Source organism: Magallana gigas, chromosome 7, assembly GCF_963853765.1.
Source record: "Magallana gigas chromosome 7, xbMagGiga1.1, whole genome shotgun sequence".
Lineage (NCBI taxonomy): Eukaryota > Metazoa > Mollusca > Bivalvia > Ostreida > Ostreidae > Magallana > Magallana gigas.
This window is the reverse complement of record NC_088859.1, coordinates 45,535,775-45,665,082: the sequence shown is the minus strand read 5'-3', so window position 1 is coordinate 45,665,082 and position 129,308 is coordinate 45,535,775. Positions and strand designations below refer to the sequence as shown.

Genomic DNA, 129,308 nt, shown 5'->3' with positions numbered 1-129,308 from the left:
TTTTCATGTACTCTAATCTAATTGTGCGCGAAAAAAAAGTTAAATGGTGTATGGCTTGATAAAATATTCCGGGCGATACAGTAGAATGTATCAAATGGCACGCTGGGAAAGATTCGTGCATGTGCATTATTATTTGAGCATGTTTATTGTGTAGTTTATATGTTTTGAGAGAGCTAGATGTTATAGAGATACATTCCTGTGGTAAGGGTGGTTTGTTTGTAGTAAACGTTTGTTTGACCACATTGATACTGATACTATCTAGATGATTTGAAATAGATTCATTGTCATTAACAATAAAATCACTGAATCATATTCCACGAATGGATGGAAACTAGCCTCAAAATACTGATAAAAAAATTCTTAAAAAAAAATGATTTCCGGAATTCTTTCAAAAATTGTTTTAAAAATATCTTAAAACTCAATTTTCTAAATAACTAGATTAAGGGCATGCATTTTTTGCACTTATCTTGTAGTCAAATTTGAAATACATAAAAAGTAAAGAAAAAAAGTTAGATATGAGATTCTTCTCTAACATAACCTTTCCTTTATTAATAAGAAATTCTATATCCGTAATGGATAAAAATATGTTAAAGAGAGTAAGACACATTTCGCCTGTTTTTAATATGCACACGAGATGAAAAGCTTCAGAATGTCACCTTTGGAATACTTTCTTCAGCCTCATGTCTTCATTACAAAGAAATACGTTTGGTCTTCAAATATTATGAATATTATGGCATGTTGAAAATGGGGTATCAATTTCAGAAACCGAAAAATAGACTTTAGATAGTTTCAAGCAGAATAAAGTATACAGTTTAAGCTTTTCACAGCCAGCCCCCAAATCATATCAGAAACGTCTTAATGTGGTGTCTTGGTCAAAGTTGAAAGGAATATTTGAAACGGAATAGCTAGGGGAGAAGTCAATAATGTATTTAGGGTCTGCTTGTGTCGTAAGAAATGTTTTAATCACGGTCATGTTACATTGTGCGTCAATACTTAGATTACGGGAGGGCGGATTGGGACTGAATGATAACTACCCCCGCCACAGTTTGGAGGGTTCGACTTGTCCACCGAGATTAAGGGCTGGCATGTGATAATCATCGCCTACACGTGTCTTCAAAAACCAACTTACTGGATTGCAAAGATGATTAATGGACTTAATAACTGGAAGAAAAAAATGTGAAGAGAACACGACTTTCGATGTCCTAATTACTATACTTGTCTACATCGTGTATACAATTTACAACTAAAGTGTAACGTTAAGGATATATCTGATTCAGATTCTTCGTCTACATGCACTCTTATAATGCAATTTGCAATTAATGGATGTCCGAATATCCTCTGCATTTCGAGTCATAAAAGCATGATCAACATTTTAATACAATAGCCATCAACAAAAGAATTCCATCCCAATAACACCCTGCTGTACTGACGAGAGAGCCGCTGGGCGGTTGGTATGACTTCAATAATCTTGTTTTGTGTCGAGTTCCTCCGCGCGTGTGGGCCCCAGGCTTTAGAAAGTGAAGCTGAATCCTCGCGATGACAGAGCCGTCTTGTTCCGGTATTGTCTTCATCTGAAGGCGTAATGTTTTCCAAATGTAGATAAAGATAAGATTATAAAACAAAGTGTCAGAGCCCGTTAATCCAGCTGCTTTTACTTTGATATGCATGTTTTGGTGTTTCTCAAACTTTAGTCAATATTTGCCATATGCACAGGAAAAAAAAACTTCAAATGATTGGTTATACTGACAAAGACATCCTAATTTATTTTAAAAACTTTCTCAACCTTTAAAAAACTGAAACCAAAGGACAATCACGTCGATTCGGTATTTTTCAGCATTACTCACCAAATTGCCAGACACATGTAATAAACTTAACTTATGATTTATGTAAACTGGCATAACATTGAATAATTTTGTATTTTATTTTTACTGCAGAAACAGAAAACAAATTTCTTTGAAAGTATTCTTTAACCTTGCTGTTGTTTTTAACATAAATTTTAGATATTTTAATCCTCTTACGGGGGTCAAAAACCTGCCAGACACGTGACTTCCGATAGGATGTAAGATAATTAACAACAAAGGAATAAATTAAACGGTACTGGGGATTTTGTTTTTATAATACCTGGATGAATCTCAAGTGATATCGATATTTTATTTTCCCATATGTAGAAAATTGAAAAAGTATTTCAAGAAATACCGTCCCTAAATTAATTTACGTAGACTATTTATTTCAAAGACAACATATTGTGAATAAGATTGCGTGTATAAATTCGAGGAACTGTTTACTGTTATAACGTGAAAGGGCAATAGAAAGCATGGAAGAGAGAAAGTTTTTTAAAAACATGTATCTAATCAAATCTATCTCAAATAAAAATGAAGTGAAAAAAAAATCTTTAAATGATTAACCTCAGAAAAATTTCACTCAGATCTAACTAGCAGTAGAGCTTGGCACGGGCTCATCAAGCAATGCGCCTCGAACAACCAACATGGCGATACAAAGTGCGCACCTCCGCATGTAAATCAGGACCTTCGACTGTGTTACCCGTGGCCAGACGACCTTTCCTTTGCACCGAGGGGTCACCGACTGGTGGGGGAGTTTCCGCTCGAGATTTATTAGAAGATTTCCAGTTAACTTGAAGAAAAATATGTAAAGAGGGGATCAGGCTAGTAATTCGGTTCTCTTTGAAGTTCATTAGTGCTTTCTGACTACAACTAGCGGTGTGTTACTTCGCATCCAATTTGAATCTCCTTTTTTAAAAGTTATGAATTGACGGAAGGGAGAAATCGGTCTTGGGGAGAATGCATGTTGGCATGATAAACATGTCCTTTGTATAACTAGTTCTGTATCACTTTCAAAAGACATTAACACTTCTGACCGAATTTCGTTCACATATAGTCATACTGCAACAGAAAAGTGGATTAATTAATTCATTAACTATATTAAGAACGAACTGAGTCGGTCGGGAAGATTCCTTACAATTGCAAATTCTTTTTAAAGCACATTTGTTTTATGAATCATGTCTAGCAAACTGTATTTTGCTATATCCTTTTCATTCCTGCATTTGTTCCAAAACTAACCGAATGCTTGAAAATGACACATGCCTCTACTTCTTCACTGAAGAATGATCACTCACTTTCATTTTATAGTTATATTCTTTTTCAAGTATTTTTTTCGGTTATTGAAAAGAACTACCGGTATATCTCAGTTATGAGAGAAATTAGTAGTTATCACATGCCTTCCATCGTATAACGTGTTACGAAGACACATCAACAAAACCGCAAATAGTTGCTCGGAGCTAAGAATGGTTCACTAAAGAAATCTGAAGACGTTCCCTGCTGAAGGGAGGCAACTCTTCCGGTGCAAGAGGCCGATCATCCTTTGTTTGCTTGTTGCCCCTAACGCATATTTTTCGTGTTATAAAAAAATTATAGTAATTAACTTGAAACTGAATGCTTTTTGCTTTCCCGTGGGTGGGCCCAAAAGAACACGAACATTTCTTTAAAATATCTTATTTATCTTCGATTGGCAGTTGTAATTCATCTCTTTTCGATGTGCTGTATATGTGAAAGATTGACTGTCGAGTCATTAGAATGGATATAACTACGGCCCTAGGTTTCCGCCAAAGAATACATTGTTATTTGAAGTGCACGGCGAAACAAAATGAAGATACAATCTACTTTCACAAATGAAGTTGGGCGTCCGAACGTGCAATATATCTGGAAGGGTGGATAGATTCTAGAGACCCTCTATTGTGACCGGGGACGATATCTTGTCATAGGATAGAGATCTGTAACGATAACGACTCGATATATGAATGAAATTTATGGATCGCTGCTCCATCTTTTCAAACCAATATGTTAAAATATTGAAATGAAGTTAACGTTTTTATATTAGCTTTCAAAAGATGTCATTTCATGTAATATATAGATGATGAATTCTCATAACGATGAATATTTCGATTGCACATTTATAGATGTCTCGCCTTAATATAACATTTTATGTCTGATCGTTCAACAAAAGTAACGTAAGCATAGGAAAAAAATTTCAAATTTTAAACACTCTTTTATACATGTTCACTCTCATCATCATTAACTTATCTAGGCTAGGTGTCTGTACGTTAGATTAATGTCTCTATAGCAATGAATGTCTCTATAGCAATTAATGTCTCTAAAGCAAGTTCATCTATACTACTATATTAAAATAATAGACTCGAATTTTTAGTCTTTTATACCGAGAAATCGGAAGAATACTGTCTTTTGTTTTATATATATTAAACATCTTTGGTACTTGAAGATTACCAATTTGTTTCTATTTTTTCTCAGTTAAGCTTCGCTAATTAATAATCAACGAAAATTCCTCAAAAAATCCCGGAAATCACCTGGATTTTTTGGATTTTACAATCTTGCGCTTGCGCAATACATTCACGCTAACGGGATCTTTAGTTTATATTTGTTTCCACAATATCACCTCTCCCTGAATAAACTCAGAAATGATAATACAAATACGGGTAAATTTTCATTGGACTTTTGCTATATATTCTGTTCATATAAATTAATGATTTCTTACGAGAGAAAGTATAAAATAACAAATATACATTTCAACTAAGCACTTACTTTCATCTTCGTGATGACAAAAAATATTGATTACATGCAAAAACGTTACATTATATTTGTTAGGAGAGTGAAGATCGAATATGTTTTATCGTAAAAATAAATAATGTCCTACAGACCCAGTTTTACAAAGAATATACGTGTACGTTGGTGAAAAGGTGTTGAGTTCTTCCATTCTATGGATTAAATTTTTTAGTTGAAAGAGATTTGCAGTCTCATAAAGGTTTGTTGTGATGTATTTGAATGTTATTTACAAGGCAACATCATTCATTAACTTTCTCCAAAATCGTTCCGGAGCTATTCTGCAATTTTCTGCTACTTTACGGGTATAAGTAAGGGATGGGCCTTTCTCGAGACACAGTTAGGTTATTAAAACTAAGGAAAGTGTAGTGAAATTAATAGCATTATTGTAGGCTTATAGCTTTGTTATGTAAATGTCAATAATAAGGTGTATCGATGTACCTATTTCTAAATGTCCGATATGCAATGTCAACCCGTGCACACACGGGTCAAAGTCTAGTTTTTAGTAACGGATAAAGGACTATTGTGTCTATGGAAAACACATGGTGAATTATAGTTTAAAATTATCGCCAAAGGTGATGATCATATTTTACATTATTCCTTCTGAATGTCCCATTATTTATTCCAAATCAGTGTCTTTTATATTACAAATACAAACAAAAGAACAATATCCACACTACAAAATTATATTTAGATAACGGTAGCCTTATCTTAAAAAAAATTGTATAACTATTAATATTTTCGACTAATCACAAGTTTTCGCTAAGGAAATGATGGTTTATTTACAATAGATCGACATTAACTCCAAGACAGGATTAACTTATACGTATACATCTTCCCAATAATCCCTACTGCTCTCCATGTCGTACTTCTTGACTCGTACTTTGACGTAATTTTTATTTTCAGGCTCAGTCAATGGGGTTTTTTCATATTGTACATGTAATTTACTGGGTTAGTGTAAAAACAAAATTTACAATTATTATGATACACTACTGTAATTTTTGTTTAAACACCCAACCAGTAAGTTCAAAATTGCAATATAACAGTTTTAACATTTCAACTTACACCTCCACCACTGCAAAGTCGCTCCGTATACTCAAGGCTGTCGTTCGAACCCGAAACCTCGAGTCCCAACTCACGGAACAAATGCTCAACCGAATGAGCTTAATGGCGCCAAAGGAGAAAGAAGTCGACATTTGTTGCACCAGAAAACATTTTGAAATGGAAACGGCACAAGTTTCTTCACATGTTTATTGTTTTATTTGGTTGCAAAAATATAAACTTTCACCATCGTGCCTAAACTTACAACTTTTGTTTAGCAATCCAAACAAACCATATCGATAAAAGTGAAGGTTCAGAGAAAAGCCTTCTCCAGACAGTGATGGAGTTCCCTGTGTCGCCCAAGGTTTCACACACATGGTGTGAAGTGTAAATAATATTTAAGCCAAATTACACAAGGTCATTTCTCTTCAGCACAAGGTCATCTGAGATTATCAAAGTCATTACACAGTGAAAACAATGAAAAACACAACTTTCATCTAACTTGCAAGGTACAAGTAGCATTATCCTGAATAGATTCGACAAGGTAGAGTTAATTAATTGCTGCAATGTGAAGTAAGCAAACATTGATTTGGTTTATTTTTCCACAGGTTGCAATTTTTACTACAGGTAACAAAATCTAACATTATACATGCAGCAGAACTTAAACTTTTCAATGTAGAGACCTTTTGGACAGCACCAGGAGCGATTTAAAAAAAATAGTTTATACAGTTCTTAGGAGCCAGTTATCCTCGAATATCTTCTCCCTTCACAATACCCGTATGTCCTAGGTAGTGTGTTTGGCAAGATATGTTCATATGTTTTCCACAAAAGGTGCAAAGAGCTGATTTGAAACTTTTTATCTCTAAAATATTGATAAACACGGGTCTTAGGAAAGTGTCTTTGAAATTGATTTTGAAGATTATCTTTCGCTCTCGGAGATAGGAACAAAGCAAAACACGAAAGTTGAGTCTTAGGGGATTTATCAAACACTGACGAGATAAAACGACTGTTTGAGACAAGATTCTGGAGTAATCTTACAGGTAATCCTTTCGGTTTGTCGATTCTTCCAAAACCCTGGCAAAGCTTTACCACCTGAAAAGACAGTGAGAAATTTGATGTCAGAGAAATACCCTTGAACCAAAGATTATCCAAACCCTGTGATATGTACATATAAAAATTATTCACCATACAAGTAGCAAAAATAGTATGTCATGTTGTTTGAAGAAACACGAATGTCATCTTTTGCAAAGTATTGCCTTTAAATCAAATATAAAAACAACATACATTGGTTATTGTTTTAGGCACCGTAATGTACATAGGTATAAAGTCAGTAAACATCTGGTCACATGCTGATTAATATTTCTTGTTACACTCTTTGCTAAAAATCAATTAAATTTGGCAAAAAAAAAACCATATAAAGAACCCAACAGACAAACCAAAACAAATTAAAAGAAAAAAAAACCCTGAGATTATTTAATGGGCGTATTTGATTCATTCTATAGTAAGGATATAAAAATGAAAAAAATGCAATGGAAAAATAGAAAGAATGTCTATAGAGGTCATTTTTGTACCAACCAACCGAACCAAATGTTTTTTCCCGTGACTAATAGATACAATTTCCTGTACTGTATTAATGTTGTTTAAGAGGTAATATGCTACCAATGTGCCAGATTTGGAACATTTGATCCGGTAGGATTTTTATATGACATTTTTACTAATAAATTTATGGAGCAAGATAATTTTTTCTCAGTGAAGGACCCAATGTTTTTTTCTAAATGCGAAGAAAAATAACCCAAGCAACAAACAGAAAATATCAACAACAGAAAAACGTGATTGTCGTTCTTTATCCGAACATCTACGCTTCCGGAATTAATATGACACTGTAGATCTCGATCAAAAATTGCTTTAAAACGATATAGCGAAAACATAGCCTTGGTATAATGAGGATGAATATTTTATCTTGGTTAGTAGTTGATTTGCTTTAGTACTGATAATACTATATAGATGGTTTTTGCCAATGACAATGAACTTTATTCTCAGTTGCCAGTTACTTTATTGTCGGGTGTGAAAATTACGTGTAATATAACAATTTTAGTACGACAATTACGATATATTTGATTATCTCCTGTAATAATTACATTTGGGTAGTATTTTTTTTTTTTTTTTTTTTTTTTTTTAATCTGTTATTACATTTGATAATATAAAGACGATAAAAATTACAGTTATACCTTTTCTTGGACAGGTGAGTTATGATGAATATGGCACCTCTGATTTTGTACAATAATTATGATACACCTGATGTTCATTGCATAGTTGTCTTATTATTGGGAAACTGTGGATCTTGTTATTGTAATGTTATTAAACATGCTCTTACGACACAACTGTATGCTCTTCACCAATCATTTCAATGATAGTGTTATCATTATAACTTTTACAGATCATGGAAAATATGCCAGCAGAGCAGTTGCTATTCATAACGCCATGTTCACTAAATAATCGTTGTTTATTACTTATATTTGCATTTTACCACTCGCAAATACCCTGTATTAGCCTAGATCTTGCCATTTAGCTATTGCATCAAAAATAAACATTCAGACAGTAATGTATCTTTTTAATTCACATAGATTTGTTAACAGAATCAATGATATGTTATAACAGTGTTCCTTTAAAATATTATTATAAGACATGTTTTAATTAAATACATCAATTTTATTGAGTTATGATTTAATTCTGGTTGTAACAAGCTTCCTGATTGGCCAAAATAATTATTTTATATCGTATAAAGAATGTTGCCTACGTCATAGTAAGACTAACGTCTAAAATGTATCAACACGCCTGACGTTACGTTTGAATTTTGTACAATTTTACGTCATTTTAAAGGTTAAAATGACCGTTTTTATCTACAATGAAGAACAAAAAAATTAAATTATAAGCAATGAATTCAAAATTTATTAGTTTTATACGATATAAAATGGTTTGTAACAGTTTACGCTTTTTTATAAACCGCTTCGCGGTTTATAAAGCGTAAACTGCCCCAAACCATTTTATATCGTATAAAACAAATAAATTTTGAATTCATTCCTTAAGGAGAAAAACACATGATGTATCGTATAGTGGTTTTTAAAATCTATAACGTCATGGAAAAGTATATGACGTCACGCCTTTATGACGTCATAGTATACAGACAGAGCAATTGCGATTATAGAAAAATAATTAAATTCTGGTTGTAACGCGGCATTTGATTGGATAGAAAAATTTAGTTAAATTTGTATAACCTGGTTTGCACGTCACAAGACACGTCACAATGCACCAACGTACTAATTCACTTGACGTTACGTTTGAATTTTGAACAGATTTATATCATTTTTAAAAGTAAAACGGACTCAATTTGTACAGCAAATTCCAGAAAATTAAATTATAAGGAATGAACTCAATGTCTACCCAAGTTATACTCGTATAACCTGGGTTGGAGCAATTTACGCTTTTTTATAATCCGCTTCGCGGATTATAAAGCGTAAATTGCCCCAACCCAGGTTATACGAGTATAACTTGGGTAGACATTGAGTTCATTTCTTAAATAATTAAATTCTGATTGTAACGCCTCATTTGATTGGCTAAACAAATTCAAATATATCGTATAACATAACTTGCCTACGTCACAATACGACGCGCGTGCGAAACGTATTAATCCGCTTGACGTTACGTTTAAATTTTGTACAAATTAACATATTTTAACTAATTAATGGGCCTTATTATCTAATTTAAATAGTAGAAAATTAAATTACAAGGAATAAATTTAATTTCTACCTGTGTTATACGAGTATAACATAACTTGGAACAGTTTACGCTTTTTTATAAACCGCTTCGCGGTTTATAAAGCGTAAACTGTCCCAAGTTATGTTATATCGTATAACATAGGTAGAAATTATATTCATTCCTTAAATAATTGCAGTTCCTCCGTATGGACTTACAGTGGGGAAAAACAATGGATATGCAAATATGACACTGTAACACACACACAGAGTACTGAAAGGTTTAAATGACGTTTTATTATGACGTCACAAACGTTGAACGCTGTAAAATACAACGTCAATAGCGAAAATCAAATTCACGCTTGTGGTTGTTACATTTGCTCTTCTATTTATGTTAATTTACCCTTACAATAAAAAGGAATTTAAGATATAAATCACATTTGCCGACAAGACGAGAAGTTAAAAAATGTAAATATAAGCATTAAATGATTACTTTTTGAAAGATACAGTCTCATAACTGCAGCGCTGTGTGCATACAAATTTCATAACCCGCATTGTACAGTTTCATACATGTAACTGCAGAGATGTGTGCATAAAAATTTTCATAACGCGCTAATGTTGAACGCTGTAACATCACAAGCGAAAATCCAATTCACGCTTATGGCTGTTACAGTGGCCCTTTCGTTGATACGAACTTACCCTAAGGATAAAATAAGTTTTTCAGGTGTAAATCACATTTGCAGGCAGGGCAAGCAGTTTTAAAAATGTAAATATAAGCATTCATTAAATCATTATTTTTTTTAAAGATACAGTCTGATAACTGCAGCAATGTGTGTATATAAATTTCCATATACGCTAACGAGCGTTATTCAATTTGTTTGCACATACCATTGCAGTTATGAAACTATATCTTAAAAAAATAATGATTTAATGCTTACAGATATATTTTGTTAACTTCTTGCCTTGTCTGCAAATGCGATTTATACGTAGAAATTCCTGTTTTATCCTAAGGGTAAGTTCATATAAATGGAAGAGCCATTGTAACAGTAACAAGCGTGAACTATGATTTTCGTTTGTGACGTTGCACTTTACAGCGTTTAACGTTTGTGACATCATAAAAAAACTCGTCATTTTAACTATTCAGTACCCTTTGTGTATTATAGTGTTATAACTTCAGTAGCTTTCCACACACTTTATGGGCAAAAAATATGTTGAATGTAAATATCTCAATTCGTATGCACACATCGCTGCAGTTATGAAACTGTTTCTTTTAAAATAAATGTACTCTTCTTTTCTTTTGCAATGAGTAAAAAATATATAATGCAAGAGTTTCTTCTTATTTCAGTAGCAGAAATACTTAGGAAAGATAACATGAAACTGATCCACGTTCTTTTCACCAATTACATAAGATTTTTAATATTTAAATATGAAAAGATAAAAATCAACAATAAAAACTTTATTTCAGAAACCTTTTTTTATTTCCACAGATTGCTTTGCAATTTATTTAACATACAGATATATATTGCCATTAATATATTTTTATTTATTTATTTTTTATTTATTTATTTTTTTTTTTTATTTTTTTTTTTTTTTACAAATTTTCGATCTTAGAAAACATCGGCAACAAAAATTGCAATCAATGTTTTTCGTTTTCTGTATCAACATTGGTTTTAAATTACTATGTGTAATAAAATTAAATGATTTATTTGTTTGGCATATATTTTTTTTTTTTTTTTTTTTTTTTGATGTTGGATTTAATCTGGTAATGCTCATGTCTAATAAAAACTGCTGCAGCGATGAGAAAACTCTCTTTTATATAAAAGGGATATGGAAATGTCAGAATTGTATTGATCTTAACTCTGGAATATATACTACAATGTAAAAGAAACTGGTCTACTTATTCTTTAAAAATACACATGTAAATTTCTTAATTTTCTTAACATGTAAAGATTAATACCACTACCTTCTTATTTTGGTTTTGAAAAGTAAAATGATTTGGAATTTTAATTCTACCAGCATCTTAGTAAGTTTCAAGCAAGATAATGAGAGATCTAATTGAACAGTTCAAGATAATAATGAATTCCTTCTCCTTGTTGTACCTGGGACTAATGAATTTAAGTAAAGCTGAGCTCTAAAATTGATATGTTGTTCTTGTGTTGTATTTTTGACCTAGATTTGTTCGTAACTGGATGATACTGGTAATTGGGAGTCATATTAATACTTACGGAGTATGTTACAGTACGTTCTACACGTCAGATAACTTAGGGTTTTAACCAAGAAGCTGCAAGCTGCGTTACCTGTACAAAATACAGCTGATCTTGATATCATGTTGTTTCGCGTCGACTTCTGTTTTGACAAAACGACTAACATCAACTGAATTGTGTGGTTTATCATAAGTTGCCGTAAAATTTTTAAACCATCTATTTTGAACTGAGAAAAGATTTCAGTTGTAACTATTATTGATTTCTTTTTTCTTAAATTCGAATCACAAGCATATGGCAATATGAATATATTATGTGATTTTAAAAAATGCATATCAAATCAGAGAGGTTTAGATGTCGTTGAATAAGGACAATAAAATATCCTATAAATAAGAGTGACCTTTCGAAAATAATTACGCCAAAACCTGCCAAGCAATCAGCATAAACTTGATAAAGGGGAATAATTAACTGATGAAGCAACCACAATAATAGGGAAAAACAATGCAGATACTTTCGTGTTACAATTTTTTTTTATTTTAGTCTTAAACAAACAATCTTTGTTAAATAAATTAAGATCCAGATATATTGTTAACAATCTAATAAGCATAAATTTAAAGATATAAATGCATCTGAAATTTATAAATCATATTCAATTGCGATTAAAAATTTCCCAGGAAATGCATGACGTTTCTGTAGATAAAATTTTAATTGTTGATTTAATTATAACAGTGACAAGCATGAGCATAACAAAGACAAAGGTTGTCATGTTTAAAAGTTATACATGTAAATTTTATTTGGAATTCTCATTGGAAAAACATCCTCATCCTCTTACTGTTTTCAAATTTAAGTGAATTTAACATGACCACAAATCTAAAAGTGCGCCAGCAGTCTGCGAATCGAAAGACATTCATTAGTTTGGCATTGCTGTAAAAGAAGAGATACCGAAATAAATGTCAACGAACTGACAAATCGTCAAAAAGGCAAGACTCAAGGCAGTCAGCCAGGAATACAAATAAGGAGTGATAGACTTAGATTTTATTTCAGTTCAGATTAATTTCAAATATTAAACGTTCATTTCAAAACATATGCTCTCGATATACATATGAAATTACTTTTAAGAGGGTTAAATATTCAAAATCGTTATTGCTCGGATTATTAAAATGTCAAAATTTCAGAGTAATGTAGGTGAAATTATCGGTAATTTGTACATCGACGTAAATTATACATCATTAATTGTCTTAGTTGTCCATAATGATAAGAAGTTTTAAAGGTGTGAAAAAAATTAGCATTGAACATTGCAAACTGAGCTACCCGGGTTTGTGCATTTATTGTTGTATTTCCAAAAGGCAATGCATTATAAAAAACAATGCAGATTACTTACTGACCACTTTTGCTCTTTAAATTGCATCTTAATATTAGTGAAAAGTTAGAATAATAAGATATTGTTCTCATTGCATAATACTTTGTGGTTTATGTACGTTACAACTTCACCATTGCTCGACTTTTTCTTATCATTGAGTTGTATTACAATAAAACAATTGCTTGTAATCTTGTGGTGCACTGTATGTTTTTGCAATTGAACCTAACCGTCAGATGCACTGATTCATAAGTAAGGCTTTTGTTTTATTTTATTTTTTTTTTGTTTCTTTTTTTTAATGGTAGACCATTATCTGTTCAACGACGTAATTTCCAAAACCTTCATTTTTTCTTGCTGCAAAAACACAAGTATAGAGGTAGTGCCTAATTTAAAATGAGAATGACGTTGTTACGCTAAATAAAAAAAATGAAAGGCAAATGCAACTCTATTGTTAAAACAATTTCCAGATCCAAATTTGTACTCCTCTAGATATTTTTGTAAGGGTTATTAAATGGCGCCACTTCACCATTGTTTTGAGAATGATTAGCCAATCAAACAATTTTTGTAGTTATGAAAAAAAATAGCAATAAAAATATATATATATCCTTGAATATCAGACAAACACGGTCTTCATAAAACTTGCTGAAGTATTTTATTGTTTACGCACAGATTTTACCTCTTTTGTTCAGGGACAACTTCCGAAAAACAATTACATGACATCGTATTCATAGCGCATTCTACGATCACGGAATCCAGTTTTTGTCTTGAATACATTTGCTTGTCAATCATCTTATCAAAGATTTACCTATTTTTTATCGAGAGAATTGTTAAGTCATGAAGATAATAAATGATAGCTACAATAAATCAGGGTCTTAGACCTGGACAGCTGATATGTCCATGCTTCACCTAACATTATGATATATGTCAGTTCTTTTTCGTTGTAGCAAGTTAATTGATTTCCGTTAGCTTTGTAAAACGTACCACGTGGTTTGCCTGACAGCTGATTATTAGTGAGTGACGCCCAGCTCTTTATTAAAACTTGTTTTCACGATAAACAATTAGTATTTTGAATTTTGTCTTCATAATGGTAAGTTGGCAGAACTTAGAATTGATTCCTTTATTAAATTCAGATAAAATATCGCTTCTTTAGAGATTTTGTTTAGTCTTGACTTTTGTTTTAATAAATCATTTCTTTCTTCCAGGCGTTTTTTCTGCTACTTGCCTCTTTGAATTCAGTCGTCACTGCAGAACATTTATTAGGTAAAAAAAATGATATATATAATTTAGAAAATTAAGGTTTAAAAAATTTGTAGTAGGACTTGCGCACTAATTTTGCAAATTTATGACACGGATTTTTATATAAGCAACTGTCTTATTTTTTTATTTTTAACTCTCTTTAAGAATTTGACTTTTTACGCTTATGTAATATGCTTTCATGCTTAATTTTAAAGTTTTTGATTATTCTTTTTCAGACTTCGCCTCTTTGAAGTTATGTGGTGACAATAGGGGCCTGTTTCCAGACCCTTCGGACTGTGGATACTTTTTTGACTGCACTACATATTACGCTGTTCGACTGAGATGCGCTCCGGGGACATTCTTTAATGGTGATACCAGAGAATGCGATTTTCCAGAAAATGTTCCAAGATGTGAAAAGCAGTTATACGGAGAGTCAAAAAATAACTATAACTTAGATGGCGTCATTGATCCAAACGAGATTATCATTGTGAATCCTGGAAAAGAAGAAGGAACACTGAAATCTGATATTCCAAATGAGACAATATCAACACAAAAGGAAACTCAAACGAATGCAGAAGGAATTGTCATTACAAACAGGGCGAAAGGCGTGCATGATCCCTTTTGTTATGGTAAAACGATCGGAAATTATCCTGATCCAGAATTCTGTGAATACTTTTTTCAATGCAGCGTCACATTGAGTCGAAGACAAAAGTGTGCCCCAGGAACGGTGTTTAATCCAAATTCAAAAATGTGTGACTTTCCATCACAAGTAGCAGGTTGCGCAAATAAATCCAAGAAAAACCTTTTTGTGGGCAAATTAAAGAAATATGGTGGCTTGCGGACTGTGATATTACAGCCTCCCCCACCCCCACTCCCTTCAACGACGCCTTCTTATTCCAGCAAAGAAGTTACCACATCTGAAGACTCTCCAATGGAACAATTCAGTTCCACAACACCTAAAGTAGAAACAGAAACCAAGAAACCACTTGAACAAAATTTAAGCCCAAATAAAGTAGAACCAGCAAAAATAGTAGCAACGGATTTACAGAAAGAAAAGAAAAAGCCAGAAAAGAAGAATACAATCTTTCAAGAGAGGACCATCAGTCTTTTTAGGACAGGTCTAAGAAATTTTCTTCTTAGAGATGTGATCCGTAATAATGGAGGACATAGAGCTGTTGTAAAGGAAACAACAACAACAACAACAACAACGACAACAACAACAACTCAGCCGACTTCCACAAGAAAGGTTCGATCCACAGAAAGCTTGCCTACTGTAAACCCCACAAAATTGCCTGCAAGAATTCAACAAACAAAGTCAAAAGATTCGAAACCACAACCTTATGTTCTGACGGAAAGAAATGTTGTTGTTTCTGACTACATGAACATGGACTTATCTAACCCAAAACAGATGGGTGTTACTGTATTTCCAATGTCTACATCTCTGAACTTAGAAAGCACAAATGTTCGAGACATACAGACGTCTAAACCAAACACTGTGGACGATGCTCTAGAAGAAGCTGGGAATATTGTCAGCAAGGCATCCATAGAGAAAATACTGGCATCGGCCCCTGCTCCACCATTGGACACCTACTCCGTACACGTGGACGGCAACGGCCAGGCTAGAAAAATCCCACTGATAGAAACGGGCGATATCAATGGGGACTTTGGGTCTGACAAGGGTATTCTGAGCAGTGTCGGAGATACGTACAACGGCCTCACGAAAGACCAGTCCTTGAGCGCGTCCATTGCGGCCAAACTTAAAGCGTTAAAGTATCTATCGTCTTTCATTAAATCTGAAAGATTGAACCAAATTTTTCGAGATACTTTGCGAAAAAGTCAGTTGATGAGTAAAATCTCAAAGAAATCTAGAAACATTTTCAGAAACTCTTCAAGAACGGAGAAGACCGTTCATTATCCTCGGCTGATTGTAGTGACCAGCATGGGATCTGGAGACGCAAATCGCAAACTCCTGGAGAAGTTTGAGGTTGGACTGACGTCAAAACACCAGAACTCAATTATGTAATCCACGTGTCGATTTAGCTGTATAGACTAGGTGCATAGACTAGATGAGTAGTGCGTTTAGATTTATAGCAATTAGTTTTTAGTAAAGTTGTGTAATGTTGACATATGAAGAACATTTACATAGCTGTAGTGTTATTTTTCGTATTTGAATCATAGTAAGAAATCCGCAATTATGTATTACAGGGTAACTGTTTGATGCTTGTTTCATTCATCAAGTTAATATATATGCAAATAAATTATCAAATAAATTCAACTTTTGTTGCAACTTGTTATGATTTTAATTCATTTGAATTCATTTTTTTTGCAAGATAAATGAAAGCATTATCTGCACCTGTTTTACAATTTGATATACTTGCCCTCCAATTTCCAGGTGTGTTTATATTTAATTAATTTATATTAATTCACATATCATATAGTTAACTTACGTACAATTGTCTTTTCTTGGATTGTAAGTTTTTAACTTAGGAGATCAAAATGAATTGACAAAAAAGAGGAAAAAACTAAGTAAACACTTCACAATTTTTTTTATCCTCGTATTAAATTAGATTACCATTAAGAATTCCATACGAACCGAGAAGATATATATTCGTTTGAGCTTGATCTGAACTAACAGTGTTCAACTGTACAATGGATATAAAATTTCACGCATTTTAATTTCGTTTATAATTTCAGACATTTTAATTAATAGGGATTACCTATAATAAATGACGTTATTCACCAAAAATTGATTTTTTTATGGTGTACTTCTTTCCACCACCTCTCATATATGATTAATCTCATTCATTAATCGTTTGTTGATTGACTTTATATGAGCGTATCGTGCGCCATCAAGTGCAATTGAAGTTTTTTACCCCGACTCTTATGGCTCTTGCTTGAATTCAATCTTTAATACGATCATTAACTCTTTGTTTTTTCTTGTTCGACTTCTGTTTGACTTGTACGAATTTTTCCGACTTTAAGGTAGCACGGGACAGTTTTTTTTTACACAATGCACTGTAGCCAGAGGATATGTGTCTTCGGAACTCAGTAACTAGAAATTCCTCAGTTCCCATTCAGCAAAAATACCTTTCATTCACTCCTTATAAGATCAATCACCAATTTCGGAGGAAAACTATTAGTCAGAACATGTAAAATAGTTTTTCTGAGATTTCGACTCTTCATATCTCGCCGATTTTCATAATTTTTTCAGTTTTTAGACCCCACCCCCTGCTCATTCCCTGCAAAGGGCTGACGTTCCGTACCGTGTGCATGTTGCACCATCACTTGTCATAAACTTACCAATGTATAGTTTATTGTGTCCCATCCACCTTCTTTTCGTGCTAATTTACTTTCCGTCTGTAACTTGCTATTTCACTGTGTAAAGTCAACACAAGACTCATAGCAGCAAGTTTCGCATTTTACTTCTGCTTCTAATGTACTTTATCCGAAATTGTCCTTTGCTACCTTAGTGCTTTTGTTAATGTAGCCAGCACCGACTGTGACAGACATATAGGGTTAGCTTGACTAATTTATTTGAGCATTAAGTATGAAAACTACACGTTAGACTGATTTCCGACGCAATTATTGAGTAATTTTCGGCTTATTCACTTTTCTTGGGTCTTTCCGGCAAAGCTTGAAAAAATACATCGAATGTCAAACGATGTTAAAATTTTGAACAAGAGATTACAAGCTTTTCCAAAACTTCATAAATATATTTTAGATATATCAATGTACTTAGTGATTTTGATTGTGTTGATGCTTTATAACTGTTTGTTGACTGGATTAATAGATTTGTGATGTAAACGGATGGAAATAAATTTATAATTAAAAAAAATTGAACAACTATAATTTTGAAGCCTTGAATATCTCTTCTGATGTATATTATAGATTATAATCAATGGATGCAATAAGAACTAGCTCACATTTCTACAGACGATAAATTACTCTATTTATTTCAATGTATATGAAACGAATGGTTGTTAAGTCACTACGTAAATAAATACATTTGATTTTTTCCGCTTGTTGGAGAGGCCTGAGCGGTTGTGATCATACTTTCATACGATAAACAACTCCTAGATACCGCCTTAACAGAAGGTAAGATAATTGTGATAATTTATACAATATGTTTAATATAAGCTTTTCCCGATTGTCTAATGCAATTATATGTCGATTGTAAAGTTATATATCCAAATAGTTCTTTTACATCCCCCCCCCCCAGTTTTATCACCCTCTTGCAGCTTTGTAAGCGTGATTTAATAATAGTTCCTAGTAACTTGTTTAATGTATTCTTTTTTCACTCAAGTTATTGCAACGGAAATAAATAATGGAAATCTGTTATTTGAATACATCTTTGCGTGGTTTTTTTCCAGATATGAACATTTTGTTTTATATTTATGACTTCAAAATTGATGCATTAATTTCAAAATAAAATTTATTAAAGATTTATATCCCACCTCATTTCCTCTGCGTTTCAAGTTGTCTATATATAATATTTAGAATGCTTTCTGATATGCAAATTATATTTGTGATGTTTTCTTTGTCCATTGTTGTAAAATTCTGTTCAGTAATTAAAATTCAGTATCAACTACATCCTATCTTACGATAACGTTTGACACAGGTTGATGTAAATAAACAGGAAACCACAACAAAATATTCAAGAACCAGTGACCATCATTTTCGGCGCTTTCGGGGAATTTCGAATATCTGTATGAAAACGCTTATAGATGTGTAATGTATACCATATGTAGTACAAAAATAGTTATGTGGCATTACACAATTAAAAAAATATTAACAGAACTATCAAAGTATTGAAAAAAGAATATATGCTGTCTCAAATGATAGTGACTTTTAAAAAAACACCCCATTACAAGCAAAGATGGTTCAGGGAGTGATATTCGTCCTAAAAAAAAGCTCTGTTTAAATCATACTTTTTTGTTCAACTGAAAATTAATAGTTTTGTACCTTTTAATAACTTTTTTCTAACCAAGGGCACTCTATCGGGTTCACAAATTATAAAGCATCTCAGATTCCTTTGTTCTGGGTTTAATTTTTATATTTAAGATTGTTAGAAATTTTTTTTCTATTATCATAATTATACAAGTATACAAATTATACGAATATAAAATCTTATTACAATCAAAGTTTTAAAAAAATAGTGTACGACACATGGTATCTTCATTTAAACCAATTTTGCTTTTTTGTAAGCTTCATTGAAATACAGACCAGTATGGAATGGAATCCTTTTAAAGTTGACAATTAACAATCTAAATAACTGGGTGATGATCTAAATATCACTCACACTCATGTAATATCAACCCATGCATATTTTATACATCTGCAATTATAATTACCAATGAATGCACAGGATGACGTCATAGAAAAATAAAGGAAATCTCACAATTATTTTGCAATATGGATTTAATAAGGAGTTAATTTAAGCCGCAATTAAACATTCGTGTTAATCAGTGACTCCCTTTTGATGTATGTCCAGGAAGACGAAATCATGTTGTGCACGAAAAGGTGGCATCGAGCGTACCTGTTGAAGGGTGCTCTACCACTGGTGTTAAGCCCAGCACGTGAAGGTCAGAGTGTACAGTGACTGATTTCTAATTATCCTGCTGCTGTAAAACTCCATGAAACCATCACCCTATTGTACGAAAGCCGAGAAGGATCATTCGAGATTCGAGATTCGAAATACGAGATTCGAAATACGAGATTCGAGATTCGAAATTCGAGATTCAATATCTAAATTAACCAATCAAATCAAGGATCTGAAAATATGTATCCTAGCGACATCAAACTGTTCTAAATAAAAATCATACGTACATGCTCTTATGTACAAATAAATGCTATGTTCACTTCTCCCTACCTAACTAAATAATTATTTGTATTTACTTTTACACAGAATATCTTAGTAGACTAGTAATAATGCAGTGTGCTTCGCGGATCTAATTGATTTTGTTTGCCCCGGTGCATTTCCACCTGATGCGTTTGAACCCTAAGGTATTTCACCACCAGTAATAGTTTAAAACCCGGGTTTATTCACCCCTTTTGTGTAAAAATGCGGTTATGGTAGAGAACTTCATAAGCGTAGCTAATTTTTTCTGTAGGGGGTCCTAGGCCAATTTTAAAAAATTTTACTATGTAAATTTAATAAGCTCCAATTTTCCCGAGGAGGGGGTCCAGATCCCCTGACCCCCTCCTTTCTAGATCCCCGCATGAAGATTAGTACATGTATCTAAATAATCTAAATATAAATAATCTGTTTCGTTTCACTAATAAATATAAGCATTACTTATCGTTTTTATGTATGCATACAGTGATACACTAGTACTATGATTATGAACAAATCATTGAGATATTATCACATCATACGGAATTATTAATAAATACATTTTTTTTCCTTTTCCTCAGTAAACAACTTATTATGAGTCTTACTTTTGGAATTGTTTTCAATATAGAAGGATACCTACTCTCTACAATTAAAGGTAGGGATGATAGGGTGCCAATTTGTTCACATTGCCGATTTCTTGTGCAGAGAACAGTAAAACCTTTTATTTGATTGTGCATGAATATTTCAAAATTAATTGTTGTACATATATTTTGTTATAATTCATTCATTGATATATCAACAAGAAAGAATAAAAGCATATGTTTCACAGCCAAGTTAAGTTTCTCTGTAGTTTCCTACCCCCCTACCCCCCACCGCACCAAAATTGACAATAATTACATATAAGTCATACAAATGTTTACTTTTTTTGTAAGTAAATCTCTAAAGATGTAAATAAGCACTGCAAACAAAGATGTGTGTATTTAATATACTACTACATTACACTTAGCCAGATAAAATGTAATCAGGATGAAGCTACAAGGGGTGAGTGGTGCAAATTTACCAATTTGTCGCTATACACACAGAACACCAAATAAAGAAACGGTGAGTGGTGTGTAGAATGCATAAACGATGGCGGCAAATTATCTCAAATAATCAGTGCAAAAAACCCACAAATAGGCTGTTATTTGTTACATATCCTGCAAAAACATTGATAAAAAATGTTATCGTCCCATAACATAGCCGATTAAGTTTATGTCTACATATGGTCAACGTACATGTAATTCTAATATACAAGAAGGCGGACGTATCAGGCGGGGATCCAGAAAATTAAATTTCAAAAATGATCGGTTGAATTACATTAAATGCTTTGAAAATTGTTTTAAACTATCGCACGGGTCAAAATGCGTGATAGAAGCTATGTACAGTGTAATTGGAAACTTTCATTTTTTATCAATATGTAGTATTACCTATTATAACAAATGAGAGTATAGCACAACTGCCACAAGCAATACATGTCCTTTACCGGCACCACCTCCCTCCCCTTAAAAAAATGAAACAATTGCCGTTTTATTTGCTAAAATGTGTGTGGTTCAAGATTTTTCTAAAGGACATACCCGATTAGAATTGAAAAAGAGTCGTACGTTTAAAACTAATTTTGTCAAAAATTTTAGATTCATTTGGTTATATTTTGGTCCATTTGGGTAGCGCAGCTCTAATTTATATATAATCAGGCCATAAATTCAAAATATTTTCAAAAATTAAAAGCTTTAAATCCAGTGGATGTAAGAAAAGGAAAGCAAGTCGAACTCGATGAGTGCTAATACCTGTGTTGAATGAATGGTACAGCAGGATATGCGCAAAAAAGTCCCGTCTACTCTTTCCTACCCTATAATTATTGGAATATTAAATCCGATTAAAAGAGTCAAATTAAAATTCAAGTACGGATATGTACCTGTTTATCAAAAGTAAAACTACTCATAATTTATCTACAGTGCATCGTTATTGAGCTACACAGAAAGTTTTATATTAATTTGCCGAGCCAAATAAAAAAAACCTGGAAAACGAAGAGAAAACAAAGTGGGGACAGAATAACTGACAAATTAATTAGGACTATATAGCCCCCCCCCCCCCCCCTCTTGAAATGTATATACTGAAAACAGATTATTGGCGTACAACATCCGCACACAATTTAAAGAAATTTCATGTTTTTTTATCATTTTCGCTAGCTAATGTAAGACATCACAAATACCCCAAACCCCTTACGGAAAAGGAAATGCTAGGTGATGAGAGAGAGAGAGAGAGAGAGAGGGAGAGAGAGAGAGAGAGAGAGAGAGAGAGAGAGAGAGAGAGAGAGAGAGAGAGAGAGAGAGAGAGAGAGAGAGAGAGTCGATGTGAATCACAGGTGCGCTAACACCGTTAAAATTAAAGCTTGCTAGTTGGTCTGCCCTACCCTAGCTACCTCCTCTCTTTTCTCGTTTTAGAGGCTTAATTATTGTCTATATATGCTTGTAACAAATCAAATCAATTGCAAATTCTAAATTAAACTGAATTTGACACTACAAAACTCTCTCTGTGTCTGTCTGTCTGTCTGTCTGTCTGTCTCTCTCTCTCTCTCTCTCTCTCTCTCTCTCTCTCTCATATCGACAATGGCATTGCCATACCCTACAATACACTATTCTTATCTGGATTTTTGTCTTTGAGGTTGTAAATCATTATATCTTCTATGGTTTAAAACTTTATCATAACCTATATTTTGACATGTCGATTATTTCATTGAGTTTCGTTTCATAGCTAAAACATTTAGATTAAACAGATCTTTCTTCGCGAGCCGATTTTTACACAGTTGGGGCGAATACACTTCGGGTTAAAATTGTTCGGGGGGAAATACATACAGGGCAAACAAAACCACTTAGATTTGCAAAGCCAACAGTGTTATTTCTAATTTAATTGTTTATACTGTGTGGGGTTAATTCATCAATGTTAATTTAACCATTTTATAACCACTATATAAGAGCTATTAAGACATTTATTTGAAGGAAAGAGCATGTACGAATGATCTTTTTTTTAGAACAGTTTGATGTTGCTAGGATACAGGTTTCAGATCCATGATTTGATTGGTTAATTTAGATATTGAATCTCGAATTTCGAATCTCGAATCTCGTATTTCGAATCTCGTATTTCGAATCTCGAATCTCGAATGATCCTTCTCGGCTTTCGTACTATTGCCTATACAGGTGTGCAGAGGCTGTGGTTTGCAATACATGTATTTTAAAACAATGTTCCACAATCATCACCAATTTAGGTCATGCCTGAATCACTGGGGCAGCCGACCATAAAACCACGAGAGCATCACCATTATTTAAATAAGCTTGCAGAAGATTTGGTTTGCAATACATGTGTTTTAGAACAATGTTCGACAATCATCGCCCATTTGCTTATGCTTGAGTTTCTCAACTGCGCCAATTGAAAGCCTTGTGTGTCTGACTTTATGCATGTACATGTTAACTTTCTTCAAAGTTTTGCAGAAACTATATGGAAATTTAATAAACAGGTCTGGCTTGAAAAGAAAACTTTTAAATTCAAGACACAAAAACCATAGAACCTAAGATCTAAGGACAAAGCCAAAAAATGCATTCGCATTTCATATAAAGGAGGTGTCTGGCTTACTTTTGGAAAACATATTTTACAATCCAGGAAATAATCTGTAGGCCATTGATTGATATTTTATTTAATCGTCCTATATCAATACATGTACAGTATTACTGAATTTTTTTTGCGTTTGACAATTTTGTTAAATGTGCTGTCAACTTATAAGCAAAGTAGGCACTAGCAGTCAAGGTTTTCATTAGTTCAGCAGCAAATAATAAATCGAAACATAAGGTCTGTTTTTTCAGAATGAAAGCGCAAAAATTTGTACCTGCAGAAAAAAGCCAAGTTAGATGGTACAAAATAATTGGCCTTTTAAGATGTTCTTGTTACAAAGCTTAAAAAGCTAGTTTTGCATGTATTTTTTCTACGAGAAGAATTGACGGCTTCTGTAAAGTTCATGTAGATATTTATTCAGATACTTATAGTACTAGATGTCATCAATTAGCTAGTATTTTGCAAAAAGTATCACCGTCTTTAAGATTTGTTCATTGGCTACAAAGCTTGAATCGTGGTCTCTTTGTATTTTTGCAAAAAATGCGTTTTCTCAAGATATGATATTGACAAAATCGTCTCTAAAATGTATCGTGTATTAGATTAGCGTGCAGCTATGTTGCAATGGCGTTCATTGTTGTATAAATTTGGCTACTAGTATTCTGCAACACGTTTACAACAGAATTAACTCGGTGACATTTTCCCTAGAAAACAAAAGACCTACTATTCACTTGTATGAATGCCATTGATATTTTTATGAAGAATATTGTGAAATTAAAAGCTGACTCATCTCTGCTGCTCTTTCATTCAAATAACTTTATGAATGAGGGAATACTAGGTAACAGTTTGCGGCCAGAGCATCGTCTCTGACCAACTCCGAGAGCATAAAGTAAAAGCCATATCTCAAAAATATGTTTTTCTTTAATTTTTTCAATTCACGTGGGTTTGAGAAAAAAGAGTATAAAATTATTTAAATGCTTAACCGCATGTGTGCGGGAGAACCTTGAAATATCGTGAAATAATCTATACACGTAAATAATCAATTAAAGGCCTGACATGACATAACCAATTACCTGCCGATCTGTGATGTTAAGTGTCAGAGAAAGGGCGGCACCTCGCTCCTACTTTGTGACTTTTTGTTTTTATTGTCAAATGTCACACACTTTGTGTAGTGGTTGCACTGAATTTTTGAAAATGGATGAACATTTAGAAACAAATAGGATTCAAATTTACTTTTAAACTTGTTAAAGTACGTGTACTTTTTTTAAATGATCTATGATGCATATGATAATTATTTTTGTAAATGTAACATCAAATAGCACACAGTAAGATATTAATGTCTAATCAATATTTTCAATACAAAGGATTTTACACTTTTAGTTATGAGTTGATTTTGATTCGCATTAAAGTCCACATCATCAATGCATTTTTTAAAAGTATTTGCAGCAGAGATTTAGTATTATCGCAACAACTCTGATAGCTCGCTCTTTGCGTACACCCAGCAATCAAATAAATGTTTGTACCAGAAGTTTTGTAATGAGAGAAAATGTAAAATATATAGAAAATCGTCTAGGCATAATAAGTTAAAATGTTTTCACACGATACTTTTTTCAAAACGTTTGTTTATTTTTAACGTATACAACTAGTTACCTACAACAAATAGAAGACAGTCACAAATAAGAGTAATACCTTATCAATCATTCATTGCTTAAGTTGTACCAATATATGTACAAAAGGCTGCATTTAAATATTTTTTTTAAATCCGTGATGGTTTCGTCAACATGGCTTAAATGAAAATATCCTTAAATATGTTTTCAAGACAAGTTTCTGACTTAAAAACCGCGAGAACACCCAAATTGTTGATATGATTAGTGTTCTATGTTGCTTCCTTCAAATGAAGACCATTGCTTACGGATTAAAAACTTTTTTGAGTATTTATTAATTTTTTATTCATATCGGATACGTGTCAAGATAGGGTTAAAGAATAAAATAATATTAGTTCGTTGAAGTCCTCCTTCATGATGTGGTTTCAATAAATCAATTCCAACTTGTATTTTTATCCCATCCATAATTTACAGATGCTTTGAACTTTTCAATTCCTTTTTTTTGCAATTTCTCTAAAAATGTTGCGAGACAAAGAATTTGCAAAGACATAACTTTCTAAATATATAATTCAATATTTCTTCAGTTTGGCATAATGTGACTGCTGCAAAACCAATTTAGCGCTTGTAAAGGAAAACACTGTCAGTCGAAGATTTACATTATTGAAGAATGAGGAAGGCCAGTTCTTTTCTGTATAAAAAAGTTTGCTGCCGATACATAACTTGCTTAAAAGGGTGTTCTCCCTAACATGTTCTCAAATGACGGAAACTGGCATTTGAAGTGTATTTAGCTGACCACGTGATGTATCATATTTTTTATCCACAACTGTACGGGGGTTGCCCGTATATACTTCTTGAACCTAAGACACGAACAGGCCATGAATCAGTAGTGTACTCCAATTTGAATTTGTAACTTGTAGTTGATTGGTTCATAACACTTCCAAGACATTGATTGGATGATTTTTATAAAATTCCAATTTTAAATCATAACGATTGATTTAACCACTGACATGTTAATTAACCTTTGATAAAGGTGATTATTATTGCCATTAAAGGTAGTAGGCAGAATTTTATTAATTTTACTTGGTTAGAATACCAACAAAGCACGGAGTCTAGTGGTATATTTCATAAATGTCTTTAGCATTTATTCGTATGGACGGGAAAATCTACAAAAGCAAATTCACCCAAATTATTTTGTGAATGCATAAGAAAAGTTATTTATATTTCAAAAGCTAGAACATTGACATTCTTAATTTTATTATGAAAGGATTAATATTTGAAAATAGGCTGTGCATGTCACAGATATTAAAACATTTTTTTTTGATTTATGATCCCACGCTAAATATAATCTAATGAAGATTTTTTGATTGATTAAGCTGACAGGTTCTGCAAGGAGAATTTGAACATTCATTTCAATTATGCTCATAAATATAGAACCCGCAACCATTATAGATTATGCATCGACAAAAGAGGACTCACAAAAATATGCTTTCTTTAATAGATCAGATTGACCTCTTCCTAGGTAATTAACTGTTTGCAAATTGCATTGTTTAAGAAAAGTATCTACATCCTCTCAATTTCCTTTTTCCGTTTCTTGTGCAGACTTTGCAGAGAATGCTTGTTCGATCTATTGTTTGACGCCAGAATTGGATGGGGGGTCTACATTGATATTTCTGTAATGATATTGCGGTGAGGACAGTGACAACTTCCAGGCAGCGACTGACGGCTCTCTCCCCAACAAATGGCGGAGTTTTGGTTTGATTTAGAAAGCTTGAATTATTTGGCGTATGGAAGAACAAATCAAATTGTAGAGAGCGGTAATTACTAGATATGTCTGAAGTACATAGAAGCCTTAGGGTTCGATATTTCAAAATTCACGAGGGGTGGTGTTTGAAAAACAACAATCTCAAAAACGTCATCATTTTCCAAAAAATCAGCTTTCGAATAAAAATCTACGCAAAATATCAGAAATGGGTATTGAAATATCTAAAGAACAATGAAGTTGGATATTCACAACCTTGTGATTTTTCTAGTCGCTACATGGACATGTAGAATGCAACTGGTTTTAAACTATGCCTGAGGTTACGCATTGGTGTTAGATAAACAAGTTCGAATTATTTTATAATTTATGTTTTACGGACTACATAATTGTGAATATTTTAACCGTGGTAAACTTGCGTCTTGATTTCACTCAAGTTCTGTTAATAAGGATTGAATTGGAACAGCAAATTTCACATTATTTAGAAAGCATGTTGTCTTCATTTTTAAGATATGATATACTTTAACGGCTTTAATATCAAAAAATTACAACATTAGCAATGATTTTTTTTATACAATAATTCAAAATATAGGTATTAAAATACTTTCTGTATCGCTAAATTTTGCCTGTAGAAAACTTTAAAAAAGCTTTTCAAAAAGCATATAACTAAATTCATAATTCTTCCCCTCCAGATCAGGATTTTAGTGTTGATCGGGAGCATGTATTAACTTGTGCCTGACACCATTATAGACACGTTTACTTCTGATGAATAGCTCAGTAAAAATAGTACACCGTGGATCTCAATGAGCTTAAAGCAGACGTTTTTGTAAAGTCTATCATCTTTTGTAAAGTCTGGCATTTTTGAAGTATCATCTCCTTTGTTCTTAACTAATAAGTTGTCTAACAAGCGATGCTTGTGGAAGTAACGCTAGGTTGTTTTTTGTAATATCAGTTCTATCTCATGCGTTAGTTGTGGTTGCTAGTACCCTCCCGAGCAAGGACTGGGTCGTGCTATATAAAGATCGATTTCTGGAAATATTGGATATCTATTCTCAAAAATACTTTCAATTTAAAAACTATTCATATTATTGCACTGTTTAGAACAAACTATCATAAAAAGCATAACATATCTATCGCAAGTATTCACTACATGTTCTCCTAACAGAACTCATTTGCAAGTATATGTTATTGATATTCATCTTTTTACATCCGACTGTCATTTTTACCACAAGTTTTAAGAAAATACCATTGAATACCAGATTTTTGCATCACATTCAACCTTTCTTTAGCTTAAAGAGATTTGCTTTAAACCTTTTTTAAAAGATCAGCAAAGTGATAACATATTTATGGTAATGTTAATCAATTATATTTGGTAGCATGTATTTTTAAGAAATGGGTACAAAAAACCGCACGTAAGCAGCAGTGTTTATGAGAATACTATTCTACATTACTTTCTTATATTTCTGAGTCACTTAGACTGAACGATAAGAGTAGAAAAAAGGTTTGAAAAACCTTACATTTTGTGATGACGATGTCCAGTTTTGGCTCAATTTAAGTTCAGTTTATTCATTATAAACTAACAGGGAGCTACACAGAAGCATATGTAAACAATTCTCAGAAACCTATCGCCAGAGGGACATGCATACATGCATGATATAACATCGTTACAAAAGCGTAATTGAATATTATGCCAGAATAATAGAAATAGAAGCCTTTCCAATATACGAATAGCAATTTGATATTAAGAAGCATATCAGACGAACAAATAAAATTTCAATGTTAAATTTTATTTGTATAGAGCACAATTAGGGAATTTGTTTACAAAGCTTGGATTATAACCATTTTATTGCAGACTAAGGTACATATTTACAGCAAATAATGGACCTCCTCCAAAGATGTTCAAGTCATATTTGCTGTCTAGCTGTCTTTTGCCTTATCATTTAAATTAATTCTTTGCTTTAACTCTGCAACCATAATAGGCGAACTCTTAAATTTTGGCTCTGCATTTGAACAAAATATGGTTTTATGAATCTGAACTACGTTCATATTTTTGTAACAAAAATGATATTTAACGAAATGGACTTTTATAACCTGTTCCAAGATGTTATTTAAAGTAAATACTTGTTTAATAAATCTAGTAATATATTCTTTACCACCTTGTCTCTTTCTTTTACGATTGCCTGTTGAAAAAGACGTCATATTAGCATTAACTTTGCCATACAGTCTGGGTCAAGTTGAACTGATACAGGAAATGAAATCAAATAAACGGTGATTATACCATGAACAGGAAGAAATTTTCAAAACCAAATAGAGTACGATAATTTTCTTACTCGAGTGCATATTAATCATAATATGGGTTTTGCCCTTTTTGATTATTTTATTACTAATGGCAATCAAGTGACTTTATATATATTAACTTTTAACCTTAGTGATCGTAGAATGCGATAATGATCGCCATTTACTTCGCTTATTTCTGAATTGTTAAAATTTCTAAAATATTTTTTCTAAATGATCAACATTATTAATAATTACAGTCTGACCCATTGTATTCTGAATGTCTGTTGCTTGTGTCAAAATAAGCGAGTCTAGGATCGTAGAAATCGGTTATTTTTGCATATCATTTTTATCAAAGTTTTTAAGAATATATTTTGGTACATAACTTAAAGCAATGTGGCATTAATGATGAAGAATGGTTAACAAAGAATACAACTAATCAAAGAAATATTTTCAATTATTCTGAATAGCGCAAGCTTCAATATTTGTTTTATTAAGTATGATTGTAAACAGAGTGGGAATCTTGCCCAATATACCTGGTATAATGTACAATTATCATTTTGCCGAAGAACCGGAGTACATATTTGCAAGAACTACAAAATTATTCCATATTGTGTTGAGAAATAAACGAACGAGTCTTTCTAGTAGATTTTATTAAGTAATGAATATATCGCCCCCCCCCCCCCTCCCCCAACAACAACAATTTAGTGAAATGTTCAAGTCTCAATATTTAGTAATAAATATACATAAATACCATGAAATATTGAACAAGTTAATAAAAACTTAATAAAGGTAATAATTAGATTTTAAAACTAGCAAACAACTACAATTCTTTTACTTAGTAAAAGTAATGCTCTTTGACCTGTTCGCACATAGAGATGGTTTAAATTGACAATGAATGTTATTGATTTTATTCAAAAGTAAATTCTAAAATATTTAAAAAGAAATTTTCTTATGTTAGTAAAAAGAACTTTTAAAATTAAAATTCGGATCCACTCTAAACATGTTAGATCAAGATTCCATGCGAAAATAAAATATTGTTAAAGATGGGTACAATAATTAATAGGCCTATACATAAATAATCAACAAATGTAACGGACAATTATAATGTAACGGACGATACCACTGAAATTATTCAGGAATTTGTCGGAAATATAGATACTATTTCAGAAATGTTAAAAATCAGTAAATAATTCAAACATAAAAATCATTAACGCATTCTACGGCCACGAAAGTTATGTCAACAAGTACTCAGTCACTTGGATAAAAAAAATATGGAAATCAAAAAAGGGCACATCCTTTATATTGATTACAAAGTATATGAGTAAGAAATATTATTGTACTTTAAAGAAGTTCTTCCTGTTCTTTGAGTTATTCTTTATTCCTTCATCAATGCAACTTTACTCATTTCCAAATTTCTAATATTTGTGCATAGCAAAAAAAACGGCAGTCTTTTACTATGCAATCGTTAGTTTTAAGAGGCTGGATAGTAAACAATTAATTCGTACAATTAAACAAGAAAACATTAAAGGGACGTGGGCACGATTTGGCTTAACATTTTATTTTTCCATTTTCATTGTTTATACTGATAAATATAAAAGTTTATCATGCTATGTCAAAATTTGAATTCTTTGTTTTGTAAACAAAGCTCAATATTGTCATTTTTTTTTTACATATGTGTTGTATTGGTGTAAGTTTCAATCTAATCTATCTTTCTTTTGTTGATAATAGTATTTATAAAGATATTGAATTAGTTTAAATTGTATTTACATGTCATTGCTTTTAATTTAAGCAACAACGACAACAATATTTTACAAGGATTTCTCATATTATAAGAATGCTTATATTTTGCAGTTGGCAGTATCGTCGAGTTATGAAGTGGTTATTTCAATTCTTTTTGCAATGTATAGTGTTGTTTATTTATAAGACAAAAACAGAAGTTAAAAAATCATTTGATCAAATCGTCTGTTTCAAAGGAATACGCATACACTCAATTCACAAAGAAGAGGACATGTTAGTGCAAAAAGTGCATCAGTGGGTCAAGGAAATCAAATGCTTTACAAAATCAAGGACAAAACACATCAAACTAATTTATTCGAAGACTTTTGGCAATAACTTCATAGATGTCCTTATGATTTTGAAATGAAAAGTTAGCAAGGTTGATTATTTGATCTGTAATGAATCATATCTAAGATATTTTCAATAAAATCATGTTGGTACCAGTCTAGTCTTTCAGCTGGTTCACACAAATCTTGTAATATTCATATTTATGTGGAATTAATAAGATAAAACTGTTGATATATCCCCATGACTAATGAATGGTTCAGCATGCAATAAAAAATGCAATAAATAATGCAATTAATGATTCCTGATTAAAAACTAAAACCAGTTTCCGTCTGTAAACTAGGGAACTGTCTGTTTATAATATGTCTATATTGGCTCATGTTGTTTTGCAAATGAAAAACACAGATTTTTTTAACCTTAACCTTGTGTTTAAATCAAGATAGAAACGGCTCGACTACAATGAAAACTTTTGTTATCACTTATAGTGATTTTATTACCAATATTATAAACTTCAAAATCCATGATTAAGCGTATTGGTAAAGTCATAAAATTGATAGATTGGCACTGCATAAAAAGTACAAATGTTGAAACAATAAACATGCAAGATTACACTTGAAAGAAATTATCAATCAAAGATATAGAACAACCTTCAAATAATGCAGATTCTTTAGACTAAGTATTGATAAAAATAGATGCATTGAAAACCTTGAAACTTTGCTTAAAATTTGAAAACAAGTTTTCGTCGCGTCTGACAGTCACAGTATATCACACAAGGTTACACGTGAATGATAGAACAGGAACAAAATAGAATGGAATAGTACACCATATCGTCATGCTAACTATTCATTAAGAATTCCGTGTTGACTAGTATTGTTAATTATTTTCCTTACGACTAATTAACGCAGTATGTAGAGCAGCATCCCTAGAGTAGGGTCTACAATGAATGTGTTTTATTTAGTTTTGGTAAGGGGTTCTATTATTTGATCAATGTGGTCTTGTCTTTTGTGAAGGAAATACACAGAATGCAAATGACCGTGCGTCAATTGAAATACCTGTTTACCACAAAACCAACATTTATATTAATTTGATTTCGGTAAGTTTGTGATTTACAAACGGAGAATACTATTGGTTGGTGTGTATACATGAACTTAATATGTTTATTTATCCGTGAGTTAAAATTCATTAGATTCTCTGAGATCTTAACATTCCATTCCACACTCAAAAAATTGAATATGAAAAAATACAGATATTTTTTAGTTGTTTTAGATGGTTTGTATATGAACACATCTTATAGACAAATGTTTTTTTTTTTTTAAACTTGAACACTGAAATTAATTTCTTGAATAACCATATGTGTACATGCACATTACAATACATTCACATAATAGTAAATGATAGACAACCACACCAACTTTAGTCTGCAGAAATAAAATGTATTTCATATGCATAACTGTTTTATTGAACAGTCATACATGCACTTGTACATTAAGCTTAAGAAGACATTTACAGATGATTTCACAAATTCAGTCTGCAAAGAATCGTTTTATAAACATAAATACTTTCCATATTTTTTAAGGATTTACCATCATATTAACGAGGCCGGGTCTAATTTGTTCTGCCCTAGATTTTTGGATGAAACTTTTTACATGAATTTCTACTGATATAATTATTATTTTAAGATTAAAAAATAAGACATTTACCACACCGTTTGTTTACGGGGTCATCTCAAAATTTGTTCATCTTTAACATAGGACCCTATGGGATTTTGCTTGAAATGTATCAATTTTGCATATTTTTTACATTTTTTCAAAACTTCTGCCCTAGGGATTTCTTTTTCTGTTCTACATATTAAAGTTATTGCTAAAAGGCATCAAATTGTCAAATAAAAAAAACCTTTTACCTCCTGGTTTGTTCCAGGGGTCTTATCAAAGTTGATTTTTGTATGCCCAATTTCCCAGATTCGTCAGATAATGGCTATTTTTTATTTGACAAAGGCGGAAAAGGTGATCTTCTTAGTATTATTAAAACATTCAGACATATTTAAGTAATAAAAAAATATATAACATTATATATTAAGGGTCATTAATATAAGATACATGGTTACTGTCTTGAAATATATGAATTAAGCTATATTTAGGCGGGTTAAGAAAACGTGACAGAGGGCTAGGCTTGCTGAACCCTCTTCACGTTTTCGACCCGAGCCCAAATATAGCTTATACTTCGAGATATTTATGTTTATTCCACAATATAACATTATTTTTACGCATCGAACGAGATATTTTCAACAATTTTCGCTGAATATCTGCAGTTGAAACTATCACGCCATGGCGTCAACCAAGCAAAAAGATGACGTCACAATACAAATGAAACGCTGCGCGAAAGCGTGCGTACTCGTTCTGTACTCGGCCTCGTTAAAACAAATCAAAATGACTTTTGATATTTTTATTGATTGCAAAGTACATGATTTTTTTTTTTTTTTTACATTTTTTGTTATAAATTTATAAATTCACTAACTAGTAAGCAACAGAGGTAAATCGTTCTCTGTCCGTCGTAATTATCATTTACTATGAATAGACAATAAAGTCCAATGTTCTAAGAAGAAGAGAGACAACTTTGTTTTGGAATTGTGAGCATTTTAAAGTGTTTTGTAGATCGGAATATATAGAACCATTTTAACAAGGCTTTGGACTTTCAGTAGGACGTACATGTAGCTATCTATTTCTTGCGTCAAAACAAGTTGAAATGACGCTGGTTTCAAGCGAAATATACACTGATTGTGTAGTTCTGGCTCAAAAGACAGACAAATTTTGTTGATTTCAAAGAGCCGTGACTGAGTGCCTTCATTGATATAGACAGGCTTACGCCACATAGATGTTTGACACAACTACCCAAAGTCCAAGCTCTTGTTAAAATTGTTCTAAAATGTAAGTTTTGGAATAAACACTGAGGCAATTTATCACTTGAATTCTCATTTTCTGATTATCATAAATGAATACAAAAAGCCCATTACTTACTTTCTATACACAACCAATAATGATATAATATTTCCCTTCATTACAAATGTTTGAAAATTATTATTGACCAGACTTAATGCACATTATATATAACTATAAAAGAGAATTTAAAGGGACCTAGACACGATTTCAGATAAAAGAAATTATTTTTGATTTTAATGTATAAAATAGTTTACTTGAATGATTTACCAAAATTTGAATGTTAGAAGTCATGTTACAAGCGAGATACAGAGGAAAGAATTCGTTGTTATTTAAACAAAGCTCGAGTCTTATATTTGTTTACAAATAATGTAAAGTAAAGAAATAACCATTTCTTTCACAAAATACCGGTAACTTGTGGAAACAAGATAAACTCATTCAATGTGTTCGCAAATAATTTTATCATTAACAAAAAGCAACATTAGATTAAAACTTATATTAATCCAACACATTTGTATATAATAACAGGACTTGAGTTTTGTTTACAAAGCAAAGAATTCTCACCACTGTAACTCGCTTGTAACCCGATATTTCACTTTCAAATTTTGACAAAGCATTAGAATTATCCATAATGACAATTCTCAACAGTAAATGTTGAAAAATTTGAGCTCCCTTTATGGGGGGACGTATATACGTCCCTGCTTTAAGACAATAAAACAAGAAAGAAAAGACATTTTAAAATAAGATGAACTTTTGATATAAGGTTAAGGTGGCTCGACACACCAATGCATTATTTGATGGATCGATGAAGAATTCTCTTTGAGAAATGATTATTCAAAAATGACACCTATATCGGCCTCTGATTATTTTATATGAATTTTTTTGTATTTTTTTATAGAAACCGGAAACATCGTTTTAGCTGCGAACAAGATATATTAGAGCTAAAAATTTGTTATCAATTAATGCACAATATAATTATCTTTCAATACCTATCAAAAAAAGGCCAGATAATCTTTGAAATATTTTTTTTAAAAAAATATTTATGAAAATGAAAATAGAGGATTGTAGATATTTTTTAAATCTATGGATAAAAACTGCAGATAAACTGTTACTCGCATTTAACAATTGCTGTACAATCATATTTCAACAAGAAATTGAAACCAAATAGTGAAATTAAAGTATAAATGGAAAATTTTAAAATCGAACCGATCCCGATTGTAATTAAACTGATCCCGAACGAAATCACATAAAGTTAGAATGAATCAGAATTTTGCAAAAATTTCAGGTTGTTTAGCTGTAAAATGGTTTCGTCATTTACTAACTTTATAATTTATATCAATTATTTAGATAAAAAACTGCAGTTTATTTGTAAAATTTCAATTTTAAAATAATTCTGATCGGGATCAGGTTTTTTTCAATCGGGATCGGTTCAAATCTGATAAAAGGCAATTTTTCCAAAATTTCGCATTTTCATTTCAATTTCTTTGTAAAATATCATTGTTTAGTAAATAGTTTATGTGACTATATGTTATTTTTAAAATTTTATCCATAGATTAAAAAGATAATAAAGAATTACAATTTTGATTTTCAGAAATATTTTTTTAATTAAAAAATTAAACACTTGACCAAACGATCTTTGGCATGAATTTATTTATAATTATATTACACATTAATTGACAACAAGTTTTAAGCTCTAATATATTCTGTTTGTCTGCAAAACAGTTTTTCCTATTTCACTGAGAAAATGCAAAAAAATTCGTATAAAATAACTGAAAGCCGATATTGATCTCTGTTTTGTGGAATCATGTTTCAAAAAAGATTCTCTATCGATCCATAAAATAAAATTTTGGTGTGTCGAGGAACCTTAATTTTAAGGCATTTATCAAAGAATATCCGTTAAGGTTTGGGGTGGTTGATAATTTATATGAAACAATGATATCCCTCTAAAAATTATTTTCTTGCTCAAATAAAGATTTCAAAAAGTGTAGTTTTTGGCAAAGCTGTAAAAAAAAAACCTCAGACGTTTTTTTGCCTCATTCACATCCTATGGTTTTAGCTGGTGTATGTGACAACCTTTAAAAATATAAGATATGAGAAATAAATACTAGTAACAGATTTAAATAACATATTGATATACAATGAACGATAATCGCTACTGTTTCTTAAAGCTCTTGTTGTCTCTCTTATGTCACCCAAAAGGTCAACTATTTATCATCCTCTACATTACTTAATCACTAATAATGTAAATGATTTAAACTTAAATCTAAATACACCTGTATTGAACAACAGTAATGTTGAAATACCTTGAATTTACTTTTTCATCATCAGAGAGATAATTGTTGGTTATGAATACGCTGAATTTTCTCTGTATTTATTCGGGAAATCTGATATTTTTTTCTTTATATGTGTTGCTAATTATAAACCGCCTGTTGTGATTAACATATTTGTACTTCACTGTTGAACCTCCTCTTTTGGACTTAACATATAGATATCTTCTGGGTGCTGTTTGAATCCAGTATATCTCTTTTACTTTCATTCACAGTTGATAAAAGGCCTTTCTCTGAGTATCATCAAAGTATACTCATTGTTACATGTATCATCTATTTTGTTATCTAGTTTGTTTGAAGATTTCAACATATAAAGTGCGTGTTGCATATTTGATCACAACAGAACCAGTTTCATTAAATTAATATTAATCTTTAGAGGTCTCTTTTTAAAATTTATTCGTATGGTCAAACTCATTGGCCTCCTTACTTAAATTTTCTCAGCTTCATGAGTGATGCATGCCAATTTCTGATTGTTCCTTTCATACAGCTTTTGTATCGCAACAAACGATTGCTACAGTGACGTGTTCCATTCGAGTATTTTTTTGTTTTTTATTCAAATTTATAGGTTACGAAAATACCCAGAAATAATTAAATTTGGTGACCTTTTTTATGTTAAGGGGTATTATCACAGTTCTAGTGAAATTTCATTTTTCTATTTTTATTGTTTATATTATGCTTTTTTATGCATTTCTAATGATCAATTAAAATTTTATGCTCATTGTAGAGTAAAAGCAAGACACATAATTCACAATTCTTTGTTATATAAACAAGGCTCGTGTCATGTTTTTGTTTACATCGTTCAAAATACCGGTAAATGTTCTATTTCAAGCTGATTTTTCAATCTGCAATCCTTTTGAACACAGAAACAGTTTCTAGTTTTTGTCACATTCAATTTAAATTTAAACCTGGAATTTTTTTAAAACAAAAACATTATCTATAACAAAGAATGGTGAGCTCTGTATCTCCCTTATATTGACTATTAGAAATACCTTATTGAAGCACTTAAATCATTAAAAACGGAAGAATAAGTTTTGACAATGTCTCTTTAAAAGTTAATTTCTGTTTCTATTACATTTGATTTCTATATTGATGTAAAAGCATACAACTTTGAAAAATTGAAAAAAAAAGTTATTGGAATATTTGAAAGTTTTGAAATTTATATTCAAAGACAAAACAAAAGTGTTATACTTTGGGGTTTTACCTTTGGATCCTATTGAAAAAGTATGTACATGTAACAAAAACTACTTAGAGCTTGTAGGTGTTAAGGATAACTTTCACAGCATATTGAAATATTGAATCGTAATAAATGAGTTATCGAACTTCTTCCTTGAGAAAATATTAGTAGTTATTAAATAATTCTTTCTTTAGAGTTCATGCAGGTATAAAGGTAATAATACAGCATTGCAGAATTATATATAACCAACGTCAAAATGTTATTTTAAAGGACCTTTATTTCAATATTTTGCGATGACCAAAGAACTATTAAAGAAGGCTTTTTTTTCTATTTACATTGACATGTCTCAACGAAACTACATCAAATATGTTTATTTATTTAACAATTATTTCAAAATCATTTTTAAAAATTGTGAATTTAGTAAAATGCCATGTTGTAAATTTTGAATTTACATCCACCCAGTAAATTCAAATTTACAACATGACAGAAATATTGCTTATGTCCCATATGTGGGAAAGCCATCCTCTTTGCATCCATTGCTCCACATCAATCATCTTTTAATACTTTTATATGTTATTCTCAGATAGCTTGAGGGATGTACCTTCAAAGCAAAAGTTGTCCTTTGTATTGCAGGAAACTTGATCATCAATCAGATCTAATAGTATTATAATGTATTTAAAAAAGATAAAGTAAATGAATGTACATTAACAAAATAATAAAATTCTCAACATATGGTTTTCGAACAGGATTACAGAAAATTCTTATACGTATACTATAATTATCATAAGTATACAGTTTGTTTTTGTTTGTTTTTGTACCCAATTTAGTTGATTTTTTCGTCACAGGTAAATTTCCCCTGGGACAATTGTGTTTTAAATTTAAGATGGAATGTCTTTATAATAACCTCCTTTCTAATGAACCTGTAATGCCTCTTTAACGATGACAAAAAGATCTTGTCATATTATCATCCTGAACACTGCCTGCATCAATTAATTCGTCAAGTATGATAAAGTGATTTCAGCAAAACACGGATTGTCTTAAATAGTATTCATTAACAGTGAGAATATGAATTGATTCTCAGGTGAATTCATTTACATAAATATGAAGTTCTATACATCATATCCTGTGTAATTTAATGGCGACTTAATTCTAACATCAACGGAGAACATACTCTAAAGGTAAGTCATCTTCAAACCGTTAAAACAGATTTTTAAATTTTAGTTTAAAAATTAAATAACGATGTTACTTCTTCAGCACATTAAAGAATTATCAGTCATATAAATCATTTTCATACAGTTGTAATTACAATAGAGGAATCGATCCTATATTTCGTGTTCTCATTTACCTATTACAACAATTTAATGCTTTTGGGACAAATGTAAGAGTTCTTGAAATTTATGACAAATTCACAAACAGCATTTATTCCATGGCTCAAAAAATGAGATTGGTCTTGTTTTGTTTACTTTTAGATGAATGTGTATACAACTGTTTCTGTGTTTGTCACTGTGATTTCCCTTACTTTTGTTCAAGGTAAGATTTTCTCAGTTTTATTTTTTATTTTCAAACCTTTTTAATTCGGCTGCTCAATGCACACGATTAATTTACAATCATTTCATTAACCTTTACCTTTAAAATCATTTTTAGTTGAGCTCTAGTTTTTATTAAATCATGTCTTAAGGAAATTAGAAAATGTAAATGAAGAACGAAGGCGCTGACACAAGATATAGCAGAAATTAAGATGATTCATTAATCACGGGCCATGAAATTATTTCATAGTAGGAAAATGTCAGGAAAATTAAAAACTTCTAAATATGTCTCATGTCTGTTCTAAATATATAACTTCCATCTGTTTACATGCATGTTTTAATTTTTAAGATTTCTTCGTCATACTCTTGAATTCAAATAGACTAAGTATTTAAATTCTCAAATCCATTATAATATATTTTTTTAACCGGTGTTCAATATTTCATCTCCATTAATTTATAATTGCTAAGGAGTAACATTAAAAATTACATTAAAGAAGAAAGCACAATTTTTGTTCATGTTACTATTTTCCCCCTTAAAACAAAAACAAAACAAAAAAATTACTATCAAATTAAATAACCTTATCCATAAAGACATAAAGAACGAAATATCACCTCATTGCATTTTTTGCAAGATCGACCCCCTAGTTCAATAGCCGTAACAATGTCGCTCACTTCGCTGGCTTATTGCAGGACAGCACTTTCAGAGGTTCTGTGTATACAATGGTTTTGCGATAGCACGTGACGGTGAGCATGCACTCCAGCCGGAAGACATCGACCCCTTCCTATGTACCCACATCGTCTTCTCCTTCGCCGAGGTCGACGAAACAGGAACGAGGCTAAAGGACCCCGATCACTTCGAGGCCAATTATTTGTATGACGTTATTTTATGACGTAATCATATCAAGATCAAATACAAGATAAAGCATTAAGATTTCAAACATAAATGAATGAAATGAAAAATGTGTATGATTTCAAAATATTCTTCGCGTAATATTTGAGTTATTATTTTTATCCGGTTTTTGCAGATATCAAAGAATTATTCGCCTTAGAAAATTAAACCACCGCCTCAACATGATTCTGTCGGTTGGAGGATGGGATAAGGGCAGCGAGGGGTTTTCAAAACTTGTATCATCGCGTGAAAATATGTTGAAGTTTACTAAATGGGTGATCATTTATCTCCGCCGCTTCGACTTTGATGGACTTGATTTTGACTGGCAGTTCCCTGCACTGAGAGACAGCAGTCTGCAGGACAAGAAGCGATTCGCCGACCTTTGTGACGTCAGTAATATGTCATCAAATAGATCGTAAGAAATCTTTTACTTGCATCATCATTTTGTTGTTTCATATTCATTTATTTTATTCCATAACACAGGTGATCGCCCTTGAGTTTGATATCGAAGAAATCCCTGACATCAAATGGAAGTTGACCTTTACCCTCACCTTTCACCCTCTGCTTCCAGTTATGCACTTTGGTTATGATATTCCCCGTCTTTCAAGGTAACGTGTTGAAAACTGCCTTGTCATACTATGTATTCAGTATAAGCTATACTGACTTGTTGCATTACAACTTGAGATTAAGAGTGTATCAGACATATGCATCCCCAATAAGAACATACATCCATCCCTTGCTTTTGCAGTAAGGCCCATTATATCAACCTGAAGATGTACGATCTGTACGGCCACTGGGACGATCCTCTGCTGGCGCGACATCACAGTGCTCTGACGGGTCCCAAGGGATTCAACAACATCGTAAGTACAGAAATAATGTTCCAAGGGATTCAACAAAATCATAAGTGCAGAAATAATGTTCCAATGGATTCAACAACATCATAAGTACAGACATACTGTCCCTAGGGATTCAACAACATCGTTAGTACAGAAATACTATTTCAAGATATTCTTCAACATCATAAGTACAGAGATAATGCCCCATAAGATTCAACAACATCGTAAGCATACAGATATTGTTCCAAACAATTCAACTACATTGTAAGGTATACTGGTATATAGATATTGCTTCAAAAACTTCAACAACATCGCAAATACATATCTACTGTTCCATGTGAATACCGGTTTTACCAATGCTTTACTTACCTCCTATAGGTTCATTCCTATTATTACATTGTTTTGTTATACGCATCCCTGAATTAACTATTGTGAATCTTTATATGTCAGATCGTATTGTGCGTTGAATCGTTATTTTGCATTTACTTCAGAATGATTTGGTGGAGATGTGGGAAGAGAAGGGAGTTCCCGGTCACAAGATGGTCCTGGGAATGCCGTTCTTTGGAAGATCCTACCGCCTGGAGGATCCCGCCATTTCAATGCCTGGGGCACCTGCCATCGGACCCGGCACAGATAATGGAGACGGAATTCCTCTCAAGCATGTAATTATTTTACTGTGTTAATCATGAAGTTTTGTTTTAATATTTTTTTTATTCGGATGTGATCACTTTTTTCGTCTGTTTGTGAAGCTATGCCACCTGATACGAAGTGGGTTGAATGAGAGCTTCATTCCATCACAACAAGTGCCTTACCTGGTGCAGGGGGATGAATGGATCGGCTACGACAATCAGAGAAGTATCATGAACAAGGTACGCGTCATATAGGTTTAAATAAACAATATTAATGGCATTTACGTGTGTGTACCATATATCTCTTATATATGATGGCATTTTTGGTTTTCTCGACTTCAGGCCACCTTTGTTTTCAACAAACCTTTGGCCGGGGTATTGCTCTACTCCCTCGACATGGACGATCACAAGGGAGCCTGTGGGGCGGGAAAATTCCCCATGTCCATGTCAGTGATCCACGGTCTCCAGGCGTACATGCTGTACATGCAGCGGAAACACATGGCCATTGGCGAGATCTACAGGACAAAGATTAACAGCGCACGCGTGTCCAGGAGAGCTTACTTTATGGCGGGAAAAAAAGACATGGTCGCAAAGGAGGATAAAAAAATCGCTGGATTGCAAAAAGAACAAGACATTGCAATGGGCAAGATGACTGCAGAGGTACAATCTGCACAAGCCATGATGAACAAACCTTTTGAACTGCCATCCCCCAATCAACGATCATTTAATTGGTAGACATTGTCAGGAATCTTAAATTAATTCTGAAGTTAACATATTTTGTATTGAAACGTGATTCAATAAAAAATGATTTATTTTTCCACCCCTTTAATGATTATGCATGTTCAATTTTGATTTTAGTTTACAGACATAAATGATAATGTTTGTTCAAGTTATTTCAAAATATTAATGTATTCGTTTCAAAATTGTTTTTTTTTTCTTGAGAAAAGGTGTTTGAAAAGTGTGTTTTCGATTAATCAGATAGTATATGCACTGTGAGTAAATAAACAACAATGCCTTCATGTAACTATAAAGTTAAACTGATTTTTTTTATATATTTACTGAAACTTCCTCTTTCTGTATTGTTTAACAAATAAAGGATTTATTATAATGCCGCTGTTTTGAATTGTATAATTTGTGGATTTCTAGTAAAAGAACTGTCGTTTGCAAAACAAAAACAAATAATATTTAAGTAAATGTATGTCTTCTAATTTTTTTTTCAGTCATGTAGCTATGTTTATCAGAAAAAGAATCGACAATGAGATACAAAGAAATATAAGATATGTACTGTTATAAAAGTGTAAAAATAAGTCACGAGTGAGATTTATTTTCAATAAGTATACTTCATGGCCTTCCTGGTTTCTGTTTGCTGCAGACCTTTAGTGTAACTCCACGGGAAATTCGGGTTGACGGATCATGGTTTTTCAACCTAAATTTCTCAAGGAGCTTCAGTTCTGTTTCTGTAGGATTATCAGACGAAGATGGTGGCCTGCTTACAAAAAATTTGTGTCTTAAACCAAAAACCATGGTTACAATCACTACAGGATAAGTTTGACGGGGATGTCAAAATATATCAAATATTTACCCTGATACAATCTCAATATTTTGTTAGTTATTTCAGGACAAAACTAAACTTGTAGGTCGAACAGCGTATAACATGTGAATGCATCAGTTGTCATGAATGAATCAAAGTACTGAGAAGTCCTTTGGCTTAAACTATACTACATTCTGTATTTGAAAAAAGAATGGTATGAGGAATCATTCTCTAACTTTTATGGAGATATATTTACATTTCCCAGTTTTTCTAACCGTACTAAAAATAAAGATACAAATCAAATGTGGTTTTATGGTTCAATAACATCGATATTTATATTCCTTTTAAAGGAACGTTCCTTAAAGTATTTCCCTTCCAAAAGCTTAATACGGAAAGTGATACATACGAAATGTAAGCTCCTTGAGAATTAAACGTATCCGTGTCATGCAGTCGTTCTCAGAATAGTCGTAATTTATACCTAATTATCATCTCTTCGTGAAGTTAAATAACCTCAAACATACCATTCCGAATTTATATTACGCAAAACGTAGCAACTATCCACTTATTACAGGAGTCTCATTATGCTTCATTTTTGCTTTTTAGAGATAAAAAGTAATTATATAAAGGTGAATAATCTGTAGTCGCTTGATTACCGTGAACTTTTCCGGATTTTCAAAAAATTAGCTTTTCAAACACAAGTAAAAAAAAACCCACTGGAGATTTGGTTCATGAATGTACATTTTCCAAAGAGAACTTAATAAAATTATGAACACGGAGTTTTTGGCTTCCTAGCAATTTAGAGTTTTTGATACAGAGACGGTCGACAATTTTAATAAATAGAAGCTAGTCCTTTTGCTATTCTGGGCTTTTATATGTATTCAATTTTTACCAGAATATTTATTTTGTGCGTTCAAGACCAAACGTATTATTTTTGACATACACATTTGTAAATCCACTTCTATAGAAAGGCAAGCGAATGAAAATTTAAAAATCTATCTAATTTTATAAAAGTGGATGTTTCAAAATAAATTTAAAGAAATTTTGACAGTATCTGCAGCTCATTAACATTTAGATTCGAAGAAATTGTGGTGACGCCGTCCGTGTTGAAGAGGAAAGAATTAGCATATCTATCCCAGCTCGGATCATTAAAATCCTCTCGTAATGCACTGTCCCTCGCTGTATCACACCATTGTTTAAATTTAATTTTCATGTAAATGCGAAATGGAAAAAAGTGATTAATTACAGCAAACCGTAGTTCATACTTCCAAATAAAGTATATCTGAAAAGAGGTGGAAGAATCAAGATGGTGGCCCTCTGAAAAGGCTATTCACAGGAAAACAAAACTGTTGATGGTTCAGAGGCTTTGATTTTGACAATAATCTTTTGCAAAAGAGATTAGTTGTAGAAAATGAAGGGCCAAGCGTGTATGGTTTTGATTTCCGTGTGGTTGTCTTGCGTTGATGGGGGTAAGTCTAATTACATTTGCAGATCTAAACCTTATTTCTTTTTTATTTTGGTTCAAATCGATTTTGATAAGATATGCCAGATAAAAATCAGGAATATTGAGATTAGGGTAATTGATCGCTGTATTACACACTCCTAATTATCCTTACCAGAAATGATTGATGACGACAGTAACGTGGGGATCAACCTTAAGAAACTTTTATTGCTTACTCGCTTTGTTTAAACAAGAACAATAAGGATATTTTTCTCACACTCAGGAAAAATTTGTATTTAATTGCTGATAAAGGGCTTATTTGTCTGACAAAATGTGTACTTTGTTTTGATAAATAATGTACATACAGAAAATACTCATTTAAAGAATCAGCTAAATATCAGAGTCAATGTTTGTTAGCCTTGATAAAAATTACCAGTTTTAGCTGTCGTGTTTATGATTTTTTAAACAACTGCATGGTATACATATAATATTAAGATGCAGATCTTATTCAATAGCTGTCAGATATCCCCCTCGTCACTGACAAGTTCCACTCGTAAGCTTACTGTCAGCGAAATATGACGCGTTCATTTCGTACATAAGAATAATTAATACTTAAAACGTGACTTTTCTTAATACGATTTATTTAATGTAGAAAGAATACCTGACTTTAATTTATAGTATCCAAATTTAACTTTTCCAAAGTCTTATTTTCAGTCCAATATTCAACAAATGCAAGAATACTTTTTATAATTGACTTAAACTGTTTTAGAAATGAAACCTAGGCATAAAAATCAGTCAGTTACGCAACTTCTTTTCGTATGATACAAAAAAGGACAAAAATTGAAACCATCTTCTGTACAGTACACAATGCCTAAAAAATGAAAACAAAAAGTTTAGAGTGTTATCACCTTTAATGCTTGTATGTGTCTATAACTGCCAACAATTGTAGAATTCCTATTGATTTCTGTTTTAAGAATTTATCAAGATGTGTTACTACAGCGCCTGGGCGATCTATCGGGACGGCTCCCAGGCCCTTACCCCCGAGGACATTGACGCCCATCATTGCTCCCACCTGGTCCTGGCTTACGCCACCATAGACGACACGGGAAAAAACCTCAAATTCCCGGACACCTACGAAAACATGCATCTGTAAGAAATTAGGCCGGACCAAGTTGTTTCCGTGTTTAGCATTCGCGGACGGATTGGTTTTGAAGCATGAAAATTGAAAACAAATACAAACATGTACCCAAAACAAAATGTACATTTACTTTTCATGTTAAAAAAACGGATGCACAAAGATTTTGAATTTTAAATTTGCTTTGTTTTTTCGTTTGAACAAAAGTTTGGGATATATATGTGTTAATTTTCGTAACAGTGTAAAGAAATATTAAAATATTAATCATAGATTTTATTAATGGATTATGTAAGAATGTGTAATTTTTCTGTTGATTTGTGTGTGTTTTATTGGTAAAAATGTTTTTGACTTTTGAAGGGATGCTAAACGTAGGAAAAACTTGGAATGGTCTTACAGAAAGGAAAAATAGCAATTGTTATAAATCATAAATTAGATATTCTTATACATGTAATCTACAAATCGAACCTACATGGATACTGTCACTATTCGCAATTCATATTCTATATCTTTATTTATCTTGAAATGAATGATTTTTGGGTAGGCCCGAGAGGCTGAATGATATGAGGGACCACAAGGACGACCTGAACATGGTCCTGTCGGTGGGAGGGTGGATGATGGACAGCGAGGCGTGGTCAAACGTGGTCAGGGACAAGGAATCAATGGATACCTTCACCGCAAACGCCATAACATTCCTCCGCTTCCACGACTTTGACGGGATAGATCTGGACTGGCAGTACCCGGCATTTAGAGGAAGCTCCCACGAGGATCAGGCGAGACTAGTGGAGTTATGTGAGGTGATCTAAAAATAAATGTTCATATCACTTCAAATACTTGATAATACCCCCTCGGCGAAAAGTAGACAACGTCAATCAGTTAATGCCACACAATATGCATTAGGCGTATTAACGTTCGACATAGATACTATAATATCCTCTGAAATTTGACTTTACTTGTATTTTATCTCTGCACACAATATGTCTAGGGCATAATAAAGTTCGGCGTAGGTACTATCCTTTAAACATTTAATTTTAGCAATAAAAATGTGTATTAAGACTACTTTCTAAAAATATGCATTATATGACTACTTTGAAAGTATTCAGAATAATGTGCATTTTAATTTGTAAAATTAAAACATACCAGTAGAACAGTACCAAAATATCTTCTGAAATTTGACTTGTTTTATCTAGCGTTTTCGACATGGAATCGAGACTGAGTCGGAACCTGATAGTAAGTGGCACCTGTCGTTTTCGTTGTCTGTCGACCCCTCGGCCCATCGAGTGATGTACTCCTACGACCTCAAAAGATTAGCCAAGTAAGTTGGACAGCACTCCCCATTTATCAGCGGGGGTCAATCACTTGACATGTTACTAGGGACAATCTTGAATCGAATATCGTCAAAATATTGGCCAGAATACAAAATATAGTACAATGCGCGACCTTCAAAATTGTTTCCTTGTCTCTCGGCGCACACGTGTTAGAAATTTAATAATGGACTGGTCTTAAGTATTTGACAATAAAAAAAGTTCTCGTGAGAGAATCTTTGGTCAAATATATAAAACACATAAAGAATATATTTACTTTAATATTTTATTTGTAAAAACACCACGGAATGGTGCATATCTCTTTGGTTAGAAATACGGAATAAATATTTGAAGCATATATTCACATTAATTTGTACATTCGGCAAGAAATTTTGCATAGCAATATCGCTGGAATACAATTAATTAGACGAAATACAATTAATTAGACGAACACTGCTTTAACAAATATCCTGGTACCATTTGACAGTTACTGTAACATCATTGTCATTGCTTGACCTATCATGATTTGGCTATATTCGTACTTTTACATTAAATTCTGAGAGCTTGTTATTGTGTGTAATTATTTATTCTCTCCCCTAACAAGACTCGTGCCTATAAGTCCTTGTCATTACACCATTTAGTATATACTCACCGATCTTTCGTAGGGAGGTCGACTTTTTCAACCTGAAGACTTATGACCTTCACGGTCACTGGAGCGAGCCCCTAACTGCTGACCATCACAGTCCACTGGTAGGCGGGGACGAGCTTAGCCCTGAGCCCAAGGACAGCGTGGTAGGAATATAAAACTAAATCACTCATGAAAACACTCTCCATACTGAAAATTGGGCCACCGAGCATTTAATACAAACAGTTGTTTCTTTAATGTATTCATTGCTTTTGTGCTCTAATACCTAATTCTATTCTAAACGACCATTCACAATGTCATCTCTTTTAAAAGTTGATAGTTTTAATGCACACGTCATAGGCGTCGGAACCGGGAGGGCTAGCTGGGCTTTGCCACCCATCTTTTTTGCAAAGTTAGACAAAACCATAACCATAATCCTATTTTTTTTTTGGGCTTGTACAGATTTCTGATAGGTCCAGCCCCCCCCCCCCCCACTTTCAATTTGCTTCCGACGCCACTGCACGAAACATAACTATACGCATGCCACTTGTGATGAATATCGTGTCTTACAGTATCTCTCTCTTTAGAACGAGCTGGCAAAGGAATGGGTAATGTCCGGAGTTCCGGCGAGCCAGATTGTCATAGGTCTGGCTTTCTACGGCCGTTCCTTCAAACTGAAGAGCGCTAACTACTCCTTCCCTGGCGCCCCTGCCGTAGGTCCGGGCTCAGACGGAGGAGAAGGGATACCTGTTAACAAAGTATGCAAAGTGTTCAAATGATTTAAAGTTTTCGTTATACAGATTTGATTTTCTATGGTTAAGTTGACTTTGTTTGGTTTTAGATTTGTCACTTGATACGTGGTGGTGTGGAAGAAAAGTACATTCCAGAAAAACGAGTGCCTTATTACGTCATTGATGACGAATGGGTCGGGTTCGACAATCCAAGAAGCATTAGGGAAAAAGTAAATTTAAATGTTCTACTAATGCATATCTGTAATTCATGTGACAAAGATGAGGGTTTTTTTGTAGAGAGTTATAAAACACTGTTAATCTATAATGGTTTATCAAAATAACATCTTGATGTTTGATTATAGGCTCAATTAGTTGCCAAAAACCACTTGGGTGGCATAGCGATGTGGACGATGGATCAGGATGACCACCGCGGGGTGTGTGGGGAAAAATGGCCGCTTATGTTTGCGATTATTCACGGTCTCGGTCCTCTGGAATACGTGAGCTATGTGTCTGCAAAACACGAATCTCTCAGGGAATTGGTGAATAAGAAAATCATACACGCTAACGCACAGTTTGCCTATTATTCTGAAGCGTTTGACAGTAGAAATGCCAGGAAATGGGAACAGAAGTTAGCGGTTCTAACGACGAAACTTGCGGACATGCAGGCCCAGCAGTCCGTGTTCTGGTCCAAAGTACAAGGGGCGGCAACTCGTGGGGGTAGTCCCATGCCACCCATTGACAAACCGTCCTGGACTATGTGATTGGTTATCAGTCTATTATTGTTCAAAGTTGTCTTTCACTGGATTTAATACGCATATTGTCTCTGCTTTGTGTGAATGTGTTTGTTGATATATTATAAAAAACAATAAAAATGAAAAAAGACTATACAAACATTTTCTATGCCAGAGTCATAGAAGCATATATTCAAGCGTTAAAATCATTATAAGTAGTCAACTTAATGCATAATTCAAGTTATGTGGTATAATCAAGGCATCCAGATTTCTTTTTTTCCTGACTTATACACATGCACATCACATAATTATTTACAATGTTCAGAAAAACATTTCATGTACTTGTTACGATTTTGTTTCAGTTATTTAATAAATTGTTAAATCTGTTCATCTACTAACTTACTAATATTAAAATTTAATTTAATTTAATACTTACTGAAAAAAGTTTCATACTTCAAAGAACAAAATCCAATAATATAAAAAAATATATATATTCCAGTAACGGCATGATAAGTTTAATTAGGGGGTTATAATGCCTATGATAAATTTAAGGAAATATTTACTACGTTATTATACTATCATCCTATGACGTGCGTTATGCAAATTTCATTTAGTTTAATGAATTTCGAGTGATGTTGCGCTAATTTTATCCTGAAAGTAACAACAGGAATATAGCTTTGACAAGGCGTATTAATTATCAAATATAATAATAAGTGACACATAACAGGATATTAATGCTTCATTTAAGCAGCATTCAGGGGTTGTCGTCAGAGACATTCTAGTCTGTGGCAGTGTTCATCAGTAATGTCAAGATTTCACAGTTCACTTGTTTTTGTATCATTATGACTTATTAATTCAATTCAGATCAGGTATATGCAATGAATTATACAGTTCGTGTTCGACGAGTTGAGAAAATGGCGTCCAGATTTTTGTAATCAACTTTCTTAGATTTCTACGGATTTGAAGAAAAATATTAATACAAAAATTTCCCTGTAAGTATCTTAGTTACTTTCTTGAATATTCATAACTTTTTAAAACAGAAAACGGAGATTTATCACTTTAAATAATTTACGGGAAAATCGGATTTTGCTTATTGATTTGTACGTTGTATTGAATGATGAAGTACAGCGTTCAATTTGTCTTTCAAGTTCACCGACGGTAACGGTACGGCGTTATATTTGTTTACAGACCATGAATACAATAATCCTAGCCAGTCTTCTCGTTCTTTTGGTCAGCTTGACAGAAATCCATGGAGGTTTGTTAAATTCATTACATTGAGTATCAAGACCAAACCCACATTGTAAAAGGCAGAACACTATTTGTACTTAACGAGGGGGTGGTGGGGGGGGGGGGGGGGGGCTATTTCATGTCTCCATATACCGTTGTCACATCAATAATACGAACGTACGGAAAGACAGTCGAATAGAGTGTTCGTAATGACATCACTTTCAATGAATACCTCAAAAGATCTTCATTAATTCTTTGACTTTATGACAAAAACAAACAAAAGACACTTATTTATTCAGCTGTTAAATAGTTGATAAACAGTTTTTTAGCTTGAAGTCTTGTAATGGTTAATTGAGGAAATGATAATACGAAGAATTACAGGTCATAATTCAAACATGTTTTAAATTATGTTTTTGAAAATGTCCAAGGACTGGTGAAAGCGAAATTTACAAAATGTACCTGTATAAATAGTTCTTTGTTCTTGATATCAATACATAAACAAAAACTGAGTATTACAGATATTCTAAAACTTAAAAAAAAACGATAAAAGACAAGCAAAAAAGCAAACAAGGTGATAGAATTGGTACTTCAAATAAATACTTGGTAGTTCAAACATTACATTCAAAGGGCACAATAGTAAGCTTTGTTGATACATAGATTCTACATTGTAAATAAAGACTTATAAGACTCCCAGAATGCAAAATCAAACTCTCGTGTTTTGATATTTTTCTACATTTTCTTCGATTTCATCATTGTCTTGAATGTTTTTATTATGACAGAATTCATCAAGATGTGTTACTACAGCGCCTGGGCCGCCTATAGAGACGGCCACCAGGCTCTGAAGCCTGAGGATGTGGACGCCCATCACTGCACGCACCTTGCCCTCGCCTACGGCACGATCGACGCCAGTGGCAAACGAGTCAAGTTCCCGGATGTATTCGAAGACATGCACCTGTATGTCATATTTCTGGGTTCTATATTAATCTTCCCATGCTCTCTGATACAGCAAAACATGCATAAAATGTTTTGTCAAGGGTTGCTTAATGTATTAAACGCTTTCGGTAAATAATGATTTTCTGTGGACATCATTTTTATTTTATATATTGTGCGATTTGTTTTAAAGGCCAGAGCGAATGAACTCACTTCGTGACCACAACGAGGACTTGAACATGGTCCTCTCGGTGGGCGGGTGGATGATGGACAGTGAGGCCTGGTCCAACATGCTGAGGTCCAAGGAGAACATGGAGGAGTTCGCCAAGGAGGCCGTCATCTTCCTCCGCTTCCATGACTTTGACGGGATAGATCTGGACTGGCAGTACCCCGCCTTCAGAAAGAGCACGGCAGAGGATAGGGAAAGATTCGCGGACTTCATGGAGGTAATGAGAGAGAGAGAGAGAGAGAGAGAGAGAGAGAGAGAGAGAGAGAGAGAGAGAGAGAGAGAGAGAGAGAGAGAGAGAGAGAGAGAGAGAGAGAGTTTTCAATATATGCATGCCATAACCGATTCATGAAAAAGATCTAGTACAAAGCAGTCATTATTTTTGTCGATATGAATGTCATAAATCATGTGAATCAAGTGCATTATCTCTTCATTATAAACATACATAACAGACAATGTACAGATTGCAAATAAGGATAGATCGATCATAAACAACCACCAATATGAGGGATCGATTCACATTTAGATTAATACAAAGAATGACTGAATTCCCTTAGTAAAAAAAAGCCATGTTGCCCTAAAACGGCGTGACCCGCCGAATAGTGTGTTTATTAACATTTCGAGTTGTTACATAATCATATCGTATTGTAAAAAGGAAACGTTATTTCCGTAGACAGAGTTACATGTCTTAAAAATCTTATTACATTCTTTGTGATCAATGTATTTGTTAATTTTTCTTCAAATTAAACATATGACATGAAACTCAGAGAGTGACCCGAAATTGGCGACTAATTTATTACTTCACTGTACATTTATGTTTAAATATAATTATGAGAGCATATATCCTGAAAAAAGATTTGTTCACCCTTTTCTTACTGTAGGTTCGTCAAACTCATGCAAAATAAATATAAGTACCCAGTAGGGACACTGACGAACATTTATTTTAACTTTTCTCTCTCCCTACAGATAATGAGGCACGCTATAGAGACGGAACACGAGCCCGACAGTAAATGGTCGCTGTCCCTCTCTCTGTCCGTGGACCCCAGCGCTTACAGGGTCATTAATTCCTACAACCTGAAGAGACTGGCCAGGTAAGGCAGGGGACAATACGACTCATGCTATGTACGTCAGAAAGGTGACCTTGACAACAGGCTAGTGTCATTACCCTAATATAATGTCAAGGTCGTGAAAGTTAATTTAAAGTGTTAACCTTTAACAATTGTTTACAAAGAGATAAGGATCAAAGTTTTTATTAATATTTCTTTAGAAGGGAGGACTTTTATTTTTATTTGTTTACATTCTTCTCACACATATTGAACCTACCGATTTTTATATTTGATAAAACTGGGAGATTTGCGCACACAGTTGAATTTTTTGGGTATCAACAGACAGGTTATGTTTATCAGCAAAGATATCTCTTGCGACCTTTCAAGAGTTGAAAAAGCGGTCAATAAAGTTGTTCAAATCTTTGTCGGCACGGTAAAAAGGACGCAATAGAGATTTTCTGAGTACAAAACAAACTTGTTCAATTGTTTCATGAGCATAGGATTTTATAAGTGTATTTTCCAACTTAAAAAGATGTTTGGCAAACAAATGCTTATATAAAAACCTTTACCATATTGTTAAAGCAGCAGAAACTAATTATGCCGGAAAAGAAAACGCAAATTAAGCAATATAAAAAATAAGTCTTAAATTGTGTTAAGGAAATCGTTATCTAAGCTTGAATACAATCACAAATTTCAAATGGTTCTTTATAGCACCGTAAACTGTTTACTGAAACTGAATTCATGTAAATGCCTTGTAAACTTTGAAATACTTATATTTTAGAGAGGTGGACTTCTTTAACCTGAAGACGTACGACCTTCACGGACACTGGGACGAACCAATGGCTGCCGTACATCACAGTCCGCTCACCCACGCAGACAGCCCGATAAACATCGTAAGACCCAGACATCTCTCCTTGTTTATAAACATGCACGTAAACATGCATAATTATATATATAATAGACGTATAACCGTATCGTACCTTATCAAAAGTGACATGATCAAAAGAAACGCAAAAAGTCAAGTGGGAAAACAATACACTTTAAAATTTCGAACTGCATTAAAATGGGCAATGTGCGGCTATTTGGAATATCCAAAAACGGTGACTTAATACAACATCTTGTCGACAAATGTATAACATCAAATCATATATTAACTTCTTTTGGAAAAAAATAAAACGTGCATGAAATATATACACTAAAAAAATCACCATGATCACAAAAATAACATGATGTGCATCATTTTGGACATCGTGTCGTGTTGACTCAACACGTATTTAGATTCTCATAATTCACATTCACTGATATTTAAATATAACCACACACCTTTTTATAAAGAATACCTTGGCCAGGAGCTGGGCTGAAGCAGGTGTCCCCAAGAACATGCTGGTGCTGGGAATCCCATACTATGGCCGCTCCTTCAGACTCCAAAACCCCAACATGACCATGCCCGGAGCCCCCGCTCTAGGGCCGGGGTCTGATGGGGGCGAGGGAATCCCTGTCAACAAAGTAGGTCAACTATAAAGTATGTGTCCTTAAATATGATATATATTTTCATTCATAATCAAATTATATATATATTATGTGCATATTAGCGAGTAATGGCGACAGTCGACTGCTGATAAAGTTGGGGGTTTTTTTTAATACAAATTTTGTAACTTATTGATTGAATGACTGTTATTTCATTGCCAGATATGTCATTTAATCCGAGGTGGGGTTCAGGAGCAATATATTCCTGAACAAAAAGTTCCATACTTTGTGATGGGAGATGAATGGGTCGGGTTCGACAATCTGAGAAGTGTGCGAGAAAAGGTAAGAATAAAAAGAGTAGATTTAAAAAAAAAATGAATGCTTACATGGTATAAATGACAAGTATGATATTAATCAAAAATTATTCTAGGCCATGTTGGTGGCTTCCAATCATCTGGGAGGAGTGGCTCTATGGACACTGGATCAGGACGACCATCGGGGTGTGTGTGGTGAGAAATGGTCGATTACTTTTGAAGTAATTCACGGACTAGGACGTGCTGAATACGTTGACTATGTCGCCGCAAAACAAGAGTCACTCCGTACACTAATAAACCACAAAATAGTACACACCTCTAAAGAAATAGGGTACTACTCGGACGTGCAAAATTCTACAATGGCCGCCCGCAAAGAAGCAGAGCTGGAGCAGCTACAGAATGACTTGGCTACACTTCAAGATCAGCAGCAAAAACAATGGATGCAGGTCCAGCGATCTGCTACACTGGGCGGAAAAGCTATTCCTCCGCTGGACCAACCGTCATGGAAATTATAATCCATTTATTATATATAGAATGAACAAAATGTTGAGCGTTGTTTAGAACTATTATACTTCTATAAGTTATTGATATATTACGTTTTTGATAGAAATGAATGCTTGTTTTTTTAAATAGGACAATACGTTGAATATGCAATGCGAATGGAAAATTTGAATTGCTATTTATTATCATAAAAAAAGATTTTAATGTTTTATTGTAAAATCTTGCTAACAAACTTTATGCTTAAGGTTATAGTATGGTTTCAACATTCAGTATCTTTGTTATTACAACTTCATTTTTCGTTTGTGTGATTTCTCACTTAATTTAATAAACCATTTTTTTCTCAAGAACTTAGTATTTGCTTTCCTGTTTGAAAAATTAAATCAGAGATGTGAAAGAAAAACGTTCCCTCGTGTAAAGTACCAATCAGTAGAATGCATTATTACTTCGTTTGATAATGTTAAACAGAATTGTAACTTTGACGTAATCGTTTGGAAAAAAATAAAGGTACATTTATTTGTCAAGTGTATATCACATAACTATTACCAACCCCTCTTTTATTTTCTAATAAATAAAAATTGTTAATGTAATTCTAAAGGAGAATGCAGTATATGTTAGATAAAAAACACGCAAAACTCTTTGTTTGGTTTATAAAACAGAAGGTAAAAATTGGTTATGTAATTTCAAAAGATAATACAATATATGTAGAGTAAATTGCATTCAAAACTCAGTTTGGTTTATGAAATACGAGGGGTACTTTACCTCTGACTATTCCACAACCCTCACAGACGGAGAAAGTCTGAAAATGACTGAAAACCTGTAGTACTATACAGTGCAACTAAGTACTAAAGCTCTATCTAATGATAAAATAATATGCTTAAAGTACTAAAGAAAGGTTTCTCCAAAGATTTTATCTGTAAGTTTGCAGCAGAACAACCGTTATCAGGTGAAACACCGGAGCTACATGTGAGAACCGCGCCATTCCTGTTCATATATTATAAGAGGTAATCCAGAATATTTTATTTTCATTATGAATTAATGAATTAATAAAAGAGAGTAGTTTGTGTTAATTTAACCATCACCATGTCTTAACAGATGCTCAGCCTAATAGTCTCGGTGGTTATCCTATCAGGAGTCTTTGAGAATGGTAAGAATTAAAGATTCACTTTGAAAACAATTTCTGAGACAGTAATCAATGTTTTATGTATCTGATATTGCCTGTACCGTGCTGGATATATGGGTTAAACGCAATAGTTTTCCTTGTGTTGCCTAATGGCCATGGAACAATATGGCCGTTATCTTTGGTAAATGTATCAGAAGACCTTGTAAATGTGGTATGGATTAGAGACTTGTCTTAGTTTTGAGTACATTAATAACCGGAAGTACTGGATGACAAAACAACCAACATGTATGTGTTACAGCTTTTGCATATCGGAGGGTATGTTACTATACAAACTGGTCACAATACAGAAATAGTCTTGGCAAATTCTATCCCGAAAACGTGGACCCCAACCTCTGTACCCATGTTATCTACGCCTTTGCTAAAATGAATGGCAACCGTTTGGCGCCTTTTGAGTGGAATGATAAGAGTACTCCATGGATGAAGGGAATGTAAGTACAATATGCTGTTAACAAGGTTAGATATCGCCAGATATCGGTAAAGTACTCATACAAGTTGAATTTTCAATATATTGAAATTGAAGTAGAGAATCAATTGATAAGGTAAATGGCAAGAATTTTCTTTGGAAAACATTTTGAATAAAATGTGAAAAAAAACCAAACAAACAAAACTTTGGGGCGACGGGAACGGTAAACGTTTTGTTTTGCGTCACAATCATTCATTGGTAACAAACGTCTGCTGGAAATCGGACGGATAAAACGACGGATACATAAACAGACTATATCAAAGCAACATGCAAGATTGATTTTCTTTCCTATGATTTATTTTAGGTACGAACGATTTCAGTCTCTCAAGCAACAGAATCCTTCCCTAAAAACCCTTCTTGCCGTCGGTGGATGGAACATGGGATCCGCTCCATTCACCAGGATGGTAGCCACCGACGCTAGCAGGCGGGAGTTTGCTACCACATCTGTCCAGTTCCTGCAGAAACATGGTTTCGACGGTCTAGATATGGACTGGGAATATCCCGCCAACAGAGGAAGTCCCCCACAGGACAAACAAAACTTTGTGGAACTTCTAAAGGTTGATTTGCTTCACATCGATTTACAAAGTTAGATACTTGTGATGAAAACTTTTCCCTCATTCCTCATTGTGTATATTTTCATTGGTTTTAGGTCCTGCGAAGCACTTTGGCTGGCCAAGGTCTGATGCTCTCAGCTGCAGTCCCCGCCGGCAAAACAAACATCGACACGGGATACGACGTCCCTACTATGATGCAGTATGCATAGTGGCAACACGCTTTTAAAAAAAATTGCACACTTGAAAAAAATTGTTTTCAATGTGCATTTAATTTGGACCAATTCAATCCACTTTGAAAACAAATTTCAAAGTGCGAAAATTTAAAATTTCGTTACATTTGGTACCAAAAAAAAGTGAAAAAAGTTCAAGTGCGTTATGAATATTCATCATAATTTTTTATTTTCAAGACACTTATATCATTTGGAGAAAAACATGACTGTTTAAATCACAAATTCTGGAATTCGATTTTTAATTAGTCGATGATATGATTATTTGTAAACACTAACTGATTTGATATACCGCCTTTAAGTAGGAGGAAGGGACAACGAAAGATAAAATGTAACTACCAGTTTATCATTCAAATTGATTACATGTACAGGGAGAATAGCCTACCCCTAATCGTTCCTTCCTATACATGATATTCAACAAACTAGAGTTTAGCGTAAAAAATCGGAAAAAGATATAAGCTTTGCTGTAAATTGAGTTTTATTGAAAAAAAAACGAGCTAACCAAACAATAGTTTCTCTCATGGTTTGTTAAAAAATCTCTGTTTAAACATGACCTTTTTTTTTCAAATTCAAACCAAATAAATCACTTTATTATAAAAATATGAGAGTAAATTGAATAAACATTAAAACATTGTCAACCAAAAATAAGCATTGGGGTACGGGGGTTTTTTTTGTCACTCGTCTAATGTTTTTAAAAATCTTATTGTGTTTGGTATACATATTTGATAACTAACGTGTATGTTTCAACTGTTTCAAGATATTACCATAGACTGACATATAAAAAATATTGATTCCATGCAATAAATTCTTAAATGTCTCTATATCTTTTTACGAGGTATGTTGATATGATCAATTTGATGACATACGATTTCCATGGAGGGAGTTTCGACAGCAAAACTGGACACAATAGCCCATTAAAAGGACATCCACAGGAAACCGGAAGTGATGCATACTTTAATGTGGTTCGTATTTTTCGCCAATATAACAAAAAGTCCAAAACGTTTATATCTAGCTCACCTGAGCCAAACGTAAGCTATTCTGTCCTCTGGCTGTCGTTGGCTTCTGTCGTTGGGGTCGCCATGTTCGAAGATAATAAAAAAAATGCAAAAATTCAGTGGCATTTAAAAAAATCTTCCCCAGTACCACTGTACCAGAAAACTAATGTAACAAATAAATCTCTATATAACCTCGATAGAGATTCGGCTGATAAACAATCAGAAATCAGAAACAATTTGATATTTTTACTACAGCAGTCGCCGAATCACGGGACAGTCTTTCATAATTCATGTCTGGAATTCTTCCCCAGTTTTGGTGGCATGTCTTGTTTAAAATAAAAATAATCGTTTGTCTCGCATTTCATTTTGTAAACTCAGGAGGAAAATTCTTTAATAGTATTATTCTAACAATTTATCAGCAGTGGTACTTGTCAGTTTACATTCCTTCTTATCAAATTTAACAGATACTAATATGATCTACATGTGCATCATGGTAATACAACTTTACATTTATTTTACAGACAATAATGATTCCTTGCGCTTTCAGCTTTGATGAACTATATGGCCTCTGGGCCATTTGTTAAGATATAAAGTCAATTATATATTTTTCGAATTTCTTATTTCTTTTAGGAATGGGCAGTAAACTATTGGCTTCAAAAGGGGGCACCTGCTGCCAAAATAAATCTTGGGATGCCTTTGTATGGGCGTTCGTTTACGCTGGCCAGTACCAGCAACGCCGGACTGTTTGCTCCAGATAGAGGGGCCGGGGGCCAGAAGGGGACTTATACCATGGAGGCGGGATTCCTCTCTTATACCGAGGTCAGCATACATTACACATTGTACCACTTTAATGGAATGATTATTTTAATATAATGGTAGCTTTTAATTGATGTTTTGTTCTTTCGATTGGTACTTAAATAGGTCTTCACTTTGCATTCGATTTATTTTATTTGTAGCAGTAAAATGTGAGATTTAACGTTGTGTTTTAAAGATGTAATGACTCTAAGATATAACCACATTTATTTATTAATGACTAGTATGTGATTTATTTCATAAATGATAGATTTTGTGACTGTAATATGTAGAGATTTCAATCACGTATATAGATATATGAACACATAAATGAAAAATTATAACTATTTTCATTTTGAAAAGTATGCTCTTTGTCGGATAGGTTTGTGATATGCTAAAGAGCGGCGGGACTCGCCACTGGATTCCGGAAATGGAGGTTCCATACGCGGTGAGGGGAGATCAGTGGGTGGGGTATGACGACGAACAGAGCCTCCGACTCAAGGTAAGGCCTGCTCCCATCATGCATTGTGTGCATACAAGATGTGGTAAAACAAGGCCTAAAAAACAAGGTATATTGATTACACGCGGTTTGATTCCCCCTTTCCCATTCAGGGAGTAGTTTGAACATTGTTCAATTTTGTTATTTTTCAGATTTTAATAAAATGGGCTCTGTTGTATGTACATAAATTATAACGTTGATGAAATGTCCATCAAGAGGAGACTTCCTCAGGTATCTTAATAGGTGGGGAGGGAAGGGACTCTGTACTCAAACACCTATGCATAATCTAAAGACTTACGTTTGGTATTGCTGCGTTTGATTTTAGAATTTTAATACAGGTGGACTTTGCCAAATCTAAAGGTTTGGGAGGTATAATGGTATGGGCGCTAGATCTTGATGACTTCATCGGTAAAGGTTGTGGTAAGGGACCATACCCGCTACTCCACGCAATCAATGATGAACTCAACTCGAACACTCCTCAAACGTAATATTGTATAAATATTACTACAAACAAAGTGTTGTATACACATTTTAACATAAACGCTATCTCTAATTTCATCATAGAGAGTTTTGCAACAATCTAAAAACTAAGCATATCCGTTGTAATGTATTCGATGTAGGCCAGTGTTATAACCCTTTAAGTAAATTCCCAAAGTAATAATTTCAGACTTATGTTGTAACGTAAAGCTACTTCTAATCACCAAAAATAATATAAACAAACTCAATTTATGTAAATGACACTAGGTGAATCATTGCATGTACATATATTTTGTTTATCTAGGACTACGCAAGCTCCCATAACAACAGCTTATCGGACCACTCAGAGACCTTACCACCCCACTACTCACGTTAATCCCTTTAATCCGTTTAATCCAAGCACAGGTACGGATCCAGAATTTTATTCAAAAACCTTTCATATTTAAATACTAAGCAGTACAACCTATTAATAGGATGTGATGGAATAGATTTTTTCTCTAACAAAATGTTCTTTTTATATCTTCGAGTCATGGACAGTTCTTTTCTTCACTTGATTTTACTAATTTGTGAAGAATCGGCTTTTTAAGGGAAATATTAAAAATGTAATAGTTTGCTGACATTGCTAAGAACGTGCTAACTGCACTTAGAACAAAAAATATCAATCGTGATTAATGGTATGCACGTCTTTGCTAATGATCTTATTATAAAAAACGTATAATCAAATTATCTTAAAGTTTCTCAAATACTCTAATTCATAATAAAAAAATTTCTTCCGAAGCATCCCCAACCCACCACATCTCTACTGGTCAGTCCTTCAGCTGTACCGGCAGAGTAAGCGGATTCTACGCCGACCCCTCGTCCTGCATCCACTACTTCATCTGTGTTGGTGGCAGGAGCTTTGGAGTAGACTGTGCCACGGGTCTACACTTCAATGCTGCCTCTAAGTACTGCGATTGGCCGCAAAATGCACGTTGCCAGGTCCATCAGCAGTCTGTGGTGACCCCTGCCAGAACGACCCACGCTCCGATCACCCGTCCCCCCATATACACCACTCGCCCTTACTTCTACTTTACCACGCAGCGACCGGTACCCACAACGCAAGCTCATCAGATTCCCAATATGGGTATTTTCCTTTTGTTATGTTCGGTCTAATGATAAAAATCACAGAGCGACTATTCATACCATTATTTAATTATTTATTTTTTTCTCTTTTTTTAATGTATATCTATGTTTTATTTAAATGCCATTATTTATTTGATTTAAGATATTTCTAATTTGAATACAATTAATAGTGTTTAAGACTTTATATTATTGTAAATGATAAGAATTCTAAATATGTTTCCAAGTTATACTTCATGCAAGTGTTAATTTTACTTAAGGTGAAAATTCATCAAACAAAGACTAATTCATTTCTCTGTTATTTTTCAATTAAAATTTGGATAGGATTTTTGTCAGTGCGCTTACTCTTTACAAATACGCAAGTATTATATGATGTTTTGATACTTACAGGTGCGGGCGCCAATGCCTTTTGCCAACACAAGGCGGACGGTCTGTACAGCGACCCTAAAGACTGCGGCATGTTTTACCAGTGTGACATGAATCTGGGTTTCCATGAGCCCTGTCCACCGGGCCTAGCGTTCAACGAGCCCATGGCGGAGTGCGACTACCCCTACAAAGTCCCACAATGCACTCACTACCACCACCCATAGAATCTCTACTGATGTCCACATACCCACAATGTTAACTGTTTCGTTTCAAGTTTGTTATCAATAAAACTATTTTAAGGTGTGGTGGTTTTGTTAATACAACACTGATCACACTTGCGGTGAGGTGTGATGGTTGTAATGATATAACAGATAACACATGCAGATACATGTACATGACAGATTTAAAAAAGTAAAGAGGAAATGACCCTTTGTTCTATGTTCTTTGAACCATAGCTTTAAATCAGAAACAAAAGACAAGCAGTTACCTTACTTTCAATCAAAATGTTATCAAATTTGCTTACACCCTATGTTTATTGACAGGCTAAAGATTTTCACAACCTGATTATGTTTTGTTTCAAGTGTGCGCAAATTTATTCCGATCACGAAATAAATTGTTATACGCGATCTGTGATAGAAAATTTTGAAACTTTAAATGGTCATAAGTTTCTTTTCCCTTTTCAGTAATTCATTTAATTTATGGTTATACTATGAAATATTAGACACAACAAAAGGTCTGAATATTAAAAATAACAGTATTTTTTTTATTAAAGCTCGTACATGTAAATAGTGAGTCATCTAAAATTACATATATTTTACTTTTTTATTCCTTTACGACTATAGTAGGATGTGTTGTGAATCATGGGTATTTTTGGTAGGGTCAGTAAGGGCTTTTTTCGTATTAGATAAAAATTTCGTGTTTGTCTGTCGTCATGGCTTCCAACACGAAGCACCAGACTACTTGTTTCTATCAAATTAGTTGTTGTATTGGTAAGTAATGGCCTTGTACGGGTATGTCAACGCGTCCCGTCCGAAAACTGGCGCTCGCCAACTGCATGGAACATGGTCGTGAAGAGGTCCCGTTATATCAATGAGTCTCCTTAATGATAGCCTGATTAAAGCAACGCCATTGAACTATTTCCTTGATAAGACAAAACTTATTCAAATATTAGTCCCGTTGAGTGGTGCTATATAAAGTTGATTTTTGAATTTTTATCAGCGAGATCGCTACATGTGTCGTCACAATGGAGATTAATCAAGAGCTATGGGGTGTCAGCTGGACGCACAGGAAATTTGATCACGTTACTCTGGATGCCAACAAGAAACAAGAACAACAACCAAACTGTCTTTCTGGAATTTTATGTAAAGAAGCAATCAATATGTGTAAAATTTTGATAAATTCACATGTATTTATCAAATGGAAATAAGTATTGGGTTATTAAAAGTGTTTCTTGTAAAACTCTATAGAAGTTCATACAGTGGTTTATTTATCTAGAGTGTTTCATTCTATTGCAAGCATTTCAGTGAAGATTAATGTGTAAATATTCTGTCATCGAAATATAAATCTGTTTGTCTAGTTTTATAGCAGACATTTCGGATTTTTTTTTACAAGAAATGAAGTAGATTAGTACATTTATTAATGTTGTCCGATACTTTGTATGCTTAATGAGGCGAAAAAATATAATTAAGGACGTTGTTTACTCGGGGTTTGAGTTTTCAAATTTGGATTGTTCAATGTCATGAGCAAAATTTGTTCTAAACACAAAAAGTATTTATGAAATGAATTATTATTGGCGTAACATTCGATATTTTTACCGTGTTATGGAATTAGGCTCAAACAAAGTTGAACCTTTAACAAAACAGAGGAAATCTTGACTTAAGATTTTATTTGTTACACAACATAATTTTGCATATATTCTGTTGGTTTTATCTCACTTTTTAGCTCACCTGAGCTGAAAGCTCAAGTGAGCTATTCTGATCACATTTTGTCCGTCGTCCGTCTGTCCGTCTGTCCGTCTGTCTGTCTGTCCGTCTGTAAACTTTTTACATTTTGAACTTCTTCTCTAAAACCGCTTATCTAATTTCAACCAAATTTGGCACAAAGCATCCTTATGGGAGGGCGAATATAAATTGCAAAAATAAAAGTCCGATCTGTATTCAAAGCGGAGAAAACCTTGAAACTGTAGAAAAAGGGGGGTGCATTTTTAAAAATCTTCTTCTCAAGAACTGCTGATTCCAATTCAACGTAGTTTAGCATAAGTTATCCTTATGGGAAGGAAAATATAAATTGCAAAAATTAAGTGCTAATTCTGTTTCAAATCTGAGTTATTACGAAAATAATAATAAAGGAAAGGCGTGTTTCAATCAGTTTAATAGCTTCGGGTTCGGCATCCGGTAATCCGGCATCCGGTAAAATGGGTAGGCAAGACTTGGACGGGCAAAACAAAGATTGGCAGTTATTAATCTGCCAATCTCATTAAAATTTCAGGATATTTGATGGACCAGTATATTTGTATTTGCTGTAAATATTGCTGCAAAATAATGCGTATTTGGAATTGACGATTGTCGATCTGCCTTGGCTTTTATTTTGCCACGGCCCGGGTTTGCATACCCATTTTACCAAGACTCGTATTCCATCTTTAAAACGAGGTTCTTTGTTTAAAGCAGCCATGACATTATACGAAAAAGGGTCGATCTGACTATGATGAATTTGCTTGTTGTGCAACAGTTCGCGTATGAAGGGAAATTTTTGAAACATGCAAAATATATTGTTGCCGATTTTGTGAAGTAAATTGAGGCTAAATATTTCAATGCGTTGACAGTTTTCACACATGACGTTGGTGTTAGCTTGGTCCGATTTTCGTTTCGTTTTCATTATTTCTGCTTGTAACCTGGGAACTATCGTCTGTATTTCGTGATTTTTACGTATCAAATCAAACAGAGACTTCGGTAAATCAAACAGTTAACTGTTAACCTGCGCACATTAAGCAAAATCTGATGTATAAAAAAATAATGAAATACAATTCATTCTATCGGTAATTCGATCGGCATTATCTTTTGCGTAATGGTAGATTAACGCAATAGGTTTTGTTGCGATGCTCGGCATTTTCTCGAGTTTATTCAGTTTAAATAAAGTTTGATATTGCTGACGGAAATATGTAGGTATATACATGTATATATATGATTCATTTCGAAAAAATAAATTGTGTTCTTTATTTGTTATAGTGAATGTTTCTTGTGTTTAATTGTTTTCAATTTCTATTTACTAACCATATTTGAGTGTTAAGCTTCAAATTATAAGCAAGATACAGAGATTTGCTCCCAATTCTATGTATGTACACAGATCTTAAAAACTAAAGATTTAAAAAGTAAAAATTTGTCAATTTTTATTAAGAACATTTTCAAAGTCTGTTCTTCCAGAAACCAACTTTAACATCTTATTGTATTGTAAACTTAACATTTATTCGTCATTATTACTCCTACTGTACATGTGATCCTTCACTGTGTTTGTGTACATTTGTATAAACTGATTTTGAACCTCAAATACCAGTGAACTGGTCTTGAGTGAATAAAAGAATATAAAATCTTAGGCCATTCTTTTTTTCCATTTTAACTGCTGAAATACCAAGTTAAAACTCATAAGCTGAATGTAATAAACTCATGTGAACAAAATATGAATCAAATTAGGCGAACTGTGAGCTCTGTATCTTGCTTATAATTCTACAATTGACGCTGAAATTTTGGTTGAACATTAGAAAATCTCTATGAATTAGAGTATATGTTAAATGCTTGTACAAACAAAATAAAAGAATGATATTCTGTATATATCTACTCTCTGGGGCCCTCTCTTTATACAATAAATAATGTGAAATCTACATCAATTTTGATAGTTTTTCAGACACGAGTAAATAAAAACGACATCTTTAAAACAGTGTACATATTTCTGACACATTTCTGTTGCGGGGATAAAGTAATTATCGCTATTCCTAAGAATATCACAGCGGAAAATTATCCTGGTTTGTACGCGAAGTAGATAACAGTCATTTAATCATAATTGAGAAGACGAATACAATTTTTGAATGTTTTTTAATTTGAGGAATTGAGCACATTGAGGTACAATTTTCTTCTTCACATCTATACATGTAGGGTTTTTAAAATAAAAAACAATAACTATTTTTTTTTTAATACAATAACTAGTAAGTAGTTGATGAAAATAGTGTACCTATATGCTCTCATATATTTTGATCGCTTTACAAAGTGGGGGGGGGGGGGCAGAACTAAAATATAGGGATTTGGAAGTTAACAACTTAACAGTAAACCTCTACCAAATGTTTAGTTTTATATCTTGCGTAGGATTTTCTTATTCTGGTAAAAAATAGTATTTCATGAAGGTACAATGTCAAAGATTACATGTATACAAAAATAAGTGTAAAATTCGAATACTTTACAATATTTATTTTTTGTTTTTCTACCGAGGGACCATATGGCACAATATCTTTTGAACGCCCATTGTTGCTCAGGTGAGCGATGTGGCCCCATGGGCCTCTTGTTCATTCAGATAATCGTATGGCACACACTAAAAAAATGTTTGAAAAAAGACACCATATCTCAAAATTTTTATCATTGTCCTAATATAATTTGTCTGATGCAAAATGAATCACATACTATAGAAGTTATTTTGATGCAGTTTTACTTGTAGGCCAAATTGAAAAGTTAAGGCAACTCCGAGTTTAATAGAGCTCTCTAATCGTCTTATTTCGGCATTGCTTACAGTGCATTCCTCCAATAATCTATTGAATCGTTATTTTTTGAAAGATATTAGAGAGGTTTAGCAGACCAACGGGTACATGTACTTGTACGTATAGGTTACAAGTTAGAACTACGCGTACCAGCTCACATTCATTACTTTCATTGCATCAAGAAAAGGAAAATTTACCGAGGCAAATTAAAATAGATACATGTACAAGAGTTTTTCTTTAAGTTCAAATCCTAAAGAATCACAACTCTTACGGTTGTTACATAAAGAAATAAACAACAGCATAAAAAATGCATGATGATTTTGTCCTACACTATTCAGTCAACCTGCATTCTTGGTTACTCCGTTTTGAAACGTTCTATTTCATTCTCTCACCAGAAAGCAAATGAGTTCTATCCATCAAAACTAAAATCGCGCATTCAAGAAACGAAATGGCTCATTTTATTTATTAAACATTTGTTAAATGTTAACTTATATGTATACTAGAACTCTAAATAAGTTCCCATTTAATATATTTATTCATTACTTAGTCATTCAATATTATTTCATCGCAAGTACATGTATATATTTTGATGCAATCTATTCCTGATTTGGATTCACTAAAGCGTGTCCACCACTTTACTCTCATTTTTGCTATTTCGGGCTTGTTTACTGGAAATGAAAGTAGGTTTTTAATTAATTTTACAATAATTATTTATCAATTAAAATTCAATTATAGCTTACGGACATCATCTCACTCGTGTTGACATACCAGAGGTGTAAGCAGTTACTCTGGTGCAGTCATTTTGTAGTTTATTTGCAAAATGAATAAATTCATAAACTTGTTTCGAACAAAACCAACTTTTTCATCCAATCAGCAGTCGCTAAATTTTTCTATTCAGTGATGTTTTTAATCGTTAAGAAATTCTCTAAGTTCACAGCGACGTCACATTTCAATTGACAGCTAAGAGAGCCTAATCAAATAATCCAAGAGAAATAATATCTGATTGGTGCAGAACTTTTGATCAGCCAGTGAAATAGTGGGTTATGTTCTAATTGAGTTAAATCATATTACGTAAAATTTATGCGATACGGTCGCTTCGCTCCTTCCGTCCCCTTCTTAATCGCGTAAATTTTACTAAAGATGATCTAACTATTACTTTAAAATATAAACATTGAGCTGCTTAATGAAATCATAGCCATGTTTGATACTTTTGGTATGAAATATCATGCTTTTTAAAAAATTAATGGATGTCTGAGTTCTGTAAAAACTTACTATATCGTGCTAATTTCAAGGAACATTCTGTATAAAATAGTATAATCTGTTTAACTATTAAGGCTGTTACTAGGTCTGGCGCGGATCCGAAATTAATTCTTAGAGGAATCGTTAAAAACTCTCTCTCTCTCTCTCTCTCTCTCTCTCTCTCTCTCTCTCTCTCTCTCTCTCTCTCTCTCTCTGTATATCTTTTGATTAATAATGCAACCGTTTAAATCAATGTCAATGTACCAGTAAATCCTTATACATGCATCTATTATAATTTTTCCTAGGTAAATTTTCCTTTTCTTGATGCAAAATGAATCGCATACTGTAGAAGTTTACTTAATTAATATTTTGATGCATTTTTACTTGTAGGCCTATTTGAAAAGTTAAGGCAACTCCGTGTTTGAATCGTCTTATTTCGGCATTGTTTACAGTGCATTCCTTCGATGATCCATTGAATCATTATTTTTGAAAGATATAGTCTCATAACTGCAGCGGTGTGAGCATACACATTTTGATTAACGCGGGTCAGCTTTATCGTTATGTGGAATGTAAATATTGTCAATCAAAAATGTGTGTGGCGTCATCGATTATAATGATACGTAATATACAGAGAAATCGAAAATATATTCAGTTAGTTTTTTAAATTTGTTTTTTGTTGTTGTTTTTCTTTTTACAGATTATGACAACAAAGATAACATAACTGTGTCAAAATGCTACCAAAAACAAAATGCTGATTATGACGATATGCATTTAAAGCAATAAATGTACTTTTGGTGCAAAACATGTTATCATGACACAATAACACAATTCTGCGAGTAACTTAAACCATTCTGAGAGATAAGACAAAGTAACGCTTTGAATTCATGCAGTAGAATTTCTCTACTATGGAATTATGACTACCGCGTAATTTTTCTCCAAGTAAATCCTCTAGATAGCTTTTCACATAAAATCATTAATTGCAAAAGTTTCTACCCTTAGATTGTTTCGTTGTTGTTGTTGTTGTTGCTGTTGTTGTTGTTGTTGTTTGGTTTTTGTGCTTGTTTGTTTGGTTTGTTTTGTTTATATATAAAATTGCATCCCAAATTACTAAAGATATTATCCAGTCAGAATGAAAATAAGAACAGATATTATTATAAATCAAATAAAGAAACGGTCGTCGCCAATTTGTGGCCACCAATATAAAGAATAAATTGACATGTAGTTTGATTTTGTTGAAAACCAGGTTTTTTTATGTCTACCTGCAACTGGATTACGTTGATTTTAGGAAAAATATAAAGAAAATCAAGATCTAACGTATGGGAATATCTTGATATACATTTATATGAAAAGCGAGCTATGATTAATCGAAGGATGATCGCAGTCCTCGTTAAGTAGATATTATTAAACCTTTATCCATTTAGTAACAAAACTTTTATTAAATTTACATAGTTATTGAACTTAATTTGTTTATGCAGTGACTAATTGTGTTGTAATTAAATTGCATAAAACATTTTTTCTCCAAAAATCAATGATAAGTAGCATGTCATATCTCCCCAGTTCCCTTCAGAAGTAGTTAACCATTTCCTTAAGTTTCCTACATCTTATTTTATATCAACAAATAGGTCAATTCTGATATGTACCTTGTGACCTTTTTCTACATTTTCCCTATTTCAAGGCAAAATTTAAGATAAATAATAACATAATCACACTTCAAAAAACTGAATATTTACCTAACAAAACAATCGACTTCGTGTTGATTGGCAGGTTTATCTAAGAATACAAAATATTTCAATCACCTGCTAGACCCAAGAACTCCAACGAATTCAAATATCATCTATATACCCAAGAAACATTAGAATTATTTCCCCACTTAATCTTTATGTAAATACTGTAAATAGAGTGGTCACATAATTAATTCATGGACAAATAGCAGAGATGGCATTTTAGCGTGGATTGGCGATAGGAGGGCGTGTTATCAGAACAACTGGAGACTTTTGAGTCGTTTGACAGTTTATAGATTAACCCTATAAGACTTTATATTACAACGCAATCCTGCACAAGTACACAAACCATCCCACTAGCTAGACGTAAGTTAAAGATCAGGGTATTTGGACTACTCTAAAATTAGCTTGAATAACAATGACTAAAAAAACGGAGAACGATAATGTTATTATTTATTTGGTGCATTGTTGATAAAAATGTTTACTTGTTGATCTAACGTTGCATAACAGTTCTGGTTTTCAGTCTTCTGCGTTCTGAAGGTGATATACACTTTATTTATTACAGATGTTAAAACTTTTGCTCCCGTTGCTTGCCTTGGCGTTTCAAAGTGGTAAGTTTTATCGTATCAAATATCTTTAATCGTTTGTCTTGTTTTTGTTATTTGTTATTTGTTTTGCCTTCTTTTTTTTTTATGGTAACAAGTTTAAACTTTTTATACACAGCCCAAGGATATCGACGGGTATGTTACTACACTAACTGGGCTCAGTATAGAAACGGACCCGCCAAGTTCTACCCAGAAAATGTCGATCCGACTCTGTGTACACACATCATTTATGCCTTTGCTAAAATGAATGGCAACCATTTGGCACCTTTCGAGTGGAACGACGAGAGTACTCCATGGATGAAGGGGATGTAAGTAATTTCTACAATTTGTTCTATATTTGCTTGTTTCACACCCTTTTGAAAATCTCTAGTTTAGGCTATGCTGTTACAAGAAGATTCATTTTGTTGTAAGAATTCTACTTTGGTCTTACAACATCTGATTCATCATTCAGGAATTTTAAAATGGGACTATCGAAATTCAACTTGCAAGCTATTGGACATTGAATTGTAATTTTCTAAAGTTGCAATAACATAATTCTAGATAACTTGCTTTTTACTTACAGGTACGAACGTTTTACCAAACTGAAGCAACAGAATCCTTCCCTGAAAACCCTTCTGGCCGTCGGTGGATGGAACATGGGATCCGCTCCTTTCACCAGAATGGTGGCCACCGACGCTGGCAGGCGGGATTTTGCCACCACATCTTTACAATTTCTGAAGAAGCACGGCTTCGATGGTCTAGACATCGACTGGGAATACCCAGCCAACAGAGGGAGTCCAGCGGGGGACAGAGACCGCTTTACACAGCTTGTCAAGGTATTTTAAAAAAAAGCAATTTTCTAATTCATGAGCTCTGTTTACGTTCACAATAATGTATATTCAATGAATCTTTAAAAATCAGATCACCAGATTCGACGTCTAAAATACTTAGATCTATGGTCATGTTTACACATATATTAAATTGCTATTTCTCTCGGTGGAAGGTCACGGTTTTGACCCATAGCCATGACAAAAAGGAAGACATTATGACATGCGGCAACAATTGTTTTGTCAAAAGCTCTGAATAAGAACCGAAATTTAAGGGGTGGGGTGGGTAGGTGGGGTAAGGTAATGCGTTAACAATATGCTTTGTCATAATAAAGAAACCCATATACTGTTAAATGGCCATATAGTCCTTCATAATTATATAATTCTATTTCAGATTCTCCATGAGACATTGTCACCGGAAGGTCTTATGTTGACAGCTGCTGTTCCCGCTGGAAAAACAAACATTGACACAGGATATGACGTCCCTGCAATGTCACAGTAAGCACACTTACTCTCTCAATTATACGTATATGAATTCATGGGATCTTTTACAATTCTTTGATTTCCAACTTTAAAAATTAAACACAAAAGTATATATGTTTATAAATGATAGATTAAAAGACTCTTTTGATTTTATTTGCAAATAATCATGCAGGTATCTAGATGAAATTAACTTAATGACGTACGACTTGCACGGTGGTGGCTGGGAGGATAAAACCGGACACAACTCTCCCCTGAAATCTCACCCTTCAGAGACCGGAAATGAGACCTATCTCAATGTTGTAAGTTTCCAAGATAACCATGCAGAGAAATATACCAGCATTGTACATATAGTCCAATTTCTTTTTTATCTTCAGATTTTGAATTTCCAAAACCAAGAAAACAAGTTTTATATTCATAAAAAGTTGCAGTTTTCATACAAATTGTTGACCTAAATACAAATTCTATAGGAAACCTGTTGTATAAATGTGTCATTTAGTCCTTTTTACAACGTTATAAATCTTTGAAAAGAAAATTATATGACGGAGTTTAATGAAAATTTCACTAGCGCATGAATGTAACTTTGCATGTAATCATAATAATAATTAAATAACATTTCTAACATTTGTACTACTTCATTATCTTTATATGTTTAAAGGAATGGGCGGTGAACTACTGGCTTCAGAAGGGGGCACCTGCTGAAAAGCTGAACGTAGGAATGCCTCTGTATGGACGTAGCTTTACCCTTGCTAGCTCTAGCAACAATGGGCTGTCTGCCCCTGACAGAGGGAATGGTGGACAAGCTGGCAGATACACCAGAGAGGCCGGGTTCCTCGCTTACTACGAGGTCAGACACATGTCTTAAAAATATTCACTTTCTATATGAATTTCTTTCTAAAACAATATTCCACCAATCATATCATTCCAACAGAGAGTGCTTTTATTTTCTATGTAGATTTGTGATATGTTGAAAACTGGAGGAACTCGCCACTGGATTCCTGAGATGGAGGTTCCTTATGTGGTGAAAGGCGACCAGTGGGTCGGCTACGATGACCCACAAAGCTTGAAATTCAAGGTGACCTTATTTTCTTACGAAAAATTATTAATCCATGAACAATGTTTATATTAATACCATTTGTTATTACATGTTTAATAGTAATGAGCATTTGGATATGTGTAAAGTCAGCAACAAAATAGATGAAATGAAACTTGGTGTTTAACAAATATTGATGAAAGCCACAGGTTGAATTTGAGGTTTTTCACAACATCTGTTGACTAAATGTAATTTCGTTCATAAGGTGGATTTTGTCAAAAGTAAGGGTGTCGGTGGAGTCATGGTCTGGGCCCTGGATCTTGATGACTTTAGTGGAAGTTGTGGAGAAGGAAAATATCCTCTTCTACGTGCGATCAATGATGAGCTGGCATCGGGCCAAGTTCAGCAGTAAGTTTTATAAGCAAGTGGTAAAAGAGTCGAGGATAAAAGACGGAACAAGTACTTCCTTAATTGACTTTTATTTTTATTTTTTAGATAGGAAAAAAATTAATAACAAATATACAGACTATCAGAATAACTATCAATCTCATAAACACATTGAAATACAAATCAATTATTAATATTTCAGACCTTGCTATTTTCTGAATTCCAATTCATTGTATAACGAGTGCCCCAATAGTTTTCCCCATTTCATATCAAATATAGGAACACGTATTTGTAAACAATGCCATTTGTATCATCTTACCTTTAGGATGACAAATGCCCCCACCACTGCTGCTCCAACTACCACAACCACCCAGAGACCCAACCATCAGACCAACCACCCCAATAACCACCCAACGGGGGCACCTACCACCAGTAAGTATTCATTTATCATGATGATTTTAGACCATTTTTGGTATTGTCTTCCTTAGTTATAAACAGTCATGATCAGATGGAAACTAGACCCGACAACAGGTATAGTTGTAAGTCAACATAGATGTACTAAAAGGTAAAACGACATAATCAATAGACGTAGTGTGCTAGTTCCTTTGATAATGCTCAGTAGACTACTTATGCTCCACAAGAAGGTACTGTTTCTCTAATTATATACCCTACAAATCGCATATTGCATATTGAACAAGTGCGTGTAAAAAGAACTTGAACATTTTTATTCTGTTTTCAAAAGAGAATAATGACGTCATCGATTTGTCCTATTCTTTAGTTCTAAGTTAAATTTTTAACAGGAAAATGTGCCCACAGTCGGAACCACAACAAAATTTATTTATCTACGGTGTATCGCAAAAGATAATAATAATATAAATACCATTGTGGGCGATGGCTGCGGACACAGTTTCCTATTTCAAAAAAAAAACTACTAAAATTGATATTACCTAAGCTACTTTTTAAAAAAATATATACGGGAAAATGCCTTTCTGGTTTTCTGACAATTACTCTTGTGAATGTTTAATGGGTAAAATATTTATAAATTATTAACATATAGGAATTCTTAAAGCTGCATTTTGTTTTTAAAACGCAGTTCAAAACGGGAAAATGTGTCAGTAACTGTACCTTCTTGTTATAATATCATCTTAACCCATTAAGTAATCATGCACCCCCCTCATATTATATCTTCTCTGAAAAAAAAATTCTTGGCTTTAAATGTAAGCTTTTGTTCATGTGTGTCACTGATATTTTTTAATAAAGCTACGACTTCATCATCCATAAAAACTACTCATCACATCGGATCGACCCACCGATTTAATTGTATCGGCAAAACTAGTGGTTTCTATGCTGATCCTAACTCCTGCACACAGTACTTTATCTGTGCTGGTACCCAAAGTTTCGAGGTCTCTTGCGCCTCCGGACTCTTGTTCAATGACGCAACCAAATTCTGTGACTGGCCATACAACGTCCGATGCAATGCGCAGCAAATTGCGCATCAGACAACAACACGTGCTCCAGTGCCGACCAATCCTCCACAAACGACGCATGCGCATGGAACACAGCACGTGACAACAACAACTACACAGGCCCCATACATTCCAAACCTTGGTAAGATAAACTACAAAAAGGTGATACATTCAAAGTCTTACTATTAATTAGATCAAGTCTTCATCACTGGATATACCTAAGTGTATATGCATTTCATTACAAATGTTTAAAATAAGAGTTAAAATGGAAGACTTATGTTTTACATGTATATTGTACTTGCTGTTTTACAGGGGGAGATGCTAACAGCTTCTGTAGGAACCGAGCTGATGGTCACTACAGGGACCCTGCAAACTGTGGCATGTTCTACCAGTGCGCCATGAACCTTGGCTTCCACGAGCCCTGTCCCCCGGGCACTGTCTTCAATGAGGCCATCATAGCCTGTGATTTCCCCTTCCGTGTCGCTGCTTGCCAAAACTATTCACCATAATGGTGGAATAAAATGAAACAATGACTCTTTTCTTGTGATTTTCTTCGAATTACTTATCGTTTTTTTAATGATCATTTATTTTGACTTTCTGTGATTCGATCACACATATTTAACGCATGTAACTATATTTTGTATGACAATTTTTGAAATAAAATTATTCTATTAATCTGTTTGAAGAAAGTTTTATTAACATGAGGATAAATCATAAAAGTGGAAGGATAATATTGATTTTAAGAATCCAAAAAAAGAGATAGAGATGGTTGACAATGATTTCAAATGAAACTGGGAGACAGCAGTTGTTCCATATATCCATTTATAGGGAATTTCAAACAGCTATTATTACGTTTATCTTTTATAATCATTTCATCTTACTCTTTTGTAGTAAATCATATGTCATTGATAATCGCATCACGATGTTCGTACTCAAAGCATTTGTCAAGTAGACGCTAATAACCATATATTTCAACCTTCATTGTAGAAACAAAATTCCTATGTTTTAACATTGTTTACAAATTTTACATCAACTTGGACTTTCAAATACAGACACATTTGTAGCATGACTTTTGTAGTTAACCAATGGTAACATGGGGAAAAATATAAAAATTAAGGTTATCTTATCATACCTAATAGCACTTATAAGTATCTGAGACAAACTTCTTATTCTAGGCAATAACTATCGACGAGTGTGTTATTACACAAACTGGTCACAGTACAGAAATGGACCCGCCAAGTTCTTCCCCGAAAACGTGGACCCCACCCTGTGTACCCACCTGATCTACGCCTTTGCCAAACTGAACGGTAACAAGCTGGCAGCGTTCGAGTGGAACGACGAGAGTACTCCATGGATGAAGGGGATGTAAGACACAATGTATTTATGTTTTACCGTTTCTTGTTTATATAGATACCTACACATTTAGAATTTGTATTAAAAAAAAACCCTTAAAGGTAATTTAGAATTTTTTCAAAAGTTACCAAACATAAAAAAAAAATTGCTTGAAATGATTACACACCTAATTGGAATTCTTATCGGCTTCATTCGACCCCCATTCTTTTAAGTGTGATTCCTCTTTAACATATGGAATTCATGTCGCAGGTATGAACGTTTCAACAAGCTAAAACAAACGAATCCTTCTCTGAAGACCCTTCTAGCTGTGGGAGGCTGGAATCTAGGATCCGCCCCATTCACCAGGATGGTAGCCACCGACGCTAGCAGGCGGGAGTTTGCTACCACCACTGTCCAGTTCCTGAAAAAGAACGGATTTGACGGTCTGGATGTGGACTGGGAATACCCCGCCAACAGAGGGAGTCCCCCAGAGGATAGGGACCGCTACACTCAGCTTTTGAAGGTATGGCATTTTTACTAATTTTTGACTTATTGAAATCCAGGATATTGTTTTCATACCTTCTTGATTTTCGGCCTTTTTTTCTTTAGTTATTTTAATGGTTTTCTTTTGTCGTAACATTATAACTTGGTGTCATTCTAGGTTCTACACGAGGCATTTGCGCCGGAAGGACTAATGCTAACAACTGCTGTTTCAGCCGGAAAATTCACCATTGATTCCGCTTATGACATTCCTGCTATTTCTCAGTAAATATTGCGATGGTTGCCAAAACATTTATTAAGAAAGACAAAAAATGGGTTTTAGCTAAATTTCTATTTCACATGAATACTACATGTATGTGAGTTTCGGTAAAATAAAATACTGAGTTAATTAACAGATATGTAGATGAAATCAACCTGATGACGTATGATATGCACGGCGGAAGTTTCGATGACAAAACCGGACATAATGCTCCGTTGAAGGCCAGTCCAACAGCCACCGGAAATGATACCTATTTGAATGACGTAAAGTAGTACTACGTGTATTTCTTTTTGAAAGATAAATCCAAGGCCAATTTAATAAATTGCATTGATAAAAGATTTATTAGGTGACCTATGCTAAATCATTTTGTGTGTATTTTCTTGTTTCGGGATTCTTTACAAACAATACATTTAATCTTTTGGGAAGATTTTTAGTCTTCAAATAGTTAACTTCAAATAGTTAACGTCAACTGCATTTCCTTTTATGGAATTTTTTTTTACAATGAGTGGATTTTATAAATTCTTCTGATTAAAAATCCATCAGTTTCAATTACACGAAGAATATAATTCGTGTTAATCAGGAATGGGCGGTGAACTACTGGCTACAGAAGGGGGCACCTGCTGAAAAGCTGAACGTAGGAATGCCTCTCTATGGACGTAGCTTTACCCTTGCTAGCCCTAGTGACAATGGGTTGTCTGCCCCTGACAGAGGGAATGGTGGACAAGCTGGAAGATACACCAATGAAGCTGGGTTCCTTGCTTACTACGAGGTCAGCAACATACTACCGTACAAGTATACTTTCATTCTTAAAGTGGAGAATTGGATTTGCAATAATTAAGTTGTCCTTTTATTTATTTACTTTATTTATCGTAGATTTGTGATATGTTAAAAACTGGAGGAACTCGCCACTGGATTCCTGAGATGGAGGTTCCTTATGTGGTTAAACGTGACCAGTGGGTCGGATACGACGATCCGGAAAGTCTGAAACGCAAGGTAACATAATTAGCTTACAGAAACAGACATGTAGTTTAACTTATCAACAACAAAGTATTTTTAATGTATTGATCTGATTCAGGTGAACTTTGCCAAAAGTAAGGGTGTCGGTGGAGTCATGGTCTGGGCCCTGGATCTTGATGACTTCAGTGGAAGTTGTGGAGATGGAAAATATCCTCTTCTACGTGCCATCAACCAGGAGCTAGAGTCTCCAACTATCCAACAGTAAGAATAATATCACACTCGCTACTGAATTAAGAAATATGGTTCTTTGCGGATACAGGATTAGTTTTTGTTTTTATACTGATAGCTACCACAATCAAGATTTGCAGCGCCATTTGAATCATAACCTTTATTGCAGAAAAATGAAAACAACAGATTTTAAGGTTAATGACAGCAATTATGTTGGTTATAGGAAAAAAATATGTGTCCAATTTTTTATAATATATGTCCAATTTTTTATACGATCAACACGATTGATTTTCGTTTGTTGTCCTTGTATGAGGTTGCATTGCGTCATTGCTGAGAGCAACGCGTCGCATTTGCATTTGTGTCCCCAAATCGAAATGATTGGAGTGAATCTTAAACAAAATGCACACTCCGCTGCATTTTGTTGCGTTGTCTTAAACCCGTTGACGTGTCTGTGTTCATATGGCCTAGCACTTATTGTTTACGATATGATACGGTATGACACAAACAGTTAAGAGAGAACGCAAGATACGGGATTTCACGCTTTTTCATTGACGCTTGCGATCTATTCTGAGTCATTCTAAAACCTGCATAGACTTCCTTTGATGCTTGCAATCTGCTAAAGTTGAGTTGCAAGGTTTATAGGTTGATTCACATCTGACCAGTACAGTTAATCCACCATGATCCTGGAATGACGTGATGGTTCAGGTCCTCATGATCCACCTCTTGCACTGCAATCTGTAGACCTCATCCTCAGCCGTTTCTTGTTATCTCAACCTCAGAAGGTTATGCAGAACCACTGTCGTCCCTTAAATATATTTCACAGTGTTGATCTTTGGATGCTTCAAAGACACCAGAATCTAGAAGCCGTGGTTTCGAATCCTTTTTCCACATCACATTTCCCTTTGAAATTATATTGTTGTAAGTCCTCACTTTCCTGGGCTATGTCTTCTGCTGTATGGCTTCTTGAGTTCGTTTCTGAGTGCAAAGGTGCCATTAAATAGGTTAAAGATAGGCATGTCTTGGTGCTCACATAGGCTTTGAATCAAAGGCAGTCAATGGGTATGATAGTCCTAAAGTTTTCTCTCCAAGACCACTGAACAACTCTGAGTCTCATTACTTGACATCTGATATATGTTCTTTGCAACCAACTTCGATCCAGGCAAATTCTGCTGCTTCTACTAGAGTAAGGAGTTGTATGGCAAAGAACTGTTTACATTAAGTACACACAGCCAAGGTTTGGTGGCATTTTGATGGCAATGTTTCTTCCATTTAGGTCGCTACCAGATTGGGGATGTTCATTCTCTGTTTAAAAAGGCCAGCTAAAGTTATTCAGGCGTCATGGGTTACAATTACAAATACACTTGCATTATTAATTAATGGAACCTTTCTAAGATACGTAAAGGAACGAAAGTTGTTATTTGTGGCAAGATTTCTTAGGTCACTGTCAGTTCAGTGCATTTGAGCGAGGTTGTCTTAAGCTCGTGACTCTCTTCTCAATTTCTTGGGATATACCCTGCAAGACCACGTACATCTTTAACAGCAATGGCATTATATAAGTGTAGTTCAGTATGATGTAAATGTTTGATTCACTACCCTTAAATCAGTGTCTAGAAGACTAAGCTTCACTACCTGTTGTCCCATTTCCTTTGGGAGCCAAGGTTGCACCAAGAAATGTCTGATTGCAGCCCACATAACTCCTTTGTGATTGGAGGTTAACCTGGTCTGCTCTCCTTCTTTTCCACGGCGTCACGTTGTTGTCAAACTAATCTCCTGCCATCCTCAATGCTTTAGAGTTGTAGTATTACCTCTCTAGAAGTTAAAGAACAACTGCCGTCTATATAATGAATGCGAATGTTGTGCATAAAGTGTATCTCAAGTCGTGCTCACCCTGGTATTTATCGTGAAAGACACCGTGTCATATTGCAACATAACACGTTAGTATGTTATCTACTTTTCCCTTTTCCTTAACGTTGTATTGTAGTTTCCAAAATTTTAAAATTCCTTAAGAAAGGTTGATTCAACACATTTTATTATATGGTCTATGTCAGTAATTAAGTCAATTTTCTAAACTAAGGCATATTTAAACATTGATTTGCAACTTCGCAGCTATTTATATTCTATTTTTAAATCACATTGTGTCCAGAACGTAAAGGTCATGATATTTAATAAAGATCTTCTCAAAGCTTTATAAACAACATCCAAATATTAATAGTATGCAAGTACCTTATTGGACCTTCTTAAAAGATTCTGGTAGGCTTTATTTAAAACCACTTATAAGCAAACATTGTGTCGGTAAATTTCTTTCATTATACAAAAAGATTGAATTCCTTCGAATAAAAAATCAGAGTTTGAAAAGTTTGAGTAAATGATATATGATAAAATAAACGTTGGGGGTACTGATTTTAGTTCCCATCTGATTTCATTTATATTGATTTTTTTTTAGATTAACTACGGCATCCCCAGCTAATCCCCCCAGCGCTCCTGGCAACAATCCTCAACAACAAACCTCGCCTCCAGCCAGTAGCAACGCAGTTGCACCACTTAACTCTGGTATAACTTGCCGCTATAATTTGTTTAGCACTTTAGCATATTGACTGTTAAAGTTACCAGAAAATTTTAAGAGTTTGGTTTTGCCTACTGAAATGAAAAGTAGACGCTAAAGTTAAATTGTTTGTAGAAATATCAAAGGACTATATATGGTTTGAGCCTAAAATGGCCCCCTTAAATGAACATTGTCATTTTACAGTAATTCTTTGTTTTATTTGTACAAATATACATTTGAAGTTTTTTCATAATTTTCATTTTGATATTAGTGCCCACAATATAAAAATATGACATCATAAAGTTGACCTTTTCCCGACATTTTCGCATTTTTATCATAAAACGGCTTGTTTTGAAGCAGTTTTTCTCTAAGGAAACAATGAGCGACTGCTTGAACAAACAAAATATTTTCACCAAAGATATATCTCTCCAGTACTTATAAATGACAAAAAGTTTGTTCTTGTTCATAGAGTCGCTCTATATTTCCCATTCGAAAAAAGATAAGAAAAATGGCAATTTTTGACCGATTTTGATTAAATTATAAAAATAGCGTCACTTCTGAAGTCATATACTGCCAGTGAGTGCATATAAATCAAATAAATAGGTAAAAAACATATTTTATGTCAACTTTTTTATAAAATAACACAACAAATTATTTTACCTGAATTTTTTGACTAATATCATGTATTATTTTATGTGGATAAGATAAAAAAAAGTTAAATATCAACTAAATATAATTAAGTTGCTTCGATGCAAAAATACCTTTATTGATAAAATCTAAAATAGGTTGTTTAGTTTACTTAATGTAAATATTCTGTATTGAGGTACATGTAAATGTATAAAAAGACAATTGATAGAAGATTCGATCATTGTCTCATTTTTTATCACAGGCAGTAACTATCGACGAGTGTGTTATTACACAAACTGGTCACAGTACAGAAATGGACCCGCCAAGTTCTTCCCCGAAAACGTGGACCCCACCCTTTGTACCCACCTGATCTACGCCTTTGCCAAACTGAACGGTAACAAGCTGGCAGCGTTCGAGTGGAACGACGAGAGTACACCATGGATGAAGGGAATGTAAGAAACCCATGTATTTATGTTTTACAGTTTTTTGTTATCCATCGGTTATACTATGATATTGTGTACACATAAAAAACCTTAGAAGAAATTTTAGAATTTTTCTGAGAGATAAGTACTAAAAATCTAATTAAAAATATTTTGCTTCCTTTGGCCAAACACGTTGTTATTGTGTCTCTCCCTTATTAAATGGAGTTTTTGCTGTTGCAGGTATGAACGTTTCAACAAGCTAAAACAAACGAATCCTTCTCTGAAGACCCTTCTAGCTGTGGGAGGCTGGAATCTAGGATCCGCCCCATTCACCAGGATGGTAGCCACCGACGCTAGCAGGCGGGAGTTTGCTACCACCACTGTCCAGTTCCTGAAAAAGAACGGTTTTGATGGTCTGGACGTAGACTGGGAATACCCCGCCAACAGAGGGAGTCCCCCAGAGGATAGGGACCGCTTTACCCAGCTTTTGAAGGTATGACACTTATACTTATTTTTGACTTTTTAAAATCCAGGATGTTGTTTTTATACTTTCTAGATTTTCGGCCTTTTTCTCTTTAGTTGTTTTTATGGTTTTCTTTTGTCGTAACATCATAACTTGGTGTCATTCTAGGTTCTGCACGAGGCATTTGCACCGGAAGGACTAATGCTAACAACTGCTGTTTCAGCCGGAAAATTCACCATTGATTCCGCTTATGACATCCCTGCTATTTCTCAGTAAATATTGCGATAGTTGCCAAAACATTTAAGGAAGACAGAAAATGGTTTAAGCTAAATTTCTAGTTCACATTTGTATTATGTGTGCTTTGGTAAAATATAATACTGTGTTAATTCACAGATATGTGGATGAAATCAACCTGATGACGTATGATATGCACGGCGGAAGTTTCGATGACAAAACCGGACATAATGCTCCGTTGAAGGCCAGTCCAACAGCCACCGGAAATGATACCTATTTGAATGACGTAAGTAGTCTTACATGAATTTGTTTTAATAAAGCAAAGGCCAATTGAATAAAATCTATTTGTATACGATTTATTAGGTGAACTATCTTTAGTGTAATATATTTTCTTGCTTCGAGATTCTTTATATAATTGTTGTTAGATAATTTTTGACGGATGTAAAAAAAATACATGTATTCTTTTGTAACGATTTTTGGTCTGCAACTTTTGCTGCATTTCCTTTTATTGAAAAACAATATTTCAATAAGGATTTTACAAATTCTTCTGACAAAAAAACTCATCAGTTTACATAACATGAAGAATATAATTCATTTTTTTTTAGGAATGGGCGGTGAATTACTGGCTACAGAAGGGGGCACCTGCTGAAAAACTGAACGTAGGAATGCCTCTGTATGGACGTAGCTTTACCCTTGCTAGCCCTAGCAACAATGGACTGTCTGCCCCTGACAGAGGCAATGGTGGACAAGCTGGGAGATACACAAATGAAGCTGGGTTCCTTGCTTACTACGAGGTCAGCAACATACTTTCATAGAACTCTAAAAGTGGGGAGTTGGATTTTGGGGTTCGGATTTTGATTTGTCGTTCTATGTTTTGAATTTATTTATTGTAGATTTGTGATATGTTAAAAACTGGAGGAACTCGCCACTGGATTCCCGATATGGAGGTTCCTTATGTGGTTAAACGTGACCAGTGGGTCGGATACGATGATCCGGAAAGTCTGAAACGCAAGGTTACTCAGTTAACTTAGTTTTAAAAAATCTAATATACTGATGATAACGAAATACCAAGAATAACCTAATATTGATCCGACTGATTCAGGTGGACTTTGTCAAAAGTAAGGGTGTCGGTGGAGTCATGGTCTGGGCCCTGGATCTTGATGACTTCAGTGGAAGTTGTGGAGATGGAAAATATCCTCTTCTACGTGCGATTAACCAGGAGTTAGCGGCTCCAACTACCCTACAGTAAGAATAGATTACACTGTCTACAGAACAGAAAAAAACGTTTGTTTTTATTGAATCTTGATTAATATTAAGAATTAAATATGATTACACGTCAGTTAAATAGCTGTAACTAAATGTCAACTACTATGCAATCAATGTTGGTATTATTGTAGATTTTAAATCAGCTATAAAAAAAACACCAAATTTTAAAATAATTCACGATTACTACTGGATAATGCTTATATTATACAACAAAGACCTAATATATATTCTCTGGATTTTTTCAGTTTTTTCTTACCTTTTCTACTTTAACTGCTACGTGTACAACGTCGACTTTCTACACGTGTAGTTATAAAAAAAAACATCTAATTACATCAAGTTACAATCAATCCCACTAAATACCCAATAACAACGACCGGCTATAACTTCTAATTACATCAAGTTACAAACAATCCCACTAAATACCCAATAACAACGACCGGCTATAACTTCATTTAGCTGATTGACTAGTCCAACTGCTTCTAAATGTGAAATCTGAGAGGTCATTATTAACCGTAATCTTTAACCGCGTGTAATCTGGTCTTTTACATCGTGAAATACTGTATCCGTTAAAATAAATCTTCCGCTAAGATTCATATTTATTTTTGAGCATACAAAATGTTTAAAACACTACATCGCTAAATTCCGCTGTAAGGTACCCTTTGAAATCGGTTATCTTTTTTAAATAATGTCGATCACATTTTTAATATCTCAAATAGTAACTTTTTTTCATCTTCTTAAATGATAAAGACAGGCTCTATTTCAAACAATTTTGGTAAAGATGTTTCAAGGAGTTTTGTTAATGAAAAAAGGATTTTAAAATGTAGAAAAAATAATCATCTTCAAAAAACAAGTTATTGAAAGGATAAGGTAAATGTTTTTTGTTTTTTGTTTTGCTTAATTTTTACATTTTAGACTGAGTACGGGATCCCCAGCTAATTCCCCCAGCGCACCTGGCAACAATCCTCAACAACAGACCTCGCCGCCTGCCAGTAGCAACGCAGTTGCACCACTAAACTCTGGTAGAGTTTGCTGTGTTAATTTTACATCAACTGTATATGGAATTCTGAATTTCATAGAAAACTTAATTTTCTACACTAATGACATGAAAATTAAGATAATTCACAACTAGGAAAAAAAAAAAATTGAAGAATATTTGTAAAAGTTTATGCTCACAATAGATTGACGATTCATTATGTCTTATTTTTTTACAGGCAATAACTATCGACGAGTGTGTTATTACACAAACTGGTCACAGTACAGAAATGGACCCGCCAAGTTCTTCCCCGAAAACGTGGACCCCAACCTCTGTACCCACCTGATCTACGCCTTTGCCAAACTGAACGGTAACAAGCTCGCAGCGTTCGAGTGGAACGACGAGAGTACACCATGGATGAAGGGAATGTAAGAAACCTATGTGTTTTATCTTTTTTCTCTTAATTCCATTTTTGAAATTAAGCTTCATATGGTATAAACAATACACATTTTTAATCAAATTTAAATGTTTACTTCAAGTATATTAGTGGACAAATATTCAAATTGAAATGATTTAGTACGAAATAGTGGATTTTTTCTTTAATTTTCAGTATACTTCCTCTCACTGGTTATAATATATCTCTTTCATATGATTTAAAACGCCTCACAGTGTAAAACTATTAACAGGTATGAACGTTTCAACAATCTGAAACAACAGAATCCTGCTCTGAAGACCCTTCTAGCTGTGGGAGGCTGGAATCTAGGATCCGCCCCATTCACCAGGATGGTAGCCACCGACGCTAGCAGGCGGGAGTTTGCTACCACCACTGTCCAGTTCCTGAAAAAGAACGGATTTGACGGTCTGGACGTAGACTGGGAGTACCCCGCCAACAGAGGCAGTCCCCCAGAGGATAGGGACCGCTTCACTCAGCTTTTGAAGGTAGGACACGCTTGCAAGTTGCAATATTTGATATGACTTACACACGTGTGAATAAAGATTATGACTGCAATTAATATTATATTTAGTGATAGAATATGATACATGTACATTGTTTGGTATTTTCAATGTTTTATTTTCTACATCACTGAATGTATTAAACGTTTTTTGTTTAACTATTGAATCTGTTGTTTTGGTTCCATTCCAGGTTCTACACGAAGCTTTCGCACCGGAAGGACTTATTTTAACAACTGCTGTGTCAGCCGGAAAATTCACCATCGATTCTGCCTATGACGTTCCTGCTATTTCTCAGTAAATGTCGTGAGAATTTAATATAACATTTTTAAAAAAGTACACCAAGGCTTTAAACACAAATTTCTTTTTCACCTTTAAAATTTTGGTGCCACAATATAACTTAAACCTGCATTCGTGTACAGATATGTGGATGAAATCAACTTGATGGCGTATGATATGCACGGCGGAAGTTTCGATGACAAAACCGGACATAATGCTCCTTTGAAGGCCAGTTCAACGGCCACCGGAAATGATACCTATCTGAATGACGTAATGTATTAATCTATTATCTTTTAAAATTTCTTGCATTTGAGATTATCTTTATTTCTCTTTTCTGCCCTATGATTGATGGCCGCTTTGAGGTTGCATTCATAACTATGTTAATATATTTCAAAAAAGCAAAAAATATTGTTACTGTATTCCTATTGATATATTGTGATATAATATCACACATATCATTTGATCAATTTTGTTGCCAATCTGTCTATTTAAATAAAAGAAGGGTTTTTTCGTAATTCAGGAATGGGCTGTGAACTACTGGCTTCAGAAGGGGGCACCTGCTGAAAAGCTGAACGTAGGAATGCCTCTGTATGGACGTAGCTTCACGCTAGCTAGCCCAAGTAACAATGGATTGTCTGCCCCTGACAGAGGGAATGGTGGACAAGCTGGCAGATACACCAATGAAGCCGGGTTCCTCGCTTACTACGAGGTCAGACATGTGCTGTATATGCAGTTATAGATCATCGTATGATTAAGATCCATTCACAGAATTCGTCAATCTATTTTTTTTCCTTACCATCTGTGAATATGTTTATTTTATCTAACGTAGATCTGTGAAATGTTAAAAACTGGAGGAACTCGCCACTGGATTCCCGATATGGAGGTTCCTTATGTGGTTAAACGTGACCAGTGGGTCGGATATGATGATCCTGAAAGCCTGAAACGCAAGGTAAAATAATTAACTTAGTTAAAAATAAAGTCAAATTTACGAATGGTATTAACGAAATACCAAGTATAACTGTATATTGATCCTACTGATTCAGGTGGACTTTGCCAAAAGTAAGGGTGTCGGTGGAGTCATGGTCTGGGCCCTGGATCTTGATGATTTCAGTGGAAGTTGTGGAGATGGAAAATATCCTCTTCTACGTGCCATCAACCAGGAGCTAGCGGCTCCAACCATCCAACAGTAAGAATAATATCGCAGTGTATATTTAAGCGAAGAATTTTTTTATCGAACTTTTATTCAGTTAAAAATGGAATACAAGCTCAAGATTGAAGAAAGTTTTTTATGACAATAAGGAAGTGACTGTAGTTAAGTTTGATGTAGTATGGGATTAGTTTTGGAATTTTTTGACATTAATGAAAACACATTTATTAGTTGATGAATAATGTTGATTTTATACCAACAACACCTTAAAGTGTTTCTGTACGTTCAATTATTGAAATTTTTGCTTACTTTTGCTATTCAAAGTAAAATGTTTACAATTTAAACAATGTAAAAAAGAAAAACAAATCACTTAATTAAGCTAAAAAGTAAAATGTAAAGTCCAAACACATACAGGTACTAAAAGCAGTTAACTAACGAATGTCAAGCACGGACTATCACTAAAGTTATTTGACTGGTCCAATTACCTTGATGTTTGAAATCTGAAATTTTTTTTAATGGAATTTGAAAACCATATTGATTTTTTTCAAAATGCAACCGTTTGTATTCTGGTTTATAACATTGTGCATTCAAAATGCACACACTTTCGCCGCTTAAATCATCTACACTGTATAACGAACGTTGTATAACTAGTTACCTTTATAAACATTATCAAACACATCATTTGTAATATCTCAAATACATGTAGTAGCGATTTTCGTTGGCTGAAATGGGTTTGAATGGTCAATGTTGGCAAAAAAATATGTCGGTGAATATCTTTCATGAAAGAAGGATATTATAAGAAAAAGAAAAAATAAATTCTAAAAATAAGGTATGCAATGAAAAGGTTGAAAGTTTTGAATTGCAATAAGTTGTCATTTTAATGCTTATTTTGGTCATTTTTAGACCGACAAATGCCCAAATTACGGGATCTCCCGGTAATTCCCCAAGCACTTCTGGCAACAATCCTCAACAACAGACCTCAACGCCTGCTAGTAGCAACTCGATTGCACAACAAAGCTGTGGTAAAACTTATTGAACTAATTCTTTAATCAGCGGTAAATGGAATTATGAATTCTATAGACATTTACACAATGCCTAGATTTAAAATCAATTACTTATTTTAAAAAAAAATAATGATATGATTTGATATAGAAAGACGTATTTTACACATAATTGTGTCGCATTCTTAAATGGTTGATTATAAAAATCTAGACAACTTCTACATTTGACGTATATTTGTAAAAGATAGTAAATGCTCATAATTGAATGGAAATTCATTATCTTTTATTTATTTTTTAAACTTAAGGCGGTAATACTAGTAAACGACGAGTGTGTTATTACACAAACTGGGCACAATACAGAACTGCCCCCGCCAAGTTCTTCCCCGAAAACGTGGACCCCACCCTGTGTACCCACATTATCTTTGCTTTTGCCAAACTGAACGGTAACAGGTTGGCAGCTTACGAGTGGAACGACGAAACAACAGGGTCAACTAAGGGAATGTAAGTCAAATTACTATAGTGTATTTTAATCATTCCTCCATAGTTTTCTTAAATGTCCATTATAAGCAATGTTCTGTTTAATTTTTAAAAATCAGTACAATTACATTTAAATGATTTGTGATGTCCTGAGGTTCTCGTATAACCGTAGTGACTTCTTAAAAAATGAAAGTCTAGCTCTCCGGTCAAAAAAAAAATCTTTTGACAGGAAAGCTACAGTTGTGCAGATATTTCTATCGATACACAGTTTTTAAGTGACTAAAATTAACGATGAATTTTCTTTCGAGTTTAAGTTTACTCTTTCATTCCTTTATGAAATATTACTCTGCAATTCTCTCGGAGTTATCGTTCTTGAAACTTTAAACCATTGTGTTTTTCTTGTCTGTTTTATTTTTCAAGAAAATATTTGAATTAGAATAATAAGTTGTTTATTTTATAATATCTTCATGTGGCCCCTGGTATGCCATCTCTCTCTCTCTCTCTCTCTCTCTCTCGTATAAAATCTGATATCTTTACACGTGATACAAATTCTTTTTTAGGTATGAACGTATTAATGATTTAAAACAACAGAATCCTTCTCTGAAGACCCTTCTAGCCGTGGGAGGCTGGAAATTGGGGACCTCTCCATTTTCTAACATGGTAGCCACCGACGCTAGCAGGCGGGAGTTTGCTACCACCACTGTCCAGTTCCTGAAAAAGAACGGTTTTGACGGTCTGGACGTGGACTGGGAATACCCAGCCAACAGAGGGAGTCCAGCAGTGGACAAAGACCGCTTCACACAGCTTCTGAAGGTCTTAATATTTTTCAGCACAATGTTTAAACTTAATTGAGTTGACTTTTGATCTCAGTCTTGCTTCCTTTTTTTGTAAAATTGAGGCTTATTTGTCTTTTCTTCTTTATTCAAGTATGTGTCCGTTTATGTAGATGCTCGGATTCAAAAGTTTTTAACGTCTTTTACCTTTTGGCTCTTTTCTTTATATAGGTTTTACACGAAACATTTGCACCTGAGGGTCTGCTATTGACAGTTGCAGTTGCGGCTGGAAAATCCACCATCGACTCCGCTTATGATATACCTGGCATTTCTAAGTAAATATTGCGACCGTTACCATATTTTTGTTCTTATAGCCAAATATATAGATTGGAAAAAGTCCTTCAAACCATTTTGTGTAGAGTTGTGTAGCCTGTTTAAATCTCATTTACAATTGGCGCATGAGCAGAAGGGACAAAATATTCGTGCGAGTGAAAAATTTAGATTTGGATCGAAATAATCTCAAATAAAAAAAAGTATTCGTACGAAATTCGCACGATCTTAAGCCACCGTTGTGCGAATCATTAAATCTTGCGATATATCTTGCGTCTTAAGCGACTTGTACTATGAAAGAGAGTGCTGTAAGATCGCGCGAGTGATCAGGTGATCGGACAATTGAAAGTGTTGTAAAGTGCTCGTGCGCCAATTGTGAAAGCCTCGGTACTAAATCAGTGATCACTGTAACAGGTATGTCGATGGAATCAACATGATGGCGTATGATTTGCATGGTGCTTATGAGACCAAAACCGGCCCAAATGCTCCGCTGAAAGGCCATCCCTCTGAGACCGGAGCTGACCGGTACATGAATGACGTAAGACTTTTGTTCGTTTATGAATCTAGAGATAACCAATGGTAATTTTCATCATTTAAGTCTTGTCTTTTAACTTTTTACCTCTGTATGAAGTACAAGGGCATCTGGTGTTTTTTTTTTTAGCGTAGATCACGTCACTGGTTTGAGATCCCGTTTCATTTATGGTTTACGCGTACATATAACGTAGTTTACAAGGATCATTCTTTTAATTAGCATATATCTTTCTCATTAAAATAAATTCTCAGTTCAGTTTCGGAAACTAGTCAATGTCTAGCTGAATGTGCAAAGTTTTAAGTTCTAAACGATACAATTAATTGCAGGAGTGGGCAGTGAACTACTGGATACAAAAGGGGGCACCTCCTGAAAAAATAAACTTAGGCATGCCTCTATATGGACGCACCTTTACCCTTGCTAACCCAAGCAACAATGGATTGTTCGCCCCTGACAGCGGTAATGGTGGAGTAGCTGGCAGATACACAGGGGAATCAGGGATCCTTGCTTACTACGAGGTCATATTGCCCCTTTCAACCATATTTCCGTTCAAAATTGCAATTTTGATAGGGATCTTTTAATTTTGTTTCTATTTCGGTATATAGGTTTGTGATATGTTGAAAAATGGGGGTGTTCGCCATTGGATTCCTGAGATGGAGGTCCCTTACCTTGTCAAAGGTAACCAGTGGGTCAGTTACGACGATATAGAAAGCCTGAAACGCAAGGTGAACCTTTTTTCCTATCAGGAGTTCGTATTCTCTTAGGGTAGCAGATTATATTGTTAACGTTATTGCTTGTCTTAATCAGGTTGACTTCGTCAATAGTAAAGGTCTCGGTGGCACCATGGTATGGACACTGGACCTTGATGATTTCACTGGGAGTTGTGGAGATGGAAAATATCCTCTTCTACGTGCCATCAACCAGGAGCTAGGGCCTTGTAGTACACCAAAGTAAGCACAAAACCACACCATGTTCATAGGTAAATGTATCGTTGATTTTGAAACCAAGGCGTCTCCTAAGCAATCCAATCAAATTCTAAAGAGTTCTTTACAACCTTACCTATAATAAAGTGACATATTTGTGAAAACTTCCCGTTACGTTTGATCATACTTTTTGTTTTGTAAGTTTGTTAGATGTTTTGAACCTTTATTTCTAAATATCACGATAATGCTTGATTTTGTTTTTGTAAAGAAAAGGCTTGAAGGAACAAATTATAATTTAAATTCTACTTTTAGGACAACAAATGTACCCACCACTACTGCTCCAACCATGGCACCATCAACTCCACCCACCCAGACACCTACCATGGCACCATCAACAACAACCACCAAGGGACCACAACAACAGACCACTCAACCCAATAACCCCCCTACCATGGCACCATCTACCACAACCACCAAGGGACCACAACAACAGACCACTCAACCCAATAACCCTCCTACCATGGCACCATCTACCACAACCACCCAGGGACCCCCAAAACAAACCACTCACCCCAATAACCCTCCTACCATGGCACCATCTACCACAACCACCCAGGGACCCCCAAAACCAACCACTCATCCCACTAACCCCCCTACCATGGCACCTTCCACCGGTAAGTATCCATATATCATTGAATGGATGATTGCTTGTGATGAATTTTCCAATTCATTGTAACATTATTATTCATAAGAAGTGGTGTAATTTGTATTATTATACTTTTATGTTTAATACTGAAATCTGATTGGTTTAGACGCAGTTGATAATCCGTTCTATTACCCTCAGCGTTAGCAACACACTTAGCAACGGGTAACACAACGAATTGTTACATGCGCGTAAATTATGCGCGTACGGTTCGCAGTAGAATTCACGTCATTTCTATATAAAAGCAGTAAAGTTTTCTCTAAGATTAAGACATTCAGTATAATAAAGTAAATAGTGCCTGTTTGGGAGGGTAACAGATGAAATTGACACCCCTCGAAAACCATTGTCAAACCTCCGCTTCGCGTCGGTTGACAATGGTTTTCTCGGGGTGTCAATTTCAACTGTTACCCTCCCAAACAGGCACTATTTATATAATAGTATTCACTATAATTATAATTTTACTGATGTTGTAAGCAATCATTCTTCATGCTTTCATCGTGCGCTTTCCTTTTATGTAATACCGGTATTATCCACTTTCTGAAGCTTTATTATTTATCTACATCAAGACAGTTGTTGATTTGTGATACATTTTTGTTTGATAAAGCTACAAGTTCATCACCAATAAAAACCACTCACCATATTGGATCGACGAGCCGATTTGACTGTACTGGCAAAACTAGTGGTTTCTATGCTGACCCAAACTCTTGCACTGACTACTTTATTTGTGCTGGTACCCAAAGTTTCGAAGTTTCTTGCGCCAATGGCCTTTTGTTCAATAAAGCAACCAGTTTCTGTGATTATGCTAGCAACGTGCAGTGCAATGTTCAGCCACAAATACAACAAACAACCAATGGACCACCCCTAACCAAACCACCTCAGACGACGCATGCTCATGGAACACAGCACGTGACTACAACAACCACACTAGCCCCATCTTCGACTCAATCTTCAACGACTACAAAAATCCCTATGACAACAACAACCCAGCCAACTACAACAACAACAACCCAGCCAACTACAACAACAACCCAGCCAACTACAACAACAACAACCCAGCCAACTACAACAACAACCCAGCCAACTACAACTACTACTAAACTGACGACAACAACCAAGGCAACAACTACCACCACCAAAGCGAGTCACTCACATATAAGTATGATTTTATGATCTTTACTTCAAATTAAATTGTTAATGATATAAGTATCTATTAAACAGTTGCTTCATGTTTATGCAATGTTTAAAATGCAGAGTCGTTAGACAATTTAACTAAGGGATGCCGACTTTTATACAGGTCAGGATCCAAATGTCTTCTGTCAGACGCATTCAGACGGCCATCACAGAGATCCAGACGACTGCGGAAAGTTCTACCTGTGTGCCAACAAGGGTGGCTTCATGGAAAGCTGCAACTTTGGCACGGTGTTTAACCCTACCATCCTCAACTGTGACTATCCATACAACGTGGATGGCTGCCATAATTATACACCTTAGACATCACATTTCTTTGTTTTTAGAAATGATATTAGTTTTGAACTGGGTTAATTCTGCTTTATATAGCTAGCTTCTCCATCCAATTTTTCCGTCCAGTAAGACTAAACCTGAAATCATTTCCTTACTTTTGTTGTAGAAAACTAAGTACTAGTAATAGTACTATAGGGAGATGCTTTAGCGACCATATAGAATTTAGTGATGCAATTTGTTTTGAAATAAAACTTAACTGCAAAATATGTGTGCCTGGCTTTTTTTTCAGTATCTGAGTGACGCGTAGGATAATTAGATAAAATTAAAATCCAGAAAACAAATGCAAATATGAATTGCTGCATTTAGAATGTATTCATACAGGACCAAGTACCCAAATAAAGTTATTTTTAGCTTACCTGTCTGTCGTCCGTCTGTCTGTCCGCCCCCGTCTGTGCGTCTTTCTGAATACTTTTCTCATTTTTTAAAATCATTTTCTACAATTACGGGGCCAATTTCAACTAAACTTGGCACAAGGCACCTTTAGGCAAAGGGGATTCAAAGTTCTAAAAAATGAAGGACCGTGCCTTTTATCAATGGGAGATTTTTCAAAATTTTTGACACATTTTCAAAAGTCTTCTTCTCAAGAACCATTTTGCCAGGAAAGCTGAAACTTATGTGAAAGCATCCTTAGGTAGTGTAGATCCAAATTTGTGAAAATAATGACCCCCGAAGTAGGGTTGGGCCACAATGGGGGTCGAATTTTTACATAGGAATAAAAAGAATAAATTTTAAAAATCTCTTTCTCAGAACCAATCAGCCAGGAAAGCTGAAACTTGTGAATAAGCATCCTCAGGTAGTGTAGACTTGAAGTTTTGAAAATCATGACCTCCAGGGGTAGGGTGGGGCCACAATGGAGGGGGGGGGGTGTCGAATTTTTACAAAGGAACATATAGAGTAAATCTTCTTCTTTTTTAAACTTCTTCTCAGAAACTAATCAGCTGGGAAAGCTGTAACTTGGAAACAAAGTCGATTTTTTAGATATGGATATTTATTGTAATAACTATCAGTCAAAAACGTGCTTAGTTTCAATGAATTGGGACTAGATCTGAAATCAGGTTAAGAATAAGCGACTATAACACATTGTTCCGTTATGGTGGAATAACACATCATCACAAAATGGCTGACCTCTGATCGAAACGACATTTCGTTATATTAAAAGAATTTTATCAACGATAATATGTCACTTACTCCATAGACGAGTGAATAAAGTGTCGGGCTTGTGATTCGTACATCCCGAGTTCGAATGTATTATATATATGTTCCTCTTGTACCAAATTATTTGGTTTGAGCGAATAAACTGAACTTCATTGACAACCTAGCTATGTCAAGGTCATTAACACTGTATTAAATGCTATGACGTATTATCATAATCCAATTACGCAATTGCTAATTTTTTTAACCATATCAAATACCACGAAACAAACGGCCGGGGCGTGTAATCCAAATTCAATAAAGAAAGAACATATTTATTTCATCTGAATTTTGACAGTTAGATAATACAGCGACATCTGGCAATTAGCGGTTACAGGGATTTGGACTGATAATAAATCACCTGCCGACCTTAGTTTTCTGTGGTTTCTACGATTTGTTTCTGTGAGAAATTAAAATGCTTCAACATGAATGCGGGTTTTCAATGAACAGTAGGTCCACGACACCACAAAACTAAGCCATTGTAATCGTTACTTTTTGTGAAATTTATTACTTCATATTGCTATAAAGACAAGTAAAAGTTATCAATCATAAAGTTTTAAAACCAAAGCCCGAGCGGCTCGGTTCATATTGGTCAGAGGGGATATAATAAGTTTATGGTGAGATTGAGAGATATATGTTCACGTGAATCTTTAAAAGATATGCCCTTAATTATGTATATACAACGAAAATAAAAAAAAATACACCTTATCAAGTTGTTCCGAGACCGCCTTGGTAAATGCTCAGTAATACTACTTGATTTAGGCCAACTATTAAATAAGAAACAGTGAATCAGCCAAGCTCGTTCATACAACTTCTGTGTTGGTGATTAATCAATTTTGTTGTGTTATAAACAGTTTGGGTTTAATCTTTGTCCAAAGATACCTTCAACTGATGACTTTCTATCAAAATATCGATAATATATTCATTCTGAGTGCAAGTTCATGAAGAATACAGCGCAAGAACTAATGCATTTTCACGTGAAAAGATTTTAGTCGAAGCATAAGTAGGACTGTCGGATTTAAGAATTAACAGGACAGGATAGTCGCGGCCGTTTGTAGACTATATTAATCTTCTTTATAAAGAAAACGATGTTTAAAGATGTAAAATAAAACTCTATAACTTAAAAGTCATATTTTGAACCTGACGGTAGATCTGTTGGATATATATGTTTAATCATTTAGTCTCCTTAATACGACTCGTAGGCAAATACGATATACTTCATTGTTTATTCACATTTCATACAATGGATTTGAAGAAAAACCCAATGCAGTGGGTTCTAACTTAAAACATCTCTCTCTCTCTCTCTCTCTCTCTCTCTCTCTCTCTCTCTCTCTCTCTCTCTCTCTCTCTCTCTGATTCGATTAATAAAGAAACCATCAAAAGATCAATGAAGATTTTGCAAAATCATGCATACTCTCACCTAATGATTATATGATTGATGTATTTATGCATTGAATCAACAGATTTCACTACAAGGCAATTTGGAGGGCTGCATAAAATTGTGATCTTAAAAATTAACATCAAGATGAAAAGATAAAGGCAGTAAATGTCGTGGGGAAAGACCTATAGGTGAATGTCAAAACCAGAAACTCCAAACGAAAAATATCGACAAATACTCACAAAATACAAAGTGGAGTATTGGAAAAATTAATTCTGAAATGCGCCAAAGGAAACGTATATTTAATTTTATATAAGTTTGTACCAGCCTGAGGGAATGAGCCAACATTTGGCGTATTTAAGTAAATTTACATTATGCATACAACATAATTGGAGGTGTATTCATTTGCATAATGTTTTCAATTAGCTAAAATAACATGTTGAAATGTATTTTTTAAAGATTTAGAACATTTTGTAAAGTAAAAACCGAAGAAGAAAATTAATTCATTATAAATTGCAGCAAGAGACAATCCAAAAATATCACGGCCTAATTGCACATTTCCATTTTTAAGGACAGGATCCGAATTCTTGTGTTTATCTCGAGGTTTTTGTCTCTTTTTTTTTTAACCGAACAAACTCGACGTTATAACAAACTGAATTCCGGTTTCATAGATGATTCTGGGGACTTGTTTCTCACTGTAAAGATTCTACAAACAATTTTCACTGGTCAACAAAGAAAAGTAAGAATTTTTGTTATTGTCCTCATCCTGTATGCAGCGTAGTCATCTGATAAAGAACGTAATTTCTGAATCTGAATAAACTGGGAAATGAATAATTTACAAGGAATATCACACAGGGAAATCATCCATATACATGTACTTCAGCCTAATTTAAGCGTCTTGGTGACAAATAAACCTCTGTTAAATGGAATGCATTGTTATCCAATCACTTCATTAGACAATCCTATAGACAATACTTCGATTACTTTGATTTGATAATAAGGTTGTCATTTCGCTCATCGGAAATCATTAATCATAAAAATTATTTCTTCCATAGCAGAAGAAACAACAACAATGGATGAGTCAACACACTAGTGTAAAGAAAGTTATCCTTAAATTGTGTCAAGATTCAGCTGAGAGAGAGAGAGAGAGAGAGAGAGAGAGAGAGAGAGAGAGAGAGAGAGAGAGAGAGAGAGAGATTAAACCTGACTAATACATGTTCCAGAAAGTGTGATTTTTAACTGCCGTTAACAGAGGTTAATGAAATGACATAATTTTATTAATGTTTGATAGGGTTCGTATTTTTTTTATCCCGTATCAGTTCAGACATATTTACAAAACCAAAGTCATAGTTTCGAATAGCTACAGAACATTGATTGATCACCTCTTGCTTTGTTGTTTAAACTCTTTCATCATCATTGTCTATCCCACTGTATAATGAAACAAACAGATTTTGAATATTTAGTTGAGAAATAACTACTGTACGTATGGGTTTTTTTTCTTATAGTGGTGAGACGGCGCCTACACTTTTATATTTGATATCTATTCATTCCATTCTTAAATGTTAAAATTAAAGCTTCTACACTACTGCACACGGTTTTTCAAGCCATACTTCATATACACAGACAGGTGGTTAGAGATTAAAAATCATTTCTCTAAATTGTAGAGAATATATTGTTGAGTAAATGGCTATAAATGGAAGTGTTTGAGGACTGTAAAGTAGAATCATAACACCATTCAATTAATCATAATTATCAACATGAATATTAACTGGTTCTTTAGTGTATGTATGATGATAAAGTAAGAAAAAAATTAACGCAGTTAATTAATTATCGTGCTAAACATTGACAGCCTCAATGACACACGGCTTGATTGGTCACGTGTTTGTTCCGCTTGGCTGCGCATAATAACAAACTAGGTGAATGGGGAAAGTTGGCTGTCATACATTGAATCAATCTCTTTACCTGTGCACATTGGATTTATAAACTTTTATTCGGGACTTTTCTTTAATCAATCAAAAAACGTATGCGAGGAATAACTAAAAGGTATGTTCCACCTAAAAACTTTGTTTTATGGACTGGATTGATATACGATTTATAAATATAAAATGTTCTCTGTTTTTTGTTCATTAAACACTATTCTATAAGGTAAGCAAATTGATTTAAAACGAATTTCATCTCCTGAACTTAGCTATTATAGCGATAAGGATTATGGTTTTAACATTATTTTATTGTTTTGTTAATATACATATTCTGTCCATGAATGTGTCATTCTCCGACAAGAAATTACACGTGTTATTTATGATTAATGAGACAAACACTGTGATATAACACCTTAAACACACAAACGCGAGTTCACCTGGAGGAACGGTCACCGTTACGTCACGCAATATGTCCCCCTACCTTCTCAGTCCTAGCCATTTCTTTCTTCAGAGTTTATTTTATTCCTATTCAGATTAGCATAATACTAATTTGGTGGGGACACAGCACTGCACCTTGCGGTACCTTCTTTATTCGGAACAGCCACAAGTTATGGCGGACACGGTCATAAAGTAGACACAAACTTCACTGCTGTCAGTAGAGCTGACCCAGGGAGAGTTCCCACCGTCGCTCGACTCCCCACAGTAGCCTGATGGTAGTTTATTCATGGGTCTCAGGGACAATATTTTATGAATTCTAGTGAGCCTCGGAAATAGAATGCTAATATAGATATAACTGTATTAATAGGGCCTCTTATGTATACTTTTTGAGGGAGTTGCAACGGCCGTTAAAACTTAATTGGGATATGAATTATGGATGAAAATATGAAACCGTTCTATGGTTATAAATGATACGCGAGGTATTTGCGTTTGACTACAATATTGCCCATCAGTGGATATGTTATGACACAAGAAAACATTCAAAAATAGCAATGCAAAGACTTTCTGTAAAATAGTATACCTAATATAGTAGTATATTCAGTTTTCCTTTAGAAATTATACAAAAATATACGTCATTTTTTTCTCATGGTCTATTTGTTCCTTTGTTTTTTGACGAGTACATTAAATCGTACACGGACTCAATGTGGTTTTTTTCAGGGGTGAGGAGGGTTTCATTGCCTATTTTTTAAAGCTTGTTTTTATTAAATGATGCAGGATGTTTTTTTAATAATTACACCCAGGAGATCGAAAACAAGCATAAATAAATTGAATTCAACTTGATTATTAAGTAGCTTAATTTTAATTTTGGTTTGTCGTATGGAAAATGCTTCATGTTTGTATTTCACAAACTAGACATGTCGTTGGGCTGGGAATTCATAATTTATGGTGTAATCCTATACGAGTTCCAGACAAATCTTCGCAGTATTTTTGGGGGATAACAAAGAACCCTACTTTATCATTCTTAAGGTGACAAAAATCACCTCTCTCCTTCCGTGTATTTGCTTGTTAATGGTACAAATGCGGTTGTATAGGTTATGTAGACCAATCAGGTCTTTTCTATTCCACATTTAAGTCTAAATCTCTAAAACAGAGAATATGATAAGTATAAAGTTAATTCATATTTAAGTACATATACTCACTTCTGTCCTCACTGCCTCTTTATAAGATCCTTCTGCGCTCTAGGCAAAGTAAAAATAACTGTCTTGGCATAGTACTCCCAATTTGCTGTTGGACGAAAGTTTCTCCTAATTCATTAATTTCTTTTACAAACTTTGTATTGCAGTGCTAAGCCATCCCGTTATTAGTCAGGGGAAATGATACATCAAAACCAAGATAAATGATGCTTATTTCGCATCCTATGGTTAACTTCATTAAAATTATTACAAACAAACAAAGGTTACACCGGTACGTCATTTTGATGTACTTTAGGTCCACAGACCGCACTATTGTTTCTAATAGGCCAACCTAATAATTTTTTGGGTGCCCAGAACAGGATACTATCTACCTTTATCTTTGATCCACCGCCTTGCATGGCATTAGGTCAGCGTTTTGATTTTTAGTTACGCAGTGAACTAATTTCTTGCAATTTAATGAATGATTTATGTGCGTTTTGATACCATGGTTAAAACCAAGTCATCTAGTTTGTGTGCAAAATTTCCGGTAAACAAACACTTGTTCATACAATAATGGTAAAATATCCAAGGTGAAACAGCGTAAATCTGAAGGACCCATGTGTATGACTGATTAAATTTGATATGGTTGTCAATTGGACATAAACAAATGTTTAGATTTATAATGAGGTGCATCAATTAAGGTATACCGTCAGAAATACCTAGGACAGTGCGAACATCAGGTAATCATGTGCATACTAACCATCAATATAGTCATCCATCCTGCCCTTCGAAATAACATGGGTGACACCAAAAGAGCTAAAATAAGTAATTCAAACAAAAACTTTCGTACATTCAAATGTAAGATTTTGATAAGCATCATTTGACTCTTTCAATTTGTTTCTTTCCTGGCAGTGGTGGATTCGGTTTATGCCTCGTTTTTATTTATCTATGTGTGTTTTTGTTGTTTCTGTTCATTCGCTTTTGGACACATCCAAAATGACAAACGTCAAATTCATTGTGAAATATCAATGTTTTTCGGATTTTTAAACTTCCCACATCAAGATATGTAAAAAAAAAAATACACCTGAACTCCACGTACCTGATTCATGACAATAAAACTACATGAAACAAACAAAAACAAACTTCACAGACAAAACATTAAGTATTGCGTCATCAGGAACCCTCTGTTGGCCATGTTAAATGACGAAATACTAGTAAAGGAAATCATATTCTACACACTTTATAACCTAGATTTGATATATCATTAATACCGATTGATGTAATATAAAGATTTAATTAGACACCGCGCGCATTTGTGAAGTATATAAGAGTCCGGGGTTGATGTACGATCACAAATTGTTCGTTGACACAATCTGCAGGTTGGTATGACGTAATCAGCTCACTTCCCGGTTTTGTTAGATTTTATTTTATTTTATTTTTTGTTTCTTTTATTCTTATTTATTTTCTTATATTCATATATTTACAGCATTTTTTTGTTTGTAAATGTCTGTCTTTGAAGAAAAAAAAGAAAAACAAACAAAGAAAAAATGGTACCTATTACATAATGTTTAAAATGGAATATTCTATGTAAAATATAACTGAAATATATTCAGTGAGACAGTTTAGCTCATTTAAACGAAAACACAAATCGTTTAAGTATGAAGCAGATTTAACAGCGCTGAAAACCCCCAGACAAACCAAATTATCGTGCATACAAGGTTCAGAGGTCAGGTATATAAAATCATAAAACGTGCATGCCATTTAATTTTTCTCCGAAATGTTCTCCGTTAAGATATTGTCACAGTCCCTTTTTTAATATTTACAGATGTCCAGACTTAACCTTCCATCTTTACTAGTTTTTCTGGTAATTCTTAAAGGTAGGTATTTTGAAAGCTTGAATTTTCATTACCTTTTATTCAAAGTTAAGAATGTTCGTTTCTCACAGAGATATGTGTATACTTGTAATTTATTTTGATTGCATAGTAAGTCTAGGAGAAGTGATTATTGTTTAAATTTTTTAATTATCGATTTCAGTTAGTCACAGTTATATGAGAGTATGCTACTACACGAACTGGGCACAATACCGACCCAATAATGGCAAATATGTACCGGAGAATCTGGACCCCTACCTCTGTAGTCACTTGATTTTCGCGTTTGCTAAAATGAACGGAAACAGACTGGTGGCGTTCGAATGGAATGACGAATCAACGGACTGGATGCGAGGAATGTAAGTTCTTACGGAAAAGTAGAGTAACTCCAAAATGATTCGATTTCGGTGTTAAAAAGTTAAAAAGGTAACAGTCATTCATTGCTGTCCAGGTTAATTACACCAAGTATTCTAAGAAACCGTATGCATTAAGATTCTTCGTTTGACTGATTCTAGTGTCTTAACACAAACATGAAATGCAGACTTTCTTGATTAAAATATGAAAAAATTTAAACATTGCCCCCGATTTTCATAAACAAACTGACGTTTTATCAGAAAAAATAGTTTTAAAATAGTGTTGTACTTCTGTATCCTTATACCTGTCTGGCTGTCTAAGACTTCATTAGACGTCAACAATACAATGCACGCCGCATCGCTGTCTCTTCTAGTATTTCCTAACATGTGTATAACAAATTTTTCAGAAAGTGCAAACTTAACAATAGGGTATACTAGACAAACTAATTGTGACACATACTAATAACAGGTACGCCAAATTCAATGACATAAAACTGAAGAACCCGACGGTGAAGACTCTATTGGCTGTGGGTGGGTGGAACATGGGATCCAAGCCCTTCACACAGATGGTGAAGACCCCCGAAAGCAGAGCAGAGTTCACCAAATCTACCATAAAGTTCTTAAGAGAGAGAAACTTTGATGGCCTCGATTTGGATTGGGAATATCCGGCTAACAGAGGAAGCCCCAAAGAAGACAAAGACAGATTTACCAAGCTTGTTATTGTACGTGTTTTTCTTATATTAAGCTTGTCAAAAATTATATTAATAATATTTGTCATCATATATAATGATTATATTCAGTCGTAGTACAGTTCATAGATTAAAATTTGAATATTTCAGCAACTCAGATCTGCATTTAATCAAGAAGCAGCAATGACTGGAAAGCCCCCCTTGTTGTTAACTGCCGCGGTGGCTGCTGGAAAGGACAAAGTTGACACAGGCTACGATGTGGCCACTATAGCAAAGTAAGAAGTTAAACTGTACCTTTCGAATTCTTCAGATCATTTTATATTCAACTGATTTGTTTAACTCTTAATCAAAATACATGTATTTAAAATTGATATTTTTTTCCAGACATATGGATTTCATCAATGTAATGACGTACGACTTGCACGGACCATGGGAGAAGGTCACCGGACACAACAGTCCTCTACATTCCAGGAGAGAAGAAATGGGGCCTGATACTCAGCTAAACATCGTAAGTGATGCCAGCTTCTTACTGCTTCATCACACACATTCACTGTAATAATAAGTTCTTCATGTCAACCATGTATCAATACACAGGCATGGGCCGCAGAATACTGGTACAAACTCGGATTACCCAAACAAAAGCTGAATGTGGGTCTGGCCCTCTACGGACGGTCATTTACGCTATCTGATCCCTACAACAACGGAGTCGGTGCCCCCGCCAAAGGAAAAGGAAACGCAGGGAACTACACCAGAGAAGCTGGCTTCCTGTCCTACTTTGAGGTATATATCTGTTCTTTCTCATTTCTATTCAACGAAGTCTCGAATAGTAAGGTTTTGTTTAAACATCAAAGGGAAGCAATGGATGCCACGTTCAAATGAATATTCAAAAGGAAGTCTACATTATCTGTATTAGGTTTGCCAGAAGATCTCCGAGGGAGCCCAAAAACACTACATTCCTGAGCAGGAGTCGCCCTACATTACGTACGCTGACCAGTGGGTGGGGTACGATGATGCAGACAGCCTGGCAGTAAAGGTAAGTGACTGCAGAGCAGAGGTAACACAATCAGAAATTATAAAAGCAGCAGTAAATGCCTAACGAACGCTGCATACTGCTGTGCAAACTTTGTCATTTATAAAAGCTTTAAATTTACAGAATTTACAAATAAACAGTTGTCAATTACACCCAGCCAATAAATTCAAAATAAAAATATAACAAAAACTAACAATGGTCTTTTCGAAGATCAAAGCCGCCTCCTCTCCAGGTCATCTGCTTTGCTGAACATCTTTTGTTGGTTGTAGGTTGAGTACATCAAGAAGCAGAACTACGGCGGGATCATGGTATGGGCCCTGGACCTGGACGACTTTAACCTGATCTGTAACGCCACCACGGAGACCTACCCCCTCTTGAGGCGGATCAATCAACAACTCGGCGTCGTTATCCCACAGTAAGTACTACGTGTTTGTACCAAGTACTTGTACCACTGCACTGTCATCGATATAATGAAATATATTCGATTGAAGCTCTTAGCTTATTAATGTTGCTGTACTTTGGTTTCAAGCAAGCATAGACCAATCACGATTTCACCGGGGGCGAAGTTTGAAGCATTTTATCTTATTATTTGGTTGTGTTTTTGTTTGGAATCCTATCTGTTGTTGTTGTCGTATTTTAAAATTTCACATGAGAATTATCTTTTCATAATTAAAGATGTGAATTTGATTTTAATCTAGAGAAATAAACATAGAATATAAATGTTTATTTCAAGAAAGAAACCGAGACGTTATTTACAATAGAATGTACTTCGCCATAGTGGTCAGTTTGAAATCGACGACATTCCAAATGATTAAAACGTTCTAGTAATTTCAATGTATCATTTTTAAAAGATGTGTATTTTAAAAATTGTCTTTCAACAGCGGAAGTAGTTCTATTAGCCGAGCTCCTGTATTCAAGACGCAACCGGAAGTAGTTAAGATTCAAACTAGTCAGCGAGCTAGTCAATCTGATTTACTGCGAACAAATAAACCTAAAATGTCGCAGACTAGTAAACCAATATGGTTTAAACGTAATCAAGAAACAGTGAGGTATCTTTAGTTTGAGAAAAATGATTTCTTGTGTAGCTGAATGGACACTGACTATTCTATAGCCCTGTAGTCATTAACATGTTTAGCAGAATGTCTTAGCGTGGATTTCGTTCGTGGTTTTTTCATCTCCCTCTCTTTTCTTTCTCAAATTATTGTTCAAATGCATGAAATAAATCGTTACTTTTTATACTTTGCTAACCCAAACTAATGATATTTTAATCAAAAGATTAACATTAACATTGTATTTATTTCGTATTTTTGCGACCGTACGGTAACTCACAATCATTGCATGACTGATGGATTGGATTTTATCTTAACTAAACTTGACCAATGATAGTCATTAATTAAAGATGTTAGTTAGTTGTTCATTATCCACAAACTGGAATTATATCACATTTCTTTTTCCGAAGCTTAAACAATAAAGTACAAGCTATAGTCGTTCTCCATGTATTACATTTGGTTTGAATATTTACATTTCTATGTTCTAATTGTTCTCAATATTTTTATTTTAAATTGGAATTTTTACATTTTCATTTTTCTGACATTGTTGAAGATAATTAAGACATTTTATGTTGTTACAGAACAGCCACTGTTACCCGCCCACCCTCGGGTCATAGTTCTGGGTCAAATTCCGGGTCCCATTCTACACGTAAGTAATCATAGAATACAAGATTACAGCTCTCAGTAGCGCTGCACCAGCACGACCTTTGACACACGTGATAAAATTGTAAACTATTTTTGCAGAGAATTCAAACAAACCCTCAGGAGGAAAAGAATTCAAATGCGAGGTTGGCGGTGATGGGTACTATCCAAGTCCTTATTCCTGCGAGGAATACTACATGTGTAACGATGGCCACGCCCATCACTTTAAATGCGCCGCCGGACTACTTTTCAACAGCCAGTTTAACTACTGTGGATGGCCAAAGGATGTGGTTTGTGATTTAGATGCTGCGCGTAAAAAGGCAAAAGAAGCCTTGAAAAAGCCTGAATCGCAACAACAAATTCCACAACAACCCGTCCAGCAGAATCCCCCGCCCGTGTACAAGACCCCTGCTGAGAACCAAAATGCATTCCAGTTCAAACCACAAAAGCCACAGCAACCCGTACAACAGACACAACAAGTACAACCACAGCAAGTTCAACAACAGCCACAGACTCGTAAACAGCCGAATACAGCGCCACAACCACCACAAAACAATGTAAGACCGCCACAGCAAGCTAGCCAACCAAACAATGCCATGGGCTCCGCGGCTTCTAATGACCCATGGAACTGGTCACCTTTCCAGCAGCAACAACAAAATCCAGTGGGCCTACCGTTTTATTGGAGCTGTGAGTACTTAAAGGGTGTACATATTGGGATATCTTATATAATGCGAGATTATTTAGACTACGTATTCATTGCTTATAGCATAAACATATTTGGCATGCATTTGTGTTTGAAATGGCATACCGTTTTAACATTACCAATAATATTAAAGACAGAAAATTCAATTTTAAATTGCTACAAAATGAATTGAATAAACATTTTATATCCTCGCACCGAACAAGAAAACTTACCGGAAGTCTTTTTTAAGTTCAGATTAGCCACATGTGTTATCATATTTCGAAGGCTTCGGCGAAGCATTGCAATTTTAAGGTCAGACAACACGTTCCTCGAGCATCTTTTATGTATCTCCTCGTAATAAAGAGTTCCAATACTTTTTATTTGTAATCATTTTTAAAATAATTAGAATTTAAATTTTTGGCATTTATACACCTAGATAGCCGTGTGGTTAGAGCGGTGGCTGCTCACTGTTAGGAATGTAGGTTTCATAGGTCGTGAGTTCTTATCCCGGCCCCGGTCGAGGTGGAGCTCTAGCGAATTTCCCTGAGCTGTATATAAAAGTATAAGATAAGATAAATGGCAGAAATGCCTGGTCAGGTATCCTAATTTTTTGCAAGGAAGCTTGTCAAAGTAGTTGTAAATCAATAACAAATTTCTGGAAAAAGTTATATAAAATTGAGGAACGTGTCGTCTGACCTTAAACAAAATTTAAAAGCCCGCTTTATTAAGCTACCAGAAAGAGGAATATGCGTATTTCAGTTTTGTAGATGACCTAACTACTAGTAAGTAGGTTGGATAATAGTATAAGTAACTTGTACTGGTATTTTTCTTACAGTTTTCAATACGGATCTTTCCCAGGATTTCTGTACAGGAAGAGCCAACGGTTTGTATCCCGATCCCGACAACTGCCAGGGATTCATTGACTGTGTGCGCGAAATCTCCTTCAAGGGCCTGTGCAGTCCAGGAATGGCCTTTGACACCGCTAGACACATGTGTGACTACATCCAGAATGTGCCAGGATGTAATGATGCAAGTCCTATGTAATAACGAAACAAATCATAGCGTCGGCTAAACACTGCATAATTCTGTATCTATTGTCTTGTTTACTGTGTTCCTGTTTTGTGCCAACCAGGTGTGTACGTCAGGCTCCACACAGCCCTAATAACGTAAACGTACGTGTGGACTATAAATGCATTATAGTCCGTTCAAAGTCATGAATTTAAACAAGTAATATTTATACTGCCATGTTAGTTTCGTTTTTCGTTGTATTAAACCAGGGGAAACTGATGAACTTGTCTCCTGTATTCATTTAGTACAATTACTCAGCTTGTCGTTATTCGGGTTATCTCGTATTGTTATGATAATATTAACATTATGCTTTAAAATGTGACTTGCTCTTGTGTGTTTTACAAAACAAGCACCTGTTGTATCTGGACCCCAGACTTCAGTATCGATATAATAAAACTAAACCAAGTTTTGCAAGCTTGTTTTTATCACTACATTAAGGACCGGGGAAAATACAAATCAAAAGTCTCCCTGCCAAATAATTCAAAGCACATCACGTGTAGAGATTGCTTACGAGGCATGTCAAAGTCCGAAACTCACGTGGCATGTCTCGCATACATTTACTGTGGGCCAACTCATTGCACTTTACTCATTTTTAATGAAATATTTATAATTTTTAATCTATCTTGAGAAGCTTTTCAGTTTTTAGGGTGAAAACAGGATCATTTAGTGAAAACGTACTGTTGTTTTCAGAAGCAGGTGTAAACATTAACGCGGATTGTGAGATTTCCGTTACAAAATTGTAAAGGAGGCAATCGGAATAAGGCATAAATTGTTTACGAGAGCGAGAAAGATTTCGCGAGTTTCCCACGTACGGTCATTTAGCGCCCTGTATGTGCGATGAGAACATCAAAAAAAAAATGTGTGCATTCCTCTAATATTTTACAACTGCTTTTTACATACTATTTAGCAGTGTTCGGTGCACTTTAATTTTAGTGATAGCATATATCTTCAAGTACCTGTAATGAATTATGTTTAATCTGTTAAGTGGTGTCTTATTTTGTACTTTTGAGATAAATATGTGCAAATGTTTGGGTACATTGAATATTGTATATTGAAAACACTGAATACACAGACTTAAGTCTAGAATAAACTTCGATTATTGGAAGAACCTTCTATGTAACGTACTGATTGACAGTAACTATAGTTTACGTAATTTATTAACTTTATACAAATGAGGTCCTAAGAGAGATGTCAAAACAAAAGGATAGTGGGCATTGCAGAAAAAAATCAAAAACAAGATGACGCGTATTTTTTGTCAGTACCTTCATACCGGCATGAACCACCAAAGGAATTGTTTTAGAACCATTTTAACAAGGCCTTGGACTTTTGGTAGGACGTAGCTATATGTAAATTTCTTGCGTCAAAACAAGTTAAAAATGACGCCGGATTCAAGTGAAATATGCACCGATTGCGTAGTCTTGGCTCAAAAGCCAGACAAATCTCGTTGATTTCAAAGATTCACGGCTGAGTGACCAGAAATGAAATAGACACGCCTACGTCACATTGCTGTTTGACACAATTACCTAAAGTCCAAGCTCTTTTTAAAATGATTCTATTTGTAAGTTATAATGTTTGTGACTTAATTATACACATAAGAGATTTATCGGTAAAACAGATTGGAAACTCTAACATCTTAATCATATTTATGATTTCAAAAAGCTGATTACAAGTGGATTGATAGCAACCTTAATTTAAAGGAGCATCTAACAAATTCACTTTAACCATTTTACATATGGGTTTAATATCTTTGGACTGATAATCTTTCAAATGAATTGCACATGAATATGTTTTTCAACACGAATTTCACATGAATATGTTTTATCACACGAATTTCACATGAATATGTTTTTTCACACGAAATTCACGTGGACAGAACACTCGTTGAGGAAAACCACATAAAAATTCAAACAAGTTGGATTTCATTTTAATATTCACGTGAGTTACACCTGATGCGTATTACCAAATTGAGCAGAAAGTTGAAAATTAATTCTTTTAAAATACGTCAATCTAGCAGTCAATACAGAATAATCGAAATCCTTTGTTTTAAAATCTTAATTTAATTTTGTTCTTCTTCTTCAAAAATTAAACCCTTGCCATTACTCACTTGTAATTTCCTTTAAATACTTGTATAGACAATCTGTGAACTTGTAACGTAATGATGCAAAAGGAATAGAGACAAGTTATTGTCCTGAAAACCTTCTTTTGATACGAAAAACTACATGTAGTTGTGGAGCATCGTATATACATATGTAGATCTCCGAATGGCTTTCGATAATTTTTTGATACGATTTTAGGCCTTTTTTTTTTTTAAATACGTCTCACAAACATTGTCAGGTACTGAATGTTATCCTCATGATTGAGTCTATTACTACATCACTGCTATCAGAGATTTTTAAACTAGAGAATTATAACGGCTAATTAATGATTTATTCAGAATTAATATGATGATTTATAAAATTAATGAAGATATTTTTGTTTTATTTTAGAATTATTTCAACGATCAATTTAATTGCATTATACCAAACAAATTTGAAGTAGAAAAATATTTGAAACAGAAAGACTTTGATTATCAATTAATTTATTTGGAGCATGAATCTCTCATATAAAAACTGCCAAATGGATATTATTCGACAAAACAACATTGATTTTTTCATTAATATCATAATTCTATTCATACTGTATAATACTCGGTAAAATAATTACAGTAAAAAAAATAAAAAAATTATTTGTTTGGTGTAAATATGAATAACACTTTTGAATAGATAAAGTGAATATAATACCCCTTTCAAAAATTGTATTTTTAGAAAAAAAATGTACATTAATAGCTTAAATACATCACACGAATTGACAATTTACAAGGTATAAGTTTGTACGCAAAGGGCATGAACTCTGATATAAAAGATAAGCTCCAAGATACGTGCGATTTTATCGTCACGATGAAAAGTTAAAACTTAATTGTTTGTACAAAAGTTCAATTAAATAAAATAACCAGTAAAATAAGACAAAAATGTTGAAGAAAGGTTTAGACCCTGCACAGACATCATCATCATCATCATCATTTATTTATTATAGTGACATGTGTTACATCTTTTACAACTAAGTAGTATAAAATTACATATATCAAACACCCGGCCCATTGGACCTATAAGTCACTGTAAACACTAAGTAATAATTTTAATACATGCGCGAGAATTTACTTTGTCTTAATTTAAATGCAGAATGTATAAAATTAGCAGTTTGTCTTGGAAAATTGCAAATGAGAGTTTGAAATAAATTGTCTTGAGATAAATATGAATTATTCGAAAAATTAACACTTTTGTAAAGTTCACTTCTGAGATTGTTATATAGATCACATTTTAGGAGAAAGTGGAATTCGTCCTCTATTTCGTCCAAGATACAGAATTTACACGTGCGCTCAGTGGCAGGTTCCCCCCGAAATCGTCCGGTCTCTATCCTCAGCGGTAATACCCCACACCGAAACTGTGCCATTGCTGACCTAATATGTTTAGGAATATTCATTGAAATATAATTTTCTAGGCAGAAATGTTCCTTTAAAAGTTTGTATGTTCTTAATTTAGGAGTGTTATGGATATCTATTTGCCATTTGAGTTCCTGATCTGACTGCTGTTTGCCGATAAAATAGGTTATGTTACATGGGTGCATATTTTCATAGGCTGTTAGTAAATCTGCATCGTCTAGAATGGACTTTATGCGCCGGCTCCAACTTCGTTCACCACATTGTGATCGGTCCCACAGAAAAACCTTTTTGGTAATTCGGTCGTTGTCCATTGCCATAAGACGGTTCCAAAGTCGAACCATATTTGTTTTGTGTCTTGCGCTTGAAGTTGTCCATCCACATTCGCCTCGGACTGCCAGGAGGGGGGTCATTCGATGGACTCCTAGAAAGTATCGAACTGCGCGGTCCTGTACCATGTCGATCTTGTGCGATGTTTGGTGTCCCCATACTCCGCTACAGTAATCGATTATTGGAATGACACAATTGTGGAATAAAATTTCGTACGTATTAAAACCGTTATCTTTTAAATGATGTATTTTTTAGATAATTGAACCCAAAGCTCTTCCTCCAGATTTAGCCAGATTTTCCGTGTTGGTTTTAAAATCCCTATTTTCGTCAAAGATGACTCCCAAGTATTTGTAAGAAGGTACATAATCGAGAGCATTATTTCCTAATTGAAAGATAACCGGGCTTTGTTTCATTTTACGCTTTCTGAAGTGCATGACTTTTGATTTGTTAATGTTTATTTGGAGGTTCCAGTTGTTGCACTATTCTGTCACCAAATCTAGAATTGCTTGCATATCAGATTCTGTTTCCGCGATGAGTGCAATGTCATCTGCGTATAGTAGTAGGCTTATGTCCGTTACGTGTCTATGATCTGTGTCACTACCGTGTTGTATCTGGATACCCTTGCGTAATGATTTGATTTGTATAGCCAAGTCGTTAATAAATAACGCAAATAATGTAGGTGAAAGATTGTCTCCTTGCCGGACTCCTGAATTACAAGGGAACCACTCTGTCATGTTGTTTCCTATCCTTACACATGACTCAGTGTTTTGATATATTGTTTTAATTATGTTATAAAAATTTCCGTCTGCGCCATTTTGTAATAGACAATACTCCAAGAGGTCGCGATCGACCGTGTCAAACGCCTTATGTAAATCAATAAATGTTACAAACGTTGAGTCCCTATTTTAAATAACGTTATTTAAAGCAAGAACATGGTCTTCACAAGATCTGTTTTTTCTGAATCCATTTTGTTCGTCGACAAGAATATCGTTGTCTTCAAGATAGTCCATTAGTCTGTTATTCAAAATAGAACTAAAAACCTTGGCCACAACGGATAGAAGACTTATACCTCTATAGTTCATCGGGATTCGTGGATCAGAATTTTGGTCTTTTAATATTGGGAATATAATTGCTTTCCTCCACACAGAGGGTATGTTAATGTTATCAAAACAGAGTGAAAACAATTTATGAAGAGTGTTAATTACTGCGTCGTTCTTCAACACTTCATATGGCAACTCGTCTACGCCGCTTGATTTCCCATTTTTAGCTTTTGAAACAACTTCTTTAACCTCGTCTACGTCAAGTGCGCGATTAAGGAAAGTGTTGGTGATGTAGCGTATTTTGGACATATTCTTTTCTATTTCAGCTTTTTGTGCCATCGCATATGTCTTGAAGTCTTTGTTACTGCCACTATTTTGATTTTTATCATACAGGTTTGAGAAGTCCTCTTTCCATTTCTCTTTAATCAAATTAATGTCTGATGTAATAGTACCATCTTCTTTGTAACATTCGTTAGGGTGGCGGGTTTTACACTTCGGACCAAGCTTTCGTAGTTTCTCCCAAAATTTTCTCGGATCTTCCGTGGAAAAGGTTTCAACTTCTATTGCGATGTTTTTGCGGTATTGCCGTTCATAGAATCGGATCTTTCGATCAAGTGTATTGAGTGATTTTTTGTACTGTTGTCTTAGACGATTCCTTTCATGCCTTGACGCCGCTTTAATTTTAAGAAATTCTCGTTCGTGTTTTCTCATAGTTTTCCACAAATTAGTTAATTCGTCGTTCCAGTATGGTTTTTGCACGCGCATTCTCTTCTTTGTTTTGGCAGACCAATCATATTGCGGTATGAGTTCTTCCATTTCATTTATAATAGTTTTGCAAAACTCATCGTATAATGAATCGATTTGTTCTTGTGTCGTTATTCGAGTTTCCGTTATTCTTATTATGTCAAGCAATGCTTGTTTTGTAATTTCTGACTTCATAAATGTGTTTGGAATGCGGCGCAGGTTGAACCTTTTCTTATTATGGTTTTCGATATCAGAGTCCGTTTGCGGAGGTGCCGTATTTTCTGACCCGATATCACAAGATATTTTAAGATCGAATAATAACACTGCGTGGTCAGGGGGTCTGGACTTTTCTCCCAGCAGTTGGAATAAACTATGTTGTTCTATGATATCTTTACAGTTAATAATACGAAAGTTTTCACATTGATTAAATATAAACACAGACAAGAGGGCTGATATTTCTAAAAGGGGTGGATTGGGGGGGGGGGGGGGTGGAGGAGTCCGAGGAATAATATTAATCGTTGGGGTTGGGGGTCGAGGCTTAAATTTGGTAATTTACTATGTGAGTTTTCCAGGGGTCCGGATTATCCTGACCCGCTCCATCCAGATCCAGCCCGCTCTGCCGCTTGTTAAGGCGTTGATTTTGAACAATGTTTGTTGTAGACGTGTATAACATAGCATATAAAAAATTTTTTAGCATAGAGAGGAGACTGGTGAATTATTGATTACTTGCTTTAAAAAAATAGTTAAATGAATTGATAATAACAAATTAAATGTTTGCCAATCAAGCCAATGGGTTTTTCTAACAAAAAAAAATCCAAAACAAAACAAACAAACAAAAAACAAAAACAACCTCTTCAATAAACAAAAGGAAAAATTTATCTATTTTTTCTTCTCAATTTTTTTTTCATAATACATGTATATGCAAATAATTGGTTTGATATGATTATTTTTGTAAGGAGTTACGCTGTAAATAAAATATGTCATTTACTCTTTGATTTCAATGTATTCGACTAGTAACCATGTTCCGTTGACCTTGCTGTATGATAATCAGATTCAGGCATCTTCCCCATAAACTAAAGCAGCATATTTTGAGCTTCCAATGATATTTCAAAACCGGCCGTAATGTTTGTAAATTCAAATGAAAATATTACTAAATAATATCCTTCCGTCTTATCAATATATTCTTGTAATTAGAACACACTTAAAATATGCTTGAATCGAAAAAATATATATATTTATATATTCACATGTTCTTATTTTAAAAATATATGAATACCATATAAAACGGATATAAACATATTTTTTAAATTCTACGTTTATTTCAATGACAATAAAAGTTTGCAGGTTTTTGTGTGCGGTTTTTTTCTGTTCATCTACCATTATTGTCTGTTCTTATACATTTATTGCATATAAATAAATTGTTCCTGAATTGTACACATCAAAAAACTGAAACAAAATGAAATAATATGTATAGAAACAATCTTTATAACACATAGAATGTAAATCTTTGCAGTCAAATAAACATGATTATTCATTTCTTTGTTTTATATATTTAATTTTGTACGGTACGTTTATTTCTATTAATATATATTTCGTAAGTTTTTGAAAACCATATTTTCAATCATAAAACTTTCTAGTATAATCTATGTATTCATTCTATTGTGTCATAGTGTTTTTACAGAGAAAATCACTTTAACCATTATTTTCCATAAATATATAATATAACATATAATTTATCACAATTATTTATTTATTTTTTTCATTCAAAGGATTTTACAATTGAATGAGAGAAAAATGGATAATTCAGATTATAAATTAATAAAATAAAGATAAATTTATATCTCTAAAAATATAATCAATGAATTGACAATATGAATTTGATAAGTTTAAAGCTTGAAATTTATATATATTTTTCTTATTAAATTTAAAATGTCAATGAAACATCATTTATATGCAAGTGTTCCGCCTTTAAACACATGATTTTTATACATAATTAGAGCAAAAAAATTATTTGTGTTTTGCTTTTATTTTTAATCTCAGCATATACGATATTTTAGCACCCCCGTGAAATATTTCACATCTTGACCTAGCGCCCGTTTAAAATGCTAATGATGTGTGACGTCACACACCGATGTATTATGGGATATCAAACAACAATATCCGCGTTTCAAGGGCCAGGGAATAATTAGAAATGTGCTTACATTTTACGTCGATAGTATGGATGTAAAAGAAATGGGAGAACGTGTATTTGCTGCAGAACGTTTGCTCAAGAAAAGGATTCGAAAGGTAGGCGAATAGTGCCAAAATTTCCTCTTGCATGCCCTTGCTATTGTTGTGCATTTGCCGATGATCTGCGCCCCGACCGTATCGAATATTTTTGTTCATTGTAGGCGCGTGTTGAATATTTTGTAAAGTGGAAGGGGTGGTCACACAAGTAAGTCGACTGTTTGGTAATCCCGTGCTGTATATTTTCCCAGTGTATTTCGGTTTATAGCTGACATTATGTCATCTGCGTGAAATCTGTACATTTCAGGTTCAATACATGGGAACCAGAGGAAAACATTCTCGACCATCGCCTCACCGAGGCGTTCAATTCTGGGTAGGTGGCGAAACCCTCACAATCTACGCCACTCTGTAAATTAAACAGAAACATTATGTATAGTTTGGATTTCTAGAAACCTTCAATCATTTACTAGTTCTAGAATTCTTAATTTTAACAGTTGATGTGCAATTTCTTTTAAATTTTTTAGAAAGGTATCGGATGACAATATTTAGATCTATAAATATGAGAATATTTATTTATTCCTTGTTTGTGTAATTTAGGCTAGATAAGGAAACTCTGCCTAAAAAACGGGGACCAAAACCGAAGAAGCGGAAACCAGAGGTGAATATCGACCTATGAACTATTAATGAAAATGCTGTAATAAAAATAAATAATTTACTATTGTCAATAAATAATTGGCCCATTTTTATAAAAGAAAATAATATTTAAAAAATGAAAGCATTTATCATAACAAGATTTATCTTTCTCTCTGAGTCACTGATGGTTCTTGTAAACTCAGATACCCAATGATTTATGACTGCATGTTCGAGATAATTCCACAAACCCCAGCTGTTCTTGGAATCACTAATTTCAAATTTAGCCCTCTTGGTCAACTAACGCGCTATTTGTATTGTGTTATAAAATTTTGCTGCAAAATTTTCTTGCCGATTAAAAAAAAATCAATATCTGAAATATGATACAAGTTTTGAAATTTAAATTGGAATATAAAATTTCAAAAATAATATTTTAGTATTATAGATTATGCGAATTTTACCAACACAAAATTTTATTTTTATCGATAAAATTTATCTTTTAGTGTTACCAAACTTCATTGTTTGCAACATGGATGTTGAATATGATTAATAATAACTTAAATTAAATCTTATAAAATTTATTATGTAGACATGTATAAATTCCTGTTGTATGGTTGTTGTTTTTTTTAATATAAAAACTTTAATTTATTTTGCAGTAACATCAGTAATAACGGAATAATCATTGTAAAATACCGCTTAAGTAATTTGATATGTACCTGGCGATTTAAGTATTCGTGTGTTATAATACCATCATAATTTTTTATTGTAAAATACTACTAAGGTACTCAGAAATTTAAAATAACTAAATATTAAACAGTTTGACTGTTTATTAAATCATTACAAATAGACCCAGACTATAAAGAAGCAAAAAGAAAAGTTATCATATTCATATAAAACGGGCCTTATAAAACTGATATAAATATGTTGATTTATTTATTTGATTTAACTAAAACTCTGTATCCTGCATTGTTTATTATATTTATATATATTCTCTCTCTCTCTCTCTCTCTCTCTCTCTCTCTCTCTCTCTCTCTCTCTCTCTGCAAAATACAGTAAAATATATTTAAGGTCGAATTTGATATTGAAAGAATAAGTTATTTACATTTTACGCTTCTGCATTTATTTACAAGGAAACCCAAAAAGACTCTTCAGAGATGGACACAACGACAGATGAGGAGGAAGACGACGAGACGACCAGTACGGAAAATTCCGACTCCGAGACGGAGGACGAACTGTTTCATTCCCAGAAAGACGAACATTCCAAGAGTATTCTCTCAAAAGACTCGATTGGTGAGGATAAGTCCAGATCGAGAGGTGGAGAACGCTCTGACAAAAATCACGACATGGATGACGATGAATCGAACAATATTTTTGACACCCCTGGATTGAAACGATCCGACTCGCCGTCACCCCCCGTGTTGACCCCCATTCGACGATCGTACCGACGAAGACCAAGTGGGAGAGGCCCGGGTCGGCCGCCCCTCAACCGGCCCTCTGTATCATCAAATGATGGCAGTGGTCCCCCGTCTCTTCGCGTGGTGATCAGAGGTAGGGGTCGAGGAAGAGGACGTGGCAGGGGGCATGCAGAGCCTCGACTTCGGGGTCGTGGGAGAGGAAGAGGTACTGGAAAAGTAGGCCGTCCCCGGGGAAGTGGAAAGGTGGGCCGCCCCAGGGGTCGCGCATCAATACACTCATTTCGGCGCAGGCCCCGACTAAACATTTTGACCGGGCTTCCAGACGATCGTTTCCTTCAGGACAGACTGAAGAAGATCAAACTGAAAGCGCTCGGAATGAGCGCCAAACAAAGTGTGGCCACCAAAAATAAACAGAAAGACAAAAAGAAAACCCTGATGGGAGTGAATGTGGTTGAAAATCACAAAAGAGATAATATAAAAATGTGTGTGCCAAAGATGGAAGACGACAAGGAATACTGGTGTCCGTCTCCCGCGGTTACCAAGAACTTAGATCACGTGATGATCACTGACGTGGCTGCAGACGACAGCATGATAACCATCAGAGAATCAACTTCGGAGGTTGGATTTTTCAAAAATCGGGAGGAAAATACAGAGATGCCGGGAACATAACTGATTTTAAGCATTATGTGCTTTTTACTTTTTAATTAAGTCCAACGCGAAGTTGGATGCAAAAATCTGGCATAGAGTATTAATAAGAGGTGCTATATTTTTAAAGTAATGGACATGCGTTTAAAATCGATTCCGAAGGATGTAGAAATTTGGACGAACTGTATTGTATACTTACCATGCATCCAATTTGTAAATCTTTGTTGAACAATAAATTGTTAATTGTTTTTATTCAAAATATTTGTAAAGAATATTTCATTGAAACGCGTTTTTATTTTACAAATGTCTCCAGTTACATGTAATAACGTAATGATGTTGAAAAAATTATTTGGAATTTCTGTTTTGGGCTGAACGCCTTTATTTAATTAGCTCATAAAATGTTTCTAAAATCAGCAAATTGACAATGTATCGAGCCGTAATATCAGCTGCTGTGTGTGAAGAGAAATTGAAATACATTCGGAATTGTAATGTCAGAGTTAATATACTTAATTTGCAGTATTTTCTCCGCCAGTTGATACAACTTCACGCGAAAACAAGACGCATCACAGCTAATTTATTATCACATGCACGTTTTGAATTCTAGTTTTGAAAAAGGAGAACAATTTTATGGTAATTTCCGTCTGTTGGACTATACATGTAGTTAAAAGTTTACTGAAGGAACTATTATTGGGGTTTTTAATTAAAGTCGAAAATTGCATTTTTAAAAATATTTTAAAAATCAAAGACGCGGGCGTGTCTCATCTTGTCTATAAAATATAATACTAAAGCAGATGATTATCATTAAGAGTTTCCTAATAACGTTTTAAAGCGTCGAAATTCGCCCATGTTTATATATAAGAGGTTTATACAATTTTGTTAGTTGAAATGCATGGTGCGAGTTTCCAGAAACCCTCTGTATAACTATATTTTTCGTTCACGGTTTTGTTGTCCAACAGTGTAACAATTTTTGATTACACTAATAGGAGAAATTTTAAAATGCATTTTTTGGAGAGGAAAAAAAATTTTACAATTTGAAATTTTAGAATTGTGATTATATTTTGAGTTATGTAATCTTACCGTATTTAAACTCATAAACGCATAATAATAACTAGTTGGAAACAGGAATAATAGTGTTAAAACACGTTATTTTAATAACAGAATGTTAGCGGGTTATGTAATTTTTTTCTGCAGTGATTGCTACCTTCATAACCCACATGAATCATTAAAGAAAGCATATTATTATTTATATTTACATCTTTCTTTTAACAAATTAATAAATTAATCGTATAAAAAGAAAGTAAAATTAACTAAATTATTGTTAATGTACATCTATACGTCAGATGAAAGTAACAGCAAAATCGTCTTTTTTAAGGAATTAGGAATCATTCTTTGAGTAATATGAGGTGATAATTTTCACCTCATAATATTCAAAGAATGATTCCTGATTACATGTACTTATATTTATATAAATTTAAGCTATCGTACGATTAAATATTTAAAGCAATATGAGCTGCAATTTTCATGGTGAATTTGTTTTTTACAAAAACATTATTTTCTTCTAAAATGACAAAAATATCATGGTTTTTTAATATCTGGAAGCCATATTTTTGTGGAAAAAGCCGCCAAGAAGCCTTAATTGGAGCAAAATGGAATTATTGTCGTCCTGTACAAAAATTTATCTGCTATATTCCTTTGAAGAGAAATTTTTCTCTTGACAACAATTATTGATGTTTTCAAATCTTATTTATCATAAAAGTCTAAGTTACATGCAGACTTATCGTACTCGCAGGTTTTTGCAGCAAAATAAAATTCTAAAAAATAAAGCTCATATTGCTTTAAATATAAATGCATAAGCAATCCACGCTGGGGCCTCAATTTGGCGTCATTTGAAGTTATGGGTTATATACATGTATTACAAAATCAATACGTTGTGTTATCACAGGCAAGGACACTGGGAAATGTAAATATTTGGGAATATGAGTCTGACATCATCATGCTTATTTTGTACAGTCCGTGATTTTTCTTAGGTTGCCGAAATCGATAAACTGGTTAAAACTGGGTCTTGTAGATTTATAGTCCTGTCAGTTTCTTTATAGTACTGAATAATAATTAATTTCATTAAGAAATAGAGGGAATCACATTAAGTGGATGTAAATATATTGATATATCTGTTTTAGTTTGTCGTCCGTCGATCGTAAATTTTGAATATTTTCGGCTTCAGAAACACGTGACCAAACTGTACCTGTAGCATCTGTAGAGGAAGGTGAAATTTTAGTGAGATTCTTGATCCACACATTTTTGCAATCCTTAAAGACATTTTTTTTCCTGAGCATATTAATACGATACATTAGATTTTTTTTCTAGATTAATTTTCTGAACTTATTTTTATAAAAATTCAAATCATAAAGCAACTAACTAGATATTTAGAAGAGCGGTCGGGAATGAAAATCTAAATAAACTGAAATAAGTATAAGTTAGAAAAATACGTATTTTAAACTGGATGAAACTTTTATCATCTAAAAATTGTATTTTGAATTCATGTTATGTTAATATGTATAATGAAACTTTATGTAAAAACAAATTAATGTAAAAACTGGGCTGCAGATATTAAGAACATGTTATCAAGTATTGGACTAATGAACTTATGGGCAAGCCAATTTTTTGAAAAGCCAGAAATTATTTGAACAGTCGCCAAGCAACGTATTTTTTATAATAATAAACAGTCTCTACTAGCTGATATAAATGCATCTTCTAAATGTACAATCTATAAATATTTAATTGATCAATGTACTTTGTAGTCGTGTCAGATTAAAGGAATCTCTTTACAACATCTCTTATTCTTACCGTCAAAACTGGTAGATACAACAATATTCCATGAGAAATATGTCGATGTCCCTTATGTACTTTAGAGATAGAAAATGGATATTATTTCATATTGAAATGTCTATTGTCAACACAAAATGTAAAAAAAAAATGCACATTCGGGAAACGGAATAGCTCATTTTTTTTTTCTAAGTTGGTAAAATATTGAATATTCTATGTCTGCCCTAAATAAAATCCCGCTAAGTATATTGACTCTGTACATAATTTATCGGACTGATTTGGATGCGCCAAAGCGTGTTCATAACCTTACTCTCATTTTTGCTATTTTGGGCTAATTTATCGAAAATGAAGGCTTTTTTTTTTTTTATTAATTTCACAATAATTACTGATCAGGTATACTAAGTAATTCAACTGTAGTTTACGGACATCATCTCACACGTGTTGAAATACCAAATTTGTAAGCAGATACTCTGGTGAAGGCATTTCGTAGTTTATTAGCAAAATGTCTTCATTTAAAAGTATAGATGTACTATCTGCCATAAGATTATGACGGAAACGAGCCTCTACGAAAATTATTAATTTTATAAATCCAGGGTCAGGGGTCGTTCTGGTGCTTGGGGGGGGGGGGGGGGGGGAGGGCTTTTATGGTCATATTTTAATAACAATTCCGCAAAGAGCTTCTCCTCTACTTCTTAGATATAGTGGATCATTATAGAAAGTATTATAACGTAGTGAAAAGGAAGTCGCTGCCAAAATTGTGAAATTCACGGCCCAGGATAATAGGTTCGATGTAGAGCATCTATTGAAAATTGATAATTATTTAAACTATTTACGATCGCCGAAATTCGTACATGAATCGCCACAACTCGTTCTGTTATCGCACAAACATCACACATTGTCGATCAGACATCGTAGTCGAGTCGTACTAGATAAAAAAAAAAGCACCGTCTTTAGAATTATCGCCAGACTGCCATTAATGAGATGTTACCACAAATGTACAATGTAATATTTACATAAAAAAATATAAAAAATGGATACATATTTATTTTTTAATACTTAAATTATTACATTCCGACGCCACTGTTAATACATCGTAAATGACTGTTCTTTGGACATTCTAGAATGAAGTTATATTCATCCTCAATCCTGTTAAGAGTACAAAATCTACAAATGCGACGTATTGATTATACCGATCTTCTGCTATTGCTAGTCTATGTGCATACAATCTAAATTTTGTCAGATAGTGAACAATATTTTCTGATATACATTTTTAAAGATAATACTGGAGACCAAAAGGGTCGTACAAATATTTGTATACGTAACATTTAGAAGAACATGCAAAGAAAGCGTCTCTTTCCTGGATAGAGATATCACATATAGTCTTCGCTTAATATCTAAAAACAGTTTTCTTTGGTTTGGAACATTTTGTGCATACCAAACATTGCTAAAACCAGCAGAGCACAATAAATGTTGACTAAATGATTGAAGCTATTTACAAGCTCAACTGGTTGCTTATTATAAAACCATCTACAACTTTTAGGTAGTTTTGATCCTTTTCGGAATACAGCAACTTTTTACATTTACATCAATATTGAATGACGATTTTTAACATTTTGTTATTCATGGGCAATCGTAGTGTACTAGTACATCGTGACAGTGTAAGAGGGGCTTTAATTCATTAAGCTTTTTTATGCTAGTCTAAGACACAACTGATGGTCTGCAAATTTGTTCACGGAAACTTCACTCACTACAAAGGAATTCAAATATACAAAGATGTTACAGAGCATGCTTTATATAATGTTATGCATAAACATCGATCAGTTTAAAGGGGCATGGTCACGATTTTGGTCAAAAATTATTTTTCCGATTTTAATATTTACAATGCTTCAGAAAGGCATTTTAAATAGGCAACCGAACTTTGAGTGTCATTTGTTGAGTTATAAGCGAGTTACAGAGCTTGAAATTCTTCGTTATGTAAACAAAGCGTTTGTTTACATTTTGAACGTTGAAGTAAAAATTTCAGTTTTAAACCTATAACGAATGTATTAAACGTTTGGAACTGTTTATCTATGCTTAAAATGAATAAAAAGATAGACAAATACGGTGGGAAAAGATTTTTTAGTGGTATATTGAACCTGTGTAAACAAAAACAGGGCACGAGCCTTGTTTACATGACAAAGAAATGTGAGCCCATTATCTTGCTTATAACTCTACAAGTGACTTTCAAATTTTATTTGATCATGAGAAATGCATTTCTAAAGCATTGTAAATAGTAAAAACATAAAAATAGAATTTGACCAAAATCGTGACCATGCCCCTTTAATAATCCCTAACACTTGTGTGTCCAAATTTTAGGTCTTTGCTTTGAAAAAAAAATCCAAAATTACTCATTTTTAAATAATATAAGGCTATATTGCACGATTATCAAATGAATACCACTCAAATGTAGGTTTCGAAATGGTTACCTCGACTCAGTGATTTTTTTTTCTGCTTCGAGTAAATGATGGATAACATTATGATTTATAATTTTTCTTAAGATAATGGATTAAAATTAACTTTTACAAAATAATAAGAATTATTTGTTGCATAAAAAATATTTTAAATAATCAATTTCACGGCTGACTGTTAATGTAGTAAGTTAACCGTTAAAAGATATAGTATATGTATATCAATGAAAGATACAGTATATGTATATCAATGAAATCATGGAAAAAAACCCAACCATGATTGTATGTTAAATGTTATTTATGTGTCACTGGTATATACGTCCCTTTCAGAATATAAATATAGACGTTATTTACTAATTACAATCGGGTTCGATGTACAACATATACCAAATCATCATGCTGTTTGCAAAACATCAACATGTGTTTATCATGTTTATCGTGTAATGTTACTGTATCAGTAGGCCTATGACATGAATGAACGACAGTGACGATAATGTTTCGCGTTTTGAAAATATGTAGTAGTAGAATTTGGACAAAATTCCACCGGACGAACTCTTACCAGGCTCGCAAAATGCAGTTTGGAAATGATGTGAACTCATCATTTCGAGTTACAGTGATTGGCAGTGGTGGAAGAGGAACTTCCAAAAGTCTTCTCATTATCCCTGAACAACCAACACCACTCTACTCAATGTAAGTGAGGTAAATCTAAACACACTCGACAAATGGGTCCCTGGTGACTTCGTAACCGTTGAAAACCATATCAAGGACAAACATTTTAAGCACAGACCAGCTGCAGACACCTGGCGTTATTTATTTAATTATTTTCTTTTGTAATGAAAAAAAATATAATGCCACATACTTGGAAATACACGTAGGGGTATATATTTTTTTAATTACAAGAAATATAATGTTTTGTGCCTCTGATTTTGTAATAATTGTCACTTATACTGTTAAAATGGTACAAACGACATTGTAGCATCCTTGGTTATCACATGTTTAGTTCACTATGTGGTGGATATCCCGTGACATCATAATTAAACATTACGTAGCTTTAGGCAGATGATTGATGTAGAATGAAAAAGTAGCAAAATGATTCAGTTGATTTATAAATGTGAAGCATTTAATGCTGTTTCATTTTTTGTTCACAAATTGATAAAGATATGTTAGAAATTCAAAATGATAAGATTGTTAATCTTCAAGGAACTTTTTTCAATGTGTAAAGTTGTTGACGTCTTGTAGTGAATGTGTTGTGCGACTCACAATTATAATGTTTACAGAAAAGATTGAGGTTTTGCAAAAAACGTGGCAAAAGGTAAAAAATAAAAATATCTGGTATAAGATTTTTATCTAACGAGTTGTGTGTTTTCTATCCCAAGGCTCAGGGATAGAAAACACACAACTCGTTAGATAAAAATCATATACCATTGCAAGTCATGAGAAATCCTATATACCCGGTATATAATTATATATGATCCTGTGTATTACCTTATTGTATAAGATCATCTAGAAAATATATTGCTTAATTTTTTTCACAAGTGAAAGTGTTATGTGACACCCAACACATCATTGTCAATTTGTCACATGATTGAAATATTAATCATTTATCAGTGATTGATTTAACCGAGTAAATGATAGTGTTGTACTTCCTTTCAGTCTGTTACCAGGTCTGTTCAGTCAGTTCTGTAACATATGTGGTAATATTGCTATAAACCTTACTGGGTAATAATAGGCATCCAGGTTCACAGCTACTTTTAAATTATTTCTATTTCTATGCATATAACACCTCTAAATGACTTAAATCAAATTTGTATATATGTTGTACATGCATTCTACATTGTTATGATTTACATTTTTAGGAAACCTGAAAGATTCATAATCAATTGTGGTGATACAGCATTAGAGAAGTGGTATCTCGCCAGATCAGGGTAAATATCAGTTTTAATCATTTTTATGGCTTTTAATATGGAAAATTTCAGGGATATAATTGTGATGGTCAGACCTGGGTGATAGTCAGCGCCAGATAGCTTGAAAGGTATAACACATGCTTAGAGATTCAGAGGGGCCAGGTTCTAATCCTGGTCGGGTCCATCTCCCCTTTCCATTTGTTTCTTATTCTGTCCTTTCATTTTGAAAGCTTTTCAGATTACCTGGTAATTTTTTGCTATGCTTTCAGACATTGAGCTTTCTTACAGATGAAGCTGCACATAAATTGACATACTTCTGTGGACCATTACCTACAATTGTACTTTATTATTTATTCATAATGCTAGAGATCGCATGCTTAGTCTAGACATTGTGACACTACATTAGTAGAGCAAACATTACTTGGCAATTTCCATCAAAATAAAAATGCTCCAAACAGTTTTTCAAGAAAATAGCTTAAAACAACTAAGAACAAACCAATTTTTAGATTCCGCAGAATGTTTTACTCATCTTTTATTTATAAGTTTTTTGATTTACTAAATGCTAAATAAAAGGATATATTCTTGTGATTTCATTGTACTGTAGATTCCTAATTAAACGCGAGGAATTAATTTCTGCATAAAATCGCGAGAAGCAATCCTTGCAGATTTTAAAATCTCGCTTTTATTTTGCAGACAGTTTTGAACTATAAGAAATTATAACAGTCAATTAGTGATCGCGATTTTATATTCTCATGATTTGATACATAACAGGGGAATCGCGGAAATATATACTCGCATAAAATAAGGAATTTACAGTAAATTATCTGGTACTTGGTATATAAACATGCCTTGGGCTTGAACATGTATTGAAGACCCTGGCATTTTGGGTGTATTGTGCTTATTATCTGACAACAGATACATTTACATAGTTTGAATCCATTTGTACCAGTCTTAATTGAAATTGCTTACCTTTGTAGGGGTTTTCTAGCTAAACGGCACAAAGTTCACATCCTGACAACCAGCAATGCTGTGGAAAATACAGAAGGAATAAGTGGTGAGTAGGGACTGATGGAACTTTTTTCAGCAAGTGTTAGAAATATTCGAGGTAAACAGAAAATCATTTGAATGCCATCAATGGTTGCTTTAAAAATTGAGTTTAGTTCCACTTTTGAAGGCCTGTACTCAGCTGATTGTTCAGAAAAGTGAATATTTGTCGGTAGCTTAACTATGATTCTTTTGATAAATTTTTTCAAGAATATTTGTAAATGAACCAAATTCTTTATTTACTCCAAAATCTAGAAGAAAGATTGCTACTTTTATTTGAAAATTGATGTTTTTGGGTTTTTTTCCCACAGCATTTTCAACATCAGTAATGAGGTTAGATGAATTTTCTGCAATAACCGTTTATTCACCTCCAGGATTGGTAAGTAAATAAGTAATATAAACATACATTTCTTGATGCTCATTGACAGTACATGTATCCCCTCCCAATGTTAAATTAACAATACAGACAGAAAAGTGACCCTGCTCCTTCTCAATATCAAACATTGATGGAATCCTGTAACTGATCTCTTTCTGAGTTCATATCATATCTTCTCTCATTTCTTATAATATGACATATTTTATTACTTTTATAGCATTACAAAATTATGTTAATGTTGGAGCAGATTTTGTAGATTTCAGTAAATGAAAACAAAAAATTTATTTTTCAGTGCCCACATCCAAATATTTTTGCAGATTCTAGTAACATCATTGATGTGTGCAAATAAATTGGCAATCTACGATGTATGATGTAATATACAATTAATTCAGGATTATCTATAACAAAAAGTAATCAAAAACTTAATTTGCATGTCTTTTCTTTTTCATCATTTACTTGGTATGTACACATTTATACACTATACCAGCATTTTTTTTTAAATTAAAAAAAAGATGTTGTTAGTGTATAAATTGTCTGTAATATCTTTTGATTTCACTTGCACAAATCAATAATGTTACAATCTGCAAAAATATTTTATTAATATCTAGATCAAGAATAATGGAGTACACATACTATATTGTAGTTGCCAACTTTTCAGATCACCAGCTATAAATTGGAAATGTATAGTGTATACGTTAAACCATTGACATTGCAGGTGAACTCTTTTAAGAGTAGGCCAGAAATTATGAAAGCTATGTTAAAAGGATACATACGTGAGTAATTTCAACTTCTTGTTGTATTTCTGAAATTTTGAATGCCGTTTTTCCATACTTATGGAAGTGCTGCAATTGAAACATTGTATAACATTGTATAACATCATCATGTGTACACAATCAACCAACATTATTTATTTGATCCCTAATGAAAAATACCACTACCACTGCCCAACCCTCACCTTACAATTTACTTCTATTTTTATGACTTTAGGAATGCAATAATTTTCATAAATCCTCCTTTTAGCTGTCTTTTGAATTTTCTACACAGTAGATCAAAAAGGAGAGATTGAATGTGGTTATTAATTTGAAGTGTAATCTGAGATGTTGAACAATCTACAGCATTAAGATGACGAGGATCTCAAAAATACTTTTACATTTGAGTATTGCAAATATTTAAGTGGATGTGACCATATTAGAAAATTTCAAGATGGCAGCAATGAGTTTTTTGTGTATTATCGATAATAAGAAAGGGTATATTATTCTTATATAAGGGAAAAAAAAGTCAGATGCTTAAAAGTCAGGTGCTTTTGCATGTTTCAAGACACAATTTATTAATAAAGATTCTTTTAAAAAAATTTGGTGAGAACTTGTGGGTTTAATCCATCTATATTTCATTTGATTTGTGAAATAAGACAGTTTTGTTTGCATGCATTAAAGATTAAACTTTAATAATAAAAATGAATGATAGAAAATTAAAACATATTGTTTTTTGCTATGTTGAAACACAAAAAAGGACAACATTTTTCAGTATATTCAATGACAAAAGACATTTCCTATCTTGTTTTGGTAATTTATGCGAGCCTCAAATTTTTTAGAATTTACTAGCTCAGTGAAAATAAGATGTTCCATGTTCAATGTTCACAACATAGTGCTGAACAAGAAAGGAGGTATGTTTTATGTACATATACTTTTACTAAATGTAAATTACTTTTCATACACTAAAACCTCATTTATTAATTTTGATCGATTTGAACTTGCCATTATTAAATTCTCAATAAAAATCATTTATAAGTTCAGATTTATAATTATGATTGTTCCAAGAATAAATTATGTGATTCAAGAAAAATATGTCTTACATATACATATGAATTGTAACATATTTAAATTTATACAGTCATATGAATACAGTGGGGCCTCAGATATCCGGACGCCAGATAACCGGACGCTTCAGTTTACGGACGATTTTATTTGGGAACAGATTTTTTATACGTTATTTTGTCTCATTTATCCGGAATTTCGTGTTCCGGATCCGGACGGCCTGTTTTTACCACAAAACACTGATTTACTACTAATCTTGCTTCATTTAACCGGACGGTAAAATTTGATGATACCCTACTCAGTACAAAAAATTACCCCTGTCAATTAAGTTTCAAACCTTTTTTATGTGGTAGACCCTCATGAGTAGCTTGTATAAACACACTGGCTTCCCAAATCACTTTCAAAAATTGGAAAATTGCGAACAACAGTGTATCACACACATATCACACTTGGACACAAAAAATTAAGCTAGATTCGGTTATCATTTATGTCCGGTTAATATTTCATGACAAAATAATAAAATAAAGCAGAGTTCTTTATCTCTTAAAAATGTTCATATCAACAGACAACTCTAGCATGTTTTCTAATTGGTATGAAAGGTAAAAAAACCTAGTATCAACACTGGGAGCCATTGTATACAAATACATTATCATTCATGTCAAAAATAGACACATTTCAGATATCCGGACGCTTCACCTATCCGGACGATTGAACTTGGGAACGAAAGCGTCCGGATAACTGAGGCTCCACTGTAGTCATATTCCTGCAAAAATAAGATCTACTGAAATAAAAGAAATCCATAGTATATTTGAATACTGTAAACCAACTTCTATATGCAACAACTTTATTTCGTGAGTTACCGGAGATAATCTGGTTTGCGACAACTAATTTTCACGTTCACCAAACCCGTATTGTTATGTACATCTGTCTGACAACGACTGGTTCCTGTCAAGAAATATTCGCGACAACGAGGCTCCTGCAAACCTTTCAAAAAAATTTCGCTCAAGATTAAAAGTTGGTGTACAATATGCATGAAAAATCTATCTCATGAATATGTAGATGCTCCAGTGAGTACATTGTGTATGATTGGTGGTATTGCATTGTATCCAGTAGGAGGTTTATCCCTGTTTTGTTTTGCAGTGGAAGGACAAAGCTCCACCAGTGATGTATATTGTTATGCATTTGAGGTATGCTTGCTCTCCTTGCAGATGTTTATCGAGAGATTTTTATAAATATCACTGAAAATTGTCTCTCTGATATTAAAATATATTGGTATATTTTTTTGGGTTTAAATATACACAAAGAAAGCAAAAGAAATTGCGTACAAAAGCCATACATTTTATACCTGTATATTGTTTAATAGATTCCAAGAAAAGGAAATCTTACAGGCCCCCAAAATGTAAGTGAACAAGGCTTATATTACTGATTATCTTCTTTTTTTTGCATTACACAAAATTTTGCGAAAATAAGAAAATGTGTAACTTTTTTTTTTGGCATCAATTATTTCACTAATAACCTTTCTAAGTAAAAGTTTCTTCTAGCAAAAAATACCAGATATTATTTCTATATATTTACATTTTCCAGTGTCTTTGCCTGTGATAACACTACGTATCGATTTTGTACTATATAACTCATAACTTCAAATGACGCCAAATTGAGGCGCCAGCGGGGTTTGCTTATTTGTATTTAAATATTTAATCGTGCGATGGCTTAAAATTATATAAATATAAGTAATAAGGAATCATTCTTTGAATATTATGAGATGATAATTTCGGTCGGGCGTGATCAAATCTATCATAAAGCCCTTTGGGCTTTATTGGATTTGATCACGCCCTGACCAAAATTATCACCTCATAATACTCAAAGAATGATTCCTTATTCCTTAAATATTGAATATTTCGGATGTAAATGTGATCGCAAAAAAAATAAGATCATCGGAAAAATTACCGAATATACAGTATCTATTTGGATATTTATAAGTGGCATTGTCATTGACCTCTTCACAATTATCTTCTTCATAAATTCGTTTCAGGTTGAAGAGAAAGATGCCATTCTAGGTATGTAAAAGCAAGTGTCACTTACATACTATTGTATGTGCATGTACCAGTATTTTTAAAACATAATGGATAATAGATTATTATACTTCCTTTGATGAACATTTTAAGGAACCAATGGTGAAGTTTTAGTGCATTAGCACAAAATGAATCCAATAGTCTTGGGAAAGTCGTTGTCTGGAGGAAAAAGTGTTACACGTGTTATTTACTTTATCTGTTCTAGTTAAAGTTTTCTTATCATGTCGAAGATATTGCTTGTATACCGGTACTCTACTGGCATTTTCAGAATAACAGTTTGTGCTGTGTTTAGATTGATATAGCCACTTTCGATGGACAGTTTTGAAAAAAGAATTTTAGTGGATAGTGCATATT

General features: G+C 33.9%; 9 protein-coding genes and 1 long non-coding RNA gene across 14 annotated transcripts in view; 9 read left to right on the top strand and 1 right to left on the bottom strand.

Moving 5' to 3' along the window:
- The first annotated feature begins 14,027 nt into the window (after nucleotides 1-14,027).
- Nucleotides 14,028-16,480, top strand: LOC105332574 (uncharacterized). The gene is made up of 3 exons (XM_011435214.4): nucleotides 14,028-14,069; nucleotides 14,185-14,242; nucleotides 14,455-16,480. The coding sequence occupies exons 1-3, from the start codon at nucleotides 14,067-14,069 to the stop codon at nucleotides 16,239-16,241; spliced, it is 1,848 nt and encodes a 615-aa protein (XP_011433516.3). The 5' UTR covers nucleotides 14,028-14,066; the 3' UTR covers nucleotides 16,242-16,480.
- A 22,472-nt stretch (nucleotides 16,481-38,952) lies between these two features.
- On the top strand, nucleotides 38,953-42,806 carry LOC105332575 (putative chitinase). Its single transcript, NM_001308870.1, is given in 9 exon segments — nucleotides 38,953-39,000; nucleotides 39,292-39,352; nucleotides 40,039-40,219; nucleotides 40,374-40,626; nucleotides 40,721-40,845; nucleotides 40,986-41,097; nucleotides 41,565-41,735; nucleotides 41,823-41,942; nucleotides 42,045-42,806. Coding segments are annotated over 8 exon segments (1,416 nt in total). The 5' UTR covers nucleotides 38,953-39,000; the 3' UTR covers nucleotides 42,438-42,806.
- Nucleotides 42,807-44,525: 1,719 nt separating this feature from the next.
- LOC105332577 (putative chitinase 1) lies at nucleotides 44,526-49,342 on the top strand. The gene is given in 8 exon segments (NM_001305323.1): nucleotides 44,526-44,699; nucleotides 45,646-45,820; nucleotides 46,348-46,600; nucleotides 46,994-47,118; nucleotides 47,773-47,899; nucleotides 48,320-48,490; nucleotides 48,574-48,693; nucleotides 48,826-49,342. Coding segments are annotated over 8 exon segments (1,428 nt in total). The 5' UTR covers nucleotides 44,526-44,641; the 3' UTR covers nucleotides 49,225-49,342.
- On the bottom strand, nucleotides 45,564-47,743 carry LOC117684905 (uncharacterized). Its single transcript, XR_010707961.1, has 3 exons — nucleotides 46,944-47,743; nucleotides 46,276-46,605; nucleotides 45,564-45,802 (listed from the first exon to the last, which is right to left on the bottom strand). It is a non-coding gene; the product is annotated as an uncharacterized lncRNA (long non-coding RNA).
- A 472-nt stretch (nucleotides 49,343-49,814) lies between the features above and the next one.
- Nucleotides 49,815-55,245, top strand: Clp1 (cleavage and polyadenylation factor I subunit 1). Of its 3 annotated transcripts, none has more exons than XM_066089311.1 (9): nucleotides 50,036-50,186; nucleotides 50,383-50,449; nucleotides 51,201-51,375; nucleotides 51,545-51,797; nucleotides 52,544-52,668; nucleotides 53,405-53,516; nucleotides 53,959-54,129; nucleotides 54,313-54,432; nucleotides 54,521-55,245. In XM_066089311.1, the coding sequence occupies exons 2-9, from the start codon at nucleotides 50,386-50,388 to the stop codon at nucleotides 54,917-54,919; spliced, it is 1,419 nt and encodes a 472-aa protein (XP_065945383.1). In that variant the 5' UTR covers nucleotides 50,036-50,186; nucleotides 50,383-50,385; the 3' UTR covers nucleotides 54,920-55,245.
- A 522-nt stretch (nucleotides 55,246-55,767) lies between these two features.
- LOC105325752 (chitotriosidase-1) lies at nucleotides 55,768-61,880 on the top strand. The gene is made up of 12 exons (XM_066067144.1): nucleotides 55,768-55,906; nucleotides 55,998-56,049; nucleotides 56,324-56,513; nucleotides 56,853-57,105; nucleotides 57,198-57,301; nucleotides 58,165-58,291; nucleotides 58,955-59,143; nucleotides 59,499-59,618; nucleotides 59,954-60,099; nucleotides 60,397-60,497; nucleotides 60,871-61,215; nucleotides 61,602-61,880. The coding sequence occupies exons 2-12, from the start codon at nucleotides 55,998-56,000 to the stop codon at nucleotides 61,799-61,801; spliced, it is 1,827 nt and encodes a 608-aa protein (XP_065923216.1). The 5' UTR covers nucleotides 55,768-55,906; the 3' UTR covers nucleotides 61,802-61,880.
- A 7,647-nt stretch (nucleotides 61,881-69,527) lies between these two features.
- Nucleotides 69,528-92,698, top strand: LOC105332578 (probable chitinase 10). Its single transcript, XM_034458885.2, has 44 exons — nucleotides 69,528-69,641; nucleotides 69,841-69,886; nucleotides 69,999-70,188; nucleotides 70,443-70,695; nucleotides 71,081-71,184; nucleotides 71,342-71,468; nucleotides 71,825-72,013; nucleotides 72,122-72,241; nucleotides 72,465-72,607; nucleotides 72,912-73,018; nucleotides 75,228-75,417; nucleotides 75,655-75,907; nucleotides 76,046-76,149; nucleotides 76,281-76,407; nucleotides 76,725-76,913; nucleotides 77,018-77,137; nucleotides 77,220-77,362; nucleotides 79,773-79,879; nucleotides 80,761-80,950; nucleotides 81,161-81,413; nucleotides 81,552-81,655; nucleotides 81,777-81,903; nucleotides 82,223-82,411; nucleotides 82,511-82,630; nucleotides 82,720-82,862; nucleotides 83,796-83,902; nucleotides 84,095-84,284; nucleotides 84,543-84,795; nucleotides 85,001-85,104; nucleotides 85,230-85,356; nucleotides 85,607-85,795; nucleotides 85,916-86,035; nucleotides 86,130-86,272; nucleotides 87,137-87,255; nucleotides 87,540-87,735; nucleotides 88,272-88,524; nucleotides 88,716-88,819; nucleotides 89,229-89,352; nucleotides 89,673-89,861; nucleotides 89,949-90,068; nucleotides 90,151-90,293; nucleotides 90,579-90,940; nucleotides 91,574-92,125; nucleotides 92,264-92,698. The coding sequence occupies exons 2-44, from the start codon at nucleotides 69,841-69,843 to the stop codon at nucleotides 92,458-92,460; spliced, it is 7,230 nt and encodes a 2,409-aa protein (XP_034314776.2). The 5' UTR covers nucleotides 69,528-69,641; the 3' UTR covers nucleotides 92,461-92,698.
- Nucleotides 92,699-95,774: 3,076 nt separating this feature from the next.
- On the top strand, nucleotides 95,775-106,379 carry LOC105332622 (chitotriosidase-1). 3 transcript variants are annotated; one of them, XM_020069044.3, is made up of 13 exons: nucleotides 95,775-95,798; nucleotides 100,414-100,465; nucleotides 100,623-100,815; nucleotides 101,279-101,531; nucleotides 101,649-101,773; nucleotides 101,883-102,006; nucleotides 102,093-102,278; nucleotides 102,412-102,531; nucleotides 102,798-102,943; nucleotides 103,410-103,577; nucleotides 104,159-104,226; nucleotides 104,322-104,906; nucleotides 105,737-106,379. In XM_020069044.3, the coding sequence occupies exons 2-13, from the start codon at nucleotides 100,414-100,416 to the stop codon at nucleotides 105,943-105,945; spliced, it is 2,229 nt and encodes a 742-aa protein (XP_019924603.3). In that variant the 5' UTR covers nucleotides 95,775-95,798; the 3' UTR covers nucleotides 105,946-106,379. The 3 variants fall into 3 exon arrangements, with proteins under 3 accessions (XP_019924603.3, XP_019924602.3, XP_019924604.3); XM_020069043.3 differs by lacking the exon at nucleotides 95,775-95,798 and adding an exon at nucleotides 96,946-97,102; XM_020069045.3 differs by lacking the exons at nucleotides 95,775-95,798; nucleotides 103,410-103,577 and adding an exon at nucleotides 96,946-97,102.
- A 7,301-nt stretch (nucleotides 106,380-113,680) lies between these two features.
- LOC105332579 (chromobox protein homolog 8) lies at nucleotides 113,681-116,733 on the top strand. The gene is made up of 5 exons (XM_011435221.4): nucleotides 113,681-113,844; nucleotides 113,949-113,992; nucleotides 114,092-114,157; nucleotides 114,382-114,442; nucleotides 115,545-116,733. The coding sequence occupies exons 1-5, from the start codon at nucleotides 113,776-113,778 to the stop codon at nucleotides 116,496-116,498; spliced, it is 1,194 nt and encodes a 397-aa protein (XP_011433523.3). The 5' UTR covers nucleotides 113,681-113,775; the 3' UTR covers nucleotides 116,499-116,733.
- A 5,397-nt stretch (nucleotides 116,734-122,130) lies between these two features.
- LOC105332580 (zinc phosphodiesterase ELAC protein 2) overlaps nucleotides 122,131-129,308 on the top strand; it is a 15,872-nt gene continuing 8,694 nt past the window's right edge. The window contains exons 1-9 of the mRNA XM_034458884.2: nucleotides 122,131-122,434; nucleotides 123,601-123,669; nucleotides 124,626-124,702; nucleotides 125,004-125,071; nucleotides 125,784-125,841; nucleotides 126,660-126,731; nucleotides 128,023-128,069; nucleotides 128,246-128,281; nucleotides 128,915-128,939. Coding sequence (XP_034314775.2) covers nucleotides 122,238-122,434; nucleotides 123,601-123,669; nucleotides 124,626-124,702; nucleotides 125,004-125,071; nucleotides 125,784-125,841; nucleotides 126,660-126,731; nucleotides 128,023-128,069; nucleotides 128,246-128,281; nucleotides 128,915-128,939 — 649 coding nt within the window. The 5' untranslated portion in view covers nucleotides 122,131-122,237. The remainder of the gene's footprint in view (nucleotides 122,435-123,600; nucleotides 123,670-124,625; nucleotides 124,703-125,003; nucleotides 125,072-125,783; nucleotides 125,842-126,659; nucleotides 126,732-128,022; nucleotides 128,070-128,245; nucleotides 128,282-128,914; nucleotides 128,940-129,308) is intronic.

Coding starts and splice junctions, on each gene's coding strand:
- LOC105332622 (XM_020069044.3), top strand. CDS start 100,414: ATGTCCAGACTTAACCTTCCATCTTTACTAGTTTTTCTGGTAATTCTT. Junction 102,532..102,797: donor CAGACAGCCTGGCAGTAAAG/GTAAGTGACTGC, acceptor TGTTGGTTGTAG/GTTGAGTACATCAAGAAGCA. Junction 102,944..103,409: donor CTCGGCGTCGTTATCCCACA/GTAAGTACTACG, acceptor GTCTTTCAACAG/CGGAAGTAGTTCTATTAGCC.
- LOC105325752 (XM_066067144.1), top strand. CDS start 55,998: ATGCTCAGCCTAATAGTCTCGGTGGTTATCCTATCAGGAGTCTTTGAG. Junction 60,100..60,396: donor AACTCGAACACTCCTCAAAC/GTAATATTGTAT, acceptor TTGTTTATCTAG/GACTACGCAAGCTCCCATAA. Junction 61,216..61,601: donor TCATCAGATTCCCAATATGG/GTATTTTCCTTT, acceptor TGATACTTACAG/GTGCGGGCGCCAATGCCTTT.
- LOC105332574 (XM_011435214.4), top strand. Junction 14,243..14,454: donor CACTGCAGAACATTTATTAG/GTAAAAAAAATG, acceptor ATTCTTTTTCAG/ACTTCGCCTCTTTGAAGTTA.
- Clp1 (XM_066089311.1), top strand. CDS start 50,386: ATGAATACAATAATCCTAGCCAGTCTTCTCGTTCTTTTGGTCAGCTTG. Junction 54,130..54,312: donor AGGGAATCCCTGTCAACAAA/GTAGGTCAACTA, acceptor TTTCATTGCCAG/ATATGTCATTTAATCCGAGG. Junction 54,433..54,520: donor TGAGAAGTGTGCGAGAAAAG/GTAAGAATAAAA, acceptor AAATTATTCTAG/GCCATGTTGGTGGCTTCCAA.
- LOC105332579 (XM_011435221.4), top strand. CDS start 113,776: ATGGATGTAAAAGAAATGGGAGAACGTGTATTTGCTGCAGAACGTTTG. Junction 113,993..114,091: donor TGGAAGGGGTGGTCACACAA/GTAAGTCGACTG, acceptor TGTACATTTCAG/GTTCAATACATGGGAACCAG. Junction 114,443..115,544: donor CGAAGAAGCGGAAACCAGAG/GTGAATATCGAC, acceptor TTTATTTACAAG/GAAACCCAAAAAGACTCTTC.
- LOC105332578 (XM_034458885.2), top strand. CDS start 69,841: ATGTTAAAACTTTTGCTCCCGTTGCTTGCCTTGGCGTTTCAAAGTG. Junction 86,036..86,129: donor CTGAAAGCCTGAAACGCAAG/GTAAAATAATTA, acceptor CTACTGATTCAG/GTGGACTTTGCCAAAAGTAA. Junction 88,525..88,715: donor GCTTCACACAGCTTCTGAAG/GTCTTAATATTT, acceptor TTCTTTATATAG/GTTTTACACGAAACATTTGC.